Below are 144,179 nucleotides of genomic sequence, written 5' to 3'. Positions count from 1 at the left end.
AAATTATAACTTATCTATTTTTAAAATTTATTAGACTAAGTCGTTACTTGAAAAATTGTTTAGGTTGATTCTTGACCTATATTTATTTTTTAGACTGACTCAATTTATTGTTTTATTTTTTACAAGCTGACCGATTACTTTTTTAAACCGATTTATAACATTTTAATATTTTAGACTGACTGCTACCTTTTCTTATTTTTTTACGTACCTCATGACGTGTTATTTGATATAGTTTAACCTCTTATTTTGTAAATTTAATTTAGAATAATATAAAAAATACTTTGTTTAATAATTTAAACAAAGTATTTTTTTTATCAAATTAAGGTTTTTAAACTTGCTTGATTTTTCTATTATAAACATTCTCAATATATTTTGTAAATTATTTTTCATCTGATTTATCCTGAAGGATTCTAGTCAACTGAACAGAATTTCTTGGTAGATAGCTTAGGGGTGATAAAAATACAAACAGCAAAGTGAAAAAGCAAGTATTGGTCGTTTTTAACAATAGAAGAATACGGTATTGACTTCGAAATTCTTTATAAGCCCTAATTAGGAAGAGAAAGAGCTAATTAGAAGGGAAAGAGCTCATCCCTAACTTATGTGACCAGCACAACCCTCTGACTTCCTCAAATATAATAATACTATAATCCTTAAAAGCATTAAATTTAATTTAATTAATTAAATTTTCATAATTTAGTATTTTTATTAATTTTAAATTTAGAAAATAAATCGTAGTATGATGAATGATAAATAAATATAAATTTAATTCGGCCTTTGCTTAAAATATTCGGACCAAAAAAAACACGTATAGAAAATCTTCTAGAAACGTTTCAGAAAATAATTGGCGATTTTTAGTTCCGAAAGGTCGTTAAAAACGGAATAACTAATTTTTATTTTTTGGTATCTTTATTAAAATGTTCAGAATAAATTATAAAAAATTTTAAATTTATTTTCGCCAAAATTTAAATTTATTTGTTTGGTGCGATTTGAAAAACCTTTCGAACGATACTTCATTTACGTAATTTTGTCACACACTTACACTGTTAGTAAAAAAAAAACTAAAACATATGTTTTTGAAATTGCGTCCATTCTAAGTGTTAAGGTGATCGGAAGAGAAACATTTCAAAATATTAGTTATAGCCAAAGCAACCTAAAACACAAATTTCATTTAGACGGCTATATTTTTCACTGAGCGCTTCTCGCGGAGTTAAAAGATAAAGCAGGAAAAGAGGTTAAGAAGGCGTTACCAATATTTAAAATTTTCCCTCCCCAAGCGTCAAGAACGTATCTGTAGAAAGTGCAGGGAGCTATTGGCTAGCCTGGCATGATGGGCATGCCACCACCCTCCTACGCATTGTAATCTGGCCACCTGTTTAAGGCATTAAAAATCGCTAGATGACTTTGGCCTAAGGTGGTGCTTTGGGTATTAGCCTAGCTGATTATTATTATTATTATTATTATTATTACTAGGCGACAGTGAATGGCGACAGGACCCAGAGACTAAAGACAACGCTTCCGGTCGATGGTGAGACAAGGTTTCAGAAGGTTTTTCAAAACGCGCAAAGGTAGGTCTGACACACTTTTGGGTCTTGTGTCACTTTGACGATAGTGAACTAAACGCCACCGAAACCGAAATATTTCATGACAGGGTACTCTTCCTTTTAACTTAACATGGCGTATATACTAATCTCCACCACTCTCCCCCTATTCGGCTTTCCGTTGCTACGCAACTCGTTTTGAAATTTTTATTATTTAGGCTAAGTTTCTCTATTCGGTGTTATAGTCGCGAGCCAGATTTCCCGCACGGTACTGACGAGTCCCCAAATAGGACGAAACCGGTCTACCGTTGGAATTTCTGGCTATTTAATTTAATTTAATTTAGTTTTTCACTCGAAGATCTATTTGGTCCGAGTTTCACGTCTTTTGGTTCGCTCGAAGACCTATCGGTACGAGCTACTAGTAAGTTTTTAAATTTCTTCAAATTTGTTTAGGGTTTAACTTTATTATCCCTTTTCATAATGGACTAATCGACTTATTCGCTAATTATATAATCCTTTACAATACAGTCCATAGGTGATTCCTTTTAACTTAACATTACTCTTCACATGCTTAGTCCCCTACGCCTTTTGCATTTCACCTTAAAACAGGGGTGTCCAAATTTCGAAGATCACCGTTTTGGGGGTCGAGGTCCCGAATTTCGAAGATCGAGATAACTTTGTTTCTAGCATTTATTTTTAATTGTTAGATTTCAGATTATGGTTCCGACCGTATTTTCATATTCTAATTTGCCAATAACTGCCCATGCCTTAAAATAATTAGGTGCCAGTATATACTTGTTATATTGACGTAACCTATAATAATAATAATAATAATAATAATAATCAGCTAGGCTAATACCCAAGGCACCACCTTAGGCCTAAGTCATCAAGTGACTTTTGAAGCCTTTAATTCAGGTGGCCGGGTTACAATGCGTAGGAGGGGGGTGGCAAGCCCTCATGCCACGCGAGCCAACAGCTTCCTAAACTAACTATTACCGTAACCTCAACAAGTTTTTAAGAGCTCGGGTAAAACCCCTTAAACCAGTGGGGAAAGAACTTGCAAACTCAACGCAGAAGGAGTTGTTCCAAGTTTTCACCCAGTGCCACAAGCTGGGATCGAACCCGGCTCCTCTTGCTGCGAGGCGAAAGTACTAACCACTCCGCCACCCCACCTATCTCTTTAAGCTCTTTCAGGTAACATTTAAAAAAGCTTGTAGTAAAACCACTTTAGCGAGTTACGAAATTTGTGAACGGCCCCTTTGTTAAAGATTTATTACACGCTACAGTTGAAATTCTTTTAAATTTTGAGCTACAAAAGCTTTGTCCAACTTTCTGCGAACAAAAATATTCAGCTCATAAGAATAATAAGTTTGGATAACCGATATTAAGTAAACCGTTAATAACAACCCTTGTTAAGTCAAATTATTGTTCTAATTTGGTCGAGGCGGTCTGAAAACCTTAATTAGCAAACGTGTTTTAGTTTTCATCGACTTTTTTTAAAAATAACATCGGTTTAAAAATTTGAAATGCCTTACTTGGCTAATAAAGCGCAGAAAATGCAATAAATCTTGGGCCGCTAAAATCAATAGCAAAGGGGCGATATAAAAGCATTTTTTATTGAAACAGATTCAGGCTGTTTCAATCCTCGCACTCTTTTGCCTTTCAGATTTTGTTTAAATTTATTTTAATTATCGCCTTTATCACTTGAAAGAAAATAGGTAACTACTGAAATTGTGTCACGATGACAATTATATCGTTTTATATTTTCTTCAATCGGTGTATTTTTATTTGATTTTTCTTGAACGAAGGAGGCTCACTTTTATCGGGCAAACCTGCAAACTTAGCTTCCTAAAATGTTGTAGTTTTAACTTTTATATAATCCCTGGCATAGAGTTAAATAGCAAAATTTCATTGATAGTGTAAAGCCTAGTTCCCACTTAGCGAAAAAAACAATTTTCGCGCTGAAAATTGACGCTCGCGAAAAAAATTGGCGATTTTTTTCAAATTTGCCGCTAAAGTCGCGTTTCCGCGGTATCTAGCGAATGTTCTATTTTTTGACGCCCACACCTTGGCGATAAAAAGCTTCAGCTAATCAGAAAACGCGTTCCCTCGATCAATTCTGCTCCCGTCCGTCACTTATTAAGCCTAGGTCTGTAGAAAAGCAGCTCAGCCAACTTGACCAAGATACTGAAGTAAAGGTAATTATCTCACGAATAGAATCGTTTATTTATTGATATTATCAACAGGAACACCCATTTGATTCATTTTGAACTGATGTTTTATGTTAGGCCTAAAATATTACTAAAAACCCGCGCGAGTTGTTTTCAGCGTTTTTAAATTTTCACGCTAAAGTGAGAACTGCTTCCCCAGCTACCGAAAAAACGCGTCTTTTTTCGTTGCGCGAAACTTTTATTCGTCTCGAAAATTCGCTAAGTGGGAACTAGCCTTTAATGTTTAAAATATTGCTATATTTTCAAAAATAATATCTTCACGTTGGTTTTCTTAGTTACTGTTGCCTTGGATTAATAATAGAAGTTAACGCTTCCTGGATATGACACTTACTCAAAAACGCGGCTCACAAAAGCCAATATGCGAGCCCAGCGCGCCTAGTGGGAATTTTAAGAAGCACAACGGACAAACAAGGAGCACGTGCATACGCGAACAAACACGTTTTGAGAAAGGCTTAGGAAAAGGTAATAGTTTTACGTTTTCCATATAAGCACGGTCAGCGTATCTTGAATCACTTTTACATTTAGGTGTTTCACACCCATTAACAAAAAAAAATTGATTGTATAACCAATAAAACCTTAATTTTTGCTTTCATTTCAAAAAACTAAGAGCAAGGGATTTCAAACCCTTGGCTTTTCAAACTACAAATCGCTTGCTTACAATATTGGCTCCTGATTTGCTAAAGACTCGCGCATGCGTCGCGAAAACCGGAAAGGTAACATTTTAAAGGAAGTCATCCAAACCCCCTTTTTTCGTCCCCTTCTTTCACTGGCTTATGTGCGCCAAACCAAAATCATCTACCAAAGGCTAGAGTGTCATATCCAGGAAGCGTTAGCTTCTATTATTAATCCAAGCTGTTGCATAGCAGATATTTAACTTTTCGTTGACGGTTTTAATAAATTAACCAAAAAGGAATATAACATAATAGAAATATTTAAGGATCGTTCAGGCTAGTGTTCGGAATTGTTAATTCATCATTTACAAATTTTACGATTTATTTAAAAAACGTTGGTAAAAATAATATCATTTTAACTTATTTAATTATGTTTTTTTACGCAACCAAGCTTTTATTTGGATAAAAGTGTTATTTATTTAAATAATTGTTTGTTTTATTTAAAAAATAGGCTTATTCACTTTCGATTATTTAAACATTTTACAAGTTTTATTCAACTATTGGTTATTTAAATATCGCCGAGCTTATTTTATTCATGGATAAAAATTAATCGAATGCCGAGCACTAGTTCAGGTTATACAACTTTAAAGGCCAATTAGTTTATCCTTAGAATTTATCCAACTAATTGTCAGTTAATTAAAAAGTGTGAACTGCAAACATTGGAAAACATTTTGTACAAACCAACACGCAATTGGTTTTGGGTAGGTGACGGATATCAACTGACAAATTATTTCAATAATGCCATCATTTGAAGTTCAACCAATAATATCTAGCTGTTCCGTACTTAAATGACCTGGGATCTTTCTAACCTTTGACCTTTCCTCTAATAACTGAATAACATTCCTATTATCGAAATAGCAGACATAAATATTTGTAATAAGCTAAAGCTAATTTCTAAATTTCATTTAAGGAACAGTACTCAAGGCGATAATTAAAAATACGTATATTCCCTTTGGAAGAACCTAAATTGTCAGCCCTCGTTTGAACAATTATCGTGAAATTGCCACTCACAAATATTCAATATAAACCCGTTTTAGGTGAAAAAGTGTAAACCGCGTAGAGGGACCAATTGATTGGTGCATCGCATATGAACAAATAATTCGGCACCAATAAAATTGGAAAGTCTGAACGGTACTTGTTGCAAAATATGGCTTCGTGGCCGTACCAGATTTAATTACTAAGGCCAAGACTTATCCTAACATTCATAATTAATTATTTTATAAATTTAAATTGTTGGTGGGTTCATATCTTTTTTGAACAACTGAATGAACGTGAAATTTGTAAAAGCAAAGACAAGTCACTGTTGCCAGATCTAATAAAGGAGCGATTTATTTTGTTTTTGTTAAGTGTTTGGCTAACTTAGGATTATATTAAAAATCCAACAAATTATTGATTAAGGCCCAAAACCGTAATATTTATTAGAGGATTAGCACTATTCAGAAGTTAGCTAGTGTGAAATATGGCGTCTGCCAAAATTATGTTTGCCTTTTCAAGAGACCCTTTTGGCTTTTTATAATATTTAAGAATATTGTTCCTCACTTTGACGAGTTATATTACTGTAAAATTTTTTATGTCAATGGAAAACTCATTTTCCAAGAGAACCCATTAAATTGAGTTTATATTTAAGATATTGGTTATGCATTATTATAGATGTATATATGTACAGCTTTCGATTTGAGCTATGATATTTCGCTTAAGCTTTTGCCCCAAATAAAAGATAATTTAAAACGAAAAAATATAACTTTTTCATTTCGATGTAAAGCCCTTTTTAGGCCTTTCTTGAAAATCAGTGAAAGCTGTTCCAACTTACTTAAGGAAAATAAAAAATATTCCTTCACGCCGAAAAGATACTTCTACTCTAGAGTAAATTCGAGTGGTCTATACATAGTTCTATTTTTTATGTATCTTTTACCCTTTCACCCAGTGCACTAGCACAGTAAATTATCGCGCATATAATTTCTGAATTCTTCAAAACTTAATTCGAATCATTTAATGATAATTCTATCATTTATTAACTAAATATGGTAAACCATGATCTCAAATATCTTTTGTCAGAAAATGATTTTAAACACTCTTACTTCATCGATTCCGAAGAATTATTGTGCTTTTTTTATATTTTAATTGAAGCTGAATTATTTATCGAGCGTGTAATTCATAACACTGATAGTTTGGAGGAGGTTTTTATAAATGCTACAAATAAATGAGTGGAAGACTTTTAAAAATTTAGATATCCAAATCTTATATTCTACAAAATTGTAAGAAACAGAGTCAGAGCCGTAGCTAGCCTATTTGACGCAATGCTCAAAACCCAAATTTTTTCGCTTGTGTAACTTTTATTGAGTACTTAAAAAGATAGATATTAATGAAAAATTCGTGAAGAAAACTATTTTATGGTGTCTGAAATTACTGTTTGTTGATATATTCTCAAAATATAATTAACTAGGAATTGTTAAATGTTTTAGGTTAAAAATAGTTTTTTAAATATGACTTAAATTCATCTTTATTTATCACCAACCACAAAATTGTAATTGGACCGTGGTAGGTAGAAAATTGGGAAACATATTCTTAAATAAAAAATGTAAGTTAATAGGGTAAAAACAGAACCTTTTTCACTAAGATATGAACGCATAATAACAAGTTGGTTCAAGAAGGGCAAAAGTTTTTTACGGATTTGTTGTGTAAAAATGCCGAAAATGCATTGTGTATTCTTAATGTTAAGGGTAACACAATTAGAGATGCACTGATGGGGCTACAGTCGATATATCGACCGATGTTATAAAAGTTATCTATCATAACAGTAGTGTATGATGTATAAAATCATTGTCAAAGACGGTTCAGTAAACTGCCATACAATTTTATTCTAATTTGCCATTAAAAATGTTCGCAATAGCATATCCGAATATGTTTCTTTTTATTTACCTGATTAATATTTTCTATCATAAATTGAATTGTTATTTTTTCTTGAAAATAATTTTCTTATACCGGTATCGGTCAATATCGGCTTCGTTTAAGCCGATATTGACCGACAACGATATTAGAAAAATAGGTCAATATATCCGTGCATCCCTAAAGACAATGCTACATTTTCAAAACAAAGGTTACTTTTTAATCAACAAAAAAGTTTGAAGGTTACGGGTGAGCTTCAAAAACCCTTCCGTTTACCGCAATTCAGATCTGAGCACGAACAGGCGATTCTCGAAATGAGCACTGGACGGAAGGAATCAACCACCCTGTGATGTAATCTTCAAGGTTGGTCGCGGATGTCTCTAATACTAGATCAACGAAACCTCCATCGTAGATCGGTCTTCGGATTTTAGAGGTGAATAATTTATAAGTGTTTAGATGGTTCATATAAGCTTGAGGTTGATTATCGAGTTCCATCTGTACATGCTTTTAATAATCTTATGTAATACAGATAATAAAGCTGAGAAAGCTCGATTGCTCCCTTTTTCTCATTTGATCAGATAAAATCTGTTAGACCTATCTCAACATCTAATATATAAAGATGAGTGTTTGTTTGTTTGTAAATGTTTGTCCTCTATAGGAATCTACAGTTTTCAACTTAGGTTGACCACATTTGGTATACTATCTCATGGTTGCCTGGCTGTGGTTTTCGACGGTGACAGTAGGCAAAAATCTTAAATTATTTGAATTAATTTCATAATTATTTATATCCGCTATACACAAGATACTACACTTGATCTTAGCCAAAAGACCGAGTTTCTTAGCTCTTTAGGCATACACACTAAAAAATCTTAATTGATGCAATTTTTTACAAAAACCTTCTTCTATAGACACTAGGCCGTTTAATAAAAGGCAAATTATTATGTAGTCAACATTTAATTGGTTGATATTTTCATTAACCAGTTGGTTATATTGGGTATGGTGCCATGCGTGGTGACAGTTATTGCAGCATTCTATTTTCGTTGCAAATTCAAATAGGCTTAGTTCCCCGGGAAATACTGGGGACCCTAGCTAATGTTAAAAAAAATTGAACTTTAATGAGTCTAAATTTTATCAGCTATGTTTTTAACAATATTAGCGGGATTAAAAAATAAATAATAAAAAACATTTAGAGAAAAGTGTTTGATTTTAGGCTGAAGTGACTTTTGGAAATTCATGATTTCAGTAGCAAAAAACAGTCGGGTCGACTGAAAACAATTGGAGAGTTGGTTAAGTCAGATACTAGTCGACTGAGATACGGTTCGACGCTTTACCGACTTCGAGCCGAATCATAAAACACTACTCACTAAGTAGTCTGCTAAGAAACGGTTGAGGAGCTCCGTTGACTCCCAGCCGACTCCAAAATTATTACCGCTGGTCAGATAAGAAACGGCTTTGACGCTTTGTTGACTCGTAGCCGACTCAAAAAAAAACTAACTGTGTAGTGGTCGAATATGAAACGGCTCAAAAGTTACTACGGGTATTAAAGTCGGATATGAAACGGCTTTGACGCTTTTGTTTTTTCCTATCTGACTTTAATAAGGCTACTACTTATATAAAGGTCAACTCAAAAACAGTTAGACCATTTTAGAAACTTCCAAGGCGATTCTGAAAAGACGAATAATTTCATTGTGTTAAATATAATATTAAAAAAATTACCAGAAGTAAATGAAACGAAATTATCAGACTGCTATACTCCCCATGTTGGAGGCGTTTTCTATATGAAGTTACATTTTTACCACAAATTTGAAATTTTGTGCGCTCCTAGGCTGAAAAAAAGTTTTGGTTTTTATGAAACTATTGTTTATACATGGAAATAGCTATACCCACAATTCCCAAGTGCAATTTATCGAGTCAAAATACGTGGATGGAAATTAGATTTTATTTGACTCGATTTTCTTAAGGAAAACGCCCTACGATTCTGAGCGCTATTTCGATAACTTCGGTTCATTTTAGTGTTGTAAGTCGTCCTTTTCCGTATTTTTCCGCAAGAAAAAATAAAAAAGTATTCATTCCATGATTAGTCTAATATATTGTTTACAAATCGAAATAAAGCGGCATTTTTGCCACATTTTTTCGAATCTAAAAGTAAAACGAAACCTCTAGACATGGGAGGGTTATCAACTACGACAAAAGCCACCTATGAGCGAAAAATGCAACTATTTAAATGAAAAATTCTTAGATCTATTAGCGACTTTGTGAACTATTATTTATTTATAATTTTAACTTTTGAATTGAAGAGGGAAAGCGACGCGTTTTTAAGAAAAATTTTGAGATTCCTAGAATCTTCCCATGATTCTCATCTTTTTAGAATATCGCGAGTCTCAATGCCCTTAGAAAAGGCTTATTTCAATGGACGAAAGAATTGGTGGTTAATTGGTAACAGCTTTCTACTTTTATGGCTGGTTGAATTGACTCTTAATCTTAGTGGATATCCTTTGAGACCGTGGTTAATAACCCAGAAAAACTTACACCCGAAATGGATCGCCCGAATAAAGATTCGACGACGCTCTTACTAAAAGTCAGCAACTAGTGGAGTGCACGATTGGAATATTGAAGCATGGTGGTTCGGTGCTTCCTTTGGTCCCACACCTTACAATATCACCCCACTGCTGCAGCTCGTATAATTTTTGCATGAAGCACCCTCCATAATCAGATGAGAAGTACTACCCACAGGGATTCTGATGATGAGTTTATGGGTACTGAATAATCTAGTGATAGCGAAGCGGACGATGTATTTTTGAATGGTAAGAAGGAGCCAACTAAGGGTTATCAACTACGACAAAAGCCACCTATGAGCGAAAAATGCAACTATTTAAATGAAAAATTCTTAGATGGCCCCTGCCGCCATCTATTAGCGACTTTGTGAACTATTATTTATTTATAATTTTAACTTTGGAATTGAAGAGGGAAAGCGACGCGTTTTTAAGAAAAATTTTGAATACGCGTTTTTTTAAATAAAAGTCATGTATATCTGAAAACTCTTTATTCACACAATAAAGGTGTCTTTTGTGAGTTCTTTACTATTCTTTAATAGATTTTGAGTGAAATTTTAAGCATAATGGGTAGGAAATGCGCAGTTTATTCTTGCGAAAATAATGGAAGAAACAAAAAAGTTTCTTGGCATAAGTAGGAGCAGCACTAAAATTAAAAAAAAATAGAAGACATTTTTATTCTCAATTATTCAAAATTACAATAAAGTTTCCAGGTAAAGTGAATCCTTTGTTGAAAAAATCAAGAGATCCTTGATATCGCAATGGAAACTGAAAATCAAAATACTCTTCGATCCACTTAAGGAACAGATTACACATTTGATTTAAGTTAAACGTTTTCGTGGAGTAAATAAATTAATTTTGAAGACAAGAGAAGACACTGATAGGAAATTGTGCCACTCTGAAACCAAAAACACTGACCTTTCAATGCCCGATCATGTATGTTTTTTCCCCATACATTCAAAAATCTTAATTTAATTTAGTTTTTTATTTAGACTTACAACACAACATACGAAAAGCAGCTACTGAAATTTCAGGAATTAGTTCGCAAAAAGGTTTTTTCATTTGGTTTAAAGAAAATGCATGCAAAGATCCATTTATAAATTTAATTAAAATTAAGTACCACTTGTAAATAATTTCAGGATAAAAAATACTCAATTAAGAGTGTAAAGCCAAAAGTCAAGCGGCAAACAAATAAATTGGTAAGTTTTAAAGCAATTTTAACAACATTCCGTACAGGAAAGCTTGCCGAAGAAGAAAATCTTACCAAAATAGAAGAGCTCTATTCCCCTGTTGTCAAAGAACTTTTTAAACAATTGAAAGAAGCTGGTCCCAAAAATTTGTTTAAAAAATTATACAATAATGCATTACGGGAATTTGCAGTCACCCTTTACTTTTACAGCCCAAAGGCGATTCTTCACCTACCACATCCTAACTCACTAAGAAATTGGGCAACTAAAGTTAATGGAGACCCTGGATTTACCAAGTAAATTAAAGCTTAGATTTTATAACTAAAGAAGTTCAAAAGTCATGTTACCCCATTCTACCGTCACTTATGATAGATGAAATATCTGTCCGCAAGGAAGTACGATGGAATGGAAAGTTTTTTCATGGGTACATCAATTATGGTACGAGCCTAGAGAAATTTCTTGACAACGACACCATAGCAACTTCTGCCTTGGTTTTTTTGGTTGTTGCCATTAATGGCAGTTGGAAAATTCCAATTGGTTACTTTTTTGTTCACGGAACACCATGCAGCATGGTTGTTGGACAAGCTAGTTCGGGAAGCTTTTAATCACATCAAAGCCACTGGTGCTGAATGTGTTGCGTTGGTAGGTGATGGACTTTCTTCCAATATTTCAATGGCCCAGCGACTAGGAGTGGTTATGACATCCAAAGAAATAAAATCAGTTTTTCCTAACCCTGGTAAAATTCCTAATTATTAAAAGTTAAAATTTGAAATTCACATTTATAAATTTAGCAAACCCAGAGAAAAAATTGGTATTCATTTTGGATATGTCATTTGTTCAAACTTATAAGAAACTTGTGGGAATTTTTCAAGGTCATCTTTGATCAGCGAAATGATTATAACGAAGTAAAGCAATTTTTTTTAACTTCTGGAAAAAGATTAAATTAGTAACATTATTAACATCTTGCCAAATAATACTCGAGAGCATGTATGCTGTAGAGGGTCATAGTCTGGCGAACAAACTTACACGCGCTTTCATATAAAGTTTCATACACAAAAGATGAAAGTAAAATTGGCAGTACAAACAATGAGTGCCTCAGTAGCGAGCACCATGAAATTTCTGAAGGCAATTAAGGTCAAAGAGTTTCAGAAATGTGATCCAACAGTTAAATTCATTGAAATTGTGGATAGGTAGAGATATGGTGTAAGTATTAGCACATGTTAAAATATTAAGTTTGTTTTGCTTACCTCAGAGCTTTTGATATCCTCAATTCACGAAATCCATACGCTAAAGGGTACATGGCTCCAATAAATAGCTATAACAAAGAGAGTGCAAGGACACGCCTCCTGAAAATGAAAGATTTGATGTTAAATTTATGTGATAACAAAGGAAACTTGATTTCAGAACCAACTAGAAAAACTGGACCTCTGGGTTTTGCAGTTTCCATCACTGGTATTCTACATCTGGTAGATACTCTAGTTACGCCTGAAGAACCATTGAAGTACGGATTACGTTTAAAGTTGAGTTGTAAGAATCAAATTTTAAGAATTTCACTTTATACAGATATCTCCCTACCTAAAAGTTATCTCAAGACCACTTAGAACTTACATTTAGTGTTTATCGACAGCAGGGAGGCTATAACAATAACCCCACAGTAGCTAAGTTTAAGTCTGCCTATAAGAGGTCTTTTATGGCAAAGTTAGAGGCATCTGGCTGCGCCAATATTTAAGCACTTGATGATACATCAATTCCTAAATTATGCGAAAGTTCCAATAATATTTTACAAAAGGACACCAAATCTGATGTTTCACTTACTGATGATTCAAGATGTACTGGATTCTTTATTACTTATTTTCATTTTTTTATATTCTTTATTATTTATATTCTTTATTATTTATATTCTTTATTATTTATATTCTTTATTATTTATATTCTTTATTATTTATATTCATTATTATTTCTTTATTTATATTCATTATTATTTCTTTATTTATATTCATTATTATTTATTTATTTATATTCATTTTTTACATACTTTTTTTGTTTTAGTGGTTATTTAATAAAATACTCTAAATTATTTCAAAATGAAATATGATTTACCAAGAAACTTCGTTGTTTTGTTTCTTATCTTTAAATAAATAATAGTTCACAAAGTCGCTAATAGGTGGCTTTTGTCGTAGTTGATAACCCTCCCATGATTTTCGTTCAAATGTGTAATCTGTACCTCAAGTGGAAGAATATTTTGATTTTCAGTTTCCATTGCGATATCAAGGATCTCTTGATTTGAACAATTTTTCAACAAAGGATTCACTTTACCTGGAAACCTTATTGTAATTTTGAATAATTGAGAATAAAAATGTTTTCTATATTTTTGGAATTTTAGTGCTGCTCCTACTTATGCCAAGAAACGTTTTTGTTTCTTCCATTATTTTCGCAAGACGAAACTCAATATCTATTAAAGAATAGTAAAGAACTCACAAAAGAAACCTTTATTGTGTTAATAAAGAGTTTTCAGATATACATGACTTTAATTTAAAAAAAACGCGTATTCAAAATTTTTCTTAAAAACGCGTCGCTTTCCCTCTTCAATTCAAAAGTTAAAATTATAAATAAATAAATAATAGTTCACAAAGTCGCTAATAGATGGCGGCAGGGGCCATCTAAGAATTTTTCATTTAAATAGTTGCATTTTTCGCTCATAGGTGGCTTTTGTCGTAGTTGATAACCCTTAGTTGCCTCCTTCTTACCATTCAAAAATACATCGTCCGCTTCGCTATCACTAGATTATTCAGTACCCATAAACTCATCATCAGAATCCCTGTGGGTAGTACTTCTCATCTGATTATGGAGGGTGCTTCATGCAAAAATTATACGAGCTGCAGCAGTGGGGTGATATTGTAAGGTGTGGGACCAAAGGAAGCACCGAACCACCATGCTTCAATATTCCAATCGTGGACTCCACTAGTTGCTTACTTTTAGTGAGAGCGTCGTCGAATCTTTATTCGGACGATCCATTTCGGGTGTAAGTTTTTCGGGGTCATTAACCACGGTCTCAAAGGATATCCACTAAGATTAAGAGTCAATTCAACCAGCCATAAAAGTAGAAAGCTGTTACCAATTAACCACCAATTCTTTCGTCCATTGAAATAAGCCTTTTCTAAGGGCATTGAGACTCGCGATATTCTAAAAAGATGAGAATCATAGGAAGATTCTGGGAATCTCGGATTGACATTTAAAATTTTTGTTTTGTGGTCACAAATCTATAACTTTTGTCAAGCCGTATTTGATGATCTTGCGGTATTATATTCTGTAAAGGTTCTTACAATATAAACGTTTAATGAGTGAAACCTTTTTTCGTTTAATTTACAAATATTCCCTCAAATGTTCACCATTGCTTGCTGGGGCTAAGATGGTTATCTGACTCTCATCCATTTTTTTAATTTAATTTACTTTAACAAAAGGTCAGGGACCCATCACGTCAAAGTACAGGGTATACAAGGTTATAAAATCAGTCAAGCACTTCAAAGTATTGCGCGAGAGCTTTCCGAATCTGAGCACGCTGCGGGAGGACCTTCAGGTACTCAGGGAGGGAGTTCCAGTCGCGAACAGAGGAAAACCCCTGGAAAACTTTAGCAACTTTACTAAAACTAGAGAAATGTAAATTTATTTTAAGTTTATTTTATTTTTGCATACCACACTTTATTTTCTAATTCCTAATCGTCAGTGATAGGACATTTTATAACTTCGGGGGTCAGAATTTCTGTTATTGTTATTTTTTTTGTTAGCTAACACTAGCCATACATCGACTCATAATTGATTAATTCTCTGCAAGATATAGATCTTGCCCAATTGCCAATTGGTAGCATCCCACTGCATAAAACCAAAATGTTATTGAAATCTATAAAAACCATAAATAAATTTATGTATATAAAATTTAATTATTAATAATAATAATGCTTGTGTCCTATCTCTAATTATTCTTTGTCAGCTAAAAGTAAAATTTCAGGTCGTAACAGAAATACGACCATTTTCAAGAAGTTTTGTTCCATGGCTGCTTTAACGTGAGCTACAGCCCTTTCTTTATCATAGCGAATATTTTTGGTGGATTCTACCAAGCATTGATCTATCTATATTATAAGGAGCGCTTGGTACGTTGGTCGTACGTTCAAGCTTTCAGGAATGTTTGCTTAGTCTGTCATGAAGCCAAAGACGGGGCGACGAAGAGAAAACCAGCGCGGGGTGGAGAGAGAAGCTGCTGCCTTTCGCTTTGTTAGAGCCGCAACTATAGCCTTTTTTGTGTTTTTGCTTAGTCAGTAAGGGTCCTTGGTTCGACTATAAACAGCGCGGGACAGAGGGGAATCGGGGCTCAGAGACGAGCGTATTTGTTTCTGTTCGTCACGAGGGGGGGATTAAATCTGCCATTGGATACAGGGGAAGAGAGAGAGAAAGGCGAGTTTTTGAGTAATTTTTATGGGGAAAAGGGTACAACGGTAATTTTCGCAGGGGGAAAAAGGGAGAAGGGTGCGTTACTGGGGGCGAGGGGCTGATCACTCCGCGTAATCGGTGTACAGAGCCGTACCTTTGACTGTAGTAATGGGATTACGCGTAGTCTTTGAAGTCCCTGCCTTTGGCAGTGCTAATCTAAGCGTAATCCGGCGTATCGGTGTACAATAAATTAAGTTAGAAGAAACCACCCATGGACTCACAGTCCATAGGTGGTTTCTTCTAACTTAACTTATCGTATATTCTATTCTCCACCACACTCCCCCCTTTTCGGCTTTCCGTTGCTATATGCAACGCGTTTTGAAATTTTAATGTTTAGGCTTAGTTTCTCCTTTAGATTTGACAGTCGCCAGCCAGATTTCCCGCACGGTACTGATGAGTTCCAAATAGAACGAAACCGGTCTACCGTTGGAATTTCTGGCTATTTTATTTAATTTTATTTTAGTTTATTGCTCGAAGACCTATTGGGTACGAGTTAGTAGTAAGTTTTTTAATTTCTTCAAATATGTTTAGGATTTAGCTATATTATCCCTTTTAATTTCGGACTAATCTACTTTTTCGCGTATCGGTGTACAGACTTTCTAATAGTGGTTAGCCCCTCCACTGGGGAGTTTGGGACGAGAGAGAAAGGTGAGTTTTTAAGTTATTTTGGCGAGGGAAAAAGAGGGTGGTTCGACAATGGGGAAAAGGATACCACGGAAATTATCGTATGGGAAAAGGAGGGGGGGGGGTGCCTCACTGGGGCAGGGTTGGGACGAGAGAGAAAGACGCGAGCGAAAGACGAGTTTTTATGTTATTTATGCGGGGGGAAAAGGGTACCCCGGTAATTCTGGCATCTGGTAAAGGGGCAGGAAGGCTTTACAGGGGCGGAGTGTCTCGAAACACACAACTTGCTGAGGGCCCACCCGTAGGGTGGGCTTCTCGGCTAGTTTATATATAGAGATAATGTTTATATTCCGTCAGTCGCGACGCATAATGAACCAGGGGAAGCAACTAAAGGGGGGAAGAAATGGAAAAGGAGGCGTTCTTATTTAACGCCTCTCGAAGTGGATATACGTATATTACGTCAAGAGGATGTAATATTTAGAGAGCCAATAATGCGCCGCCTGGAATTGATTGAATATGAAGGGGAAGGGCCAGGTTCTTATCCTACAGCTGCAGCGGGAGCGAAAGTAAAAATCGGCGGTATATAAACATTCTCTCTATATATAAATAGATCAATTCTTGATTCTACCGAACAAAATTTCTATCGAACTTCTCAGAATTGCATCTATTGCTAATAACGAGAGTATTTATCCATACCAACAATTTTTGGTGGCGATATGAAAGCTTAAGCATAGGGCCCCAGTTTCACTAAAGTTTTCCCTGTTCGATTGAATATCTCTTTTTATAGAACGACGTTTTTTGCTCTTGTTTGTGCCTTGAAAATTACATAATTAACCGATTGACTCTCTCTTGTAGTAACATATATATTTTAAAAGATACAACGTTCCAGTTATACAGCTATTCGTTAGAAATTGACTAGAAGAACTCGATTCTGCGCCTTCTTGGTTTGGTTTTTAAAAAGGTTTGAAATAATACAAATATTACGTATCATAAATAAAATTTCTATTTATTGTTTGCCGCTACCACTTGTTGATATTGAACACAATCTTTCCATATTCTTCTTGCGTATTGAACTTCTACTCTTCCTTTAATTATTGGTTTTTGTATTATTAATGAAATATTAGTCAGCAGACTCTCCGCGTTCATCATTACACTCGTCTGAAAAATGTTAACCATAATATATAATATAATGGTAGAACAATATTTATATAAGAAAATGCAATCGGTTTAGAGTTTTCTTCAAGAAATTCATCGTGTTGTTTTGATAATAATTCAGAATCTTCTTGAACCACTTCCATCGAATTATCTGCTGCAAAGACCGAACTAGAATTTTCTGTCGCTTAAATTAAGGTTGAACGAGTAAAACACTATACACACATTTATTATTCAATATTTGAAGGTTTTCATCCACCTTTCCTTCTTGAAATTGAGTAGTATCCGAAGTTATTTGAGTTTCATGTAATTCAGTATTTTTTACAAACGCAACGAAGGTAGTCCTTTTTGTCATTCCTATATCTATTGAATTATCACATTTTTTCGCAGTGATAATCTAGGGTGAGTTATCGTTATATCCTACGAATGGTTCCGCTTATGACGTAAGTGACTTCCGTGGGTGGAGTTATGCCAAATGCGATTTTTTTTTAACATAAAGAAATTATCGTGTACATGTAAATAGAAAAATTTTACCCACATTCTTCTATGCTTTAGTCTTTCGTTACTACTTGGATTGAAGTTTGCTTCCTCCGCACGCCCTGCAACATACGGGATTAAGCTTTTTAATGATGCGAGAGACCGGAGATAAATTAATTCGGGATAATGACATTCTATCCGCTTCATTTTAAATTATGACGTGCCTTGCCCGGTTCCTCGAAAGATGAGGCTCCGTGAAACATCATCTTTCTGTTAAGTCAGGGATCATATCACATCGAAGAGAATTCGAGGAGTTCACTCTAACAGCTAGGAGCCATAATGCTTAATTAGAAGCATCAATTAAAAATAACTTGAAGTATATTTACTGCTAGGATCGCTTTTAAACATTTTAATACCTAATTTTGGGTCGGTTAGCGAAAGGCTGTCCAGGTGAAAAAATTACTTTTTTTGCAATAAACATTTTGACAATTATTTTTATAAAAATGGAATAAAGTGCGCAAAATCAAGGGCTATTTCGCATACAGTATGACCCTTGAAATTTAAATTCCAAGATATTTCGATTCAATTTCTGTATAAACTATTTATTTTTGAAAATTTGTATCTTGTGATTAAAATTGAGAAAATTTGTATCTTAGGTCTGAATTGGTCATCTAAATATTACGAAATATTTTGACAAATTGTGAAAACATTAAAAACCCTTTAGGACATTTTTTAAAGATTTAAAGGGGTGTCTCAAATAGTTAAATCATTTCTTTGAAGTTAAGATCTGCGTAATACTGTAAAAATAAAAAAAGGAAACTTTTTCTGTATCATCAGGTATACGAGAAGCGACAATTCATATACTTGATTGTGAGTTTGTACAATAGACCCCACCGTAGCACCTCTGTTTAATACGGAATAACCCCAACGTAGTCAGACGTTAAGTTAAAAGAAACCACCTATGGACTGCATTGTAAAGGATGATAAAATTAGCGAATAAGATTAGTCCATTATGAAAAGGGATAAAAAAGCTAAACCCTAAACAAATTTGAAGAAATTTAAAATCTTACCGACAGGTCTACGAGCAAACAAAAAGACGCGAAAATAGCCAGAAATTCCAAATTTAAATTTTATTTAATTTAATTTTTCACTCGAAGATCTATTTGGTCCGAGTTTCGCGTCTTTTTGTTTGCTCGAAGACTCATCGGTACAAGCTATTAGTAAGATTTTAAATTTCTTCAAATTTGTTTAGAGTTTAGCTTTATTATCTCTTTTCATTTTGGACTAATCTACTTTTTCGCTAATTATATCATTCTAGACAGACCTTAACTCCTATCAACGCCCGCGAAAAAATCAAACTGCGACGAACAATATGAAGGTAAAAGCTTGACTTAACTCGAAAATATTTTCTTGTCTTTTGTACGATAAAGTCTTTTATACAGGAGACATTTTTTCATTACTGTAAAATAAAAAAGGACACTTGAAACTTGAAATATTTCAGTCGAAGGAATCAAGTGTCGTTGCGCGGGCCACAATAAGGGGAAAGAGATTCTACTATTCATGGAGAAATTGAGACTCGCTTCATTTCGGAAAAACATTTCCGAGAGGCGAAGACAGAAAAATGAAACTCCTATCGACCGTTTCCCCGAGAAACTACTTGGTTTTGACGTCAGGGAAAAAGCAATTGCCATACCGGTCCGCTATTTATCTTCATAATATTACTACCAGCATTTTTAAATGAACGGCCTTAACTTTAATTACGAAAGATCAAGCAACCATATCACAGCTTTCCTGGGTTACTTTAAGTGATAGCTTAATTTTGCATGAGTGAGTCATAAAATATATCGATAAGTGGGGTGGCGGAGAGGTAAGCACTTTCGCCACACAGCCAGAGTTACCGGATTCAGTTCCAGCTTATGGCACTGGGTGAAAACTCAAAACCTTTCTTTTGCGTTCTCTTCCTACTGGTTAAAGGGGTTTTGCCCCGAGTTTTTTGGTTTTTCCTTCCTATCAAAACTGGTAGAGATTAACGGTTCATGTGATAGTTAGTGTAGGGAGCGGTTGGCTACGCATTGTAACCCGACCACCTGAACTAATGGCATTAAAAGTCGTTAGATGACTTAGACCTAAGGTGGTGCCTTGGGTATTAGCCTAGCTAATGAGAGATGAATCCATAAAGACCTTTAAAGTAAAACACTTTTCAAAGGGGCAAGTTGTAGTCTAGTCAGGAGTGTGACCACAGATAACGGTTTACCACGTATACTACTCAGCCATTGTTGTAAATTATCAAAATGTATTACTTAGGAATATTACCTTTTATAAAAACTAAATTTGATCGATGTATATTAGAATATTTATCTATTTTATTTAAAAAAGGTATGAAAAGTCCGTGGGATCCCGCGAATAATGGTTAAGAATACAATTAAGAACTTAAACAAAACTCACAAAAAGAACATATTTCGTTATTTAAACTACACGTTTTAATTAATGCAGTATTGACAAGAAACACCATTTTTTGTTGAAAAATACAATTCATAATCAGTATTGACAAGAAACACCATTTCTTGTTGAAAAATACAATTCATGATCAGTATTGACTAGAAACACCATTTCTTTATGTGAAATAAAATTCATAATCCGTATTGACAAGAATCACCATTTTTTGTTGAAAAATACAATTCATAATCAGTATTGACAAGAAACACCATTTCTTTATGTGAAATAAAATTCATAATCAGTATTGACAAGAAACACCATTTCTTGTTGAAAAATACAAATCATAATCAGTATTGACTAGAAACACCATTTCTTTTAGTGAAATAAAATTCATAATCAGTATTGACAAGAAACACCATTTCTTGTTGAAAAATACAATACATAATCAGTATTGACAAGGAACACCATTTCTTGTTGAAAAATATAATTCATAATCAGTATTGACAAGAAATAGCTTTTCTTGTTGAAAAATACAAATCATAATCAGTATTGACTAGAAACACAATTTCTTTATGTGAAATAAAATTCATAAACAGTATTGACAAGAAACACCATTTCTTGTTGAAAAATATAATTCATAATCAGTATTGACAAGAAACCCCATTTCTTGTTGAAAAATACAACTCATAATCAGTATTGACAAGAAACACCATTTCTTGTTGAAAAATATAATTCATAATCAGGATTGACAAGAAACACCATTTCTTGTTGAAAAATATAATTCATAACCATGATTGACAAGAAACACCATTTCTTGTTGAAAAATATAATTCATAATCAGTATTGACAAGAAACACCATTTCTTGTTGAAAAATACAATTCATAATTAGTATTGACAAGAAACACCATTTCTTGTTAAAACATACAATTCATAATCAGTATTGACAAGAAACACCATTTCTTGTTGAAAAATACAATTCATAATCAGTATTGACAAGAAACACCATTTCTTGTTGAAAAATACAATTCATAATCAGTATTGACTAGAAACACCATTTCTTTATGTGAAATAAAATTCATAATCAGTATTGACAAGAATCACCATTTTTTGTTGAAAAATACAATTCGTAATCAGTATTGACAAGAAACACCATTTCTTGTTGAAAAATACAATTCATAATCACTATTGACAAGGAACACCATTTCTTTTTCTAAAATAAGAGTTCATAATCAGTTTTAACAAGGAACACCATAATCAGTATGGTAAATACTCACCATTCCCTTTGACTAAATACAATTCATAATCAGTTATTTAAAATACAATATTTAACTAAATAATCTCTCATCTTATATTAGCCTTTTAATGGCAAATTAATTCCATTGAGCCTTGCTCGTTACCAACTTAAAATTCTGAATTCCAGAAATATACAATTACAATGGTAATTGCGATAGGCGATCTTAAACTTTCGAAGTTTAATACATCACGCTTATAGAAGGAGAGACTCTAATTTGGATAAACGGCGAGGAAATTTTATCTCTCTTTTCAGCCTTTAAAGTCGGGAAGCCAGGGAAATGAAGCCCCTCAAAACAACGGTAAACGATCTGGCAAAATTGTTGGAAATTTAAGTCGTTGCATTTTCGAGGCGAGTTTGATAAACGGCGCGCGTTGCGCCTTCAATGGGCGCCTTTGTTATTCTTGTCTCTTTATCTGGGTCGGCCGCCTTTGATTAAAGTTCCTGAGAAATATCGCCTACAGGCCTACGCACTCCGCTTCACCTCCCGAGCACCGAGATAAATTCCCTCGAAAGATGGCGCTGCGACCTGCAAAACTACGACTGTCACAGAGCGAATATTTCGAATAATCGTGGCCCGCGCTTAATATCGTCTCTCGGGAAATTACAAAATGGTTAAAAACCTTTTTCCGGTGGTTGACTTTCAGGGAAATGAAACAGGCGGTAAGCGAATGGGGCGGTTCACTTTGTCTGCTTGATGCGTTTAACAAAACAAATACCCGAATTGAGATTACCTTGTTCTCACAGAAATGATCGTGCGTATCTTTTTCTTATTAATAATATGTTTAAAAATTTATTAGACTAGTAACGAAAAAATAATGCAAGGGCTAATAATAAACATTGTTACCGATAAAGAAACAATTAGAGCGAAACCCTTAGATCTGATTTCGTTGATTTTATTTAAACTATAGCTGTAGCTAAGTTTGGCCAATAATGTAAATACTAAATAATTTATTACAACAAAAATTAACAGGCTTCAGTGTGGTTTTATGTAAAAGCTAAAATTATAGAGTCCAATTCATAAAAAAGTTTCGAAACGAAACAGTTTTAATTTCAAATGTTGGTGCCATCTGGTAAAATTAAGGGTTTTTAAAAATCGACCGCTAATGGCATTTACCGCTACAAAAGGAATTTGTGCCTTTAAATTTGTGTATAAGTCTTAGGTTAGGTCCTTAAAGTGAAACATGTCTCTTCCCAGGTTCATCGGAGCTTCTAATTGGAAATATTTTATCGTTCAATCGCCTAATTACACTGTGTTTTAGGAAGCATGTATTTATTTATACTAAGGGAAAATAAATTTGTGGTCACAATCCTTGGCCAACATTTTCCCCCTCACTGAGAAGAGAGGAGGAAGACATATTGTTTGGGAACCGAAAAGATACCGGCCCGATTTGAGCTTTCTCAAGTTCGGTAAATATTTCACATTAATGTGATCCTTTAAATATGAATTTAAAAATTATTATTGTTTTTTTTAAACAGCTGCTACTTCGTGGCTTTTAAAAAAACTTTTGTTTAAAATTAAAGTTTTTTTAAAGCCATGAAGTAGTAGCTTTTTTTTTACAAAAATAATAATTCATTATTAACCATGGCTCAAAGTGTAACATATATAATGAAATTAAAACTTCCAAGCACCATTCAATATTTCACATTATTGTGATCCTATATATATATAAAACTAAAACTTCCAAGCACCATTCCATATTTCACATTATTGTGATCCTATATATATAAAAAAAACTAAGACTTCCAAGCACCATTCAATATTTAACATTATTGTGATCCTATATATATAAAACTAAAACTTCCAATCACCATTCCATATTTCACATTATTGTGATCCTATATATATATAAAAAAACTAAAACTTCCAAGCACCATTCAATATTTCACATTATTCTGATTCTATATATATAAAACTAAAACTTCCAAGCACCATTCAATATTTCACATTATTGTGATCCTATATATAAAAAACTAAAACTTCCAAGCACCGTTCAATATTTCACATTATTGTGATCCTATTTTAATTAAAACTTCCAAGCACCATTCCATATTTCACATTATTGTGATCCTGTATATATAAAAAAACTAAAACATTCAAGCACCATTCAATATTTCACATTATTGTGATCCTATAGTATATATAAAACTAAAACTTCCAAGCACCATTCCATATTTCACATTATTGTGATCCTATATATATAAAACTAAAACTTCCAAGCACCATTCAATAAGTTATGCACCATATTCAAAAAGTATTTTTAATCATGAATTGTTTCAATTTAAAAGAAATATGTTATAAATAGAACAAGATGTCACGGACATTTGAGTACACACAATCCCCTCAATGTATAAAATTTAAATTTGAAACAATTTTCCATCATTATGTAAATTAATTTAATAGAGTTATTATAATAAACCAAAAGGAATTTGGTAAAAAAAAGGGTTTTCTTATCCTTAAAAACATTATCTCAATCTCGTTTAAAATAACTAACCCATTAAGCATTTACTACCAAAGAGTAATATTAACTCAAATTAAAACCCATTTATTAATCACCCTGTCTATAAATTAATAAAGCCCACCGGGTATAAGAAATTTGGCTCCAAACAAAAATTGTTAAGGTACCAAATAAAACATAGCCAAAACCAGTATAGCAATACCCAAAATATCATAACATAGCATAGCGCACTTCTTATCTAACAATAGTAAAGATAGCATAACGTAGCATCTGTAAAACACACGTGTGGTGCCCTAAAAGTACGTAAAAAGTATACAATTCCCTTTCGAAGAAAATGGACACAATTCAAAAAGTTTTGGAAAATCGAAAATTAAATATTTTAAGATAGATGGCGCCTGTATTCTAAACTTTTGTATGAAATTCAAATATCACAAAAGTGCGTTCGTGGGCTGTGGGGTTCTGCGAATTGGCCAGAAATATCGCTTAAAATTAAAAATTGTTTATGCAACCGAAAACAAGGTTTAGAAATGATCAGTTCTAACTAAAAATATAATTTTAAACCAAATCTGTCTTAATTTAAAAAGTAATCTATTTAGATTTTAAAGGGAAAATCGCCATAAATACTAAAACGAGCAAATGCAAAATTTTGGGTCTTCCTAACACCGAAATAAATATTAGGGTATCGAGGGTCTGTAATTCCCAGTATATTGACTTTTCATATCACCATTTTAACCCTAACGATTGATTAGTTATGCTCCGAACGGTGGCGGCAACGGAGGCTACATACCATGTTGTCAGAATTTATAGCCCGGTGTACCGGTAAGAAAAGAACCACACCACCGGAGGCCTATCATCAGAATGCCCTACGCCAGGGTCCACAAGCCCGGACAGGTGACAAAACCAGCATGGGTAGCAGAACCCCACTACTGATGGTCGCACCCTCGACGCAAGCCGCTCAACCCAGCAGAAGGTGCATCAATGGGACGACCAGCCCGCCACTTCGCACACAGCAGTGGGATAGAGAACGGATGCTCTAGCAACTCCGGCCGACACCCCACCTACAAAGGCAGGGAGCCAAGCCCTTTGGAGAGAGCTCCTAAAGGGGAATGGCGGGCACACAGGAGCCCACATAACCCGGCACAGCTGGCACCGGAGATCCCGGTGGGAGCCCAAAAGGCCGGGAGATGGGTCCGCCGTGCCCTCATACGGAGGCCCGCAGCCCCACAGCAGGCTACTCAATCCGCCGAGGCGGCCAGTTTGCCCGGCCCCTCTCCATTAGCCTGGGCCGAAGCCCAGTATCCAGCCCACACCTGACCGAAGTCGGAGGTCGGAGATAGGACCCTTTGGACGGAGCTAACATCTCCCAGTGCGCCACCGCCCTTACGGGTTACAAGAGCCGGACCCCGACTCCCCGGTACAGCCACCAGTTATTGCACACTCCGACCCCTCGAGGGCCAAGGCTACATACCAGTGGAAAATAGTACTAAAAATCCCTAGGGATTGTGTTAACCGTCTACAGAAACGCGCTACAGTTGGCTTTTAAAGTGGAAAACGCCAATCACCCCTAGTTTTCGTTAAAACTAGTAGAATATGTGAATTATTTTGATATACCATAAATATCTAAGCTATGACTCCCTTGAATAATAACTCACATTTTGCGTCGAGTAATCTCAAATTATGTGTCATCGGTGATTCCTAGGACTGTTGCTCTTCGAATATATTAACGGGCTTTAGAGATTACGTCTATTATACTAAGCCGAGTTCCCAGGTTCAACAGTACTTTGCTTGTAAAAGCGTAACCTACATAGCATAATAAGCTAGTTTCAATAACCACAACGTCATCTATAGGCTTTAAAATTAACTATAGGAATGGAACATGTCACAACAAAGGCAAGCCTTAACTAACGTCATAGATCACCTAGGGCATGCTTAGGTATAGGGTCAATGTACGATCCTTGTTTATTTTTTTCCTAACTGCGGCATTCGTCAGACTCGCTTATTGCCCCGCGTAAGAGGTCGAGTAACTCCTCATCTTCCGTACTAGCAGATCGGGTCTAACGTTAATGACGATCTCTCACAAAACTGGAGGCGCAGTATGTTTTTGGAACCCATTTAGCATCCCTTCGAGACCAAATGTAACAATGTTACATTACGTAATTCTATCCATCGAATATTCCAACTTGGTTGATCCAAAGAGTACTAAACTAACTCTCAGCTTTTGATGGAATGGAAATATCAATATTATTTAACTGTTTTTGGAAATATAAATCTAGTACCTCAACTACTACATATTTTCCACAAAGTGTTTATTAACTTTAAATCCTGAAATCTGGAATGAAAAGGGAAAATCTCATAAATTAATTTACCATTGTAGTTTACAAATTTGTTAAAAACTCATTTTAGTTTCGATGAATTTAGACGAAGATTTAGTTTATTGTTAATGGTTAAACATAATAGTGAAAACTTCTAATTTCTTTTGACTTGCATAGTATAATAAGCGAGTTTCAATAACCACACCGCCATCCATCGCAAATGTGGTTCATTGTTAAAATAATATTTTTTAAAGATCTGAAATTCTTGGAACTGTCATCTGCTTAACACTAGAAAAGCAATAAATATGGTGACGACAAAAAACCAATCAAATCAGCCCCAATATATCAATGGTTCGCAAAAAATGCGCCTTAAAATATAAACAGTATATATAATGAAAGTGTGATGAAAATTCAGTCGTAACCTTTTGTACAATTTCTTTGGTTCATTCTGGGTGTATATCTTTCCGTGCGGCCACACCGAGGGGATTTATGGTAAAGGAATCCTCTACGCGATGGCGGTCGGGTTACGAGTGGGCGTTGTGGGCAGAGCGGGAGAAAGTTCATTTATTTGCTCCTCTTCGGAGGGGAGCGGCTGAACTCGTTAGAAGGAGACGCTGCCAGCTCCCCGAGGAGCAATCGAAGATTAGACAACGACCGGAAAAGCGATAAAAAACAATTTGGGGCCCCGTGTGGCTCCGATACACCCGCTCTCTCGTGCGATTCCTTTCCCTTTGCCCCCCTCGCAATTCTTCTTCTCGGCCCCCTCCTGCCCCGAGAATGAAACTCGCTTTGTCATATTTCTCTCGGCCGCTATTTATTCTTTTGCCTTTCGGACATTCCGTTCATAAATTCAATTCGGAGTCGTCTTTGCGGGAACTCGCGCCTGAAGAATCTTTGCTCTTCAGGCGATCATTTCATTTTTGTGGAAGTCAAATGAAAATTTGATAACGGCGGCTTCATTAGAAAGAAATTGCTTTGGATGAATTATCTTGGAATTAATTACACTAGATAATTTAATAACCGCTGAGAAATAGAAAATAGTATAAACTAGTTCACTTAGAAATATTTTTGGCTTAATTATATAATTCAGGGATGCTTTTACTCTAATCATTCTAAAAATAACAGAATTAAAAACTTCTAATTAAATTACTATCGAATATTTTATACGGATATTATTTTAAATAAAACTGCCGTTTTAAAAGAAAAACAAACCAACGGTAAATTAAAAAAAAATTGTAATTTAAATATTTTAACCCAAAAAAACTATAATGAATCGGAAACTTTATTTGTGCAAACCAACAAAAAGTTCCAAAATAATGGTCTTTTAATATTTATTAAATTTTATGTCACCAAATTCAGGGACATTCGCAAATTTTCTTAAAATTCCACTAGATATCAGGATATACAATATTTAAGTAGGCATGTTTCGAAAAAAGTATTATTTGTATTTCAACAATTTCTATGAAAATCACAAAGGAGAAATCAAGTCACTCTTAATTCTGATGGTGTTTTCCTTTCGTTAATAATAAGCCTGCTCATATAAAATTTGGTCAAACTCAGCCAAAACGTGTCAGGAAGATTGAAGAAATTAAGAAATCCAGAACGGAGCGAACAGTGACCCACAATCTATTTTATCAATTTCGAAAATTTTGATAAAGGATACTAAACAATTCAAACATATTTATTGTAGAGGTATTTTCAAGTGCCAAATCACTAAAGTTTGGAATCTCCTTATAATCATGATTAAATAATTAAATATTTAATCATGATTTTATCTTTTCAATCTTAATGAATTAATTTCCCATTAAATCATGTTTTAATCTTTTAATCTTAGTGAATTAATTTTAATTTCCATTAAATCATGTTTTAATTTTAATTTCAATTAAGTCATGATTCTATATTTTTAATAAATATTGAACTTATTAATTACCATGGGATAGTATATTAAAAAAACAATGAAAATGGAGAAGATCACACGGTATAAGTTTATTATTTGTAGACGTTTCGAGCCGTGGCCCTTTATCAATCCACTTGTTTAAAACTATTAATATAAATATGAAAAACACGAGATGTTAAAGCATGTCGCGTGAGGCGCATGTGTGAAAAAAAAAAGAAAGAACGTGAAACAAAACAGATACGAAATGGAAGAAATATTACAATAAAAATACAATAAAAATTTAATTTTAAACATTTAGTAGACCCGAGTTAGTTATTTCTGAACAGCCTCTATCTAAATTTAAAGTACCCTTTTTTCGAATAAACATGCCTTCTAAGAATTTTCTCTTATACCAATTTGATTCTCTCCTAAGAATTTTCTCTTATACCAATTTGATTATCTCCTAAGAATTTTGAAATCATCCCAATTTATCGAGTGAGAGTCATTTTCCCAAATATGTTTCGCAATACCATTTGTCAAATCACAGTTCCTTACACAAATTTTATGTTCTTTAATTCTATCGGTAATTGAACGTTTGGTTTCTCCAATACGCGCATGGAATTTCATAAATTACATCTCGTAAATTTTCTTCGGAAATTTTTGGTTTTAATTTTGAAAGTTGTTTTCTTAATGTGATAGTGGTTTTCGAAACTAGGTTTATACCAAATGGTTTTAAAATTCGTTTTTATTTTTCCGTCGTGCTCTTCATGTATGGGAGAACCAATGTTTTTAATTTTTCAGAATCAACTGGTTTTAAATTTTGAACTAAATTTTGGTCCGGAGTAGAAGTCACCAAATTTTTAGGATAGTCCGAGCTAATTAATTGATTAGTTATAATTTGTTTATCTAAAATGGGATTATCTGATATTTTCTCATTGTGGCTTAATGTTTAAAATTATATTTTTATTGTAATATTTCTTCCATTTGGTATCTGTTTTATTTCACACATGCGCCTCACGCGACATGCTTTAAAATCTCGTGTTTTTCAAATTTATATTAATAGGCTTAAGCAAGTGGATTGATAAAGGGCCACGGCTTGAAACGTCTCCAAATAATAAATTTATACCGTGTGATCTTCTCCAGTTTCAATGTTTTTTTTAGTATATTTTTAATCTTTATCAAATAATTTTAGTCTCCCTTAAATCATGATTTTCTATTTTATTCTCGTTTAAATAGTTTTAATCTCTATTAAATCATTTTAATATCGAGTAAATAATTCTAATCTCGATTTAATCTTTTTAATCCCGATTTAATCATTTTAATTTTAGTCTTCATATAATCATCCAATTCTAGAAGGTATCATTTCAATCACGATTTTATCCATTTAATGACCTATGATGTTATTCATTTAATGACGCATGATGTAATCCATTTAATCATGATACAGTTTATTTTTTCTTGTATAATGTTATCCAATAATCACGATGTAATCCATTGGGCCATCATGTAATCCATTCAACCATGATGCAATCCATTCAACCATAATGTAATCCATATAATAACTATGTTATCCATTTAATCACGATGTATCCCATTTCATCATGATTCAATAATTTTAATCATTATTTTATAGTTATTTAATCTTATTTAGCCTTTTAAGACTATCGTAGTAATCATGTTGGTATCTTACTTCTCGGTTTCCTTTATTGCTTGTTGCTCTATTGGTAATTCTAATTCATAACTACAACACACGCAAACTATTAACCTATAAATTATGCCTAAATGTCAATCGGATTTAGACGGACGCCTGATCGTAAAAGTTGTTTGATTAAGAATGTCGCTAAAAATTGCATCGAACCAATTGATGGTTACAGGAAGGATATAGGATAACCAGAATTCCTATACGGTCCTGATGAGTCCACAAGCATATTTTGTGAGAAACGAATCCTAAAAAATAATAACGATAAGGGAATCTTTTAAGTTTTATCATAAGTTCATAATAATTCCCATCGGAGGAAGTATTCCACTTCAATTTATTCAAGACAGATCAATCCGCGGAACTCATGGGCTCTACTTCAACGCGGCGGAATACAAACGCGTCCAACTCGCGGATGGTGATAATCCTACACCATACGCGTGTTCGCCGCCCGTCGTCTGCGGTCGGCATACGAAAAGATCTTTGCAATAACGCGTCTTGGAGGTCGTTTGTCATTGCCGATATAATTAAGAAAAGTATACTTTTTAATAAAATAAAATATTTTACTAAATTAAATATTTATTGACTTTTTAAATAGGAAATATTGTAAATGGAAAATGTATTTATGAATATGGTGGCGAAATTATTTGGTTGTTTTTCTAAAAACATCACCTAATCATGAAATACAATTTATAAGTAAGTGAAAGAAGGTAAATAATTCAAGATTTATCATGTGAATACGTAACACCCAGGATTTAAAATGCAGCTGATAAAATTATATTAATTATGAGGTGAACTATATATTTATTTAAAGCTTAGTTAGTACATGTTTCTTATCCTACTAGAACCATTATGATAAAGAGCTAAACCTTAAATTTATTAGTTTATTTATTTATGTCCTATAAATATTAAACTTATGTGAACTAAAAACAATGAAAAAATGCTCAGATGACTTTAAACATAGGATTTCATACCTAAATGATTATAATTGTGTTTATGTTATTATGTAATTATATTAGTATTCTCTTATAAATTGTATTTTAATTAAAACCAAAAATTAGTTTTAAATATAATTGAATTGAAAGCAAAATAAACTTTAGCCATATACACTTCAAAATTATTTATTTATAGTATCTTCATGTGATTATGTCCTAAGTGGTCATCAAGAAGGGCATCAGATCGCAAATTGCACCGAAACACAATTTTTATGCTTTCAGGATAATGTATTTTTAGTAGAACCTAAAAAATAGATATTTCTTTAGAGCTTAAATATGAATGAAATAAAATAAGCTAATATTTTTTAAAGAAAAGGTTGATTAAACTTGTAGAGGTCAAGGTAAATTGTTAGTGTAGGGAGCTGTTGGCTCGCGTGGCATGGAGGACTTGCCACCACCCCCCTACGCAATGTAACACGGCCACCTGTTTATTTTACATTATGAGCTAGATGACTTGAACCTAAGGCGGGGCCTTGGGTATAAGCCTAGCTTATTATTATTATTATTATTTGAAATGCCACTCTGATTTCATACAATGTGAGGATTAAATGTGCTTGCATTAAATATCTTTAAATACATCATAAGCGGTGTAATACCTTCAGATTATCGTCCGTGCTTCTAAATCTTACTTATCTATAAGCAATTGAGATTAATATGAACTATATTTTCTGTTTTCTTGATACCGAGAAGATATTTCCCGCTTACATGGAGAGAGCCTGTAATCGTAATGGAGTGTTTCTCCTATATATAACTTCCAGTGGAGGGAAACATTACACGAAGAAAGACAAATGTGCGTGGCTTTGGGGAGGGGGTGTCATAACGCGAACAGGGAGCTACCCACATATTATCTGTCAACCTTAATTCGTCATTTGTATAAGCAAACGTAATTAGTGAACAAAGTCTTGGATTAGCTTCCACTGTTTTTGAAATATTTTTAAATACACTCCAGAACAGCCAAGAAGGCAACAGTATTGATCCATACTTGGCGATTTGATGGAAAATAGCCAATAAAATGTATCTATACGTTATCTTCGATAATTTAAAATGATGCATTTTTTCAGAGGAATAAGGGAATAAATTGAGGTATGTTTCGATTTATACCTGCTCCCCAGTAGCACGTAATAGAAATTATATTAAAAGTAAAGAAAAATAACAGTTACGGAGTAGAATCCAAGTAGTGCCATAAATAAGCCTAATGGCAAAGAGAGCTTTCTTCAATTTTCATGATAGACAAACATCTATGATAAGCCTTTATTCGTTATCAAGACTTATAGAGTAATGAGCTCCAAATGTTCCATCCAAAAGTGCGGGTCGCCAGTGAAAGTTTATGGGCTTAGGTTCAGCGGCGAGTCGCTGGCCAAGTATCTCCCTGGGTCCCAGAGGTCGATGTTTGTGGGACGACCACTGCAAGGAGAAAGCGAAGCTTCCCTCTCTTCTTTTATTGAAATATTTTTGAAGTAATTGTAACCCCGTTTACGACTGAGAGTGCCAAGCGAGAATCATTTTATTTTATTTTATTTTGAGCGTTGTTTTATTGTTGTGTCCCCTCTTCGGCGAATGTTTGTGTTCCCCGTCTGTTTTTGTGCGGTGTTGAAGTTAGATCTTTGGATATCCAAGAGCGCACCCTGGATCCAACAGAGACCAAATAGTGCCACTATAAATATAGTTGCTATTAAGGACTCGTAAGCTTGGATTTACATGCGGACTCGATTCATTATAATTTAAAAAAGATTCGTGGTGGAGTTGTGATTTTCTAACTTGAGAATGGTCACATGACCATGGAGACTAGAAAAATGATATAATTTGGCGCAAAAGGGGAGAAGGTCGTGGCGCAACGAGAGAGTGGGGACGCTTGAACTCTGCCTCTCTGAATGAAGACAAATGTGAGCGCACTGAAAGAAAGACGCCAATTTTGAAAAGACGCTAACCAGAGTCGCGCAAAAGTAACTGCGTGTACCGTTGTATGGCCTAAAATGCCACCCTTTCCTCAAAAAAAACATCGCATCCTCCGCATCGACGTGTCGCCCGCATTAGCGCCCAACCATAAACCGCAAAATCAAGAATTGGCCACCATCCCAATTATCAAACTGGTCAATGGACTAAATGTTGTAAATATAATGTAAATAGTCCCTAATGTCCCATTCCCCGCATGTTATATATATTGCATAATTAAAAGTGTATTTACTTCGCGAAGGGAAGTACTTCCAATTATGTTGGTTTTGGTAATTTTAATTATCCTTTTTATTGAATTATTAAATCTTTTGGTACTCTCAGAACTTCGTTTAAAATTTAGTATCAGTCGAAAAATATTCACACCCCAAGGCAACAGCTGACTTATGTTTAAGTAAACTGCGCTTACTCCAATACCAGTGGTGGTTACGCGAATGGAAACCCGGGATAAAATATTAACAGTGTGTAACCCTTTTTGTAGATGATATGTAGTGTCGGCTCGAAAGACAATCCCCTATGTTTGTTGGTCAAGACACTCTACCAGTCTGTAGGCTAGGAGTCGGGATTAATGTCGTCACATCCATTTTCCTTTACTGCCAATGCTTGTCGCTTCAAAAATGTGCTTTTATCCCAAATTTATCGGCTACCGCTTATTGTTCGAAATACTTTTAGAACGAAAAATTAAGCAATGGAAAACCGCTATTATAGTGATTTTCTAAAAATATTTCACAATAATAATATTGTTAAAAAATAATTAAATATTTCTACGGAATGCCATTTTTACATTGAACTTCGTTTGTTTATGTAACTTTATGTTATATTACTTATCAAAGAGAATATAACCTCTGGTATTTGGTGTGGAACACTAACGTTTGCAGCTCTGGCCGCTCTTGCCTTGGCTTTAAAAATGTTTGGCGCCACTGTACAGGTAAATTTAAAAAATTAAAGGGGTCTTCCATAAAGATTGATTTGCGGGATATATTCCCTTTAAGTATACGTTTCAACCTGTTTCCAAAAGGCCGTTACATAAAGTAACGTGGCATTCTTGGGAGGTGACTTTTACAAAGCTTCCTTCGCCTCTTTCACCCAAGAGCAGATGAACTCATACATAGGCTTGTTGTCTGGAACATATAAATTACTAGACTGGAATTTTTATGGCCCACTAGGTTCATTTATAGCAACGTCGCGTGTAATGCCCAGGTGTCCGATAGTTGAAACATTCCCGCGCTACTAATAAACACGTGCGCAGTATTAGCGAAGGACGACGTTTGACATAATATCTTTAGCTCGTGGTAGCATTGAATAGTGTGGTAAGAAAACGTTACATGTAGCCTATGATAATATCAGGAACGTCAATTTGGTGGGGAGAGCCGGGCCCCAGATAATAAAATAGATCGTGTAATAAAAGCTTGACAGGCTCTTTGTTTGTGAGTGGAAACGTTTGCCGATTCTCTCGCTAGGAGTGCTGGTGGGCAATGCCATTTCGAGGGGTTATTTTTAAATTTTCTTTCAGTAGTTCATTTGTTCAAGCTATGGATAGACTAAATTTTAGGTCAAATTACAAATCTTTTTATGGAGTTGAAATTAGTTCATATTATATGTGAAGATACAAATATCGTTACTACCTATATAAAAATCCTAAACAAATAGTAATAAATATACATGGTTAAGACTCCATAAAATGATATTTTATTATAAATTAAAATTATTTGTAGTTTTTTATTCTACCCTAAAGATACTTTATTAAACCAACGACGGAAGATACTATATTACAACTAAACAAAGAGATAATAGGTGTGCCTTTAAAATACGGGAGGTCATGTGATAATGTTTTGTCTACGTCACTTAGCTGTAGCTCTTCGGAATCTGAAACTCGCGTGCACATCTCGCGTGCAAGTAAAGCACTTAAATAACTGGCGCTCTTGACGCAGATAAAACATTTTATACTTCTAATTTTTATTGTTTTATTTTATAGAATCACCTATTTAATACAACCATACACGGAGATAAGTTATTGTTACTAAAATTGAAGATACGATATTAAATCTACAAATTAAATTACGATATTAATCCAAAAGTTGAAGATACTATATTAATTCTAAAAAAATTAAATGACGAAATTATTTTAAAAGTTGAAGATACTTTATTAAGCCAAGAAATGTATATGCTTTATTAAGCCAATTAATGTATAAGCTATATTTAGCCAATAAATAAATATGCTATAAGTCAATAAAAATATGCTGTATAAAGTCAAGGAATGTATATGCTATATTAAGCCAAGGAATGTATATGCTATATTAAGCCAAGGAATGAAGATACTTTATTACAACCAACAACGAGATACTTTATTTTAACTAAAAATGAAGATTCAAGATACTATATTAAAACTACAAAAACTAATTATAATGACAAAGCCGTCTGTTAATTAAGTGTAATGAAGGAATTAAAAAGGTGAGCGTACTCCCATTTCCATAGTCTCATAAAAGTTCAATTAAGAATTTACCGATAACATAAAAAAAGATTTTTTTTCGTTCCTATTCTCCGTCGTCAGGATGAAAAGGGCCAGGCCCAGTAGCTCGTCCCGTGTGTGATAATTATCTCTATGGAGAACTTTTGTTCTCTCCGTTACTTTATCATTTCCTTCTTTGAGAGTGGATAATGCACGGCGCCGTCGCGAGAGAGAGGCTTACGTCAAATAGACTGCATCTCGGGGAAAGGAGCGTATTCACCCTTTTTATTTGCCTCGTCTTAGCAATTAAGATTCCCCCGGAGACCGATTGAACCCGATTCTTCTAATTTCCGGGACTGTGTAGTCAGCCCCTCGCGCCTGCTCAGCGCCATTATGTACTTTTTATAGGAATAAGGACCGTTCTCTTTGTCCCCTTTCCCCCCTTCTCGTTCGAAGTGCTCGTTCTATGGTAGCAGGGATGTGTTCTTTCTGCTGAATCTATTTAAATCCGACCATCGGAAACAAGGCTGCGGTCAATAGCCTCTTCAACATTTTAGCATAAAATAGCTGTTCTTTATGTTAAAATGCACAGTTTAGGAAATATGGGAGTTTGATGTATTAAGGTTGTTCTTTATGCGAAAATGGACTTGGGAAATTATGGATTTCGATATATTATGACTGTCCTTTATCTTAAAATGAACTTGGGAAATTATGGATTGCGATATATTCTGAGTGTCCTTTATCTTAAAATGAACTTGGGAAATTATGGATTTCGATATATTATGACTTTCCTTTATCTTAAAATGGACTTGGGAAATTATGGATTTCGATATATTATGACTGTCCTCTATCTTAAAATGAACTTGGAAAATTATGGGTTTCGATAAAATATGTAAGTATTTTTTCTTAAAATGGATTTTCGAAATTAGGGGTTTCGGTAAATTATAACTGTTCTTCATCTTAAAATGGACTTGGAGGAATCATGGAGGTCGTTGTATTGTGGCTGTCCTTAATGTTAAAATGGACTTGGGAATTTAAAGAATTTTGGAAACTGTATTTTCGCAGTACTTTATGTTCAAATTGAACTGGGAAATTGTTTTTTTTTTCGGTATTAAGGTTGTCTTTTATGCTAAAATAAACTAGGGGTATCTTTGGATTTCGGTGTATTATGTCTGGCCTTTAGGTTTAAATTTACCTGGAAATGCCTTTAAAACGATTTAATGTCCTTTAATTATAGCTGACTTATTAACAAATTATCGGCATGGCTTGATCATCATCTTTTTTTAACCCGCTGTAATCGATACCCACCCACGGTATATAAATTCTACCTTGCTGGTTAAACACCCACCCACGGCTAAATTGGGTTTATTTTATGGTTAACCGTTATTTTGATTGGAACTAAGTTCACACGTCTATTCTTGTGATAACTGGTTTCCCTCATCCTGGAATAATTTTGGTGGGTTATAATTTTACGAGTAATTTATTTTTTAATTTAGTACTCACTCGAAATTTTCAAAATTGGCGTTTACTAGGTTTCGGAAGGTCCCTATTTTTAAATTTAAGGTCAGTAACGTGTTTTCACAAAGATTTATTGCCTGTTAGTCATGTCGTCAATGACGTAGCGCTAGCCGGAGATTGTGCCTTTGACGTCATAAGTGCTAGAAGTGAAATAGTAATTTTGCTAGCCCTCATTTTGACCTTGGTAATACTGCAAGCCCTAAAAATTCTTCTAAAACACATTTTTGCATGTCACTTTTAGTCACAATACTGAAATAATTGGAAGTTTAAGTCACTGTAGTGGTTGAATTGCTTAAAAACAAAACGATAAATATAGTCCTTCAGTTCTCTTCAAATGAAAAATTATAGACGTTGATTCACGCCAAAATGTCAAGACAAAAATATTTGGGTTGTTTTTTGGTACATTCTTTGAAACTAGTTTACAGCAAGAAAAGCACCAATTAGTTCGGTATTTTCTAAATGTTTAGCCAGACGGTCAGTGCTAAGGTGACCTACGTTAAAATATTATTTTACAAAATAGAGCAATATTTTAACACAGCTTTGAGATGTAGGTTTTACATTGCATACCAAAGTTTGATTTGAATCTGTCACCAATAAATTAGAAGGGTTTCGGACTCATGTTAAAATCTTGCCAAACCATCATTCCACACTCTAAAAATGTAGCGGAAGTCTGTAAGAATTTTTAGCTGGAATTTTTAATGGCTGCGCTTACGAATAGGCGAGAAAGAAAACCCAAAGAAAATGTTTTGATTTTGTAAAATCAGTGAAAGCAATAAAGATTTAAACTATTAAATTTTGAGATTTTATTAAAAAACGTAACAAATGGTTTAACAGACGAAAATCTTTTTGTGTTTTGTACCTTTTAATCGACATTATTGTCTTTTAACCTTTCTTAATATTTATTCGTAGTCCCTTTCCAAGAAACCTTCTTTCACGCGTTGGTTTATCACAGACGGGTCTCAAATCAAAGACAAGCGAAATAACCACCTAAATGAGATGTCGCAAAGGTATATAGTTTAGATTTATAAAGATCTCTTATTTTATTTGGTTGAGTTGCCTAAGACCGGTAAAGGTCAGTCCTTGTACTTCAAAGCTGAACGCGACCAGAAGCCGTCGTTCTCGATTCACATTTTCAGGCTGGCTCCTGAAGCGTCGTAAAAATATCCTGAGAATTGACGTACTAAAAATGAAAGAGAAATTAATTTCAAAATGTGCTTTTATTTGCTTTGCGGAAATATAACTCCGTAACACCAGAAGGTTTTAAGTCGAGATTAACAAACATCATCTAAAGTGAGAATTGCTCTTCAAAGTTATAGGCTAACTGAAAATGATTTGAAATTTACTGGATATTAGTTTATTTCGATTCATATTTCCGGTTTATCGAAGAAATTAAATTACTATTTTCTTTAAATCTCTTTTAACTTTTTATTGCATGTTCTTAAAATTTATGTTTTGTTTAATTAAAAGCAAATTTAACTGGTTTCCTTATAGAAACCATTATTTGTCTGAAGAAATTTCAAACGAAATTTAAATAGATTATTCGTCTAAAGAGAATTAACTCAAATTAAAAAAAAAACAATTATTTGTCTAAAGGAAACTTCTCTTAGCTAAATAATTCATTTATTTGCAAGAAAAAGTGTAGTTATATTTTAAAATATTTTAAATTTTTCATGTTTTTCTCGGGGAATGTTTATTAACAAAATAATGAAAATCCCAGCTTATTAAATATGTCTAAAATACGTATCTGATTTTTCTCTTTCAAAGATGAATATAAAATAACAGACCGCTTTGGTAGTCTCCTGGAAAGGCTCCTGTGGTATTCTTATTGCTGTTACTCCGCCGTACAACTCTTGCGTGTATGATATATTGTTCTTCAAGTAGGCATCTTGAGAAGTAAAATCTTTAATGACATAAAATACTTCAATGTAACTTTCCTCGTCTTTAGTCAGTTTAAGTCACTAACCACCAAACATCTCCACAATTACTACTAGAAACATTACACTAACAGCAACGTGTATAGTACAAACCAGAAATGATGTCAGGGCATTTTTCATCTAGTCCACTGTTGGCACTCTTGCAATAACTGGGTTGATCTTTCTGAAGATAAAGCTCCATGCTACTAATTAACAAAAAAGTCCATATTAACAATTAAAAAGAAGTACCATCATTACAAAACTAGTAAATATAAGTGAAAGAAAGTACACTCATTAAATTCTCTACGGGCGAAAAAAAAGCTAATTATTCAATTTTTTCACAAAATGTTTAAAGAGATTATGAACTTTCATGTTTCTGGTGGATGAACGAATTTCAAATTTCTGCATTCAGGTTGAAGAAAAGCTAGGAGTATTTGGCACTATTTACATTAAAAACAAGCCGTAGGGCGTTAAACATGAATTTCGATATAGTTCATATTTCCTTTAAACAATATAAAACCAATTTATTATGTTGGACCTATATCATTACCCAAATTCGGAAGAAAAAGACCTGTAGCGTTTATATTTATTAAAGTTTAAGTTTTGATCTTGCGACTATTTATTTCAAACTTAAATTGAATTCCTTGTTGTTCGTAAATATAGGCCTACAGGGTGGCTCGATTTGCTCTGACCAAGGCTTTTTTCTCAAAAACTATTTAAAATATAATTTTGAAATTTTCAGGGTAGGCCTAAATAGTTGGGAACGCTTTATATTGTAAACTGCAGAAAACTCGAATACGTTTTAACGTTTTTTTTACATTTATTTTTAGAGCATACTTGAAAACCTATAAATAAAGTTTGTTCGATCACAAATGATCAAATTTTTACTAAGATAACGAAGTCAACAAAAAAAGTTGTTCGTTTGTGATACAACAAACGTTATTTGCAGTGATAATTAAATGTCACTAATTTAGAATAAAGTCCATTTCAGTGGCAAAAATTGACAAATAATCAGTAAATGCATTTAAATGATTTAAATAATATCATTCAGATATGTAGCATCACTTACATGCGAGATAAAGTTTCAGTTTTTCACAAGATAACCATTAAAAACCCCTTAAAGACCAATTCAAACTCAGGAAAAATCGTTGAAAAATAGCCAAAAGGAATAATTAGATTGGGCTATATTTGAGTTTCTAGCCCAAATTCTGGCAACTAATCCAACATATTTGTCTAAAATAGCACAAATATATTTTTCTTTGGTATGTTTTTTATGTTTATTAAAATTTATTATTTGCCACTATTTGGCTTTGGCATATTAGCCAGTAAAAGTACTATTCGCCATGTCGGTATATTACCACTTTTTGCCACATTATTTGACACATGACAGTTACCACTTCGGAACACTGATTATTTGTAGGTTTTCAAGTATGCTCTACAACTTTCTCATTGAAAATTGTTCCCTAGCACCTATCGGTCGAAAATAAATTTAAAAAAAAACGTCGTTGAGTTTTCTACAGTTGACAATTAAAAGTATTCCCAGATAAATACGCATACCCTGAAAATTTCAAAACTATCTCATATTGTTTTTGAGGAAAAAGCCTGGTCAGATCAAATTTAGCCACAAAATTTACGTTATGAAAAAAATAAATCCTTTACTTCTATTCACAAAAACATAAACCATCTCGAGCTTCATTATCTTTTACAAGACATGGAATTAGTAGAATCTACTAGGAATTCCTATCACATAGTCCTTCTAAGGCGGGACTGCCTCGTAGTGAGACAATGCCGATCAACAAGATTTAGCTTTATCTTACAAAAGAATGCTCTTCTCATAATAGTGCATTTATGATTTCTTAAGTTTGGATATGGTGTGTACGATTTCAATTTATTTGTTAATGATTTTAAAAGTAGAATCTTACTTTTTATCTTTGGATCCAGACTTTTTAACTAAATAATGAAAACATAAGTTATTACTTATAGTGGGTTTTCAAATTATGTTTAAACTGTTTAAATCAAATAAAACATTCAACGCTTCCTACGAAAATAGGCCAACATTCAAGCCAATGTTTGCGCATGAAGAAGAGTTGTATTAATTTAAAAAAATACTTTAAACACCGTTCCTACCAATACAACAATGAACTAACCTCTGTCTTCATTGTAATTTTGTTTGACTCTAATGATGACAACGAAGAGAAATGCTGTGGCCACCAAGGCCACAACGATTGAGACTAGGACAACCAGAAGAGGACTGAAAGTAGCTTTCCATTCAGTATCTGCCAAAACAACACAGAAATTCTTCATTTTAGATATTTACTAAAAAGTTGCTAGTTCCATTGCTTCCTTACGGATTCCTTATTTCAAAATTCACAAATGTCCATTTTAATATAATAGGTAATAAAGTATGACATTATTGAAGCAAAACTTAAATAAACTTCGAGCATGCAATTTTTTTTAATTAATTTATTAATCAAGAAAATATTGCATCGCCCCTATATGCCACATAAGCCCATTGGCTTGTCTATCAGATTCCGAGATCCCCTATATATGTTAAAAAAATACTTCAGAAACACGTGTCAAGGCAAGCTCATAGAGGGACACACCATTCACAATTGAAAAATAAAAATGTATGTATTTCATTTCCTTTTCTTCTGTTTCTTCTTAAACACAATTAGCTATTGAGAAACTTCTGTAAGAAAACCAAGGCTATGAACTTTATAACATCAAATAACTGATCTTGTGTATTTAATTTTGAAAATAGTGCTTAGAGACGACAGGGATAGTGCTTGAATTGCTTGGTGTTACTCATGGATAACTAAGATATCCAGGGCTTTAACGCCAAACTCTAACGAACGGTTTAGCTGGAATCATATCCATAGGAAAATAAAGGCCCTTGAAGCCGGGGTCTACGGAGGTCCTATGCACGCCACTGTTTTATGAAATATGCTTTATTTTAAAAATCAAGTTAAATTAGGCAGTCCCGTTCCAATCACATGAATCATTCGAGTTTAAGCTTCAATTGCATATTAATATCGGCGACACCGTATTGAAAGGCTTTTAAAATGACATTGACAGTTAGACACTAATTACAACAGCTGCCTTTTGATGATGCTAATTTATAGAAAGGGCGGAGCTCTTACTCGGTTGCTGTAAGCTCTCGTGCGAGGCCAACGTGGCTGTTTGAAAGACCACGGATTCGCTCTTTCCTTTGGCGTTGACGGCGAAGATCACGACGATGAAGACTGACGCCGAGGGCAACTTGCGCGCCTGGAAAGACGGGCTGAAGGAGGTGACGTTGAGCCGCAGCCGACTGAACTGATTGTCGTACACTTCCATCAAATAGTAGGGCATCATGCTACTGCTGCCGCTGCTGTGTTGGCATTCCACGATGAAACTAGTCATCGTCTGGTTGGTTACTGAGCAATTGAATACAGGGTCTGGAGGTCCTAAGTAAAAAGCGTGATGTACACAATGAAGTTGGGAAAATTGTCTGATCTCTTTCCTTGTATTCTTTCCCTTAAATTTTTGTTTATGGTTCTTTTATTTTGAAACCATCTCTTTAGTCTATTTGGTGGTATAAAACTGTGGGGAATATCAGGCCCCAAGTATCCAGAGGGGCTGTTTCATATTCGTTTTTAACTAATAATATTTAGTACTAGCGATTTCGTCAGCGAATTAATTGGAGCTGGTATTACCCCCGTCGGGCCTGGCGAAAATATATGAGTATCATAAGGTATTTTTAGAATTATTTAGTTATTTTTCTATAAATATATTGTTGAGTTTACCATGTAACAATGGTGATTGTTTAGTAAATAAATAAATACAAAATGAATGAAATATCGAAGTCGTCTACCTATTGCTTTGGGCAATTTTTCCTTTATTCTACAGTATTCTTCAAATAATTTTATTATTGGTTATGAACAAGTATTACATATTTGGCTTATTTGGCAACATTATTGAAGCCAGTGAGCAGTAGATTAGGATAACTTAACTTTAGGGAATTAGTAATAAATTAATGTTTCACTTTGATAACGCTACGGAGAAGTAATTATATTTATCATGCTTAAATGTAAATTTCTCGTTATTCTCTGATTCAAGCCATAATTTATAACCTAGTGGCATTGCAGGAAAGGAAATAATGTAGAATAATCTGTTTCATAAAGACCGCATTTGTGATGCTGGCGTGCTTCTCAAAGTAGTTTTCAGCGTCGTCAGCAGATTGTATAAAGTTTCTTTTCTGGTTTTTATTTTTGATATTTAAATTTGTTAACACTTAACTGTTTCATCACTTCCGGGAAGGTCTCAACCACTAAAATACAAAATGAAACGCATATCGTAATACTGGTACTTTGTGTCGTCCTTACCCGCTTGAAATATGATGAATTGGCAAGGAGTCGTTTGGGTGCCGACGTTGTTGGAGGCCCAACAGTAAAGGGTGCCGTAGTAGTCGTCGCTGACGATCTTGTAGGTGGCGACAGACTTGGTTCCTTCGTTCGTGAACGAGATGGCGTTTGGTGCGTGGGATGTCCGGTTGTAGAGCCAGTAGAAGGACACCGTCAGCGGATCCGCCTCAACTTCGCAGGACACTTCTATCGTCTCTCTCGGAGCGGCGCCGTAACGAAATATCTGCTCCATTTTACACACTGGAGCATCTAACAACAAATTAGAAGAAACCTTAAATTAAAATGTCAAAAATATTTTAATTATTTTACAGCTACGAAAACCTTAACTCATAGGGAAAATCAAAGAAACTAAACCAATTGGATTTGTTTCAGAAAAAGCCCATTTTTATTTATAAACAAAGTTGAAATGCTTCCTAAATGCCGAATGTTTTGCTACTACATGTGTTTTACGGCCAAAGAATTTACAAACTCAATGAACCTTAATCAAATTTTGTTTTCCTATTTAAGCATTGAGAAATGAATTTGCCTTTTCAGGCTACATAGAGCCACATGGTGGTCAACTCGAGTAGCTCACTTTTTGGTCTATATTAAATCCAGTAGTTCATGAGCTTCTCGCGCTAGGCTCTACGGGAAGCTATGTTAATTAAAAAGGAAAATTAGCTAACTGACCAAAGGTCTTCAACATGAACAACATTATGCGCGTACAAAACAAGCTAAGTTTGTAAAAAAATTGAAGGTGTTAAATCGTAAGAGATGTAATTCAAAATATTGACGCCTTTTAAAATTCATTTTAGGCTTAAGAATCATGTTAATATACTTGTTGCCTAAACATTTTGTATTTGTGGCATTTAGATCGGCTTATGTACAATTAAATATGAATTATTTTTTAACCGAAAAATGAACAAATTTTATTTAACGTGCTACTATTCTAATCATTTCGCAGCTGAAAACAAATTGACATACTGGACTGAACCAGAACTAAACCAGTCGATTAAAACAAAGTTGCACATTACCTAACCCCACGTTACTAAACTGCATATAGCCCGCAAAACAATTTAAAGTTTTCTGGAGCTATCTAGAAGGAATTATGATACAGGAAACAAATTATTATTATGACAAAACTACATGAACGGGAGCCAACGTGTTGCGTGGATAATTTTAGGGCCTAACCAGGGTCGTTTAATACAATGGACACAATAAGCCTAGGGCCTACGAAGGATCGAAGGGACCTACAAAAAATTCAATTAAAAAAATATCTTCTTAGAAATAGGGCCTACAAAGAGCCCAGGGCCTACGAAGGTCTCAAGACGGCATTAGGACTAACCCGCTTAAACGGCAAAATGACATTGAAGCGTGGTACGAAAACGCCATAAGCTTACTTCTTTCAAGTAGATCATGCACAGTTTTCCTCTTTTGTACACTCAAGGAGTAGTGGAGCAGATTCTGCCACTTAGTTTCCCCCACGCCACCCTTCAAGACATATTAGGTAGGAGGTACACAAAAGTGGAGCCATATATTTGAGGCAAGTTGGCCGACCGAAATACAATTCTCAGATCTCTGAACTTAGGAAAATAATGATGGGAAAAATAAAGTCTTAAACAGAAATTTTACGCGGATCTGTGTATAGTACGGAATTCATAACAAAATCTATGTCAATTTACCCTATATTAGAATGCAAGTTGTACCTTTTACATGTAAATATTACGGAGATATATTCGGGTTTTGGAAAATATGTAGATTCAGAGGAGAGAATAGCCCGTCCCTTTCTGGCTCGGTCATTTTTCACTTTCCAAATGCAAAATCGGACATGGCCACGATGGAAAAATCTCCCTCGCTTTGCCTTCCAGGATTTGAGAATAAATATGATTTCTGTTTAGGCGCTACGAGAGAAAAAAATATTTTTCTGGGGCCGTTATAATGCGTCGTATGCTCCGCCAATCCGGCAGACGGTCCGAGCCTTTGTTCGAGCCTCTGAAAGCGAGCGAGCCTAAGCACGCGGGAATAAAGTGAATTTACATCGCATACTTAGAGATAATTTCAATAGGGGCCGTTCATAAATTACGTTAAGGAAATAATTATATTTTTTTAAACTCTCCCTTCTCTATGAGTAACAATTTATCGATTCCAAAAGTCAGTTAGTTAAAATTTTGTTTATCCTATCTTGCGAAGACTCACTTCCTTGACGTCATCAGGGTTATGATACGCCCTCGCTGAGGTAACCGTTTAACGTTTTCTTCCAATCAATGACTCTTTTAAAAATGTATTGAGCTCATTTTTACGAAAGCTACGTCATTGAGTAATTCTCACCGATGACATCTAGTAGAAATCGCTGGCATCAGTTTATCAGGTTGCCGGTTTGACGTAACGCTACTCATCAAAGTCATCGATTGAAGGAGTCTATTTTCAATGAGTGAGGTAGCATAACGATGTTTTTTTCAATGAACTGACCTAGGCATAGCTTTTTTTTTTCAATACAAAGCTAATTGAGATATCGTTAGCTACTTTTTTATTATAATTGGCAGTGTTTTTGTTAATTAAAACGGTGAATTGCACAAATTAAAAATTAAAAATTTCATTAATCTTTATACGTCACGCAAATCATCGCTTTTTTCTTTGAAATCCGGATTCAATCTGATGATTGATACTGAACGCAGCCCCCGAATTGGAACTTTAGAAGACTAGGGTCCCGAGGAAACCATTGTACAACGTGTTTCTCCCCGAAATATTTTATCTTCCAAAAGAAAAAATCTGCTGGAGTCAAGCCCAGTTCCTACATAATAATTTGTGAATGGTCCCTTGAACAATCGCGAAAGGCTTAGAAACTGACGTTATGGGTTCGCTTCGCATCACAGAAGTTCTCGCGAAGCTTACTTGGCAGTTCTGTCAACGCACTCGCCAACCTTCGGCAGTTCTTGCCTTATATTCTCTACTATTTACGTTACATATATGGTCCATATTGCGGAGGCCACAAGCGAAAGCGAAAATAGTTCCAAGAAGAGAAGAAAACAAAATCAATTCGCCTCGTTCGAAGCAGACGTTTCCCAAGTACTCATTTAAATATTTATACCTCGACTGATCTTATTATACGCCAGCAAAGTTGGCGCTTACATAAAATCAGGATGATCGTTGGCGCCCATCGAGAAAGTTACTATAAGTACTCTACCACGACAAAATAATCATCCGGACCTTGAATTTACATTTTCCAATTTGTTTTCCTCTCGTCCATCTCCGATATTAATATCAGACATACACGGGCCCAGCATTTTTGCACTTGGAACTCACTTTCTCCGAGCCGAATAGACACGGTTCCCAATTTCATTGGCTGCAGATAACCTCATCTTGTTTGTTTTACGGGGAAATTTTACTATTCGATTGGCTCTTCCTAGGTTTTCAGTGTTTTCTTTAATTTTGTTCCGGCAGGAATGTAAGTATATATATATATATATATATATATTTTGGGATGAAAAAAATGTTTATTTTTATAGTAGCCTTTGCTCGAAAAATTAATTTTTCCATCTTAGAAATAACAAATAAGCCCGGTATCTTTACCGACGCGATTGAAGTATACCAAGTTATGTTTGTAAATACTTTCTTTATTTAGAATTAGCGTAGGATTTAGATTAGGTAATATTACGAATACTTAGATCTGTTGCTTGAAACGTTAATTTGGGCCTATCGATTGAATTTTTAATCATTGGAAATTTTAAACCGTTTCTACTTTTAGTAAAACGTTCACACGGAAAATACTCCACCACAGGTAAAATAGTTCGGCCCCTAGTGAGAGAAAAGTCATTAGGGGACAATGAACAGTCTTAGACTTAAATGAATCTCGTATTGAAAATTTCAATGAACTGCTTCAAAAATTGCTTACAGTGAACCTTATTTCTGAGAGGTTAAATTTTTATGCATTTATTTGTTGTGGATGACGCTAATATAATTTTTATAGAATGAATCAATATATTAATACTATTTTTAGCAACTTGAAAACTATAAACAAAGGTTAGGCTAAGGGAAAATTCGCCATATAAATATTGTTTTTCTAGATAATTAAAATTATATTAGATTCAGGCTGTAACAACATCTTCTCGGTTTTTAGTTATTAATGAGCTTGTGTAAAAATCAACGCCGTCGTCATAATTATGTGTATTGGAATATTTCAGTACCAATTTATTGTCGTTTTAAAGAGTAAAAACAAATCTTGAAATTGGTTTTTGGAAAAGCATTTTGAAATTCTGAATGTTTTTAACATATTTGGTGTACTTGTGACGTCGGGGAAGATATTCTCCAAAATCCTGTACACTCTGCGTAAAAAGATATAAAATATAGAAATAATCTTTAAAATTAAGAAAAAGAAAGAAAAAAATCAAAACTAAAATAAAATCTCAAAATCGTTTTATATTTCCGAAATTACCTTGTGATACAAAATCCTGTAAGCATTATCAACGTCGTTACCAAAGTCGGTGTCACCCGCTGCGGTAATTCAAGGTGTCATTTATTGAACTATGCTTACTAGACCAAAGACAACATATACAAAATAAACTAATTTTGATGAGCGTGTCACCCCTTCTGAACACCATGCTAGTGACGCGTCTGCGCATAATTTAATGCAAACATTATGGAAATTTAGTTGGAAATACAATCCTTTTGTACGAGAATAAAGTAATTTTTAGCTTTGGAAACCAGAGTCCCTTGGATATATCTTTTAGCTTGAAAATAAATATTCAAAGCAAAATCGCGCAATGTTTTTGAAGTTAAGACCAAAATTTCATAAAACTTTTCCTAATATAACGCCGTCGCTAGTTCATAGGCTAATTAATTTAAGTTAAACTTTCGTTTCATTATAAATAATGTGTTGAATTATTTCAAAGAAAAAGTAAGCGCTATCATTTTCGTTTTCGCTTTAGATGCGAGCCATTATTTAGAAAAGGTGTATCATGTAAAGTTACAGAGACTTCAAAAGAAGTCTTAGCGTTAATAATAGATGGCGCAATTTCCCAGGAGAAGGTTCGGCGCTAAGATAAAGTGCGAGATTGCTTTTTATAATGGTTTAAAATTTTTATTTTGTCGGAGAAGCTAAGTTTATCGATTGAACGAGTTTCGCCGCAGCCGCTAAGCCTTTGCTGAAATAATCTTTCCCATAGCTTCCCCCTGAAGGGTATTTTATTAAACCCATTAAAGGAGTTTTTCGTCTTCGCTATTTTCCACGCTAGTTCTCTTCGGGGTATTAGCAAGGCCCGCCGTCCTAAAAAAGAAACAGCCTTTGCCATCTTAAGATTCAATAATCTCGTTTTTAAGAGATGTGTTTTCTTACATAACACACCCTGTCCTATACATTTTATAATCATATTTTCATTTTAAACCCAAAACAAAATATTTCGAATCCTTTTCTACCACTCATTTCATTTCAAATATAAAATAGGATTTAGTTGAATTATTGGACCGAATTTGGTTTCGGTGAGAGCGCAAAAATAGGTTCCGCCTTTCACTATTGGTAAAAGAAATTTAAAATTATATTACAAGCCATTCGAATCACGGTTTTGATATTTCACGTGTTACCTAGGGAAACGTTTGGGGTGGGGTATGACAGAGAATTTATCGGAAAACAAATGAATTGGAATAGTTTGATATATATTTATATTAGTGATCTGACTGTAACGGTGATGTCAGTTATTGCAACCCAATCTTCATCTGAATCCGTTATAAATGGATAAGGGTGGTTCTGGCATTGATATTCGAAGAATGACGAAAGGTAAGACATTTAATTAGGTCAAACTATATTGAACAATTTGATTTGAAATCAACCAAATACCTTGTCACATTAAGGCTTTCTAGGGCACCTTAGTTCATCATCTCAATTGCGCCCCTAAATTATATTCCCCGTGCAAATTTGGGCAGTTGTCAAATTTCAAGAATTGCTACGCCTTTTCTTATTATTTTTTTATATTTTGCCAAACTCTTTCAAAAAAGTTTTGAAATGGTATATTAAGCGGACTAAAATATATGAAAAACACTATATATATAATTGGTTTTTCTTGTCCCAAATTTATAACTTAAAAAGGCGTATAAAGGGTTATATACTACACAGTAAATATAGTGATTTAAGGTGTAGCTCCCTTAACAGGGTAGTCAAGTATCCTGAAGGGAGTAGTTAAGTTTCCTGAACGGAGTAGTTAAGTATCCTGAAGGGAGAAGTTAAGTATCCTGAACGGAGTAATTAAGTATCCTGAACGGAGTAGTTAAGTATCCTGAACGGAGTAGTTAAATATCGTGAACGGAGTAGTTAAATATCGTGAACGGATTAGTTAAGTATCCTGAATGGAGTAGTTAAGTATCCTCAACCGAGTAGTTAAGTATCCTGAACGGAGTAGTTAAATTTCCTGAACGGAGTAGTAAAGTATCCTGGACGGAGTAGTTTACCACTTTAAAGGGAGTATTGTAAACATACGTCAACGGGCTCGGGCTCACATAATACCTCAGCCCGAGCTGGAGACTGAATTTGGTAGTTTTCATATCTGAGGTGAACCTGAGCCCAAGACCGATTTGAAAACTGTTTTTGTTTCTTAGGATATGAGCTCGATCTCCAACCAATTCGCGATATTGATTGGCTGAAAGCCTTCGTTCAAAATTTATTTTGGAAAAAAAAAGCGTAAGAAGCTAGAGTGGCCTAGCGCCGTCTGGATTCCTTGCTCAGGGCTGCCTGACCGCCTCCGACTGTCTTCCAGGTGTGCCAGTGATGCCGGAATGGAGCTCGAAAACACTTTTTGATGAATAAATTGTGCGATTAAACATCGAGCTCGAGCTTGAGCCTTTAGTAGTTTTAAAACCTAGTGGGACCAAGCTCGAGGCCACCATTTTATTTGTAAGTAACTAAAATTAAAAGTCGAATTGTAATTGTTGCGAGCCCGAGCCCGAGACCACCCGTCCATTTGTAAATATAGTGAGCGCGAGTCCGAGACTGCCCGTTTATTAATAACTACAGTGAGCCCGAGACCAACCTTAAGCTCATATACGTATTCGGTGAGCTGAGCTCGATCCCAGCTCTTGGCGTTGACCTATGATTGTAGAACGCTTAAGAGAGTAGTGTAACAACCTTAAGGGAGTATTATAGAACCCTGAATGGGGTAATTTAATTCCACACACGGTGTAATAATGGAACCAAAACGGAGGACAAAATAACCCCAAACAGAGTAAATAAACACCGAAAAAGAAGAAGTTTTTTACCATGCAGTACAATATCCTTTATAAACCTCTTAAGCTGTTTAATATGGGGCAAAAAAAACCCTTAAAGGTTTGAAAAATTTTTTTTTTTGGAGTGCAGTTAATTGATAAATATTGGATATGATATTCGTAAAGTTAGATAATCTAGCATTGACTAAATTTGAAACATTTGCATTTATAATTATTTAATGGAAAATATATTTCTTCATTAATGGAATTTCTTAATTTCAGGTCAGTTAAAATCTTCTAAGTAAGTTGTTGCAAGAATTTACTAACGTTTGCCCTGAAAATGCAGGGTATAGCCTCTGCTTTCATATTGACCGGAAGATATAATCAGCCAACAGAGAGGACTAACAGTCACAACCAGATTAGCGAAGTGTTTTCCCTCTTTAGTTGGCAAGAGATGAAAAGGCTGGTATTTCTTCTGTAACTCATCAGACGAACAGGTTGGGGCCTCCATATTCTCAGTTTATATTAATATTTGTATATTGACATCATAATATTAATATGAATTTTTGCCTAAACCTTAAACCAGTATCTGTCTTGTCTAAAACCAAGTTGATCTCCAAAATAAAAAGGAAATTCAACTATGTGTGAAACTAAACAGCAATTTCTAGCATAAAGAAACCCTAATGCGTGTTTTTTTAATATTGATCTAGTAATTATATTACCTTTTTTTCTGACGGACAATGGAGAACTCAAAATGGAAACACATTTGCATGCAAGTTTAGATATTTGGAAGAAATCTTTTGTTAGGAGGAGAAGGAAGTAGAATAAAAAAAACAGGGGACATGAACAGAAAGGAAGAAGAAGAGAAAAATAAAGCGGTAGTTACATTGAACGCGGAGCGTGACGGTATTGCTGATCCCTTCTCCTTCGGAATTTTTGCCTTTGCAAACGTATCGACCCCGTTTCTCTCGACGAACATTCTGAAGCACCAGAGAATGGTTGCTGAGAATCACTCCCGCGCTGGTATTGGTGACTAGCTCCAGGCCATCGAAGAGCCATTCCAGCTGGCCGATCCACGGATTGGATGCCACTCCGCACTCGAAGTACACGTCGTTGCCCTCCTGGATGTGCTTGTGCCGGAGTTTGTTGCCCAGTCTTAACGACACTTTGGGAATATCTGATGGAAGAAAGTGGGAGAATGGATGCACTTAGACAATGAAAATGGGGTTGATCAAAAATTAACGGAACGAAACTGCCTTGCAACAAAAAACTTACATTGTTCTCGGATTTCTATTAAGCGACATGAGAAAAACATTTCATAGAAAATATACTGAACGTAGCGAAATAATTCATCAAACAAAAGCTCTATGCGCAAATATAGAAAGTTGTCATGGAACGTATAGTAAATCTAGTGAAATAGCTTAGCGACCTAAAGCTTTATGTTCGAACATGGAATCTTGTGATTGGAAATTAACTTTACCCATCGAAAGTGTTTATCTACCAATATCCGTATGAAAACTTATTAAAAGTTATGTGTCATTTAATATTTACGTTATCCAGCGAAATACATCATCTTCCCAAAACTATTTGGTAGGAAAAAATATTTTTGTTCACCAACCAAGTACTTTACAACCAAATATAAAACTTGTCATTGGTAATCTACTTTATCTAATGAAATCGATAATCTTCTTAAATAATTAAGATTTATTGAAAATTTACCTTACCTAATTAAAAAGTTCTAATACCACAATCGTTCTGAACAGTAGACAAATTAAAACGGTTATTGAAAATAGGGGGTAGGTACGTTTGTTCGAATTTCAGTCGTCCGAACGGTGGAACAAATGTTCGAATTTCAGTCGTCCGAACGGTGGAACAAATGTTCGAATTTCAGTCGTCCGAACGGTGGAACAAATGTTCGAATTTCATTCGTCCGAACGGTGGAACAATTTTCGAATTTCATTCGTCCGAACCGCCGAAATAACAAATGTTTCAATTGTTCGAATTGGACAACTTGTTTGTTTCATTCGTCCGAATCGGTAGCATCACTTGTCCGAATTCTGTCGCTAAATTAGTATTTCTTATTGCTGTTTTTTTTGGTCCGGTTTTTTTTAGTGCAAGAATTAAAATTTCTTCCTTTGGCCGATCAAAGAATATAAAGCCCCAGGAAAGGAAGGATTGATATTATTGGCCGCGTGTTTTGGCTGCGTTAGAAACTTCAGGCGAAGCAAATCAGAGTTACCGGAAACGGTTAGCGCAACCCGGTCTGTCTTTAAAAACGAGAGGCGCAAAAGTTCCACTAGACGAAGCTACACTATCCATTCCTGGGGCTTTTTATTCTTTGGGCCGATATAGTAAGTGGGAATTGCGTTGAATGTTGTGGATATTTAAGGTTACTTTAGGTTAGGTTCACGTTAATGTTACTATTTTTTTATATTAACAATATTTAAAAAAAAACCAATTCCTTATGTTCGGAAAAACGGACAAACGATTATTCGAACAAATGAAATTCGCCTGTAAAGTTAAGATAAATTGAACGGCTAAATCACCAACAAAAGTTGTGATAAATGTTTCGGGCAAATGAAATACGTTTTCGGACATACGATCCTGTTTTCCGGCATTCGGACAAATGATCATTCGTACATTTGTACCACCGTTGGGACGAATGAAATTCGAACAAATGTACCCCAATCGAAAATAGATGTATGCAAAGCATTATCCATTTAAGTTCATACGTTTCGAGAAGTTAAGCTGTACATATTTTTACAAATGGTGTAAGAAATTGTAACGCAAGATGCTTTTTTCTTTACGAAAAGGAATATGCAATCGGTTTGGGTTTGTATTAGATTATATTAGAATAAGACCACGTGAAAGAACAAACCTTCGAATAGTTTTAAGTGATGACAAATTGCAGTAGAAATTTAATGCGGAAGCGCGATAATTTTACCTTTGAGTAAATTTTATCCGAAAGTCAAAAATCCCATTAGGGTTGAAGCATATGTAACATAATTACTCATAAGTATGCCACTGTACTTTTATGTCATTCAAAAATCTTCACTAACGGTTTGTTTCACCACGAACCAGTAAAAAGGTGGACTACGTTAGATTTTATCCTTTTTATGCATCCTAGTAATTTTGGAAGTCACACTATTGGCTACTTACATATTTATTTCAGCCAATGGAAAACCTCTAAATTGAGAAAGAATTTTTTGCGTCGGAATTTTAGTCAGCCCAATGTAGCTTTATTGAAATTTATAAACTCGCTCGGTTTGTGCGGATGAAGTTAAATAATGAGTAGTTTAGAAAAATAAAAGGTTGGGGAAAATGACCAAATACGGTTCAGTGATCGCTTTCCAAAAATGGAACAAGTCGTCGAAGTGGGATATTCCACCAGCGTTATTAAAACCCATACCAAGCCTAGAAGAGTTAGGCCTAGGCTCAAAAGAATCTGCAAAGACTCCAACCTTGTAGATACCCCAGAAAAGCTCAACCTGAATTTCAACTATTTTTTCCAATAAACCCGCTTCTTTTATTTTACAATGCAAATTTATTTTAGAAAGTTCATTAATTTGCAAATTCATTGCATTAACAACACCGGACCCTATATTGTATCTCATTTTAACTCCTAAGCCTTGATTGTTCAAACAGGTTTGTTTACTAAAATAATGACCGTCGATTTATCAGACGTAGAGCTAATTGTGCGATGGCATAATCGGCATTTGAGATTCGATGACGTCAAATAATACGTAGAGTACGGATGACGCAATATCTGTGAAACAAACCGTTAGTGAAGAAATAGAGCTAGTGGCATACTTATGAGTAATTGTGTTACATATGGTTGAAGTTATACACTTAAAATTTAAATTTAAAATAACGAAAATAATCTTCAAAGAGCGAAATAGTTCAATTTTTATATTAATGTTTTGGGAAAACCGCAAAAGGTATTTAACTCTGTTTCAATCAAAATTCCAGGTATGACCGATTTTGGCACTATCGCTCTAAAGGTACACAGCAAATAAACCTGAACATTAGTTAGATTGAGAAATGCCCAATTTTTAAACCCTATGTTTCTTTTCTATTGAAACCTGTTTTTCTACCACGCTGCCTTTGAGGGGGCAATTCTCGGTTGTACTCACAATGAACATTAAGAATGGCCTCCTCCAGTATTTGGCTTCCAATGATAAGCAGGTTTTCGGCTCGACAAGACAGCGTCTCTCCGTTGTCCTCACTGGTGGGCACGTAGTGGAGGGAGCTGACGGTGGTGTTTCCGTCCACTGAGATCCGGTCCTTGACCTTCTTGAGCTTGGTCTTGCCCTTCCACCATGAAATGGTCGCCGGAGGACGAGACCCCGAAGACCGACACGTCAACTCGATGGGCTTCATGGCCGATAACGGGTACCCAGAGTAATCCAGTTTCAATTCCAGAGGACGAACTACAACGTACAAAAGGGAAGATCGGAAAAGTCAAACTGTCCTCTCATACGAAAGTATTTTATTTTGTCTCGCTATAGGAACCGACACCCTCAGCCTAAGAGCTCCTTCAATTTTTAAAAATTATGATAAATGTACAAAATTTATTAATCCCACTGTTTATTTTCACTTTTGTAGCCTATCTGTTTGCTTCACGCTCATCTCACTTATTCATTTCTTTTCATCATTGAGTTTTGAAGTGACGTGTTGGCGCGTGACAATAATACTTTATGTATAAGTGTTTACTAGCTGCAAAATTAATTCTAATAGCCTTCAAATGATAACACAACATAAATTATTAACTATAGAAGTTTATGTTTTGACGTTTAAAAATCAAGCCTCGTGCTCTTTCACTTTTTTCTTTGCGCGTGTCAAATTCTTAAAGACCAAATTAGTTGATATGGTTGAATAATTTGGTGGCATAAATATTAGGTTGTTCATAACGTCTTAAAATTGAAGGCGGCTTGTTTCATACATTGTAAGAATTATGTGATCAACTCCACTAGCTGGCGTTCCCGGAAACAAGGACAGGCTATAAAGCGAATTACAAATTATCTTCAAACGAGCCATTGACTCTTATAGGTAAAGAGTGTACCGGTGAAAATGGCTAATATTATTGATATTCTACTTAACTTTCGGTTATATTTAAAACGATAGTGCACATTGTATTTTAATCCAATACCGATTTAATTAAATCGCTTACTTCCTACTAGTTTAGTTAAATACATAAATAAATCGGTAAATTGATTTTATTTAAAATAAAAGCTGTTTTAATTAAATTGGTAAAGTGATGATAGTTTAATTACATACTGATTTAATGACATCTAACTTCTTCTACGGGATTTGGCTTGCAACAGATGTTGTTAAGCTTGATCAAAGGAGCAAAATTGTCCAATGACATTTTAAAGAAGCTCCCATAGTTTTTCCAGTATCAGCGGTCAAAGTGGACAAAATGTAGTATAGTCTATAGGGAAATATCACTCCGTAGCTTTGAGCATGGCCGCCATTGTGGGGGGAAATTTTTAATCAATAGGAAAAAACACGGGTGACGTAGTGGCACGTCATACTGTAAACTCTCTATTAAAAGAAGGCAAGTGCCATCGGTTAGCGTTCTAGGTTCGTGCGTCGCTAGTCCGGGCTCACAATTAATAGAGTTTTTTCCCGAGATTCGTGGTGCTTCCCAAAACAGAACGTTGGATTTGGTTTCGTTCTGATCGCGCGATGAACGAACCCGGTATATAAATAGTTAAATAGTGAGTTTTAACTGTCGTTTGACCGTGACTTTAGACGACTGTGTTATTAAATTCGATAAATATGTGTTTGATTTCTCAGTGACGGTACTTTTGTGTTTGCGTCTTTCGCGTCTATAAACATAACCGCGGATAATTAAAAATGGAAAAAATTGGCGTCTTTTTTGCTCTGTATTACCCGATTTCAGAAAGAAATGAAATGCTCATTTCATAAGTATGTAATATTATACAAATTATTTTATGCATCTCTCGAAATACGGCTGTTCTATACTTCTGCCCCGAGATAGAGCAGGACACATTAAATCAAACGGTTATTTCGGTCTATACTAAACAAAAACCAAAAAGAGAAATTGTTGGTGTAGTAGATCTCGGGAAGACTTTAATTAAATGTTAAACATCATTTAGATCTTCCCGAAACATAAGTGTTTTTCATTATCAGCGAACTTCAAGACACTATGTTTGACGTTGAGTTGGATATGGGCCATCATCGCAATAGTTTAATTAGAAAACTAATTATTTTATATGCCAAAGTTCGCCGGATCGAAATTTCCAGAGACAAAAATGTGGAAATGAAATGGAAAGCAATTAGACAAGCTTTCTAAGCTTATTTTATTCGATTTTATTTCAAGGCCAGTAAGTTTATAACGATTAAAAATCTGTAATTTACGGTAATGTAGGTTCTTGCGAACGTAATGATTTCCAAAGTTCCTTAAACAACTTAAATCTACAATGTCAAAAACCAAAAGCGAAAACCTATCGAAGAACAAAAACAAACCAGACGACGTTATGACACGTGATCATATTTAGTTTCAATTTGTTTTATTAGATGGCGCGATTCCATTTTAATCGCGGCCTTCTAGCTGGTATATCTCCCCAATCCATCATGGTTCTAGTCTCATTTTTATTTCTGTGGTAGAATGTTTAATTCAACGAAACGGTTAATCATATATATTCTGATTTCAGTAGTATTAATTTTATTTTGTTTTATTTTATTATTGCTCATAAAATATTGAATACTAAATAATTCCATCTCTGAAAATTCATCGAATAATAAGTGGCGAGAAAAGAAATAATGAATAATGAAGTAGAGGTGTAAAAATCTTGGCAAGAAAACTCTATTGATAGTGAGCCCAGACTAGCGACGTGCGAATTTAGAACGATAATCTATGGATTTAATAGACTATACTAAGTTTTGTCCACTTTTGACCGCTGATACTGGTCCAACTGTAGGAGCCAGAAAAAAGTGTAAATGGACAATTTTGCTCCTTTGATCAAGCTTAAAAACATGTTTCATTTAGAAAAAATCTGTCGAAAGCCAAATCCCATAAAAGAAGTTCGATGTCCTTTATGAATGATCTTAATTAAATCGCTGATATGATATTTGACTTATGATTTTAAATATATCGATATTATGATATTTGACTTATGATTTAAATTAATTCGATATTATGATATTTGACTTATGTTTTAAATTAATTCGATGATATTATATTTGACTAATGATTTTATTATTTTGGTGTTATGATATTTGACTTACGATTTAATTTTTATCGATGATATAATTTGTAACTAATGAAATAAAATACATCGATAATAAGATTTTATATTATATAGATGATATGATCTTATATTTTATAGATGATATTATTGTATATTTTATTGATGATATGATTTTTTCATTATAGATGATATGATTTTTTCATTATAGATGATATGATTTTTTCATTATAGATGATATGATTTTATATTTTATAGATGATATTATTGTATATTTTATTGATGATATGATTTTTTCATTATAGATGATATGATTTTATATTTTATAGATGATATGATTTTATATTTTATAGATGATATTATTGTATATTTTATTGATGATATGATTTTTTCATTATAGATGATATGATTTTATATTTGATAGATAATTAGATTTTATATTTTATAGGTGATATGATTTTATAATTATATCGATGATTTGATATTTAATTAATGATTTAAATAATATCGATTATATGATATTTTACTAATGAATAAAATTATATCGATGGTAGTTTATTGATGTACTAGTTTAATTGAGTGATGAGCTTATTTAAGAAATTTTGAATTTTCAGTCTTCAAATTTATGGAAAAAATAAAAAGTGACAACGATAGTTAAAAGTGCACAAAAAGATGTTTTTATTTAAAAAATATTAAGCCCGACTAGTTTCGGCCGAGTTATTCCGCCGTCATCAGGGGTATGACCCGTTTACAATGAATTCACTTATTTATAACTTCGTAAAATAGTTTTTTTCCAGTAATCTAGTTTGTCAATACCAGGTCCTTAGTCACGATTGAGCCAATTTTTATCTTCCATTGCTTTTTTATGTAGAAAGCTTCCGAAATATCAAGTTCGTTACGGTTATTACAATGTTTTTAAATATAATAGAATCAAAATTGATTACATGGTTTATAATAATAATCAGATAGGCAACATGACTTGCAAGGCAGATTTTAACAGTCTCTAATGTTTTACATCGGCGTAGTGTTCTTTCATACGTTTTTTGATGCCACGTTCAGTTGGCCTATGTATTCTTGATAACATTCTAATTGTATGGCGTACATGCCCAATTTATCTTCAGCTTTAATTGGATCTTTTAATGACTTTAAATGATTGGCTACTTTTTTCATAGGTTTAAAGGGGAACGGTCAAGCTTTAACCAGTTAGATAGCCCTAAAGCCCATTAAAATCTAAAATTTATGGAGAAAACCGCGTAAAAATATTAAGCGGTTAATTTTTAATAAAATAAGGAAATTTCGAGAAATTGAAAAGTGCTCGTCCGCTGCGACACCTGGTGAGAAATCGGTGACACAGAAAAACAACTTTAAAGAGCGCGCTGCTGAAGACGCGAAAGATTTGTTTTGCACGCGCGACGCGTTCCAATTATACGTGACCTAAGCCTAAATTGCGCGATTTTAAAAGTTAGGATAGTTCGCAAATCGCTCACTAAGGTGCTGCTGGCGCGGGCGATACACACGAAAATTCAAACCCAAATACTAGGCGTCATTTGGTGTTTCAACGTTTTAGGCCAAAAACTATTTTTTCAAGACAAAATAAGGTACGTGTAAGCATATTGAACGTCTTGTTGATCTTTTGATGTGCAAATAAGGCGATATTTGATAAAGCTTGAACGTTCCCCTTTAAAAGCGGTTATGCGGAATAGTACATACCGAAAAAGGTTTTCTGTAAACAGTAGTTTCAATATGATTGTTGACTTTTTTAACAAGTTCGTCGAGATAAGTTAAAACATTATTTTTCATGAGTTAAAATGTGAGTTTAATATTATTATGTAAATTGTCCAGATAGTCATGGAACCATTTTAAGGCTTCAATGCTGTATTTCCAGACTAAGAAAATGTCATCGACGTAGCGAATTCACATTAGGGGTTTTTGGTTGGACTCTCTTATTGCATTAGTTTCAAGATTATCAAGAAAGCTATCAGCCAGTAAAGGGCTTAAGGGGGAACCCATTAGTAAGCCCTCAGTTTGTTCGCAAAATTCACCGTTAAACATAAAAAAGGGGGCGTCGTTGTCTCCATGCATTTTTATTCAGTATTTTTGCACAACTAGCTACTAGATTTTAATTAAGAACAGCTTCTTTTTTTCCAAATTACCTGTAGCCCATATAAGAAATGTTCAACTATCTTTTTATCTATTAAGTTCAGTAGTACGCTACAAAGAATATGTCAACTAAATTCTAAAATAATATGTAACCAAATACTGATAGTAACTTTTATGTGAAAAATGCTGAATTAATTATGTAAATGAGTAGAGGTCGGGGATGGTTAACTTTTATTCAATAGATAAAGCTCTCAAAATTATTCGTAAAACTTTTTGATCAAGTAATTTATATTTCTGTTTTATCCGATTAATTTTTTGATAAATATGTAAAATTAAACGAAAAACGACGTTTTTTTCGATAAAAAACTAAATTTTTTCGAATAATACATGTTTTTTAATCATTTTCCGAAATATTAACCGGTAAATTTCTTTGTTTACATTTTCCCCCGAAAAAAATCAATTTAATCATGGATAATGATTAACCGTCCCCGACCTCTATAAAATGAGCACGTTGATTTTTTTTTGTGAACTTGACCGTACGTTGTTGGTGTAAGGGCAGATGTGCAACGCAATTTACGGATCGGTTTTGAAGTTCAACAAATGTTTATTAAAGTTAAATACCGACCACTGAAGGATGTGCTTTAATTAAATAATTGGGCAGAAGAACAACACCATCTACTGATCGGTTGATGAAGTTCCACAAATGTTTATTAAATTTGAATACTGAACACTCTTGTGAGCGCAATTATTTTATAATTGGGCAGATTAAAGACGCCATCTTGCGATCGGTTAATGAAGTTTATTCAAGATTAAAGCAGTGCTTTCCAATACTCTCCGGTAACATTCATTTCGAGTATAGAGTTACTGATATTACAAGCAGACAGGACGTTACAAATTCCAATTTATAAGAAAAATTACGCTTTTGGGAGTTGCTTGTGGCGTTATGTTACTTGGACAGTCTAGTCTATCTCGTATCTCTTCATAAACGTCGGCCCACTCGAGTTGATGTTGCGCCCCGGGTTGTCACGTCGAAAAACCTGAGAACGTAAACTTTAAAGAGTTGCTATTCTTTATTTTCTTACAAAGTGCCTTCGTAAAACCGAAAAAGGTTACAGAGAAGGTAAAAGAAAAATAAACTCGACTAACTCACTAGAAAAATGGCCTCCTATTCCGCGATAGCCTCTTTGCCAAACTGAAGGGTGAAAGAAAGACACGACACTTGAAATATTTGAAGAAAGGGCTCAGGACCCTCGGTGGCAGACTGAGAGCAAAAAGCGAAGATTCTGCAGAGCACAAAAAGGTTAAAGGGTATTCTAGATACCGCTTATAAATAACAGGTACTTGATGCGTTGCACCAAACGTTCTCTAGATGGCGCTACGCTAGAACGGAGCTCTTCTTTTTGGTCTAATCAGCTGTTTGCAAGACCAGGAGTAAACAACAAGGGCATCTAGCCTGGAGTTCGATTTCAGCTTCGAGGATTATAGATTTTCAAGCTCTTCGCTTCATAACCTAATCTTCAGCGCACTTTGGTTTGGTTTTTAGTTTTCAAGGGAATCTGGCCAAGGTATAATATGAAGATAATTGGGACATAGTGGCCTATATGAAAGATTGAAAGGGACTCGTGAGAAGGGAATCGAATTTTACGGACCCAAATTGGCTGGTGTTATCCACTTTTGCTTGATTTCCCGTTAATGATCTTTGACTTCCACTTCTTTCAACTTTTCGATGAGGTAATAAATCAATTGCATAGCCAGTTAAGCCACCAGTGAAAGTTAAAAAACTCAGTTCTTCTTGGTGCTACAGTATTTCCGTCTGCATTGAGTTTACAAGTTCTCTCCGCACGGTTTAAAGGGGCTTTCGTCGAGTTTTTTGGTTTCCCCATTTCTTAAAAACTTCTTGAGGTTAATGGTTAGTGAAGGTGTTGGGAGCTGTTGGCTCGCGTGGCATTAAGGTCTGGCCTTCATCCTCTTACGCAGGTAAACACGGCCCCCTGAATTAATGGCTTCCAAAGTCGCTCAAGGACTTGGACCTAAGGCGCTGCCTTGGGTATTAGCCTAGCTGATTATATTAGATGTTTCTATTAAATAAAATTAATAAAAAGTAAAAAAAAATAGAATTTGCTGCTCTTTCGTATTATCTTCACACGCACCCTAGAAAAACTTGTACTTCTCCCAACTGTAGCGCGCGCTCACAAGAGGCTGTGACGTAATTCTATTTTGTTATTTTATTTTATTTTATTTTATTTTATACAAAAATCTATTATTATTACTATTATTATAATTTTTTTATGAAGTTCTGGTAACCCAAATCGCCTCTTAAATTTTTCTTTTAGCAATGTTCGTTAAATCAACCACAGTAAAGGCCATATAATGTCTTATTTGAAAGCAGAAATATACTTTTATATTGCCCGCTAAGCCGTTGGCTTTAATAGTACTAGGAAATTGCGCTGTACATTCACTGTTCGCTTGGATCAGGACCATATATATTTACTGGTTTCTGGCCTGGTAACGTATTTGAACCCACGAAAACTGAAAATGTCTAGCAAAGGCTTTCCTATCTGTGGTATCCGCAAGGAAAGAAAAAAAAGAGTGGAGGTTTTTAAGCTTAATACTCCAACGAATACTTCAATTTTAAAATTTCAAAGAACGGGTTTTTGGTCGAGAAAAGCATTAAATTCGGGGAAAATGGGCATTGAGAGAAAATAAGCAGGCAACGGCGGCACATTTGACAGCGTTCCAAAAGGGACATTGATGCAAAAAGAAAGACTGAAACTCTGTGACCCAAATACGCTATCGCTATTGCTTCAAAAGCCCGCGTTTAAGGTCCTTCTTATCTTCAGTCTTTGGGATTTTGCAAACCTAAAACCGGGCACTTCCTCAATCTTATTTTCCTTTTTTATAGCAGAGCCGTATCTGAGCTGGTCGGCAATAGCTCTCACTAGGGACCGCCCATAGCCACGTCAATTTACACAGGCAAACTTTTATATTATAACAAAATATAAATTCCAAAGATAGAGTCGTACCGCACTTTGCGTATGTTGCTGAAGTATTTAACGTTGACTGTCCGCCCATTGAATACAGTATAAAGTTAGACGATCGATGGTGGATCAAAAGATGCTAGCTCTATTTTTGTCCTATTCAACGTGTCAAGAAGTTCCATGCGCGTCTTGATATTTTAGCGTGCTTGAGCGATTTCGCGCAAGTTCCCTTAAGCTTGCTCGTGCGCGAACTGTGTTTTTGAAACTATACGCATGCGCGTGTGCTAAAATTTCGCTTGCGATCATATGGGTGCCGCCGGCTTTAAAATCATTTAAGTGCGCGAACCTTTTACGCTGAAATATTAAGGAACGGGTAGAATCAGGAAACTATATAGGTATACACTTGGAATGTCTAAGGAAGATTTTTACGGCCGTGATGAAGTCCGTAGAAACGGGCGTGTCTTAAAGCAGGAAAACTCACGAGAAAAACTCTCGCGCCTCGCTACCCTCATTCGACGAAAACTCGTCATTAAGCCTAGTCATGGTTATTATAGTATTAGCTTACCTGATTATCTCTTTTATAACCATACAAATACCTGAAATTAGGTCTCACTACACTTCTTTCGCGAAGAACATTATAATTACTTCAAAATAATAAGTACGATAACCAATTGAGATTTTTAAATCCATTGTTTTATGAGCCTTTTTTGGGTGGGAAGATCGCCTATTTGTTACCATAACGACGCATTCTTTTCTGGTCAAACCTCGAGCCAATGAATTTAAAATGTCGCGTTACGTCTTACACTTGACGTAGTTAAACCCCGCCTTTTTTCGACGTGCTTTCGTATCACCGTCCCAATGGAACCTTAGACATTCCAAGTGTATACCTCTATAGTTTTCTGGTAGAAATTTTTAACAATTGGAACAAAGTATAAATAATTTTTGCTTGTTCTTGTTTATGTTGCTATGACCGCTGATTATTTTAATTTTAAGGTAGAAGCTCAGTTTTTGCCGACTTTTAAAAAAAAATTGGACAAGCGCGCCAATCACTTGAGTTAGTTCGAGCTTAGTGGTTAAGATGATTCGTTAGATAATAGAACATTAGACTCCTAAGTTACTGATAGGGTAAACCAATAAGTATTCTTTGAAGTCTGCTGTTTTCCCTAATTTCAAATTCATGGTTTCTCTTCGAGAGGGTAACATATGACGTTTTATTTTTATAAAATTTAGTCGAGGAGAAAAGGATAAATCTCTTTTTTTAAATAATTTTAGAAAAAAGGCCACCTAAGACGTAGTGGTAACTTGTTTGAATTTTAGGCTAGCGGAGTGGGATCTTTAAATGTTCTTTCGCCAGCGGCACTATGTGTGGGTTTTTGTTCTTATTTGGATTTTCATTTTGGACGATTGAGAGGACTAAGCTCGAAACAGAGGACTACAAAAATTCCGAACTTTTTATAGCACTAGAGTTTTTTACCTTGTAAAATGTGGGTCTTTCGGTTTGAAAAGAACACGTTACAAGGCTTTCAGTCTTTACAATGGTTATATAAAATATACGTTTTTTCACAGGAATAAGTTTGGGCCGCCCTTTGCAGATAATATACGCGGACAATCTCATGAAAAAATGATTCCCTCCGGAAATTTACAGAATCTAATCGTCCAGCTAACATCTGTTGGTGTCATAATTAATTAAGAACTTGAAAGTTAAAAAAATTATAAAAACTGAAAATTACGGTTAGATAAATTTGGACAAGAACACTTCACTATCGACCTAAGTAATATAGAAAGCTTGACAAATAAACATTTCGCGAATGCATTTTCTCGTGTTTAATAATTTGTTTTTATTCTACCTAGAGTTGCATCTTTAAATAATTGAACAAAAGCCAAAAATAATAGGTGTTTCTTAAAAATACGGGAGGTCACGTGCAAATGTTTTTAATATGTCACTAGCTATTGTTATTAAAAATAAAGAGCGAGCGCTGGAGTCGATAATGATTTTAGAATTTGTAGTCCACGTGCGAAAAGCGCGTGCAAGTAAAGTACTAAAAACCTTTAGCTCGTGACGCGGAGAGAAACGTTTAATACTTTTCTTTTTCTTATGGTTTTATTTGATGAAAACTCCTATGGGAAAGAGTTATCTGGAAGATAATTTATAGCACGACACACGAGAGTACTTAATTGAGTGGGTTATCCCTCTTGCAGAATTACCCTTAAATAAAACGTTGCAAAACGACTTTACTTAACAATTAATGTCATAAAGCCATGTCCAATATTATAAGAAAGATTTCCGTTGCATAGATATTAAACATTGATTCACCATTGCTCATAAACACTAACAAGATCGCAACAAAATACTGAAAATGCTGGAAACAATTTAACATCTTAAACATTTTCGATGAGCCAAACAGTTACGTTTAGTTACCCAAACCCCTACAGTGATATTCTTTTAAAACCAAAATTAAAGAAAATCATAATAGAATTTTATATATTTCGGATTTTAAATTAAAGAATAATCCTATAGTCGGCGTTATATGCGATAAAAAGTAGTATTTATAACAGTCTTATACTAATAATAAGTTATGTTTTAACTATAAAATTGATTTTACTTTTCAAAAATAGATTGAAATGTGTTTGTTTATAATTAAAATAATAATAGTGATCATCTTAGCTTATACCCAAGGCCGGGTTGTAATGCGTAGGAGGGTGGTGGCAAGCCGTTCGTGCCACTCGAGCAAACAGCTCTATACATTTACTACTACCCTTAACCCTGATTTATCGGTGATTTTCAGTGATTTACCACATTTTCTCCATGAATTCAGTGATTTTCTTAAGCCATTTCCAGTGATTATCTACGATTTGTACACCTGTTTAGTAAAGTGACTACCCCTCTTCGCCTTAACCTTAGCTAGTTTTTAGAGAAAAGGGGAAACCCAAGATCACGGAGGACTGATTATTTTGAGACGATGGACATCATGGTTGAATTCAGCCCGACACTGGTGTGCACTTCAGTCGGCTGTTTCAGGGAACCAATGATCATTTAATATTTTCGATTATTGGGAGGATTAAAAGCAAGGCTTATTATTGTTTCAACCTAGTCATTTTCCCTTTGTAGAAATAAATATATTATAACTGAAACTAAACCTAAAACGCAAATGAAAATTAGTTATAAGTCTCGTATGCTTTAATTTGAAAGTATTACAATCCCCAATATATGTGGGCAATTTGTTGAAAGGCTTTAAACATTAAGATATTATTATTTGGCTTTCCTTTTTGGCATTTTCATCTGAATAATTCATTGAAGTTCCATGGTACGATGTGATAAAATTAATATTTTAAAATATACATATGGTATTGGTATATCAACTCACTATGTTTATATCGTTGTGTATTAATAAAAGTGGGTTGTACATTAAGTCTTTTCTCAACAAAAGAGCTAAACTGATAACGGAAAATATCGGATTTATTACCCTTTATTACGGAAATAAATCCGCTCTTTTTTCTAACGGTATATATTATTCAATACAAGTTTTCATTTTAAATCCTGTAAAGGATTTTGATATCAATATAAAACAAAATAACACCGTTTTAATATTTTTGAGAAAGGCAGCGCTTTTTAGATTATATCGGCATCGAGAAAAAGGTCCCTCATTTATTATTCATAGGATCGCTGCTAAGGAATATTTAAAATGCATTTTAAGAAAATTCTCAATGTCCTTCGAGGACAAAGACGTGTTCAGACTAAACAATTATCCACCATGTTTGTCCAAATAATTGAGAGTTAACCACAAAAATTGGCTGATCTTTAATGGGTGTACCATTGTTTGTTATAAAGAACCATTTCGATTTCAACCAATGATATTAAGATACTTTGTGACGTCGAAACTCAGTCTGGAAAATTTTGTCCGCTTCTTATCGAAGAATTGTTTAGTCGTCTAGTATCTTAGCAGGGGGGGGGGGGAACTGAAAGACCACAAAATATGTGCCCTCGCGTTGAAATGTGTTAACTATGGTGAGCCACCTATCTTCAAAAAATATTAAATACATTTATTGTTGGGTATGCACAGGAATAGCAAAAGGTTACCAACTAGTTGGAACATCGGACATCAACTGCTAGTTAGTAAAACTAAACTCAACAACTTGTTGACACATTGGACATCAACCAGTAGTTAATACATGGGACTACATAAAATAGTAGAGATACGTACAGCAACATCTCGTTGGAACATCGGACATCAATTGCTAGCTAGTAAATTGAATCTCAACAACTTTTTGATACATTGGACATCAATTAGTGTTTAATACATTGAACTACATCAAATAGTAGAAATATGGACATCAACATATCATTGGAAGATCAAACATCAACTACTAGTTGGTAAATCGAAACTCACAACACGTTGGTGTGGATAACAATTCTGTAGTCCGAACGTCCCTTAAAAGATGCGACGGTGGTATATTTATGGGTGGGCTCAATTCTTCGCCTTAACAAAGTCTCGGACCATCCATTATTCATGAATGTTAAGTCGCATGAAATCGTTCTCTCCAGCGGGAACAAAAATAAGGGTCGTAGCATTTTAAATTAACCGCGTGGAATTCTTAACGTTATTAGCGCGTTCATTTTGTGTTGTCATAGAGTCGCGGGTGAGATAACGGCGCTTCCATTCTCCGGAGGCGATCGATTGCATTGACTAATGCCAACAGAGTGGCCCGAACCGTATTTGTTGAATAAATAGGATGACCTATTTCCCCTCTCTCACTGTCTCTCTCGCCCGGCTCTGATGAGGCCAAAAAGGAAATTGGAAACGAATTAATAGCGAAAAGTCAGCTGCGTCGGAACAATGCGATTAGGTGAAAGTTCACTTACGAGATACCTTATTACCGAACAATCACCGCACACTACCTGAGAGGAAGAGTCAAGCAAGTCAAGTTACCTGAATTTTGAAAGAAAGTCTGAAACACTTTTAAATAAGGCTGATAGTGATTCGTTAGACAGCTTAAGCCAGCGCAAACAAACGGGTAGAGAGATCTTGAAGGAGAGTAGACGTAGCTTTGTTACATGTATGTGCAATCTGCTCTTCGACCAGTTTCCTCTCCTCGTTTTCTTGGGCTAATTTAACATAGATATTTCTCAATTTCTTATAATTTTGATTATTAATATTATGATGCTAAATTTAAAACCAAAAATTTGGTTTTTAAATAATTTCTTATATACTTGCTTAAATTCTTGCTCCCAGGTAAGACTCCAAGCAAAACTAAGCTTATCGATTTAGGCTTACTATTAAGTTAAATCTTTTACTTTCATAATTATCAACCATCTAAGGAGGGACAAAAAAAGCCTAAAGGTGGTTCTTGTTAACTTAACATTTCGTATATATTATTCTCCACCAATACCCCCTATTCGGTTTCCGTTGCAATGCAACGCGTTCCGAAATTTTTTATGTTTAGGGTTAGAGGTTATACTTGGATGAATAACAATGCAACGTTTCCTGGATATGTCACTAATCGGAATGCGCGGCCGTCAAAACGCGCTTAAAAACCCGCGAGTCACTCCACCAATCGGCGAACTTTGCGTTGGTGGTACAAAAATAATACTTATATGACTAAGAAATCAGGTGCGATTTCAATTACGTCATAACCAAAGGTCATATACCGTATTCGCGGTGCATTCTCAATAAATTTGTAGCAACCTTTTTTACTCGCTTAAGCCTCTTTTAACGGGTTAATGGCATAGCTCTGTGGATGGTACGAGTATCATATCTAGGAAGCGTAGCTTCGTTATTAATCCAAGGTTTCCCTTTTCGGTTTAATAATCTCATGCCCGATTTCCCGCGCAGTATTAATGGGTCCCAAAAAGGATGAAACTGGTCTATCGTTGGAATTTCTTGCATTTTTATTTAGTCTTATTTAGTTTTTTTCACGAAGAAAATCTATTTAGTTCTAGTTTCGCGTCTTTATGTTTCCTCGAAGATCTATTTGGTTCTAGTTTCGCGTCTTAATGTTTGCTCGAAGATCTATTTGGTTCTATTATCGCGTCTTTATGTTTGCTCGAAGATCTATTTAGTTCTAGTTTCGCGTATTTATGTTTGCTCGAAAATCTATTTGGTTCTAGTTTCACGCCTTAATGATTGCTCGAAGATCTTTTTGGTTCTAGTTTCGCGTCTTTATGTTTGCTCGAAAATCCATTTGGTTCTAGTTTCACGCCTTTATGGTTGCTCGAAGATCTGTTTCGCGTCTTTATGTTTGCTCGAAGATCTATTTAGTTCTAGTTTCACGTATTTATGTTTGCTCGAAGATCTATTTGGTTCTAGTTTCACGCCTTTATGGTTGCTCGAAGATCTTTTTGTTCTAGTTTAGCGTCTTTATGTTTGCTCGAAGATCTATTTAGTTCTAGTTTCACGTATTTATGTTTGCTCGAAGATCTATTTGGTTCTAGTTTCACGCCTTTATGGTTGCTCGAAGATCTTTTTGTTATAGTTTAGCGTCTTTATGTTTGCTCGAAGATCTATTTGGTCTTAGATTCGCGTCTTTATGTGTACGAGTTATTTATAAGTTTTTAAATTTCTTCAATTTTTTGGTGTTAAGGTTTGTTTCCTTTTTGATTATGCTACTTTCCTATTTATCATTCTTTGCAATGCAGTCCATAGGTGGTTCTTATGAACTTAGGTTTTTTTGACTTGCTTGATTTTAGCTCTTAGCTAACGTACGGTTAGTTTCACATTAATCAGAAAACTAACGACGAAAAGTTGGGTCAACGATCTCAAACAAATTTTGGCTTGTAGTTTATCGTCACATTTTTTATCGATTACGAATAAAGTTCAAATTGGCGTGAAATTCCGAGCAACATGAAGTATTATATGTGTATTTTCATATGCGCCTTCTGCTTTACCGAAATAGCCTATTCTCAAAAAGGTCCTAAACCAAGCGACCCACTTATTAAATTTCTTTACGATTTATATAGATTTGCAGTCCTTACTTCAAATCAATACGATTATGGTGGGTCAAATAATTTCCGCTAATTATATCGAAAATTGGGCTAATCTAAATTTCAATGTTAGCGAAAATTACCATCTAAATTGTTTAGGTAAAATAGTCCATTATGAAAAGCTACCAAAAGCTCAACCCTTGAGAAATTTCAAGATATTAAAATATAGCTCGTACAAATAGGTCTTCGAGCAAACATACATACGTGATTCTCGGACCGGATAGATTTTCGAGTAAAAAAAAACTAAATGAAATAGCCAGAAATTCCAACGATAGACCGGTTTCGTCATATTTTGTACTCATCAGTACAATGCGGAAAATCTAACTTGCGACTATTTCACCAAAAAGATAAACTAAGCCTAAGAATTAAAAATTTCTAAACGCGTCGCAAAGCAACGGAAACCCGATTAGGGGTTTAGTGTTGGATATTCGAAATGTTAAGTTAAGTAAGGTGGTTCTTATTAACTTAAAAAATTTGATCCAATTGGAATATATGAGATAAATCTTAATTTCTACTTGAACAAAGTTGATTCGTCTAAACAAAACTGGATTCAATGTGTAGTGATTCCAGTGCAACTTTGGATCAAGTCATTTTCAAAACGGAAACTATTCAAATATACATTTTTTTATATTATAAGCTTTCCAATTGTTATCTACTAATTGTAAAATATTGCACGACCATTAGCTGTTGCTAAACGCCACTTCTAATACAGGTAAAACCGAGCAAATGCTTACCCTTCCTCTTCTGTACTTAATGTTTTGGCAGGTAAGAGCTTGGACAGCTTGTGTGACCCTTTAATCTAATTTGATTATAGTGCACTACCTTTTTCGACGATTTTTGATTTGTATTCACTATTAAAGAACAATCAAAGCCGTTGGTCATTCCTCAAAAAATCGAGATGTGCCGGAGTGTGGGGTTTAAAATTCGCACACTGAAAATTGGAATCTCTACTCCCAGCCTAGATTTCTAGAAAGTATAGCACCCCAAAAAAGCCAGGTGAACGTTTTATAAAGTGTTACTGAAGATGCTCAGTTAACTATGTTGAAGCCCACAATATATTAAATGCTGTTGAGTCAATTACTGATGGCTTATTTAAAACAAAACAAAGTAACTATTTCACAAGTTTATAAAAAAGTCCTATAGTTCAAACCGAGGGGAAGTCACTTTAGTAATCAGGTGTACAAATCGTAGGTAATAACGGGAAAACGCTTAAGAAACTCACTGAATTAACTTAGAAATTATGATAAATCACTGGAAATCAGTAATCAGGTGTACAAAGATTTTACGAGTGACTACCCTTGGTTCTAACTCTAATTTAACGTCACATTCACTTAATGCTTCTACGAAACTCTTATTTCTGAATATTAAAAGCATAGGTTGTGTAATATTTCCAAGCCAAATAAATAGATAGAATTCATAATTTTGTAAACATTTTACTGCGTCTAGGACACGCCAGTAGTTTAAAATAGGTCGATCAAATTTGCATACGGCGGTATTTTCTAGCGGCGAATATACGTGTTTATATGATTTGGGTAAAGAGGGAGTTTCTGGTCTCGAATCGAATGGACTTCATTGGAAAGTCATTTAGATTTCTGCGGCGAGGGGGAAGTGAACAGAGGCAACCATTTCTTCTCTGTATCGAAGCCATTTGACAGAAAGAGGCCGAAGAAAAAAGTTAATTTTGCAAAGTAGAAAACGGCGTAACTCTGCGACATCCAAAATGAATTTTTCTCGATTTAAAATCTGCATAAAAGACAAAATTCTTTGAACTTTTTTCTTCGTTTCAAAGTCGATATCCAAAAAGAATAGATTTTTGCTATATATAAGGCATTATTTATTTACTGGCAATGTTTCGGGAAATGTACTATTTATATCCTACTTTTAATCGACCACTTTAAATCGTGCTCTTCCAAAGTCAGTTAATACTGTTAATATTTTATAATGGATTTTAGGTTCTGAGAGGTTTTTTACACATTAAAGAATATATTGTCTGTTTTTCAAATCTGAAATGAGACTTCAATTTTCTTTATATTTCTTATATCCCTAGTTTTGATCAGTGAAACAATTTTTTTTAAAATTAGAGGTGTAAAACGTATATACTTACAACGTGGAATTTTTAAATAAATTGAACTGTGATTCAAACCACTTTGCTTACCTTATTTTTTTGATAAATTTACTATGGGTTGTACATTAATCTTTGTCTCAACAAAGAGCTAATATTAAAATGAAAACATTCTATTTATGATATTTTATTACTAACATAATCAATATTTAATGATTAAAATGATCAACAGCCTCAGGATATAGAACGAGGTAAAACCGTACATGCATTGATAAATTCGATTTAAACATTTTCTATAAAAGCTAAAAGCTGACCCTAATCACTTAAGCACTGGACTACAAAGAGCTAAATTTCTACCCTTTTAGTGATTGACTACTGGATAGCAATTGTTATCTGAGTTTAACTTCATTAAAGCAATTTTTTTTATTTTAAATAGTCATCATTATGCGTAATTATATTTACAATTTATATAGAGTGCGAGCAGCTTGAAACCCTGCGGCGTCACCTATGTTATACGTCTATTGAGAAAAAACGCGAGTTTTAATGACAACCATTACGGAAGCTACGGCTAGGACGTCACTAACTTTTAAAAACGCGTCAACTGCTAGCATTCTATATAACTTAAGTTATACAGAGTGTTCACTGAAAAACGAAAAACTAAATAACTGAAAAACGTTTTAAAAACTTTCAAATTTCTATGAAACATTCCTCGTGCAGTGGGACATTGACTAAAATAAAATTAAATAACCTTCAACCATGGCTTCAAGGTCATTCAAAAACTATATCGAGAACCGTTGGGTTAACGGTTTTCATTCCAATTAGAAACTTGTCGCGCGGCATATTATTAGTTCAAATAACTTTGATTTGACCAAATTTGATTAATCGTAAGCCGATAAATTGAAGGTAACAATTTTCTAATTGGAACCAAATCCGCAAACCCAACGGTTCTACAGATAGTTTTTGACTGACCTTGAAGACATGGTTGAAGGTCATTCAATTTTATATTAGTAAATGTCCCCCTGCACGAGGAATGTTCCATAGAAATATCAAATTTTTAAAACAAAAGTGTTTCAATTATTTATAATTTGTTTATGGACATCCTGTATAACTAAAAATAAAATGAACAAAATAAAATAATTAGAAGTTTCATTTAACACCCTGTATAACTAAAAATAAAATGAACAAAATAAAATAATTAGAAGTTTCATTTAACACCCTGTATAACTAAAAATAAAATGAACAAAATAAAATAATTAGAAGTTTCATTTAAACCAAGGAATACCTTTGCGTGAGGTGCCATACCAGAGTGATTGAGAAAAATCATTTCACCTCGGGCAGGAATCGAACCTACGACCTTTGGGTTACCGTCCCAACAAAGAGTATAAAAACTACGTAACCTAGAGATATAATGACGGTCGAAAGCAGTAAAGGAAGTTGTAGCAACCGGGGGGGGGGGGGGGGGAGGCACTCAGTGAATTTGCACTTCAAATTTCGGTACCGCAGCGCCACTACGGCAGTATTTAGTACAATAAATAATAAAACCGGAGAAAAATGGCAGTTACGGTGTTGCGGAGGTGCTAAATTTGGCATTTTGGATATTTAATTGTCTAATATCTGTCAATTCAAAAAAGTGACAGTAATTGGTTACTGTTTCGTGATTTTTTTAGTTAGAATTTGTGGATTCGTTGTGTCGGTGTTTATTTTCAAAAAGTGAAGAATAAGGCGTTTGTTCTCTAACGTTGCCAAGTCCTAAAGGTAACCAATTCCTTAAGGAATTTTCAAGAATGTTGAACTAAATCAAAATGATTGCCACTTAAAACTGCCGTAGTGGCGCTGCGGTACCGAAATTTGAAGTGCAAATTCACTGAGTGACTCCCCCCCCCCCGGTTGCTACAACTTCCTTTACTGCTTTCGACCGTCATTATATCTCTAGGTTACGTAGTTTTTATACTCTTTGGTCCCAACGCCACTACCGTTGGACTACCGAGGCCACGAATGATCAGGCCTCGGACACCCAATTTATGAATGACTCGTTCTAAAGTTATCTTGGTAATTTTTTTAAAAATATTAAAAAAAAACGTTTTATTACACCTTGATTGTTGTTTTGAAATGAAATGTGAACAAGACTTATTTTAATGGTGCAATAAAAACCAGTAAAATTTTCTGACTTTACAACGTTTTGAACTATACGGAAGGTATCAGGTTTTTGGTTTTCGATAACATATTAATAATTCAGTTTTTAGGCGCCTTTTTTCTTACAAAAACACTAAATATATTTTATTTTTAGACTTAGAAGTTATTTTACTTTTGTCAATTTTACATCTACAATTAATTTATATTTAAATTATTTATTTATTTATTATATTTATATTGGGCCAAAACATATTTTAACCTATTTGCCATAAAATAAAATAAAATTTAAATTGTAGTTTAAAATATAAGTCCCAAACGTTGTTATTTGAAATAATTAAAATTTAATTTAGCTGTTATAAATTTGGACATTTCAATGAGAAATAGTTTATTTTGCAAAAAATTTGACGTGACGCCATCTCAAAAATCATTTCTCAGCTTATAATTAGCAAACACTCTGAATTCTTAAAACTATCTTTAAATAAATGGTAAATAATAATAAGATTAAAAATCAGCTAGGCTAATACCCAAGGCAGCACCTTAGGCCTTAGTAATCGAGTGACTTTTAAAGCCATTTATTCAAGTGGCCGGATTACAATGTGAGGAGGGTGGTGGCAAGCCCTTCATGCCACGCGACCCAACAGCTCCCTACATATCAGTGGGATAGCATATTTTAAACTCTCAGCCTATGTGCGAGTTTTAAAGGTAAATTCGGTGTAAATAAATTCAGTGTACGAAAGTTTGGTTTAAGGAATTCTGTGTAGGGAAAGTTCGGTGTATAGAAATTTTTTTCCTTCATGATCATTATATCATATATATCCTATTATATCCCACAAAGGCTTTTGCAATAAGAATCCGCAGCTGCTGCATACAATTGATATTAAGGTAGTTCTTGAAGTAAATGAACACACACGTTGCAAATGTTGCAGAGATTGAAGCTCAGTAAGCTAAGAAAGGAATCATGCTCGCCTTCGAAATCGCTAAAGTGATCGCAGACGTATACCCAAATATCAATGTCAAATTCTGCAGTTTTCACCTATCTCAGTCAGTATCACCCAATTATTCAAAAATATTACTGAGACATTTGATCTTAACAAAATTTTGAAATATTTGAGAGGCATTTCAAGCCATGTGATATTTAAAAAAAAATATTGGTGAGATTTAAAAAAGTGAGATTCTTTCTTCACACCAAATGTTCCATTACACAGAATTGTCCTATATACACAAATTTCCTTACACCAAACTTTTCTAACCCGAATTTACAGATTTGTCCTTCGTCTGTTTGACGTGCGAAAATGATTTATTTTAAATTGCCATATCCATTCTTACTCGAAACCATTATTTAAAATACCAACTTCTTCAGCAAATTTTTATTACTTGTTAGTAATTTTTATCATTTCTTCATTTATTGGGAAAAAATACATCGCAGGGCTAGTCACGACCCTCTCACGCGGTGTAAATTCCCCTCAGGCCAGTTCTAAACATAATTGAAAAGATGGCATTTCTATCCTTTGAAATGAGATAATGATATCTAACCATGTGGATTATTAATTCTCATTAATATTTAAATACCTTAATAAAAATAAAAACTTTGTTACAGGTTAAACCTTTTGGATACGGGTAACAAAATCCATTATTTTTACCTCTGTCTGTCTGTCCTGTGAACGCGTTCGCATTATCCGTGCAAAGGTTAATCATCGCGTACGCAGTTTCTCGAAATTTCTGCGTTCGCAGTTTCTCGAAGGGTTGGCAAAACCACCGTATGACGGTGAGCGTTAACAGATTGATTTGCGGTTGGGTTTGGTTTGTTTGGTCTTTTTTCCGTCGCGACAGTTTTAATTCAGTTTGAGTGGATATTTCGTTATTGTAATGTTTATGTGGTGAATGTTGAGTTCATGTTATGATGGTTGTGGGTGTTGAGTTTGTTGTGTTTGTGTTATGATGGTTGTGGAGTCTGTACGGGCGTTTTCTCTCCAACTTCTTCTCAATGACTTTGGGACGGACCGAGTGGTGAGCGTTATGCAACCTCTCAACGTCCAATGGCATGGTTTCCACTAATTGAACACGGTATTCTCCTTAGTAACAATTTGCGATTTATTGGCGCCGGCCGGCAATCGAACCCGCGTCTGCCTTGTGCAAGAGATTTACTCTAACCACTCAGCCACCAACGCTTGTTATGTTACGGTGTTTTTTCCAAAAAACAGCTTTGGCGAATGTCCTTTACAAAGTTATAACGTTAGGTACTATAATTTATTCTACATAATTATAAATATTTGTAAATTATATTAATCTTATATTTAATTAAATATTTATAAATTATATTAATCTTTTATTTAATAAAATATTTATAAATTATATTAATCTTATGTTTAATGAAATATTTATAAATTATATTAATCTTATATTTAATGAAATATTTATAAATTATATTAATCTTATGTTTAATGAAATATTTATAAATTATATTAATCTTATATTTAATGAAATATTTATAAATTATATTAATCTTATATTTAATGAAATATTTATAAATTATATTAATCTTATATTTAATGAAATATTTATAAATTATATTAATCTTATATTTAATGAAATATTTATAAATTATATTAATCTTATATTTAATAAAATATTTATAAATTATATTAATCTTATATTTAATGAAATATTTATAAATTATATTAATCTTATATTTAATTAAATATTTATAAATTATATTAATCTTGTATTTAATTAAATATTTATAAATTATACTAATCTTATATTTAATTAAATATTTATAAATTATACTAATCTTATATTTAATTAAATATTTATAAATTATATTAATCTTATATTTAATTAAATATTTATAAATTATATTAATTTTATATTTATAGATTATATTAATCTTATATTTAATTCTATTCATCTCATATTTAATTAAATATTTTAGTATTTTAATGTAAAATTTGATCGTGATCAGGAATTGAACTCGGGTCGCATTGTAACAATGTGGATAGTTCACCGCCGAGCCATTGACTTCCTTAGATAAAATATTAAAGTAAAGGAACCATTATGATAAGGCGGGTTTTTTACTAAACGGATTAATAGAATATCTGTATATATTGTTTATGAACCTTTGTTTTTTAATTTTTGTGAACCTGTTAAAGTCTAAATATTTTATGTAGGAAAATCTAAAGGTCAAATCTTGTTTGAGGTTATTTTTTTTCCACGAAAATGTCCATTTTTGGAGAAACCTTTACAGTGTGTACGTCGTGGTATTTAGCTTATCCGGTTTCATAATAATAACGTCGAAAATTCCTGTTTGTTAATGGTAAGGTGTCGCACTTCTTGCTATAATGAAATTTTCTATTGTTGGGTTTCTAAATTTTTGCTTGATTGCGTTATATTTTTCTTCCAGTTATTTTTTCTTTGAAGCCTGATTGATGGAGTAAATATTATTTATTTTCTAATAAGTATTTTTGTTTTGAAGGCCGACCGATTGGGTTAATATTAAATATTTTTATAGGTTATTTTTGCTCTGAAGCCTGATCGATTGACTTATTTTATATTTTTCTATTTGTTATTTTTGCTCTGAAGTCTGATTGATTGGGTTATTATTATACATTTTTCCATGAATTATTTTTGCTCTGAAGTCTGATTGGGTTATTATTATTTATTTTTCTATTAATAATTTTTGCTCTGAAGCCTGATTGATTGGGTTGTTATTATATATTTTTCTATCGATAATTTTGGCTCCGAAATTTCGTCGATTAGGCTTTTGTATTTTAATTTGTTGATTGTGTTGAGCTTTTGGGCGGTATTGTTAGCATTAAATTATTGTTCTTTGTGTGAAATGGTTTAAAGTAGGTTTTTTTGTTGTTATTAAGGAATTGTTTTATGCCACGAGGTTTGTTTTATTGAATTTGGTGTAGTGCTTTTTAAATAAGAGTTAGTAGATTTTGAATATTAGATGGCAGGAGACGAGGGTTTATCTAAAGAAGAACTAAGAAAGGGTATCGGTTTTACCGAGGTTATCTTCATCATGGGCGAGTGTTGAAATAAAATGAGCGTTAAAGATGCGTCAAGTATTGCGTAAGTGAGAAAACTAATAACAAGTACCCTCTGTAGATATCTCTTTCATTGAAATTGGCTTCGTATTAATTGATAAACTTTTACTGTTAAGAGGGTTAAACTCAATTGTGCATTGTTTTAGTACGTCTAACTCACTGTTGTAACTACTTAGTTTATAATATTCTGAATAAATTAATTTCGGTTGTTTCGTCTCAATTATTTTTATTATAATTAAAATTTTATACCGGGTGGGATCAAACCAGGATTACGTTTTCAGTAAATAACTCTAAATTGCGGTGATATATCATTAAGGGTCATCTCGATAAATTAATACAACTAGGGACAATTCTTCCGAGGATAAGTATATTTTGGCTTGCTAACTTGTTATTAACTCAAATTGTCTTTCCCTTTTAGAAATAAAGGAGTTTTAATAAACGTTTTTAGCTAAATACGATAATTAAACAATATCGCTTTTATTGGTTCAACTTTCTAAAACAAACCATTGTATGCAGTGAAATAAATATATTTCAATTCTGTTTTATTATTCCATTTATAATATTCCTAAGCCTTTTAAAATAAGTCATTTCAGGTAGGCCACTTAAGTTTATACAAAAATCGGCCAATTGTTTGGTGATTTAGAAAATACAGGTACCAAATTAAATGGCACTTTTATATTGTCGTCGTTTTCCAACAGTGTTTCGCTGTTGAGAGTTTTAAAGTTCAGAATTTTACCGACTGCTTATTTCAAGTTACACTTGTAGAACAACGGAGCCGTTTAAGAGTGGAATATTGACCAAAATAATCTGCTTTTTGTCGCTTAACAAAAGCCCAAAATGTTTTGAGTAGAAAACGCCTTTTTAACGGTATTGTAACTCTTTGAATTTAGAATATTCTTATACTTAAAGGTTAAAGAAATATTTAAGTCCCAAACCTTTTATGTACTTGAAAATCAAATTTGATATACTTAATTGAATGCCAACCTAAAATTTATTAAATGGTTCGGATTTGCCTAAAAAAGGTTTAAAATTTTTTTTATCGTACAGTCGCAGTGCCATGGGGTAGGCTTGATTGACTGAGGCATTAGTTTTAATTTACATAAAGAACGTAAATCCAACCAAGGGGGCCCAAAAATTAAAAAAACTAACATTTTCAGTTAGCTTTTATTTTATTTTTTTTTTACTTCAGAAATGTATTACAGAGAGCAGATAATTTTTTTGCTGGCTTTAGAAAAATAAAAAAGGCGATCCCTAAAAAATTTCATGACAACTTTTCTGCTTGGTCTAACTGACCCTAAGCTTCAATTGTGTAGTTTTATTAATTTGGAAGATAGTATTGAAGTCTCAATAGTGGTAACTGTTTAAATACTATGCTTTGGGTATTATCCCAGCTACTTTTTCTTAGCAATAAGAACTCGCGTTTCAAACTGGCGGCCTTTTTTAAAGATGACGAAAAATCGCTTAGCTGCCAAAGAACCCACATTTGCCTATGCGCAAGGTATGTTAATAAACAGAAAATGCCAAGCTCTTTATATTTAGATTACGATTTTCAAGGACGATACATATAGATTTTTAAATAAAATTAACTTTAATTTAAAAATATAGTTGGATTTTGTCAAATCTCACTCCCTTAAATCCTCTTTTCTTATCGATTTTTCCCCGTAGATCCAATTGATTATTTTAATATTTACTCTTTTCACTAAACTTGAAATCTTTAAAATTTTAAAATTGGTAAAATGGTGGTGTTTTTTGGAATTAAATTCGGATAACTTAGGACATCCTTTTTATCACGTTTCTTTCCAAGTTATTTCCAGAAAAAGGCTTAATTGGTCGTACAATGGAAATCATCCTTTAACGACTGAAAGTCATCAGTAATTCAAAAGGCGCTATTATTATTTAGAGCGCGCAGGCAGTGGCACCATTCTCGTGCACTTTAACGTAAGCCGAGCTTCGCATCGTCGTTTCTGACTAGTGTAATTAAATTTTCAAACAGACAAACATTATACATGGCTAATAGGGGACATTTTAACCCTCATGAGAGCGCCCTCTTTGAATAGTAATGAGTCCAATATCGATCCTCGCGCTGTCCACGCATGATATTTCGAAAAGCCGAAACGCTAATGAAGAAGAAGCACCCTGAATTTTAAAATACGACCAATGGTCGATATCCGAAGACTAGAACGCCACCTGGCGCGGGAAAGTTACTCGCCAAAGAGTACCCTACGTTTAGGGAAAACAGTATCTCGTGTTTACAATATCAGGTATAATTATTATAATTGTAATTATTATTAATGATATAACTACAATAATTTCAATAACTATAGCTGCTGTTGTAATTGTTGACTATAATTTATTTTTTATTTTTATTATAATTTCAATAAATGATCCCGCTGTTATAAATATTGAATATTATTTATTTTATTTTATTACAATTTTAATATTGTTATTAGATAAATTTGGATAATTCTAATAATAAAACTGATTTTCCGCTAATATTTAAGCGAATTTCACAAAGACCAATGGGGCAAACAATTTGATAAAATGACATTTTTAATAAAATTTATGACCATTTCTTTCATTTGAGATCGATTTTGTTTTATCGATTATTAATGAAATTCAGAGATGAGATATCTTTACGATTTGTTATTTTGGACAGAGTAGAAAAGATTAGATCGCGGAACGATAGATTTTGTCATTAGAGTCCAAATCGATTCGAACTTAAGCAAACACTATTATTAATGTTGAAACTCTTACCATTCAAACCAAATTGGCTGGCAGCCCAACCTACACTAGCTGTACCGTAATCGGTCACTTCAATTTCACGAAATCCGGAAACAAAATGTCTGCTGTTAATCTACTGTGAGCTTAAAATTTTATCAATTTTATTGAAAGCTTCTTTTTGACTTTCTGAAAACTGTGGAATTGCCAGTTGCCTATCAACGAAGAGACGCTAATTTTTTCACTATTAATTAAATTTTGTTCAGTATGATTTGCGGTTAAACTCGGAAAACATTGGAAGATTGTAGTTTCCTTTTTCTCCTTTACTTATAACTATTTTATTTTAATACTAGCGAGCGCAAAAGCACATTTATAAAAAGGTTCTAGAAACTTGTGCTTCCAACTGGTTCTCAGGTACCATTTGCGTTATCTGAATAGAAAAATTAATTGTGATAAATAAAATATCAGATTATCAGCTCAGATTTCAGATCAGTTGAAATTGGTCAAAAATGCAACCTTAATAGTTTAAACCATAAACTAATCTGAATTCATTGTAAGCGGACAAACAGATTGTGAATGGATTTCAGATACCTCACAGTTATCGATTTTCTATATTCCTCATTTAGAATACTTTCTTACTCGTTTAGTTGGATTTATTTTCCACTACACGTATAAAGCAGAGAACAGTTCATACTTGTAGAGGTTAACAATAATAGTTAAAGTAGGGAGCTGTTGGCTCGTGTGTCATGAAGGGCTTGCCACCACTTTAATTAAAGGCAAAAAAGTCGCCAGATGACTTGGACCTAAGGCAGTGCCTTGGGTATTAGCCTAGCTCTTAATATTATTATTATTAATACTTCGTAAAATTAGAAATAAGACTGCTGGGTGAAAGAATACAATAGATTATCCTGATCTGAGTATCCAATTACCAAGCACGTAGATATAGAAGGTCTAAGGGGGGGGGGCAAGTTATAACACAACCAGATGAAATCGCGAGCGCAGCGAGCTCGAAATTTTTCGTTAGCAATAACGCATATTTAAAGTACTGGCTAGACTTGGGATAAGTGACAATGACATTTCCGCACGTGTATCAAACGAAGTTTTTTAAAATTTAAATTCAGTTTTACGTCTTACTGTTTATTTCTTAAAGCATGAGTAAGCCGCGACGATTTCCCATTAGCTTCCCTGTATAGCTTTTTCGGAAAAATATTTTGTCAAGAGAGGGCGCTAGCTATGCGGGAGATATCAGACTGGTCAGACCGCGTGGTTGGTCAATTTCTTTTGACTGACGTACGCTCGGACGTACGACTCCCCGCCTATATATCGATTGATATGAAAATTAACCTGTAGACCTACTTTCTTCCCGACCACCACCCGTCGCTTCCAAAATAACCCCTCCCTCTTATTTTTTTCTCGCCAGTTTGAACATTTACGCGGTAGATGGCAGCAGCAATCGACACTATTTATTTTTGGTGCAATGAGGTGAAGCTAAGGGGAAATCGTCGCGGCTTACTCGTGCTTTAACGTTGCGCACCTTTCGTAAGGAAGGAATCGAGTCCTAAACAACCCTAACCCCCCCCTTATATACGTCCTTGCCAATTACCTTAATGTATCTGAAAACTTCCATCTGAATAACCTACCGCTCTAAACACTAGTAGAAAATATATATTGAAAAACAGTCAGTCAATGAGCGTTACGAATTCTTATTAACAAAACAAACGCCAATTACCACTGTATGTTTTTTTAACCAGCAAGAGTATGAGATTCTCTATGCCCCACAAAAAATTTTAACCCTCCCTTTTAAAGGTGTGCTACATATGTCGCACTGTAATTACCAAATGGTGGCAAGCCGGTCGCTGAACCGTATTTCATAAAGCTTGGAAACCAATGTTAACTTGTGCATAGAAGCCATAAATATATTGGCTTTATATTCCAGTCTATCGTACCGCCCTGAAATGATGAACCGCGATTAAAATTTAAATCTTATTATGATAACTATAACACCATAGAGCATAGGAGCTGCCTTGGTTATATAATTTACAGTTTTGCGGAGGCTTTTTCAAAAATGGGGATGGACTAAATTTGATTTTAGGGGTGTTATACTCCTTCGAATAGGGTCTACTGACGAACCTTAGAAAAGTTATTATGGCCACTGTTTGATCTTAGGAGTACTTCAGCGCAAGCGTCAAACAAAATTAATTTATTTATTATATAGACAGTTATATAGAAATATTCTTGTATTTATCTACGTATATAAAGTAATTATATAGAGTTAGTTTTTATTGTAAATGAGAAAAAAGAGATTTCTCGAGATTTGTAACATCAAAAATAACAGCAGAGAAACTAACAAGGAGACATCCCGAAGTGTAATCCACCGATTTTGTTCAAACTCGGGGGATTGGTAGACCTTCATGTAAATTGAAAAATCTTTAAGGGAATTTATTCAATGGGCAACCGTTTTACCATGGCAACGAAAAATGTTTTTGACAACACAAAATATTAAATTTTCCCGTTGAAAAAACATGGGATTTTGACATCACATTGATCAAAAGTTGATCAGTTTTAATGTTTTTTATGTCAACTTTTATCTATTTTTTCAATTTTTGGCATTTTCGAAATTTTGAAATTTGTTAAAATTTTTCACAGGGGGGGGGGTCCTAGGAATTGGTCAGAATCCCATGTTATTTTCAATGGGAAAATTTCCATTTGTTGTTGTCGAAAACATTTTTCGTTGCCATGGCAAAACGGTTGCCCATTCAATAAATTCCCTTTAGGGTTTTTAAAGTTACATAAAGGTCTACCAATCCCCCGAGTTTGAATAAAATCGGTGGGTTACACTTCGGGCTGTCTCCTTGTAAGTAACATAGTATGTAAATGATTTTTCAATCGACACTGATTATTTCTAATGACTTCTGTAGATCCGGAGTCAGAAAACTAAACGTAATTGAGGTTGAAAGTGTAATCTAGGAGCAAAGCACAAACTAGATTAGCCGAATTTCCAGCTTATTGATTGTGATGTACAATTAGCTATCCTCTGTCCCTTCCCTGTAATTAGCGAACTCTTGTTTAATTTTACGATGCGCGCCAGTAATTTCAAAGATATATAAAAATATGTATCTGATAATTAGTGAAACCCTCGCTTTGGGGGACTTAACTTAATTAAGGAATATATAAACGAAAAAAAGGAAAATAACGACTCATTAAATCCGACGATTTCCATTTGAGTGTGAAAGACAAAAATTACGTATAAAATTAAATAAAGAAATTAATCCGGGCTCACGTCAAGAATTTGGGATAAAGCCAGTTGTTCAGAAAACTTGTGAATTAATATATATTTTTTAATATTCCTTGTCGAAAGTACTCTAACTATGAAGTTGGCTAATTGTGCGCGAAGTCATCAAACTGTCGCTGTCTCGAGAGTGGATGCTAAATTTATCTCTAAACAGAAAGCTTGAATATGTCACTTTTTTATTAGACTTTTCGATATATTTGTTAAAATTATTTAAAAATTTATTTTAATTTAGCTCGGATACACTTTTATCCTAAAATCTCTAATGGCCTGGGTAATAAAATTAAAATTTTGGTAGTGTTCTTCTCATTTCTAAACAATAACGAAACCATTCCGCTCTGGAAAAAATTTAAATTTTTTATGTAGTTATTAATTAAAAGGCGTGCCAATTATCCTTCCCTATTCCAAAGTTACACTTGGGAGTTAGTTTTTGAACACACAATTGAAAGACTTAAAACACCTATTAATGTTCCTACATCTGCCAGATCCTCTTTATTTAAACGTCCATTTGTTAATAAAACTTGCAAAGCACTAAAAAAAAACCAAAGTAGTAACGAAGTAAGTTCGGGAATTGTTAAGCCTTGAGTTTTTTATTTTCAGACACGAAAATCTGTTCGGAAAATCAGTTGATCTAACCACTTTGGATATCTGGCTTCGGTTCCTATCCCCTCAAACTTACTTCATATAGACTCCGGTTGGTGGCACTACTCAAACTTTTGTTTGCGAATAGAAGAAATATTAATATAAGTTTGGTTTTAATTTTACTTTCCACTTTATATCGAATGGGAAACTAATAACTCTCCCGCTAAAAGAAAAAAAACATGAGTCGAAACCTATCACAGGGTAATATTGAAAAATTCACCAGACAATTATCTGTAGTTTCCTGGCAAAACATCTATAAATAGAGCAATATCAACATAGCATTTAATGAATTGTTTGACACCTTTATTAACTTAAAAACTAAATCGTTTCCTATGATAGAGGTCCACGATAGTGATTCACATAATTGGATTACAAAGGAACTTTTATATTTAATTAAAGAAAAAATAAACTTAGAACTAAAGCCTCTAGATGTCCTACTGGTATATATAATATATAATATATAAACCAAATTTGAACATTTGTAACAACGCAATAAAAAATGCTAGAACGAAATACTATCGAGAGCTCCTAGGTTCTCAATCCAATGGAAAATTATCAACAAACTACTATGGAAAAAACCAACCAAGTCTATAACACTTCTTTAAATTTAAACCCAGATGTATTCAATAACTTCTTTACTCAGCCCCGATTGCGCCCCAAGTTAACATAGACAGTAACCTAGATAACATAAAACAAACTTTAAATTCAATGGTACTCTTTGACGTCACTGAAAATGATCTAACTAATGTCATTAAAACACTAAAAAATAATTCAGCGCCAGGATATGACGGTATTTCTGTCAAAATTATATAAAAAAGACAATAAACCTAATCACTTAGCCATTGCTATATCTTGTTAATCTCTCTCTCACAAATGGCGTATATCCCGATACCCTCAAACAGGGTATTTATATTCCAGTTTTTAAGAAGGGTGACAAACTTTCTCCTAACAGCTAAAGACATATATGTTCACTATCAATATTCGCTAAAAGATTCGACAAATAATTTTTTAGGCACAAAAAATATATTGATAAATTGAACCGTCTTTCGGATAAACAGTTCGGTTTTCGAAATAATTCCAGCATTGATTCGGCTCTTTCAAATGTATTTAAAAATATCCTGAACTGGCTAGTCACTCATAATTACGCGATCGGGGTATTCCTCGATCTTAAAAAAGCCTTTGATTTTGTGAACCATCCACGAATTCTGGCGAAATTAGCAATAATGGGAATTATAGGTAGAGCCTTTGATTGGCTGAAGCCTTATTTAAAAATTAGAACCTGTCAGACGAAATTAAATCGATTGATCTCCTCTAAAAATTAACTACACAAGGAGTACCCCAATTCACAATTCTATCCCCCCTTTTTTAATATATATATTAATGACAAACCATCAACTGATCTATCCAAATCCATTATACGCTTGACGCCGATGATACCCTAGTATTACTTGGCGGTCCGAATCTCAACGCAATAGTCTATAAAATAAATCAGTAACTAGAAAAAATTAAAACCTGGTTTATGAATAATTTCATAAAACTAAACGAAAATAAATCTGTCTATTTTATATTTCTAAATAAAAATAAACCCAGGGATAATGAATACGTGATTAAAATAGGAGATAATTTGTTAAAAAAGTTAGCTCTTATAAATATCTAGGTCTTTAGTTCGACCACCGACTCTCGTGGAATACGCACACTGATAGCATAGCCAAAAAACTTTCCTCCAATATATACCTAATGACAAAGAAATCTTGTATACCTTCATCTTTATTTTATTTCGGGAAACACTTCAGATATGAATCTAATTCGTTTATTTAAGCTTCAAAAGCGGAGTATCCGAATTATCGAAAATAAAAGTAGCCACGATCATTCTTCTCCACTATTTAAATCATTAAACACACACTCTTAAAAAAACGGGTGCTTCATAACACCTTTTTCTTCGCCACAAATATGACACCTTCCAGATACTTAATGTACTCCCTTTCGGGATACCAAGTACACCTTTTTAAACGAAAATACTCCTGTTTGCAAAAGAAACTACACCTTTAAATGTATGCAATTGCACCCTTTTGCGGCAGTAACTACACCTTTAAAAATATACAATTACAATGTATACCTTTTGGCCGCAGAATATACACATTTAAAGAGTCATTTTGCACCTTAAAGCATTAAATCATGACTTCAAAGGTGGCAATACGCGTATTAAAAGGTAAAATCGAACCCGTGAAGGAGTTCAAAACCCTTTTAAAAAGTTATAGAACAACTTTAAATAATAAATTTACACTCTTAAAGGTGTAATTTGCGCCTGGTGAGAGTTACATCTCACCTTTAAAGTGTACAATCACAATATAAAAGGTGTAGATGCGCATTTTAAAAGATACAAATTGCACCTGATAAGAGTTGAATCGCACCTGCAGAGGTGTAATGAGGTTCTTTTAAAAAGTAAAATCACCCTTTTAAAGGTGTAAATGCTCACTTTAAAACAGAGAAATTTCACTTGGTAAGAGATAAATAATACCTACAGAAGTGTAAAAACACCTTTTTAAAGAGTGCAATCACACTTTCAATGGTGTAAATGCACACTTTAAAACAGCTTAGTTGCACCTGGTAAGACTTTAATCACACCTTTAGATTTTCTAAATATGCCCATTTAAGGAGTAAAATCACTGTTTTAAAGGTGTAAATATGCCCCTTACAGAGTAAAAGCACACCTTTAATAAATAAATCAACCTATAAATCGGCTTAAATGACCTTTTTAAAAGTACATTGCACCTAATAGCTCACTAACAATTGTAATGGTTTTAGTATGCCATATTCAAGTGTTCAATAACACCTTTTGTTGGTTTGAAAAACACCCTTGAAAGATTGTTAAAGGAATTGTGTTTCTAATAAATACTATTTTACCAATAGAAACAGTGAAAATACAAAACACTAGTGTAGTTGAATACAAATTGATATTCATTTTTAAATTAATATATATTTTTTCATTTCACATGGTTTCAATTAAACTAGTTCGAAGAAGTGGTTTTTCAATGAAGAAAGTGCTAAAGTTTTCAGCACGGCAAAGTAATCGAGAGTTTTTAAAATTCAGTATTACTAAAGCAACGCAACAAGGCACCGACTACACTTACGACGTAAATAAAACTGCGACAACGAACAATAATGCCAGGGTGTTTTATACCGAAAACCAAACGTGTAAAAAAAAGTATTCTTATGTGTTAAAAAACCGAATGACGGATAGATAAAATCGGTTAAAAAACCGAATGACGGAGAGATAAAATATGTATAAAAAACTTATAGCTTAAGCAGGGAAAAATATTGTTTTCGTGTTTTTTTTAACTAATCACCCTCGATGAAGATATTATACTTGAGGCGTAATGGCTGACCATCTCGGACCAGCTCTGTTATATAGAATTCACGGATGTTGATACGCTTTGCGCAATGGGCAAATTTGGGGTTGTGGATCATTTCATTGGCCCAGGCGTTGTAGATTTTCAAGCAAGAACTCAAAAATTGACACTAACGTGATTATAGGTGTCACTATCAATCAAAAACATGATATTTATAGGTCATTATTTCTTCTTTAATTCGCATTTTATAGAAATTTTAACACTACTTGCTTAAACCAATAAGAAAATTAAACAATAAGTTAAATTGAAATTCCAATAACATTTAAAAACAGATAATTATTCACTAATATTTACAAAATATATATATATATAAATAAAAATACATTTATTTTAAACACGTAATGAAACATTTTGGCACGGTAAGCGTTAATGAAAATGCACATTATAAGACTAGATAGTTATTTGTGCAATTATTCGATTTTTGATTGTCATTTAATCCATTTTTGACAGAAACGTTATCTTTCTAGGAAAACCCTTATTGGGATTAACTACACCTAACCGTGTAAAATGGTAAACAATTACACCATGTTTTAGTTAATAAAGAATTATGAAAAATCTCTAGTTAACGATGTGCTTAAATGTGTAGTATTAAATGTGTGATTTAACTCTACAAATGGGCGTATTAACACGTTTAAAGGTGTGATTTAATTCTTAAAAAGGATGTATTAACACTTTTAAAGGTGTTATTTACCTCTAACAAAGGGGCCTATTAACACCTTTAAATATGCTATTTAACTCTTAAAAAGAGCGTATTAACACTTTCAAAGGTGTTATTTAACTCTAACAAAAGGGCCTATTAACACCTTTAAAGGTGCTATTTAACTCTTATAAAGGGCGTAGTAACACTTTCAAAGGTGTTATTTAACTCTAACAAAAGGGCTTATTAACACCTTAAAAGGTGCTATTAAACTCTTAAAAAGGCGTATTAACACTTTTAAAGGTGTTATTTAACTCTAACAAAAGGGCCTATTAACACCTTAAAAGATGCTATTTAACCCTTATAAAGGGCGTAATAACACTTTTAAAGGTGTTATTAAACTCTAACAAAAGGGCCTATTAACACCTTAAAAGGTGCTATTTAACTCTTATAAAGGGCGTAGTAACACTTTCAAAGGTATTATTTAACTCTAACAAAAGGGCTTATTAACACCTTAAAAGGTGCTATTAAACTCTTATAAAGGGCGTAATAACACTTTTAAAGGTGTTATTTAACTCTAACAAAAGGGCTTATTAACACCTTAAAAGGTGCTATTAAACTCTTAAAAAGGCGTATTAACACTTTTAAACGTGTGATTTTACTGTAACAAAAGGGCTTATTTACACTATTAAAGGTGTGATTTAACTCTTAAAAAGGCGTATTAACACTTTTAAACGTGTGATTTTACTGTAACAAAAGGGCTTATTTACACTATTAAAGGTGTGATTTAACTCTTAAAAAGGCGTATTAACATTTTGGCAAATCGGTGTTAATTTCGATCCCGAGAAGTGTTAATTAAGATCTTTAAAGGTGTTAATTAGAACATAAATGGTGTAATTTAATCATTTATGGGTGTCACTTCGATCTTCAAAAGGGGGTTTTTAACAGTATAAAAAGAGTAACTATACCTTCCTAAAAGGTGCTTTTAATACCATTTTTTTCAATATTCGTAATATAGGGTGTAGAGGTAATCCTTTACAAGGGCGCTTTTAAAGGTGTCCCTAAACACCTTTTTTGTAAGATAAAACATCTCTATTATATTCTCTTTTAACACCTTACTTTTGCCCTAAAGGGTGTAGTGTAACTCCCACAAAAGGTGTAATAATGGTGTTTAAGCCTATGTCACTCCTTTATAAACACTCTTTGGAGACTTTTTCATTCCTTAACTAGAGGCTATACACCATTTTCACACCCCTTTTAAACCATTATAACACCCTTAAACACCTTTATAACGCCTTTATTTTTAAGAGTGTACTCACAGTAAACCAAATTTTTAATTATTGTTGTTTAATTTTTATTTTTAAATCACTAGTAATAAACATGTGTAACCCTTTTAAATTCAGTGCTCTCTCGAAATATGTTACGCGAAATAATTACATCTTAGAAGTTCCCTTTGCCAATACCGAATTAAAACGAAACTCAATCTTCTGTAAATCAACCGTCTTATTTAACACCCTTGATCGAGGGGTCGGACATTTGTACAAAATCCCGTACACTTCGCAAGAAATCTCCGACGAAATCGCAAACTCTCTGACCAAATTTCAAAATCTCTGACGAAATCGCAAAATCTTATGAAATCCCGAAATCTTTGACGAAATCGCGAAATCTTGGACGAAATCGCGAAATCTGATGAAATCGCAAAATCTGACGAAATCGCGAAATCTGACGAAATCGCGAAATCTCTGACGAAATCGCGAAATCTCCGACGAAATCGCGAAATCTTTGACAAAATCGCGAAATCTCCGACGAAATCGCGAAATCTTCGACGAAATCGCGAAATCTTTGACGAAATCGCGAAAAATCTTTGACGAAATCTCGCAATCTGACGAAATCACGAAATCACGAAATCTTTGACGAAATCGCGAAATCTGACGAAATCACGAAATCTTTGACGAAATCTCGAAATCACGAAAAATCTTTGACGAAATCTGACGAAATCGCGAAATCTGACGAAATCACGAAATCTTTGACGAAATCTCGAAATCTGACGAAATCACGAAATCGCGAAAAATCTTTGACGAAATCGCGAAATCTGACGAAATCACGAAATCTTTGACGAAATCGCGAAATCTGACGAAATCGCGAAATCTGACGAAATCACGAAATCTTTGACGAAATCGCGAAATCTTTGCCGAAATCGCGAAATCACAGAGATTTCGAAATCCCGTACGCTTTTTTTGGGAATGTCCGACCCCTCGCCCTTGATATACCCACATTACAAGGTTTGCTATTCCTTAAAAAACATGTTCGAACTTATTTGTCTAGTTCGTAGTTTTTGGTACTCCTGTTCTAAATGTAAATTATTTTTTTGTATGTTATTATTTTTTTTCTCGACTTTTCTCTTTTTTTTTGTGAAATCCATGTATTAAATCTGTAACTTTGTTTAAAAGCGCCTCGGCGAGGCCTAAAAGTACTCTCGCAACTTTTCCATATTACAATGTAGTCGCCACTAATTGCCAATAAACCAATTTATTTATTATTATTAAAACATGTCAGCTTTACTAGATATGGTAGCTCCTAAACTAATTTTTTATAACTCGAAGTTAACCCTGAAAAAGTCTCTAACGGGCGAACGACAATTCCTTAATCAAAGATTATATTATCTGTGTAGCTGACCAAATTAGCTGTTCAAATGGTTAGTTTACTACCATTTCTTTAATTTAATTTCTCCATTAAAAGAAATTTTGTCGAAGTTGCGTTCACTTCTGTTTCTCCCCCGCGTTGTACGTCCTGGTCCAGGTCAATCTAACAGAAGCAACAGTAACATTTATGGCTTACTTAATTCGATAGATTAAGATAAAAATTCTAGATGTGTTTTCGCTAAGAAACATCCTAACAATATTTCCGAAAATGTATACACACTAACTAAACTGTTTAATTCACTATTTCCCAGCGGAATTGTTAAAATTTGACTATAGCACCAGCAGAGTTTGATGAAATAAACCAGGCAATCAATAAAGGAAAAACATCTGATTAATTTATTATAACGACTTAGTACGAAACAGAAGACTGTAGAACGGAAACGGACAAATTGAATGTTTTTAATGTTTAGGCTTAGCTTCTATTTTCGGTTTAGTTAGTCTATTTTATTTTGTTTTGACTAGAAGATCTATTTCGTCCGAGTTTCACGTTTTCATTTTATTCTCGAAGACCTTAAACAAATTAACTTAAGAACCGTTCTACCCGATTTAATGCAGTTTCCAAGAAGCTCGAAATGTTCTCGTTTTTCCTCGGGCGGTTATCCAAATATTAAATTATATATAAAATGAAATTACACGACTACGTTTATGGAAAAACAAGGTGGGCAACTTAAAATACACTTTAAATTCCAGGTTTTGCTTTTAAGTTTCGTATACATTTATTTACCAATTTTAACAAAAACGTTTATTTCAGCACAGCAATGAGTCGTTAATATCGAGCTTAGCTAAATAATTCATCATTGACCGGCCGTTAACCTCAACAAGTTTTTACGGAAAGGGGAAAGCGAGGGAAAATCAGCGAGGAAAATACTTGCAAACATACCGCAGAAAGATTCATCCAGTACCACAAACCGGGATCGAACCCCGTTGCTGATGCTGCAACTTGGTGGAAGTGCTAACCACTCCGCCAAATTTACTTAAAAGCCGACAGTGTCAACCTCAAATATTGACAGAACAACCGAATTTAATAGGCGGATCGAAGTGGTAAAATAAGCGACTAAGGTACCAAATTAGCATTATCCACACCTATACTAAGACAAAAAATAACTTACAAGATTCTTGATTTATGAATTTAGGAATATTTTATATCATGCATGTTTTAATTTCAACCATCGTCTGCCCTCAGTCGCTTTGATAGATGCGGCTTGGTTTCCGCCGCTGCTTAAAAATAATTTTTATAGCAACGTTTTTAATCTTTCCAAGTTTTCATTGCCAAGTCTTAGAGCGTAAAATTCTAGACTCATCTTTTCGATTGTACGACAATAGATAAAAATATGGACAGCAAATAACTTCATTTATTATTTTTAACTGATTTGGTAGTAGTGAAACTTTTTTCTAAGAATTAAAAGTAATTGGCTTCGCCGTCTAAAACGTGCCATTACGAAAAAGTAATTTCTATCAAGTCAACGCCTCTCTCCTAATTGGTTTAAGTGATTACGAAAAACACAAAAAGGCACCGCCCATCCTAGATCCAGATGATAATGATAAAATGTAATGATATAGTTCGATATTAATGGTTGAGATTAGTACATTCACGGTAAAATAATGCTTTTGAAATTTTAATTTTGGTAATGATATTTAGTATGCTTCAATTTTTTTACTAATATAAAGTTAAAATGATTCATCTCTGTATACCCTTTTTAGACTTTTGTTTCAAGTTGAATTGTTATGTTTTAAGATAACCATGGGACTATCAAGGCCCCATAAGTTTGAAAGCTAGATAAATGACTGGCCAAACTGACTACATAAATCCACCTGGTTGGGAAAATTTGAAACTTATGTACAAATCCCCCAATGCATGCTACCGGATGGCAAAAGGTAGTATAGGAGGTAGGGATGAGGGGGGTAGGCGGGATTTGCTCTTTTGCTCCGCCAGGTAGCATAGACTCCTCTCCCTCGCCTGTTTAGTGCTGAATACACGCGCCTTTATGCCCAATTTAAACGTAGGGGCCTTGATAGTCTTAAGAGATAACTTATATCGTTGAATAGGAGCAAGGGCACCCGCAGGCCGACTTATGAATACGCTAATGAAGGTATGAAGATTCGCCCTCTTAGATTATGTATAATGATTGGATCCCTAAGGAAAACGTCATGAATTGAAAAAAAAACTAAACCAAGTTTCATTGGCAAACTTCATAGAATGTTATCTATAAAATTTTCAATGAGCAAAAAATAATGTTTTCGCACAAATCAGTGGCCGGTTACAACCCACAATTTCATGAAATACTCAATGTCCACGCACACTATTGGTGCAAGTAAATTTATTATGTAGTAGATTTTATAAAATAGCATACCTCAAATATAAATTAGCGTTTGAAAAATAAGCTAAAACATATTTTATCCATAGACGACTTTGTTTATATAAAAAAAATGAATAACACGCGCGATTAGCACGCACCCTAGAAAAACCTTTATTCCTCTGGCGACTGTATCGCGCGCTCGTAGACTTGTAATAATAAGAGACTGTGACTTAAGAGCCTCATTTAACCAATAATGAGAACTCCGAAAATGAATGAAAGGCAGCCTTCCACCCAAGGGCGATCAGATAACAACTTCGAAAATCTAAGTGGAGATGTCAAAGTAAAAACTTGCAGGGAACATCAGCTGCGATCTTAAAGATGAAAAGGTCACGCTGATGTTTCGCAAATTGAGAATGCGAGGGAGAGAGGAAGGGGCTTGGGCTGGCGTACGTCTTAATAAAATTTCCTCTAGATTGCTTTCACCATTATTACATTAGCATCGATTTTCCCTCCACGACCGTAGGAATTCACAGTCAAAAGGGAGAAATGTTTAAAATATGGATGTGAAAAAGTTTGCCTGATGACGCTGCACTTTTTTGCGAAGATTTGTTACGTCGTTTTCTTGGATATCCTGTTTTTTGTACAACGGCCTCGCTATTAAATAAGTTAAGACTTCGAAATGGCTTTCAAGAAGTGCCATTTTGAAAAATTTCTACTATAAAAGAGAGGGTTTTCTTTGATTAATTCTGGGTTTTAAAATGCGATTTGCGTACGAAAATACCTCGACATGTTATGGTTGAAAAAGCTACTCAATAAGACTTTTTGGTTTGAAACTTTTCCTGTATGTATAATATCGGACATTCAGCGAAAGAAAACTTAGTCGTTGAGAAACCAAAATAAAACGGAATTATTTTAGTATTAATATTAAATATAAAATTTTCGAAATGAATTACAAGATCCAAAAATGGGAAATTATCTTTTTCAAGGTCGAGCTCACCCAGTTTATGGCAGTTATTTTTTTAAGGTTTTTAAGTTAAGATTATAAGGATTTACTTTAAAAGAAAAGTTTTTGATAGTCGATATTGGAATTGTGTAGGTCAAGATCTAGCTTTATGACACCGCTTGTTTAAATTGATGAATAGCTGCGCTCTGTCGATTAATTAACTCCTTTACAGCACGATTAGGTTATTTATAAATTATAAAATGAAAGAAATTGACATACAGTTCAAATCGACCGTGACCATGGAGGTTTCAGGGGCCGTCATGTTGTTGTTGGTGGCTCGACAGCTGAGGACAGCCATCAAGTCTTGACGCGTCAAAACGGGGATGTCCAGATCGTTCCTCGTCACTCCTTTGGGGTAGTGTTGAAAGGTCTGGTCCAACAAGACAGATTCTCTCCACCACGTCAGCGCCGGTAAGGGATCTCCTTAAGAAAAACAACAGATCAATCAATAGGGCTACCGTTCGATCAGTACTTCACCGCGAAAACAATAATCCATCAAGATTTGGGTGGCTCTGTTTATCCGCCCGTAAAAACACCAAGTTAAATCATAAATGTATAATTACTCTTCGCATAAGACTGAGTCTACTTTAGTTCACGTACTAAATGTTTAAGAGAGCCACTTTTAAGTTAACAAGCATTTTTGCTAGATGTCACTATGTATTTGACGCCTAATTCTTGCTTCTTGCCCCGTCGTCATAATGAGCGCGTGAAAAGAGCCGTACAGAGGTGTATTACCGTCACATGAGAACTGGTTTTGAAGTAAGGTATTTTATCTTTTAAAACTGTTTTATCGAAGAAGTATTGTAGTCAAGAATCTGTTATTCACGCCTACCTTTAACTTCTTCATTTCTTAAAATTGAATTTAAACTCCGTTAAAAATCAAATTTGAATTTTCCTTCAAACGATCATCTTTAATCACAGCCGTCTTTAGTGAAAATGCCAAAATCAGCAAAGGAAAAGTTCCAATTTATTAAATTTCTGCAGATGTTTGAAGTTTGTTTCACCTAGGAGCAACAAACACAACACCCCACACAAGAAGAACGCAACCCGTCAAAAGTCGTGGATTTTCTTGTGTACGTTTTTCATTGGCTAGACGCTTTAGCGCTTGCTGCCGTCGGAAGGGGAAAATTCGGAAATTGTCTTCCCCCCGCCCATAAAACGTCCATCGTAAAGGCTCGTGACGCTCGTCCAATGAAATTCGTACACAACCCTTCGTTAGCGTGTTTAAAGGCTAGCTTTAAATGGAACATTATGACAACTCATAAACATTCAGAGTGCCCTATATGTGAACAGTCCTTTGCAATTTATAGTTAATGTTTATTAGTTTTACTGATATCGGCAGATTTCCGGGTAAAGCCAGAGCTCCTCCACAGTACTGATGAGCCCCAAAAGGGCGAAACCGGTCTACTGTTGGAATCTCTGGCTAAAAGTTTGACTTTTGCATTATGACAACTCGATACAATTTTTTTGTAGCGATTTGAAGCTTCGTTAACTTTTAAAAACCTTATTAGTTAATCCGGTATTTAAAACGTTGTATCCTGAAGCAGGGAAATAAATATCGTTCTAACCTCGTGCGTTTCCTTCTCCTCAAACAAATGGCCTAAAGAGGAAACGTACACTAGTTGTGACACAGTACACATTCTAATTAAATACTAAACTGATAAAATGTGTTATTTAATTCTAATAGAAAATGTTACAGCTAGTTTCCAATTCAAAACTGCCAAATTCATTTTGTAACTGCTACGGAATAAACTACCATTTTCAATTTTTTAAATCTAGTTTACCTACTGCTTATTTAATCTAATTATTGCCTTTTTTAACTGCCATTTAAGTTTTTATTTCTAACTCAATAATTCATAGCCTAAATAAAACCAGTATTGATAGTTGTGTATCCTGGTTTAAAATGTGTTGAAATTATTTTAGAGGCAACACCTTTATCAAATTTGAGCAATCGCTCAAAACAACACACCGCTTAAAGCTGCTTCAAAATTTAATTGTATTTATATAATGCGGATTGAGGGAAACGTTTCGTAATAAATGGTGGTCAAGTAATTGGTAATTAAATTATGAACACTGAAAACCGATATTAAGACCAAGTCCAGCAAATATGTTTTCTTAATTTTAGTTTTAAATAATTATTGTGCTCAGTTGGCCCTGTTAGTAACCGGGAAGCTCTTTTCTTGTTCCTGGCTGACTAAAGGTGCAGAGTGCAGAAGGGTGAAATGATAAAATAGAGAATGCGGAAGAAGAATTTAACACAATTTGTTAAATCAAAAAATACATTAACGTTTTAGCGCCATCTATAAATAGGCGCGTAAAACGTTTCCAGTATTCTTTAACGACATAAATCTTCATTTCTCTCCCTTTTCTCTCTGACAACCAAACCTCTTTTCAAAACCTCCCTCAGTTTGAGCCAAACCCCTATTTTCGAATTCACACGATTGTCGCAGTCGCGTCGTATACGTCAGAAGCCGAATCTTCTGTTATTTCTTACCCGGATCAATTCTATGACGTCATCAATGGAAAAATCGTTATTATTAATGTAGAATTATTTAAAGCAGAAATGTCTCAGCTTGCTGTCAATGTGACTTGTTTAATTTTCGAAAATTCATTCGTAGATTAAATGTTACACCATGCTTTAGTGTAGCGTTTTGTTTACGGTTTCGGGCCGTTGCTTAGCGCTTCCACCCTCCTACGAATTGTAACCGGCCACCTGAATTAAAAGCTTTAAACACCGCTTGATGAGTTATGCCTATGGTGGTGCCTTGCGTATTAGCCAAGCTGTTTATTATACAGGGTGTTTCAACCGTTTTTTCCAAAAATTTAAGTAGTTGTAGGGAGTGAGTTGAGAAGTATGCCTGTTTTTTTCTCCATTTTCTTACGATGTGTTAAATGAGTGCCAAAGAGCTTCATAGTGTGGCCTACTAGCCCCTGGAAGAAGGCTGCAACAAGCACAAAACCAAGAAGCAGGGACTTTAAATACTGTTTAAGTTCACTTTTTTACGCTGGTTACCTCGATTCAATTACAAATTCCTTTTTTACCTATCACACGAACCCAAACCTTAATGTTCGCAATTCCCTGCTGCTTGGTTTTGTGCTTGTTGCAGCCTACTTCCAGGGGCTACTAGGTCACACTTTGAAGCTCTTCAGCGCTCTTTAAACTCATGGTACAACTCCTTAAAATTTTTGCAAAACCTTTTGAAACACCCTGTATTAAAGCATTTTTAGTAGAAAATACAATCACGATAACCGCTAAAATCACCCAAAATTTAGAAAAGCCCAAATTTTCAAAATTTGAAACTTGAAAAAAAAACCTTTACGAAATGGGTTCATATATTTTTAAAAATTTATCACTCTTTGATCCAAAGATTTTTAATTTTATCCGTAATAAATTATAAACACAATTTAATTTTGGCAAATTTAAATTATTTCTCTCAATATGAAGCTATTTGCAAAACTAGTTGAAGATTAAAGTTTTCTTTTGACAAAGACTTTTTAATAAAGACTGGGATTGGAAGTTCAATTAATCTACCTGTTTCTTATAGTTTGTTTGAATATCTCAATTTTATTTTAATTTATCATCATTTTGATATACAGAATGTCAAATTTTCTAAATTATTTCCAGAATTAATCCGCGTTTTATAAAATCATTCCGATAAATTGAATGTAATTTCGATCAAATCTTAACCATCAATTTGATCCCAGCTTTCAAAATTATTTTGAAATAATTTGACTTAGAACATTTCGGAAAAATTAAATTGATCAATATATTGCTCTATCAGTTTGTACATGCGGCCACGAATAAGTATATACTTGTACTAAAGACTAGGATGCAATCTCAAATTAGCAATCTTACTCGCTCATAGCGTTTTGATGCTTATCTATTAAAGCGATATTCGCGAGTTCTCAATCGTGTCACCCTTAAAAGGTTTCTGCAATGCGGTGTGCACGTCTCCAGCGAGAACTTGAGACAAGCAGAGGTGTGTCAAACCGTGAATGCTTATATTCATACTTAGAGAGAATAACTAAGTTAATACAAGTTTCATAGTTTATACCAATAATAAATTTATTCTTGGTCAAACCCACACTCTGTATAGTAAAATGCTCCTTTAGAAAACGTAAGGAAAGCTGGAATGAAAACAAAATGACGCAATAGGGGCTGAGAGATTCGCACACACCGCTTAAAGCCTAGTTCCCACTTAGCGAACAAAACAATTTTCGCGCTGAAAGTTGACGCTCGCGAATAAAATTTGTGATTTTTTTCAAATTCGCCGCTAAAGTCGCATCTCCGCGGTATCTAGCGAATGTTCTATTTTTTGACGTCCACACCTTGGCGATAAAAAGCTTCAGCCAATCAGAAAACGCGTTCACTCGATCTACTCCGCTCCCGTCCGTCACTTATTAAGCCTAGGTCTTTAGAAAAGCGGCTCAGTCAACTTGACCAAGATACTGAAGTAAAGGTAATTATCTCACGAATAGAATCGTTTATTTATGGAAATTATCAACAGGAACATCCATTTGGTTCATTTTGAACTGATGTTCTATTCTAGGCCTAAAACATTACTAAAAACCCGCACGAGTTGTTTTTAGCGTTTTTAAATTTTCGCGCTAAAGTGAGAACCGCTTCCCCAGCGACCAAATAAAACGCGTCTTTTTTCATTTCGCGAAAATTTTATTAGTCTCGAAAATTCGCCAAGTGGGAACTAGCCTTAAGGCTGTCAATATCATATCTTTCAAATTAAAAAAAAGGGATCTTGTATAGACGTACTAAATGCAACAATTGAGTGTGTCCTTGGCACCTAGGAGCAACAAACACAAGGAGAACGCAGCGAGCCTTATAAAACGCTAACGAAGGGTTGTGTACGAATTTCACGAGCCTTTACGCTGAACGTTTTACGGGCGGGGGGGGGGTGACAATTTCCGAATTTTCCCCTTCCAACGGCAGCAGGCGCTAAAGCGTCTAACCAATGAAAAACGTACACACGAAAATCCACGAGCTTTGACGGTTGCGTTCTCCTTATGTGGGCAGTGTTGTGTTTGTTGCTCCTAGTTGGCACAGAGAACAGTAGATTTTATTTAATCGGGGCAACACTTTATCTACACACCCACATATGACTAGAACGATCACCTGAAATGTATCCAAAATCCTCTGTCTTACCTCCTTCCGTCTCGCAGACGAGTCTGAGCCTGTCTCCTTCGTTGTAAGGGCCAATTAAACTCTGAAGGATTTCGCCCGTTTCGTCGGAAATTACCGGCGTGTTCGGAGGAACTGCAACACACAGGGAAGAACAGGAAATAATTAGTGGAAGTAATTACACCACATTCATTATAGACTCAAATGAAGTTTCGAATTGTGAAAATGGATGACCGTTATCTATTAACCTTTCAATTATATATGTATATTGGTGTATATCTCAATTAAGAAGTACACTGCAAATAAATCGTTCACCTTAAAATCACTATTGTACACATTGGTAGCACATACATGTGATCTGTATATGTTCTACAAAGTGTTCCCATGTGTGCTTTTACGATCTCTGAGTGTTCACTCTTTTGAAAATATTGCTTATAAGTGATCTCGTTTCACCTATCAGTGATCTTAAAGTGATCAGGGTGCCCTTAAAGAACGCATAACACATTTAGAACACTAGTATCAATGGTTTGGTACACTAAATTATCACTTTGAGGACACCACGTTGTAAAATTTGGTACACCACATAATCTCTTTTCGAACACTTTAAATTTATAGTGCCAATTGGTACACTAAGCGTAACATCTAATTGTTTATATATATCCTCTTAGCAGACGCTAAAGCTTGAGCGTCGCTGCGCCACCTAGTCTAATTTCGGTAGCGAATTGAAATTTCATACTTTTGTTTTATCCCCATTAGCTACTGAAAACTTTCGTTATGCCCCCTTTCGGCGGCCATCCACGACATGTAGAGGATACAAATACGTAATGAAGTCAAAGCTACGAGAACAGGGGGCTTAACAGACGTTTGATACACGGTGATCCCACTTAGCAGAAGCTAAGCAAAAGCTTCTGCGTCGCTGGGGCCACCTAGATTCGTTTCAGTATGGCTAACACACTTGTTTTCAAACACGGACAGTAGGCGCCGTCTCTTATTCCTGTTTTTCTACACACGGCGTCTATAGGCCGCGTGCATGAAAAGAGAAGATACAAGTAAATTCAAAATCGTCTGCTTAACTTTTAATTTATCCAAGGACTATAGTGTAAACTTAATAAAGCAGACGAAAATGAGAGCCACATGTGGTATTTTTCCTCATTGCGGATAGCTTTAATGCTGCCAGATATCTAATCTACGCCAGGGGCCTATTGCCTTACATATTTATTTCCTACCAATATCGGTAAAACCAAGATTTTTAACGCACGGGGTCTAAACTATTTTTTAGATATATCTGTAGTAGCAGAAAAAGATACTTATATTATTCACGTTAATAAATTGCAAACAAAAAAATGCCGTTCAATATTAGAGCACTAATTGATCACCTGCGCAACAAAATTGGCTCACCTGTTCACTTAAAGAAATAATGGAACACTACTGTTTAAGTGTTCTACTGTGTTTCCGGTGTGTTCTTTAATTGACCAAGTGAGCCACTTTTGTTGCGCAGGTGATCTTTTAGTGCTCTATTTTGAACTGTTTTTGAAACACTTTCAGAACGCCAAAAAACACTACAAGATCACTCTGGAACACTAAAAACACACCAAAAAACACTTAAACAGTAGTGTTCTCTTATGTGTTTCCTAAGTGTGCTTTAAGTGAGCAAGTGAGCCAATTTTGTTGCGCTGGTGATCTTTTAGTGATCCACATGTACACACTTTGGAATTGCTTAAAGAACGTATTATTCACGCTTGTAGATCACTATAGTACACTAGTTACACACACACACGAAGTACTATGTTCCAAATGTGATCTCTTGGTGTATAGTGATCCGATTTTGTTGCGCACTTTTAGCGTGCTTTAAGTGATTTACTAGTGAACCTTTTTTGCAGTGTATAATCAACTACAGACTTCTAATGCCATTAATTCATGTGGCCGGGCTACAATGCGTTGGTGGAACGTCTATCATACCACGCGAGCACTAGCTCGCCCTACACTAACTATAACTTTGAACCTCAAAAAGTCTTATTGAAGGGAAAGCCGATGAACTCAGAGGAAAACCACATTTACCAGTAGGGATGAAACGTTAAAACTCAACGCGGAATAAGTAGTTCCCAGTTTTCACCCAGTACCGCGAGCTGCGATCGATACCGACTCCTCTTGCTGCGAGGCGAAAGTACTAACCAATACGCCATATATTTTGGGTTTTTAAAGTATTTGTAGACATAGGCACAACTACTGGTATAAAGTGGTTTATACAAATCATTCCTACAAATATCGCCATATGTAACATAATTAATCATAAGAATGTCACTGTTCCTTTATTCCATTCAAAAATATTAACTAACGTAACGGTTTGTTTCACCACGAATCAGTGAAAAGGTGGAATACGTTTAATTTAAACCTTTTTATTCATCCTAGTAATTTTGAAATTCACACTATTGGCTACTAACATATGTATTTAAGCCAACGGAAAATCTCTAAATTGAGAAGGAATTGTTGGTGTGGGAATTTCAGTCAGTCCGATATAGCTTTATTGAAATTTATAAACACGCTCGGTTTGCGCTGATGAAGTTAAATAATGAGTAGTTTAGAAAGAGAAAAGGTTACGGAAAATTGCAAATACGGTTCAGTGATCAATCGCTTTCTGAAAATGGAACAAGTCGTCGAAGTGGGATATCCCACCAGCGTTATTAAAACCCATATCAAGCCTAGAAGATTTAGGCCTAGGCTCAAAAGAATCAGCAAAGACTCCAACCTTCTGAATTTCAACTATTTATTTATTTTAGAAACAGAGTCTCCGAGAACTTCATTAATTGGCAAATGAATTACATTAAAAGAGCTTGACACTATATTGTAGTTTATTTTAGCTCCGAAGCCTTGATTGTTCAAACCGGTTTGTTTACAAAAAAAATGGCCGTCGGTTTATCAGACGTAGAGCTAATTGTTCGACGGCATAATCGGCATTTGAGATTCGAAGACGTCAAATATAACATCAAATATGACGTCAAATATTACGTAGGTTAGAGATGACGCAATATCTGTGAAACAAACCGTTAGTGAAATAGAGCTAGTGGCATACTTATGAGTAATTGTGATACATAAAATATTACTATATATAGCTTTATATGAATATTTACAAAAATACCTATAAAACTTTTATTACTATATGCATCGATTTACTGAGAAATCCATACATCAACTTGGAATGCTTATCGCAGCACATTTTCGTCTCGATGTAACTGACGGTTTTTTTTGACGTCACTATGTTAACTTAACAAACAACAACGTGAGCGGGGAGCGCGCGCAGAGGGGATTTTATCTCTCGTAGGCGGGGCCAAAGCCGTCAGAGTAATCTTACCATAGGCGATACGGCAGGATAAGCATTCCAAGTAGAGGTATGGATTGATGATTTACTATATAAATAAGTTACATATATTTAAAGAAAGTGTGTCGTACCCATATTTGACTTTGAAGAAACAGCCCACAGGAATAAGCCATTCTTGATCTCAAAAGTGAATAGCACATTGGTTTCCACCCCTCACAAAAAAAACAACTGTTCTAACACTTTTCGTGAAAATATAATACATTTGACCCTGCAATTGTATCTCAACCAATCGATATCTTTATTCCGAGTTATTTTACAGTCTGCGCAATCATTTGTCCCATTTCTACTAACTCTCTGCCGGTGTCTTCGCAATTCATCAAAATAAAGGCGACATAAATTCGTAAGTGTGAACTGTTCTACGGGGCCAATGCGTGATTTTTCGACCATTACCCTAGAGTCTTTTCACTGCCTTTGAGAAATGAAGAGAGAGCCCGAGAACGTGAGCCCGAATATCTTACTTTCTCCCATCGAAAGATGGCGCTGCACTATCATTGAGGCTCGTATATCTTCGTTATTTGGGGCCGACGATATGAGAATTGATAGTTTATTCCGCTTTGTCAAACAGAAAAGAAGACGCGTAGTGTTCTCCATCGACAGCCCTGCCTGTTCCCTGGCCAAGCAGCGCGATGAAATGTAATACCTATATAAAATTCCATCTAAATTCAAATGATTTCTCCTTTTGTCAAAGATTCAAATAGCTGGCCTTTTTCGGTTTGGTTTTATTATACGTAACAACTTGGCAACATATAATGTAGTTCCTTTTTACTATGTGTAATAAAGTCCGTGAGTTATTTATATTCTACCAATATCTGGTTTTTGATCTTTGAGACGACTGAGCACTACTTAAAACTATGTACGCGGCTTACAGACATATGGAGCATTTGATAATGCTTCAACTGTAATCAGTTAGGTTAGGAAACTATAGAGGTATACACTTGGAATATCTAAGGTTCCATAGGGGACGGTGATACGAAAGCGCGTCGAGAAAAAGGCGGGGCTTAACTGCGTCACGTGTAAGACGTAACGCGACATTTCAAATTAATTGGCTCGAGGTTTGACGCGAAAAGAATGCGTTGTCATGTTAACCAATAGACGATCTTCCCGCGCAAAAAAGGCTCATAAAACAATGGATTTAAAAACGTCAATTTGTTATCGTACTTAATATTTTGAAGTAATTATAATGTTCTTCGAGAAAGAAGTGTAGTAATACCTAATTTCAGGTATTTGTATGGTTATAAAATAGATAATCAGGTAGGCTTAATGACGAGTTTTCGTCGAATTAGGGTAGCGAGGCGCGAGAGTTTTTCTCGTGAGTTTTCCCGCTTTAAGACATGCCCGTTTCTACGTGCTTCATCACGGCCGTAAAAATCTTCCCAAGACATTCCAAGGGTATACCTATATAGTTTCCTGTTATTACTTAATTGTTGATTTTATAAAATAAACTGTGGTCTTGTCCAACTTGTTAAAATGTTGCTCTAACGTCAGTAGACTCAGCTTTATTAGTAAATTCTTCGCGAGTATGGCGTGCTCATGTAGACTTGTAAAAGTAAGAGACGGTGACGTAAGAGCCACATTAAAAGTACCAGTAGACCACGTTACTTCATAAAAAAAAACTATTGCAATCAAAGATAAGGCTAATACGACAATTGACGGCTTTTAAAATTAATTAAAATACCTTTATATGTTATGATCATAAAAGCACGCAAAGAAGGCTGTGTAGTGTCACGCGCTAAAACATCATTTCAAAATTCGTGAATTATGACCAACTTCTCTCTGTCAGACAGTGTTTTAGTTAGTAGTAATACAGTTTTTAGTATTATTCGGTTATTATACCTTGGACAAATAATTACTGGACCCGAAACCAAATGGCGCGCTTGTTGCTTTGACGCCAGCGATGCTTGTCGCGCCGTGTTGTCAAATATTGGAAAGATTTCTATCCAAATACTAACCCGGCCACCTGTTTAAAGGCATAATAAGTCGCTAGATGACTTGGGCCTAAGGTGGTGCCTTGGGTATTAGCCTAGCTGATTATTATTATTAATACTAAACACGTGACTAATAATAGCGAGCGTCGTTCTTAGCACGTCACTGTCGTCAAAGCTTACATTTTTATTTCCATTTTGAATAGGCAATTTAAAATTTATAATATTTTTAAACCATCACACAAACTATATATGCAAAAACATTACAGCAAACTTCCTATTTAAATTAATTAAATCATAACCCTTTCTTTTTATTCCAATACAATTGTTTCTGAATACTATAAAGCCCATAATAATTCCCAAAGCCTCACTTCTATTTTAAACAGCAGAGCAGACAACGGAATGCGGGTCAGCTGAAATCTTTACGCACGTGTTTTGTATTTGGATAAAAATATTTCGTGATTTTCTCGGTAGGAGCGCTGGCGGGCGATGCAAATTGTGGAACCTGGTATTTTGCTTAGGTTTCGAGTCCAGTTATTATTCTTTCAAGATTATACGAATGGTTACGAGATTTGATAGAGAGGAATATCGGGACAAATTTCCTATAGTCAATCCCACACCGTAACCTCTGTGCCGTGTAATTTAAAAAGGGTGTCTTACCTATGACCCTGAGAATGACGGAGGAGTACCTGGTGCGGGCGTTCTTGAAGTCGGCGCGGCACTTGTACTCTCCCTCGTCCTCCTTCAAGACGGGCGACAGCTGGAGGCTGGAAGGATCTTGGACGGTGTCCAGGTAGGCGCGCGAGGTGTACTCCTCCGCCGCCACGTGCTTGGCCACTTTCGAGGGGGACCTGCGACTGTCTAGGCTGTAGATGGGCGTCGTCGACTCGTCCTTGTACCACAGAACCAGAGCTATCTCGTCACCCGCCGTCGGCGACGTCAGGTTGCAAGGTAACCCTGTGCTCCGGCCACTGATCGCTAACACCACGTCCGGGTTACTGCCATAAGCTGCGAAAAAGGAAAGGTACATACGCGTAAGCAATGGTGATACTTGATCAAATATAATGAATTAACTCATGTTTGTTTCATCTATTTATATTATTTTGAATATCGATATAAACGGCTAAGCCCTTAACAGTGTTGTTTTACTTTTCGGTAAGAGTTGCTACTCGGAGTTCAATAGGCGAAACTATAAAGTCCAGGGGGGTGAAAAGATGGTAGTCACTTAACTTTGCTTAGAACTGCAGCGCCATCTATTCTAAGAAATACGAACTATTATTCATTATATTTTGCTAATGGCAGTTTAAATTTTGATCGATTCATCTAAAGAATCTTATTATTATTATGATTTTAAACTTCTTATAATAAAAGGTGAAAGTTAATTAGCTCTCTGCAGTATCAGGAAGGAATAATTTTTTTCTTTATCGTCGCACGGCCAACAATGAACACGAATTACCGAATCGAATTTGGCTGTGATGTGGTAGTCACGTGATTTTGTTTTCCCATTTTAACAAGTTGGTTAAGACCAAATTTACTTTATAGTTTCGTCTATAAGATGGGAATACTGAACTCAACGCTGTCTATCGAATACGCGAGATTAATGTTTTTTTATTTATTTATTAGTTTTATTATTTCACACTTTAATACATTGATTTAAATATCCCCACATAAGATTACTTGTTTGTGGGGTGTTATTACTCGTCCTTCTAGTAATTTTTATTTAAATATTTCATCAAGTCAAAAAAAAATACAAATTTTCACAAAGTAGGATAGCCTCACGGACACACTACAGATGCCGTCGTTAAGATTAGAAAATGAGCTATGCTATTGTAGTTTCGACATTTTTTTTGTTTATTTCGTTTTTATTGGGTAAAATGTAAACGTCAGTGACAAAATGACTGAAGCATATAGTAGTCGTTAAATTTTAGATTTATCTCAATTTCATTATCGATAGGTAGTTTAAAGGTAAAGGGTGAAATTTTATGGAAAATGTTAGTTTGTCACGAAATGCCAGAGATTTTAATTTCAAACGCTTCATTTCTCATGGCTGAGTACGTTAGTTTCGGTTGGTCTACTCTCTTCTTGAACTCCATTTACTATTAGGTCTAAGAAATTACTCTTCCGATATTGTTTTAGCGTCCTTCTTATTTTATTTGAACGATGGCTCCAAATTAGTTGGTTTTTAATTAACATAAATTATTTATAATAACTCGGTTACTCGGTTACATAACTAAAACTCTCCAGTATGTCCCATCAGTGTGTAAGCGTTCCACGTAGCACAGTGAATCGGGGCATTTTTAACTTACTTTCGGGAAAAAACCATGCGTTTATGAAACGCATTTTATAAACGCCGTGCATTGAAATGATATCGATCGGATATAAATTATTTTGCTTATGGTAAAAAATCTTCATCTGACCAATTTGGTGAACAAGTTTTAAATTTTATGATAATTTTTCTATAAAGTAATAATTTATATTACAATTGAAAGTTAAATAAGAAATTAATATTTTGATATATTTTAACATGATTAATTTACATTAAAAGTTCATAGATACCGGTCTTTAAATTAAGTATCTAAGTTTCTGGTAAATAAAATATATGAGCAGTTATTAACAATAACAGATTAAGTATGAAGTCATTTTATATTAAGCTAAATATTTCTTAGTATTTGGTCTAAAGTAAGCATTAATCACAGTGATTAAATCTTGTTCCCTAACCGTAACGGAGTTGACGCCTTCTCCAACGTACATGTAGCAATAGGTAAACTAGATTAGAAATATGGAACCTTAACCCGGAGGTAATGGGCCACGCGTGCCTAAAAACCAAAATCCCCGCGAGAAGATATAACTTAGGCGATATTATGAAATTATAACATCTAACAAATAGCTAGGGCCCCCCGGAGAAGGCTTTGTAATATATGGCTTCAACATGTACAGTAATATCGTCAGAAATTCTTTCCTTATTATGTTAAAGCTTTTACTACCGAATGTTTGCCGTGTAAAGTGCATTGAGCTTAGAGCCAACGCTGCTCCCTCTTTGTAACGTAAGCAGCCGAGGCGTCATGAAGATTTATTTTCCAAAGTGGGCTGAATCTCTCAGCGTAAAGAGCTTTAAACTTCCCGGTACTTTCCATCCCCGAAATTTAAATACCGCACGTTCTCTAATGAAATATGATTCTCGGTAGCGTCACCCCCTTCTCTATACTCGACGAGTGGCTGCTTTGCTGCTGTAAAGGACATTCCTTGCTGGTGGAAAACAGAAATGCGCTCCGTTCGCACTAGAGGTGGGTGAACCTTAGTAACAGCACGCAGTAGCCCTTCTTTGGGGTGGGTATTTCGAGTTCTTACGCAAATTTTTTATATGGGTACGGTGGATACAAGTCAAATCCCGATTTTTGATTTTAAGACGTTTTACATGATTTTGCTGAGCTCAGAGCTTCATCAAAATTGACATAATTACCAAAAGTGTGACAATCCCTGTACTTTCGTATGCTAAAGGTTTAATGAATGCTCGACTCGAGATCGACCACATAAAAGACTATTTATTGCCGCCCTTTCTGGCTCTTTTTTTAGTCTCTGGTAATATATCGTAGGTAGATGGCGATAGCGTCTCCACAGAACGACGAAAAATAAAAAAATACAGTAGCTTTGATCAGTGCTACTTAATTCTTCCGTTCCTCACTAGGAGGCGTTATTTGTTGGATCTAACTTCCTTCCTCCTCAAGGCATTCTTTCCCTTCTCCCCACCCAACTTGTATTTCGCCCGTAACATTCATTAAGAAAGAGGGTCGATTGAAACACTTTTGGTAATTATGTCACTTTTGGCTTCATCTATACACTGCTTGAACGTATCTTAAACTATAAATTAAAAATATTAAGTTTCTTTAAAGACGAATGCGTCTTTGCCCGTTCAATCTGATAGTCCAGTTATTTATTTATTTCTTTGTTAAGTAACCCTTTGATTAAATAATTTCAGATAAATCGGAATGTATTTCATGATTTGGAAAAATACCTTTATTATCCATTAGACGGAAGACAAAAAAAATTAAAGATAAAGTTGTTAGGTGTACTCCGACATTAAGAAAAAAGATAGTTCTATAGAAATTGGCCTAATTTTCATTTATGAAAAAACGTACAACCTTAAATTACTTTTTGCAAGTGATTATGATCTTATTTGGAAAAAGTCGTTCTGCCCATTTGGCTGATTTGGAAAGCATACCATTAACAATTAGAGTACCCGAGGTTTTTGTTGTCAATTTGGTTCAAAGTCGGGCGTAATGTAGACCTATATGACATTTGAAATTTCCCAAAAGCAGACATTGCACTACCCATTCGATTTGCCATGGCAACCGAAAATGTTTTTGACCACTTAAAACTAAAAAAAACTCCATTTAAAAAAAGCATGGGATTTTTTCGGTTTCACGAAAATTTTTAAAAAATTTGAAAATCATGAAATGGGTTATTTGGACCACATTTAGGTAAATTTCATCATTTTTGGGTAAATTGGAACAATTTTGGGGTAAAATTGCAAAACATTTTGGGTAAATAAGGAAAAAATCTTATTTTGGTTTTAAGTGATCAAAGATATTTTCGGTTGTTTTGGGAAATTTCATACCTCATATAGGTCTACATTACGTAAGTCCATCCTTGAAAATTAGTGTCTGATCTTGGAAGTTTCACAAATAATATATAGATATATTTTTTTAAAAACAACCTAAAACTTGAAGACTTTTTATTTTTATTGACTCGATTTGGTATCTCAAAATTTATTGTATCATTTATCAGATTTCCTTAAACCACCTAAGATTATTTAATGAAAAGGTCGGTTGTATATTAAGTATTTCAAATGTCTTTTCCAAGACCAAAATATAAAGTATTTATTTATACTTAAGGATAGTGTTGCAACGTGTCACTGCATCTTGCCTGAACTTTCTGCAGATATGGGATTAGGGGAGAAAAGAGGTGGTCGTCATTTCTTATATGGCGTCGGAACTACTGAGATGAAGGGATGATTCGAAGTTGGGTAAGAATTTACTATTCGAGCACGTTGGAGGTTTGCAACAACGGTCAAACCTTCTCCACACAGTCATTCTCCGTAAGCATAAATAAATACATTCTGGCCCAAAAAGGTCAGTTTCAAATCGCATTTTCAAATACAAATGAACCACCGAACTTTAACTAATATAAATTAAGTTTTAGAATAAAATCCACAATTGCACAGTTTGAAATATTTAATTTGCGCTTTACGCAAATTATATATTTCAAACTGTGCAATAGTGGATTTTATTTTAAAACTTAGTTGTATGTACAAGGCTTAGTCAGTTTTCCATAGTTAATATAAATTAAGAAATGATAAAAATCAACCTTTAATTAAAGTTATTTAAAATGTAGCATTAGGTTTCAAAAAAGAATGTTTTCGAAAATTTAAAAATCAAACATACGTTTAAAATGTTTTTATTATAAATATTATTTTAACTAGTTCCATGTTGTATATTTTTCGTAACATAATATCTCCACAAAATAGACCAATTTTATACATCCAACTTTATTGAACTTGCTAATTGAAAGCTTTTGTGTTCTAATGACCGGTGAAAAATAAAATTTTAAAATTATGAAATATTTTCCGATTGATCTAGAATATTTCAAATTATATACTCAGAACTTCAAATGAACAAGTTTGTCAGAAAAAGGCCTGAATGGATCGAATAAAAACATAATGTATGAAAATCAATCGGTGGCTATTTTATCAGGTTTACCCAGATTGATTCAAGTAGGATATTTGTTTTTGACTGGTCACGTTGGTTCTTTACGTATTGTCCATTTTGCAGTGGTTTGATCCCCACCTCAAATTCGTTCCTTTCGCTTACAACCACTTGAACTATCTTTCCGAAATCGTATTTATACAATGACTTTAAGGTAAGTAAAAGTAGCGATTTTAAGATCTCATGTTTAAAACACAATCAGTTCTGCTATTTAATATTGAAATAATTTAAATAAGCTATGATTTTATTATATCATAAACAAATGAATAAGACGTTATCAAGATCCTGCACACATTAATAAAAACTTTTAAAGCAAAAAATCAGCTTTAACCATTTTTAAATCAGTGTTAAATTCTAGAAAACAGTGGTTTCAAAAATGATAATACGCTGCGAAAGAATCTGAATTTCTGTTTAACGAATCTAAGAATGGAAGAAAAATCTTGTATCACTATTTCTAATTGGAAATGTTCTTTAAATAAATGTTCACTAATTGGTAATAAAGAAATATCCTGCGCAGAGATATCAAAATCCACTGATTGTTTCTAACATAAAGTGAGCTTTCCAGGAATAAATATGTCATTGCCCCATCTGAGTTATACGTAATGGAACAAAAATTTGTTCTTGCCAATATGTTTAAAGCGACTTAGGTTAAATATTATAATTTTCGAATACGCCAAACCACAGTAGCATCTGTGACATCAATTATGCTGTAACGTAAAACACGCTCAATTTTAAAGAAAAAAACCAAGCCATAGAGAAGATACATTTAGCAAAATATTAGATTCTGCAGATGCACTTTAAATTCCGTATGCAAATGAGACTCGCGTTTAGGGTAAATTATTTCGCCTTCTAATTTATTTTGGTTAAGCACTGTTTAAATTTCTTCAAAATGGGAGCCAAGGCTTATAAGGCGCGTGGCTGTAATAACGGGTAAACTGTTTTGATAAAATGGAAGAGCGCCACACGAGAGATGGGCCTCATTTCTCACGCAGCGAGTCGTGCTTTTCTCGCTTACGCAGCCGAAACGGGAGATTTAAAAACGCGTTCGCTTAAGTACACTATAATTTGCCTAATTTGCTGTGCAGATGACTCCATTTCCTCCGTAAACATAGCTTACTGGGTTCCATTTTATTTGCCGTTTCCCGGCGTCAGTCGCTTCTGCCTTCAGATTTTTCAATTTATGGCTACTATCTGCTTCCAGGCTCCGGGTCTTTCGAGAAAGTAAACACCGAATTCGTAAAATGAAGGAAATAGACTGAAAGGCTCAAACCGGTTTGAAACACGTAAGAATAGAACAGGACTAAATCAAGCAAAATAAAATAAACGCTTCCACTAAATGATACATTTACAGAACTGTTATGAACTATACATCATTAAACTGTTAGACTTAACTCTTTCACAGTCTTTAGTTCCACATCGATTTATACAGGGTGTTTCAAAAGGTTATGCAAAAATTATAAGGTGTAAGTTGAAAAGTATGCCTGTTTTTCCCCATTTTCCTACGATGAGTTAAAAGAGCGCCAGAGAGCTTCAAAATGTGGCCTACTAGCCCCTGGAAGAAGGCTGCAACAAGCACCAAACCAAGCAGCAGGGACTTTAAATGCTGTTTAAGTTACCTTGATTTGTTTAAAAAGTCCATTTATACCTATCACACGAAACCAAACCTTAATGTTAGCATTTTCCTGCTGCTTGTTTTTGTGCTTATTGCGGCTTACTTCCAGGGGCTAGTAGACCACACTTTCAAGTTCTCTGACGCTCTTTTATCTCATAGTAGGAAAATCGGGAGAAAAAAGGAATACTTCTCATCTCACCCCCTACAACTTCTTAAAATTTTTGCGTAACCTTTTGAAACACCCTGTATATCAAGTAGGACTATTGGTCTGATCGAATTGTGGTAGTAGTTGTTGTAGTAGTACGAATAGTCTTGGGCCGCGACAGCATTAGAGATGGCGCTAGTGCCGAGTGAATTTAAAATGTTATACAACTAGTCTTACGAGGAGAGTACCCGAGGTGTTTATTGCCGAATTTGTTCAAAGTCGGGCGTAATGTACACCTATATGAAATATGAAATTTCCCAAAGGGAGACGTCGCACTACCCATTCGATTTGCTATGGCAACCGAAAATGTTTTTGATCACTTAAAACAATAAAATCTCCATTTAAAAAAGCATGGGATTTTCTCGGTTTCACAGGGTCCTAGCTACGAAATGTGTAATTTGGACCACATTTAGGTAAATTTCATCAAGTTTGGGTAATTGAAACATTTTTAGGGTAAATTTGTAACAAATTTTGGGTAAAATAAGGAAAAAATCTTATTTTGGTTGTAAGTGGTCAAAAACATTTTCGGTTGCCATGGCAAATCGAATGGGTAGTGCAACGTCTCCTTTTGGGAAATTTCATATCTCATATAGGTCTACATTACGGCCGACTTTGAACTAAATCGGCAATAAACACCTCGGGTACTCTCCTGGTTAGTGTGCTTCGATTCCCGTCCTCTCCGCGTGCGAGACGGAAAGCTTACGCTCTCAGCCAAAGAGATCAGTTGTTTTTCGTTTTGGAACTCCCTCTGGTCTCTGCAAGTTTCTCTCTTATATCCTTTAATTCACAGTGCACTTGTGCCAAATTGCTTTAGAGGGCAGCGTTGCTAGACGTACGAAAACTATCGTCCCTGTGGATAATATTGAACCGAATTTTCGGCAGTCCATTGTTTTAGAAATTAATTTTCTATATATTCTGCTACTCTATCAAAACCTGACACTTAACGTGCAAGGACAATTATTATAAATAAGTAAGCCAGTAGATGAATCTCTGAAACGTGTTTCAATGTACAATCATAAGAAATAATATCTATAAGTATGGCACCAAATGAAGCTTTGTAACGTAGTAACAATATCCATTAGTATTGCACCAAATAAAGCTGTGTAACGTAGTAACAATATCCATAAGTATGACACAAAACGAAGCTGTGTAACGTAGTAACAAAATCTATAATTATGACCCCAAACGAAGCTGTGTAACTTACAATAAGTATGACACAAAATAAAGCTTTGTTACGTACATTAATGAATCTGTGTAAAGTACAATCATAAGGAGCAATATCCACAAGTACTAGAGTAAATGAAGCTGTGCACCGTGTGTTTAACGTACAATCATACGTAGAAATGAATGATATTAAGTAAAGCTAAGAAACACACAATCATTAGTTATACAAATAAGTATGGTACTAAATAATTCTGTACGCATTTTTATACGATACTTGGTTTCCTTTTAAGATATACAATTTGGAGAATAGTGTTTTGGAAATGCCCGAAGAAGTTGCTATAAACTTGTTTGTTTATATTAACTTTACATTTATACAAATCAAAATTGTAATTTCCATTTAAGTAATAATATTGCCAGGGGCTAACTTGTTTATTGTCTACCGAGACGTAACATTGTGTCTCTGTAGAAAGAATTCTGTCTCTGTAGACAACATTCTGTCTCTGTAGACAACATAATGTCCCTGGGACCCTGTAGACAACATAATGGACCTGTAGACAACATTATGTCCCTGTTGATAACATTTTGTCTCTACAGATAATGTTGTCTACAGAGACACAATGTTATCTATAGAGACAAAATGTTATCAACAGGGACATAATGTTGTCTACAGAGACAGAATGTTTTCTACAGGGTCCCAGGGACATAATGTTGTCTACAGAGACAGAATGTTGTCTACAGAGACAGAATGTTGTCTACAGAGACAGAATGTTGTCTACAGAGACAGAATGTTGTCTACAGAGACAGAATGTTGTCTACAGAGACAGAATGTTGTCTACAGAGACAGAATGTTGTCTACAGAGACAGAATGTTGTCTACAAAGACAGAATGTTGTCCACAGAGACAGAATGTTGTCTACAGAGACAGAATGTTGTCTACAGAGACAGAATGTTGTCTAGAGAGACATAGTGTTGTGTACAGTGACGAAGATTTCATTACAGAGGCTTAGAATTGCCTACTAAAAAAATAATGGTATACGAAGACTTGGCTGTTTATAAAAACAGATTTCATAAAATGTTTAAATTGTTCTATTATCAATGTGAAAAAACTAATTCCCTGGAACAAACAAGAACAAATCGTATACACTTTTATACATGTATAGTTTATAGTTAGGTTCAGAGTGGGCTTTACTGTGAACAAATTACCCTGATCAAAACAAAACAGGTATGCCAGTTTCTGGTATGTCAGTTCGAAGATTTCATGTGCGTATATTTCGCAAATAACTGTGTTTACAGCTAGGAGCAACAAACATACGGAGAACGCAGCTAGCCTTTAAACACGCTAACGAAGGGTTGTGTTAGAATTTCATTGGACGATCGTCACGCGCCTTTACGCTGAACGTTTTACGGATGGGGGGGGAAGACAATTTCCGAATTATCCCCTTCCGACGGCAGCAGGCGCTAAAGCGTCTAACCAATGAAAAATGTACAAAAGAAAATCCACGACTTTTGACGGGTTGCGTTCTCCTTGTGTGGGGTGTTTTGTTTGTTGCTCCTAGTTTACAGTGACAACGCTCGAGTGAGGATTTCTTTACTTTGTGTCGGTTAATCAGTAACTCGAACATCGCCTTCAATTAAGAGAAGTGTTTCGGTTCAATCGATTACAAGGAGGTGTGTGTTTAAAAAATATTCGCGCTTGCGCTCACTTGACCTATAAATTATAAATTCTTGCAACGTTGGCCTATTGTAATAGTTTCCGCTGATATAGTACGCCTCAGAAGCAGATGACGTCCAGGTCAACTCGCAATAGCGATTTAGGAAATGAGATTTCACTAGATTAAATTTTTTCGCCAGACACGCAAACTTCATAAATTAGAAACCCGCTGCGAAAATCTACTTTAAGGACACGCAGAGAGACCTATCTCAGAGCTAAAATGAAAATGCCCCACAACCGAAAGAGAGAGAAAGAGTCAGGTGTGGAAGTAATTGAAAAAAATTGGAAAAAATAATGAACAAAAATCCGCCTGGAGTTGGTCGATAAGTCACTTAAATGCAAATTCAGCTTGATTAAATTACAAAGATGGGATAGGTGTGTTGGAATATTTCTGAGGTCGTCGTTAGGACTTTCTTATAAGAAAAGATGAAATGGAAACTAATTTATAACTTTTAGGGTTATCGTGTTCGGAAAACTATTTTAATCCCCCGTCTTAGTCCTCAAACTAATAATGAAATTTCTCAATTTTGAAAGTTATTTAGTGAATCAGCACGGGTTGCTGATATGATAATGGTAATGGCAAAAATAACTCGGTTATCTTTTTGTTGTATTCGATCCGTATTTTTTTAAGCCTTTGACTTTTACGTTATCGGTGTAAAATAATGTGTAGTGGTTAGCACTCCGATTAGCGTTTATATATTTAGGTAGTGCATAATACATTTTGTATGTCCCACCGTAGGAGTTTCGTAAGAGCACCAATTTAGCGAGATAGTTCCATGGCATTAATGATTTAATACAATTTCTTCGAATTTAATTTTTCTAATTTGTGTTTCAATTTCACATTTATGAACTCCTAAAATCTGTCTTAGATGGATGAAATTATCTAAAACCTATGTCACACCTTAGGGTTGTTTTGTCGAAAACGAAATTCTAAACATTGGTTTCTTCATTGATATAAATAAACCCTGAATGTATGATAATATGTAATCATTTGAAAGCAGAAATCGTTCGAAGGTATAGTACCCAATTATTCGAAAACACCGTTTCAGGAATAGGATTGGCACAATAGATAATCAGAAAGAAAATGCTTAAAATATAATTTATTTTTTTCCCACGTTCTGACGAAGAACCATCTGTGATTGCTTTCGTAAAATGTGGTTCCATTGATAAATTGCTTGTGTTCGTTTTTCTTGGAAAACCATTTTTTCCGAAGATATGTTGTAGAACTTGTTAATATGAATCTATAGTTCCTTCTCACCTTTAGCCTCTTCAACTGATAGAAATTAAATGGGAATTACGCACTTTTGGTCTTAACAGATAGAAAATTTAATCTATTATCTGTTCAAATAAAAAATGAAATTTATCTTGAAATGATTATCTGCCTAAAATGTTAATTCCCAACTCAACCAATGAAAAGGTAACCCTAATTAAATTCTGGGGCTATAAGCCTTGGGAATTGTTTCACAGCATGTAATTAATTCGACTATATAAAGCTTAATTCAAGAATTGTCTCACACTTTATTTTTGTAGTTTGTACAAAACAAAATGTATATGTTTCTTCAATGCAAACCAAGTTATTAATGCGATGGGTATACATATCACCTTTTCAGATAGCTTATGAAAATCAGTTAATCACCTCGAATAATATTTTATGTTCCCTTTACCCAGCAATCTAATTTCAAACTGCGTTTGATATAATTTCATCTAGTTTTTTTAATTAGATTAACAATAAATTAATTTTTTTTAAAACGGTCAGGGTATAAAAAAACGATAACTGCTCACCTTCTGTTTGTCGGATTAAGAGAATTCAGAACAGATATTTGACCTTTAACTAACTCGATTGCAATTTGATCAATATAAACGGAATTGAAAACACCTAGTATAACATTTTGTTTGGACTACAATGCAACTTCAGAAGAGCTTTATCCTTGCTGCAAAGGAACAGCAACGTGGTTGATATTAATATGTTATTAAAAACTTAACATAAATGATTTAAGCTAATTTTATACAGTGCTTAAGCAGCTGCCTTTATTGTGGAAATTTAACGAGGTGATATTGTTCGCTTTAATACCTATTACTTGCATAAAATCACTCAATATGGCACTTTTTAACAACTGATATTAAACGATTTAGGGAACAAAACCCTCATATCTTTTAATAACATTATTGCAGTTATGAATGGTCAAATATTGCACGTATTTGTTTGGAAAACACTGATCAAAAATACAATTCTTCGTTAAAATTTTAACAAATTGTTCGTAGTTGACTGATTCTTCAAAGGCGAGTGACTGTACAATGAAAATCCATTAACAGGTCTAGTTGACATTCTGCCAATATCAGTACAGCGCTCACTAGTTTCGCTGTTGCTGGAATCCAATCATTATATCGCCGATATCTTCTATTTTCAGAATAAGGAAACTTGGGCAAAAAGGAAATCCTTCGATCAACACCCCAAGAATACATCTCCGCAGGAAAAGGAATTGCTTTCTCTAGGTTTTGAGGGACGCATCCTTGAGACATTTATACACCCTGGATGGAGGCAGTAGGTTTAGCGGAGGGACGAGGGAAAAAGACATATTGAGGAATGGATTGTTGCGCAATGGTTCCCTTCTCTGAGATTATCATTCGATCGATTTCGCTCAATTCAGTTTCCAAAACAGAAAAGATTGTGACCTAACTATTACTTTATGGAAATATATTGAAAAAGTTTGGTAAGAAAACAGCGAATAAGGCAATGCATCATTGGTAAATTTCTGAAAGGGGTTATTTTAGGTCTTGAAAAGCAATTACAATATCTTATTATAATTTGAAAATTTTCTTTAGAAGATTACATTTACTCAAAGACAAGGATTGTATCGGCTCGAATGTAGACATAAGATAAAGTTAAGTTAGAAGAGACCACCTATGGACTGTGAGAAGGATTATAAAATACGCGAAAAAGTAGATTAGTCCATAATTAAAAGGGATAATATATCTAAATCCTAAACAAATTTGAAGAAATTAAAAAACTTACTAATAACTCGTAATTCGGAATTTCTGGCTATTTTATTTAGTTTTTATGTGGTTTATTACTCGAAGATCTATTTGATCCGAGATTCGTTCGAAGACCTATTCGTACGAGTTATTAGTAAGTTTTTTAATTTCTTCAAATTTGTTTAGGATTTAATTATATTATCCCTTTTAATTATGGACTAATCTACTTTTTCGCGTATTTTATCATCCTTCTCACAGTCCATAGGTGGTCTCTTCTAACTTAACTTATCGTATATACTATTCTCCACCACACTCCCCCCTTTTTCGACTTTCCGTTGCTATGCAACGCGTTTTGAAATTTTTAATGTTTATTCTTAGTTTCTCTTTTCGATATAACAGTCGCCAGCCATATTTCCCGCACGGTACTGATGAGTTCCAAATAGAACGAAACCGGTCTACCGTTGGAATTTCTGGCTATTTTATTTAGTTTTTATGTAGTTTATTACTCGAAGATCTATTTGATCCGAGATTCGCTCGAAGACCTATCGGTACGAGTTATTAGTAAGTTTTTTAATTTCTTCAAATTTGTTTAGGATTTAGATATATTATCCCTTTTAATTATGGACTAATCTACTTTTTCGCGTATTTTATCATAAGATAAAGTTGCTGACAGTAACTTTACCTGGTCTATTAGCGGTTAAAATTAACAAAGCAAATCTTTCTTAAATACATTGTATTTTTTTGTTTAATAGAATTAATAACGTAATTTTATTTTAAAAAAGGTTTATATATTTTAAGTTGAGATAAGTGCTATAGTCAGAAAGAGGACCATCACAGTTTTTGTGCTATGCTGTTCTCCTAAAAAGTGAGCGTCAGCGCCACGAGTGGCCAAATATTTCAGAGTTAATTTTCCACAACAAATATCTGGGGAAATACTCACTTTAAGAATAATTACCTTTATTTTGTTTGCACCCTCCTCCAACCATTAAACTTTTATTCGAAGAAAAATAATGCTTACGAAAGGGTAGATTAATGAAATTTGTCTGTGAAAAATCATTATCCTAAATTTGTCGTTCGTTAATGGAAATATCGAATATATTTTTAGTGATGTACGAGAATTTTCGATCACATGAAATTAAAGCGACTTTTAGTTCGTTTCTCTGGCCGCAATGTTTGTCATACATCGACAGGTAGAGATTAATGCGTCTTTTTTCCGCCGCTTCATCGGCCCTACTTATTCTTGCTTGTTTTGTAGTTTCATTTTGAAATATTTATTGAAACGTTCAACTTGTCGAGGAAATGATTTTATTTTTCAGGCTATGACCATTTATCTTCGGGCGAATTGATAATTCTTATAGATAACCTCTTTTATCCTTGAGATTGAATAACAAAGTACTTTTTTATTTTGTTCTTCCAAAGACTAACGACGTTAGGGGCTATTTTCATCCAGCTCTTTCCTCTGGCGCATGCTTGATACCTTTTTGCCCTCTTGATTGCCCTCGACCTGATAAAATTAATACGAAATCGATTGTTCGAGCGGTGAAAGCATATTTTTTCTTAAGAATGAATAATTTGTTTCAGCATTTCGTGTTGATGTTTTTAACTTAAAGAGTAGATTAAACATTTAATTTATCCAGACATCTTTTACTAACCAGAACAAATTTCATCAATTGCATTTTAAATTTTCGTTTAGCTTTAAAATTTTTAGTGTACGTCATATGTTTATCTGTTCGGAAATAAGTATTATACTTGGTTGCCGAAATTTCTCAAATAAGTTGATTACTCTTTTGAAGTCAAAATTCGTTATTTAATGCTACTTACCACTTATTAAAATGGTCGAGGTTGACTATTGAGAAGGTCGAGATCGCAATATTCGAAATCTAGAATATCAATTACTTTTTAACATTATGTAACGTTTTATATTTTAAAGAAATTGCTGAAAAGCTTATTAATAAGGCAAATTTTCTACAAAAAAAATATTCAAAATATTTTTATTTTAAATTTATAATCTCGGAAATCAAAGTTAATTATTTATTAGTTGCTTTAGTTGTTTTAAATAAACTTTTAAGCCATTTCGCTTTCACTGTTAATTTTATAAATTTTCAATATAATTTTGGTTATTTAGTTAAGTCAGATAATTTTTCGTCTTCGTTTCGAAATATACTTATTAATGTTTTATTTCATTGGTCCAATTATTGTAAAATTACTTCTTTGATTGTATCAAATATTCTTTAATTAATTCCTTGATTGTATCAAATAGGCATTAATAACTTCTTTGATTTTATCAAATATTTATTTATTACTTCTTTGATTGTATCAAATATGCCTTTATAGCTTCTTGATTGTATCAAATATACATTTTATCTTCTTAGATTTTGTCAAATATTTATTAATTACTTCTTTGATTGTATCAAATATGCCTTTATAACTTCTTTGATTGTATCAAATATTTATTTATTACTTCTTTGATTGTATCAAATATTCATAAATAACTTCTTGGATTGTATCAAATATTCATAAATAACTTCTTGGATTGTATCAAATATTCATAAATAACTTCTTGGATTGTATCAAATATTCATAAATAACTTCTTGGATTGTATCAAATATTCATAAATAACTTCTTGGATTGTATCTAATATTCATAAATAACATCTTGGATTGTATCAAATATTCATAAATAACTTCTTGGATTGTATCAAATATCCGTAAAAACCTTCTTTGATTTTATCAAATAGTCTTAATTTACTACATTATACATCATTTTCTTTAGTTTTGTCTTTCGTTGAACAAAACATTCTTAAATTAATAATAATAATAATAATAATAATAATAATAATAAGAATCAGCTAGGCTAATACCCAAGGCACCACCTTAGGCCTAAGTCATCAAGCGACTTTTCAGCAAATTATCTTTAAATGATTCTTTCGATGAACCAAATATTATTTACTTACGTCTTTCGTTGTACTAAATATTCTTCAATTACTTCTTTCATTTGGAATAATTATTCTTTAAATACTTCTTTCGTTGAACCAAGTAATCTTTAAATACTTCTTTCGTTGAACCAAGTAATCTTTAAATACTTCTTTCGTTGAACCAAGTAATCTTTAATAAATTTTTTCATTTAACCAAATATTTGTTAATGACCAAACCTCAGTATGACTTACTTAGGTGACGTGGTCTATTAGTATTGAATTTAAGGATATTCTTCAATTGTTTCTTTAGTGCCATTTGAGAGGTGTTCTTATTTCTAATACGCGGATTAAAGTGAAATAAAAACTACTTAGGAATTAAAAATTTATTTTATTATTAGAATTCTTGTTTTCGGAAGGAACTTCGAAGAAAATATTTTAGAACGAAATTATTTATTAATCCGAGAAAAGTCAGCTTAATTTTGAAAATTTAACGTTTGTAAATAATCGCGGGTAAAATGTTAAATTTTTCCAAGCGAATATTTTAATTTTGCTTTCTTGTTGGCATTCAAAGAGCGTAACAAGCTTTTTTTTCAAAATCTTTAGCCATTTCTCTTCGAATTTATGAATTATTTTTTCTAGATTTGAAGCGTACATGTGTCCTAAAATTTGGACGAGCAGATGGAGAACCGGTTCTCGGTTAAACGAAAAATAGAGTATCGATTTTTACGTCATCATCTTTATTTGGCTTTTCTTAGAAAGCATCTACTGAATCACTGCATATTTATGAGTAATTGATAACGTTTCGGAATCTTCAAGCAATCGAATTTCTCTGAAAAATTCTTGAAATGGTCTTAAAGAATCTATTGATGTTCAATCGACATCAAAATATTAAATAAATGATGAAATGGTTGTGAAGACCGTACGTTCAATTTCTGGAAATTAGGATTATTTCGGGAAGATATACCTTCTGGATGGTAAATTATTTTACTAGAAAGCGTTGTGTTTGATATTGAAAGTAAAATAATTAAAAGTGTTTTCACGTACGAAACCAAATATCTCAAAAAACTAAAATGTTTTATTTTCGAAATGAATATATTTTTCCATCAAAAAATCTATTAAAAATATTTCAAATAGATCAATTAATCAATAAAGCACAGACCAAATATCTTTAAACCTGAAAATGGGATATTTTCAAATTAATTTATATATTAAACACCAAAACATACACCTGAACATGTGGTAATTAAAAATGTATAATATATTTATCATTATATGATATAAAGCAAATGCATTTAAAAGTTTAAAAGCAATATTTTCAAATTAAATATATTTCTATCTGATTTGCTATAAATGCGAGTATTTTGAAACCTTTTATGGTGAACGGTTAACCTAAATTATTTTTCAGTTCAAACAAATCTTACTAATTAAAATCAACTCAAATTTATTATTATGTTAAGAGCAAGCTTAAATTGTTAATGAAAATTAACTTAGGTCTGTTAAAAATAATCTGAAAAATTTTAATTAAAATTAACTTGGGCTTTTTAACGAAATTTAAAAATTATATTTTTTTCTTATCAGCATATGAAAAAACTAATAAACGAGGATATTAGTAGTCAAGAACAAAATTAAGTTTGTTTGTTTATTGAGTATATACGTCCTTATTAATCCTAAGTTAATTTAAAACTTTTAAATGTAAAGAGTTCATTATGAATGTTTTATTACACTTAAGTACATTACTGCGTAGTCAGTTAAATATTTATTAAAAACAAAACTAAAATTCTAGTACTAAACTAAATCCAAGTTTGTTTGTAAGTTCCGCGTGACGGAGAGGCTTAATTTCAAAACCATTACTAGCTCGGTTCAATGCGGACCAAAATTTTAAGCCTTAAGCTCGAGAGAGAACACAGGAATATTTGGCGTGCCTTTTATCTCTAAGTAGGATTACTTGTTCGCTAGGCTTATCAATTCTTAATTTTTCAAATTGATTTGAATTTAAAATGAGATAAGACTTTCTGGGTTAAGCTAAAAAAACTTTTGACAAAGAGAGTTAATAGATGATAGAATAGATTATTTAAATTATTTAAATTCAATGCTATATTTTTTTCAAATCTCTACTTTTAACGCTCTACCCTTTGAAGTTCTAAATATTCACTTATAAATAATTTGCAAATAAAAGTTTCTAAAATTTGAGATTTAAAGATTTTTTAATTAATTAGCAGAACATAGTGTTCTAAGCGATTTAAGTTTATCGTAGATAATGCTTAATATATGTTTGATAATATTGCTTTACATACAACCCTTTATTTGACCCCATCTTGACCAAAATTAGCCTACGCTACTCATAATAATTGCATTTTGTTGTCTATCAGATAAACATATTTGGTGTGTTTGGTGTTAATTTTATAAAACGTAGTTGATTAAATTGTCAAATTAAATTTAATTATGGGGAAAGCAATTAATTTTCTGGTGGGAAATGTTCGTCATAGTTTGAAATCTCCTCCGACAAGCCTTACCCATTACATTTAAAAAGGTTTTTCGATAAAATTTTAGTAATTCTTACCATCTCTTTTTTCCTTAAAGCATCGCAGATTTAACTGAATCGTTATTTAAAGTACATTGATAATTTCAATTTAATCTGTCTTCGTAATGATATAACATATGGTTATCGATTTCAAATAGTGGTCGACTAGACTTACTTTGTCTAATGGCCCTCTTTAAATCGTAAAATCCCAGACTCCGCCTTGCAGTTTCAATTAGATATATTTCCTGGGATACTTCATAATTTGCAGGAACAATTAATGCATTAATTGTATACTATAACAATACATGGAAACAGCCAATATGGTTCTCATCTGAAACACAGCAACGCGACAAGCTTCCATAATCTCCATCTGCGTTCCTAGATACAATGCCGAGGAATGCCAAGTAAACACGACCCTGGTGCAACGAGATATCGCGGTTCACATTGATCAAGGCAGTAACGCCATTGACGGCAAATTCCTTAACACAAAGTCCTACCAGATGGCGCTAGCAGTCTGAGAAAAAGGAAATTTAAATAAAATAAAAATTATATACACTTTATATCAATTATTAATATGTTATTCGGGGTTTTAAGATGATTTAATTTTAAATTAAGTTATATATATATTTGATTAGATTTTTAGATAATACCGCGTATAAATAAACCTTAAAATAAGTTTTATATAGAATAATTAAAAATGTATTAACACCGAATAGGTTAAAGTGGCGCCATCTAGTATAAATTAAGGCCATAAAATCGAAAATTTTAGGGACTACCTTTATACGGCTTTTTTTAAAGAAAATAACATTTTGCGTCGGAACAAATCTAATCAAGAAAGCGAATGAGGATCGCCGGGGGAACTTAATGAATTTCAAGAGATACTCAATGATAGCCTTTACCTTTCGGCGTTTGAACAGCCGAGTGTCGGCCTTGGAGACTTAGCTTTTTCGGATTGCAATGAATCATAATTCGATTTCACACACGGCACTTTAGGCAATAACAAACTTGAGTAAATCAGCCCATTTGAAACTCGAAAACGGCCGATGAAAACTGTTTTCGTTTGTAGTTTGTTTTCTCACTATAACTACATCGACGTGTTTCAATTAAATATAATTGTATTTGCCAAAAAATTATTTTATTATTTTTTATATAATTTTTAAGATTTAAATTTTAGGTATTTAAAACATGTTGTTGTTTATAACCAAAATGAGGAATATTATTAATAATATTATTACTTTTAATCCGTCGACAATTCCGTCGGACAAAATTGGCAGAGCTTTGTTCAAAAGCATGATTTTTTTGACAAAGGTGCTTATTAAAAAGCCTTAAATTAATTTTATTAAATAAACTTAACCGAAACCGCCTTAACAAGGGCAGGAAGCGGCATTATTGAAAACAAATTTTACAAACTATATTATTTCCATTTATTTTTCAGTAATTACTCTACACCCGGCCAAGCTGGTAGTTATGTAGATTCGTGCAGTTCGTTAACATAGGCTATTTCTCTGGAACATTAAGTAACGATTCGCCTTTTCATTTGAATAATTAAGCACGCAATTTCCGTCTACGAAATATCGTACATGCAATTTTCAAGATGATTTATGGTCGAAGGAAATGTCGATTTTTCGACGGATGGCTTAATGGTTTCAATGTACGAAATGCCAAGAATAGGAAAATCACGAGCGCTGCTCGGCATCGCTATTAAAATTATAAATTTGTCTATCAAAAGAAATGGATTGGTTCCGGTGTGACCTATTTTGAATAATTTGTGAAAGTTCGAATCACGCCAAGAATTAATTTTGTTCCAGAATTCAGAAGGTACGAAATGAAACCCTCTATCTAGAAGGACGAGAAAGACTTAGATTTCAGAAATTGAAAAAGGTTTTGGGCGTTGCTTGTACACTCTGTTTCAAAAGTCTTCGACAGCTGAAATTTTTGCCCTCTTTTTAATTCTGCTAGAAAACTATAATAGATAGCTCGATGAAACCAATTGCAACTTTTATTTATTTTCCAATATCTTTCGTTATTTATCGGTTTCGTCCACCAAAAATTAATAGTTTGGCGGGAACCGTCAAAACTCATTTTTGACAACTTTTTAAATATTGGTTCTACGGCACTGACTCGCGCGTTTTTGAATTCACAAGGGTCGGTTCATATAAAGAAAGTGGAAAAATTATCCCTCTACAACCAACGGTTGAGAAGTTATCGCCTTTCCAAATTTTCGTCGAAGTTGCGTTATTTATAATCGCTTGATGCATTTTAGGTGTTTCCTAGTTTCGACGAAAGTTTGGAAACGCGATAACTTCTCAACCGTTGGTTGTAGAGGGATAATTTTTCCACTTTCTTAATATGAACCGACCATTGTGAATTCTAAAACGCGCGAAACAGTGCCGTAGAACCAATATTTAAAAAGTTGTCAAAAATGAGTTTTGACGGTTCCCGCCAAACTATTAATTTTTGGGGGGTGAAACCGATAAATAACGAAAGATATTGGAAAATAAATAAAAGTTGCAGTTGGTTTCATCAAGCTATCTATTATAGTTTTCTAGCAGAATTAAAAAGAGGGCAAAAATTTCAACTGTCGAAGACTTTTCAAACAGAGTGTACTTCAGCGGTTCCATCGAAAAATATAACAACAAGAAAAATTTTAATTTGAGATATTTTTAGATAATTTTTTATAAGTTATGTTATTTATTTTATACTAAATATATTTATGTACGCTTTAAATAACATCTAATAAAAACCTAGATGGTGCTACTATCCAATTTATAATTATCCACTTTCGAAATATTTTTCCAATGATAAATACAAATAAAATAAAATATTTTCCAAACTAAACGTGGGCATAATATTGTATTGACTAAACGAAAAATTCAATAGTCCCTTGATGAAACCAAACCAATGCGATTTAGTATGTTTTTCAATTTCGAATATGCCCAAAAACTTTAATATTTCCATGGTGAAATCAATTAAGTTAAGAATCTTTAGTATTCTTTTGTAAAACCCAATAAACATTATTCTTTATTTTTCTCTAAAAAAGAAAACGAAATTTTCCAAAAAAAATAAGTGTTAATCAAAATAATATAATACTCTTATTTAATTCAGTAATTAATTTTTTAATTTGATATTTTACCGATGTTATAAAATTATAACTATAAATATTAAGCTTAATATTTTAGTGTTTCAAAAAATTTAAATAATCGTCAAACTCATGTTATATTTTTAATATTTTCAAATATTGATATCACTTTAAAAATCAGGATAAATATTAAAATACACTTTTTTTTTAAATTTTACTTTCGTTACCAAATTTTTTTAATTTAAACGTAGGGAGAAATGACTATAAAGTGCCATTTTCAGAGTAGTTGACGCTCGAAAGTAAGCCCATTCCCTCTCAAAACATTAACTTAGCCCTGTTTATCCTTGGTTTACTAAAACTGACGTCATCGGAAGCCATTGAATCACCTGCTGGTGAAATTTCAAACTTTTTTAGTAATATTTTAAAGTTTTAAAATAGATTAGATTTAGTCATGAAGTATCGTGTCATGCATAAATAAATTACATATCAAGTAGTCGAAATTAAAGAAGTAAACATTAGGACCGCCTTAATTATTTTACCATTTTTCCAACAGCTGTTTGATTGAACCAGATTCTATTAATGGGAACATAACATGCAAAACAATATTTATGGAAGACCCCTCCAATTTTTCCATTCTTCTGTACAGTGGCGCCTAACATTTTTAAAGCCAGAAGGCAAGAGCGGCCAGAGTGGCAAACGTTGGTGTTCCACACCAAATACCTGAGGTTGTATTCCCTTTCAATAAATATAAATAAAGTGATTGAAACTAAACTAAAAAATATTAAGCTATAACAAAATACATAAATCTACCATATTGAAACCCTGCATGTTTCTCCTTTACAACAAAAATTTCATACTCTTCTTCTTAAAGTTTGGATATTTAGTAAGTACTTGGTTTTGACGTGGATTATTAAGAAGAAAGTGTAATTCACCATCTTATAACAAACTACTTTACTAAACAGATTTAAGGTACTAGCCTAGCTGATTATTATTATTATTACTCATATCTCTATTTTTGAAGATACGACATTTTGATTCTAGTACAAAAAAGCTCTTAGGAAAATTAGAATGTTTGGCAAGTAAACGTTAGTAAGCGTTTTCCATAAATAGGAAAATAAGCAAAATACACGAAAGAAAATGTTATTTCTTTCGGCACACTTTGTAAATATTTTAAATCAATGGGGTTTGCGTTCAATAACAAAACACGTGAACTGAGCTTCCATGTTGTGATACAAACGAAGTGCGCGTTAAAGTCTAGTAACTTTATACATCGACAATTTTACGTCTGTTATTTTGCTTAAAAATTTTACTTTAATTTTTAACTATTTATTACCCAACTACTCAATTTGAATTTGACCTCTAACCAAGAATTAAATTAAACAAGCCAAAATTTCCTAGCCTGGTCTGAACATAGCTTAAAACCAAATGGCGTTACTTCCCTAAAATAACTCATAAAAACTTTGTACTCCAATTACTCTATTTTTAAAAACATAATACCAAGTTTTAATAAGAATATTTTCAATAATGTGAAGCATTTTATAGGTTGGACATACAAAACAATTACCTCGCAAAAAAAATAATTTTCTTATTGTTAAGAGACACCGTTTCTTTTTATTTTAAAGTTTGAAATACAATTGAAAGAGGCAAAGATATGACGAATATATATAAAACACGAAAGACATAGTTTTATATTACGAAAGAATTGAAAAAAAATTGGTACGGACGAGTTGTATGAAATAATACTAAAATAATAACGATTATCTATCGATTTTAAGCAAAACATGTAAGCAAAAAAGATACTTAAAATGTTTAATCAATCAAACTATAATTTAATTTAATGACAAACTTGCACAAAACAGGCCTTGCCGATTTTGGCTGCTAAAAACTATTTATTTTGATTATAAAAGAAAGAACGTTGACCAATGAAATGACGTAATGAGTCCGAGAATCCCCGTCATGCATTGTATGCTTGGTTTGGTGGTACCGTGCTCCCTAGGAGGATTCAAGTACCGAGTTTTCATATTCCTAGGTGCTCCCTTGCTACGCTAGGCACCTGAGTTTGAACCCTTCAGTTAAGAACTACATTGAATTATTTCTTTTATTTTGTTCGGAAATCTGGTTTTTAACGAAACATACTCAAAGAAGAAATTTGAAATTTTTATGGTTAAGTAACTACCCCGAGGTACATTGATTGATGAAATTTCATCGATTTCTGAAAATATTTTCACACGTTTAGTAAAATTATTTATCACCACTAGGTGCTAGATCAATTTTGTCAATTAAGAATTTGTTAAGCATTATCTGAAAACTATGAATACCACTAGCTCGATGAAAAAAAAAACATTTTTAACGCAACTTAAATTGACAAGTTTGAAAAGGCAAAATAGAATTGTTTGATCAAAGAAAGCGAAAGTCACGCACTTTATTACGAAAGCATAGCTTATTTTTCTAAAATTTAAATCAATATTTTAGTTCCGAACATTATTTAGCTTTTAAAAAAATTGGAAAAGGACTTTGAAACATCTAATTAGACAGAAATGGTTGAAAGTTCACCTACATAATTAGTATTTAAATGGATGTAACTTTTTGTTTAACGTTATCGAGATCGTCTATCTTTCGAACTATATTTATTTATTCAAGAACGGAGCGTACCGATATTGTTGCCCTGTGCCTTGGAGAATGTGACCGAAATCCATGCAAGAAGATAGTTTTAGATTTTGCAATTGCGACACCCAAACCGAAGGTCATCCCTAAATACACTAAAGCGAGCGGTCAGTGACTTTGAGAACACTGTTCTTGAATATTTTGTCGCTTATCCTGGAAGAAGTTACGCTGATTTAGGTTGCAATAAACATTTTACGCAAAAATATAGGTACCGTCCGTACAGAGCTACGCCTCACCAATTAAGGACTGATTGATAGGAATTTTCAAAGACGCGACGACAACTGGCTGCTCAATGCTGTGAACGATGATTTTCAATTTACGCCAACGAGTCTTCTTTTTCTCGTGATAGACCTTTCAACCATCAAAATATTAAAGTATGGCAGGACGAAAACTCTGAATAGGGATTCAAACCCCATTACCAAGTTCAGTTCAAGCGCTTAAAGGATTGGGTTGAACCTTTAGGAAATCGTTTGATTGATCCAGTTTCCTTGCATCAAACGATCTTCCTTTCACGGAATGACGCTGAATTTGGTCTCAGAAATGTGGCTCCTCACCACATTATCACAGAGAGGTGACTGAATTCCTGAACAACGAGCTTCCTCTCAATTGAATCGGAAGAAATTGTCCTCTTCTTTGGCCTGCAGGTCTGCTGATCTGCAACCGCTAAACTTTTTTCTGTGGAGATTTATCATTGAAAGAGCTTAAGCAACACCTACTGAAACGAAAAACGAACTTCACCAGATAATTCAAATGGCTTGTAAAGAGGTAACACCAGAAATGGTAGAGCGTGCATTGATCATATGATTTTCCGAGCTCAAGCTTGCATTGCAGCCGATGGGGATCAAATTCATTCCACTTTGTAAAGAATTATCACTGCGTGTTTGGAATAAATTATTGAACAAAATAAAACCCGAATACTGTTTTGAATGAACAAACTATTCTTCGTTTGTGGCTTTAATTCCTAAATAAATTTAAAAATCTGAAACGGTTTTTAAAATATGGCTATTTAAAGTTTTAAAATAAAGGCCAAAATCACATGACTTGTTTATTTTCTAATACCCAAAGCAACTGTGTTATCCATTACATGGACTTCATTATATAATTGAAAAATTATTTCAAGTGGTTATTAGTAAAAAATTAACTAGAGCCTGTGCTGCTTTCGTAGTATCATCTTTCTTACTTTTTACAAAGATCCAGAGGTAATAATTGAAAAGCTATTTTTCTATGAAATTTGATATTTTCAGATCGCATAGAATGCGCGGGGGGTCATTAGATAAAACAAACCTCTATGGCCTTGAACCATGTCCTCAAGTTGATTAAAATTGTATCTTGAGTACCGTTAACCCAATAAGAAAAGTGTACGCCAGGGCATTTTATGCCGAAGTGGCTGTGAACCGATGTAAATTGGTTAAAATGAAGCTAAGAAAATTAACACGAAGATCATTAATAAAAATGTTCATTGGCTAATATCATATCTATTTTTTATATCATATGTATATATATTAATAAATGTAAATATATATTCATATATTATGTTACATATATTTAATAGTAACATATATGTAACTATTACTGTTAACCCCCACAAATTTTTGTGGAAGGAGAAACCAAAGAGCTCGTGGAGAAACCCTGTAACAGTATGGAGAGAACTTGCAAACTCAACGCAGAATTAGTTGCTCCGAGGTTTCACCCATTGCCACAAGCTGGGATCGAACCCGGCTCGTCTTGCTGCGAGGCGAAAGTGCTAACTACTCCGCCAACCCAATGGATGGTACAATGGGCTTTGCAAAATTATTTCATTTAATATAATCATAATATTGAATATTAATTTTTTTTTCGAAAAACTCTTCAAAACTAAAAGGACTAAAATTCCTTTGTGTTATGAAACCAAAACATTAGTGTTATTAAATAATTGTCATTTCGTGGTTTATTTTATTTTATTTTCAACTAATTCAGTGACAATAGTTAGGTTCTACACTCTTTTCATGGTGCCTTTATACAACCACGCCATCGTTTGAAAACGCAGTATGAAATGCAAGTAGAGGATGCTGGCTCGTAAAACTAGTGACATTAAAACGCTGTTTTGATTCTTTAATTAGAAGGACCGAGAGCTGAAAAGAATATTGCTAAGGCATAGAGCTTGATGAAAACAAGGGGGTAAAGCTAATTTTACGGCTGGCTTGAGAAAAATGTCTTTTACAGAGTGTCATTAGAGGTCATTCTTTCTTCGCGAAATATTGTCGAGACTCTTTCGAAATTTTATTACGGAAATAATTAAGAAAAATTGTTCGTTAGGGTGGATGAGAAAGCGTATAAATACAAGATTTCTATATCGTAAAAGAAATGATTATTAATAGTAATAAATAATTAACACCAAAACATTAATTATTATTTTAATAATTAATTAATAATATTAATAATATTAAAATATTAATAATAATAATAATAATAATAATAATAATAATAATAATAATAATAATAATAATAATAATAATAATAATAATTAATTAATAATATTAATAATAATAATAATAATAATAATAATAATAATAATAATAATAATAATAATAATAATAATAATAGACGGCTTAACAAACGAATTTTATCGTCACTATTGGCCAGTTATTGGCGAAGTTCTTTTTCATTTGTTTTGCGTAATAGTAGGTTTGGACTCCATTCCTAGCTCCTTCTCAATGGCCATTATTATATTGATTTTTAAAAAGGGAGACCCAAAACTACTCCAAAACTGGAGGCCAATATCGTTGTTAAACGCGGACTATAAAATCCTGGCGAAAGTACTGGGAAATCGCATTCGTAAAGTTATAAAAAGTGTCATTGAAGAGGACCAAACCTCAAGTATTCCAGGCCGGACAATAAGCGATAATATCGCCATTGTTCGCGACCTCATCCAGTATTATAAAAATAGCGGCGATCCACTAGCGATCATATCACTAGATCAAGTTAAAGCCTTTGATCGAGTGAACCACGCATACCTTTTTAAAATTTTGGATCATACTGGGTTTGGAAAAATTATAACTGGCTTTGTAAAGGCAATCTACAGATCAGCCGAGGCGAGGATAAAGTTCAACAAAGTCGTAACTGCTAAATTCAAAATCTTAAAGGGCATTAGACAAGGCGACCCTTTATCGTCGTACCTGTTTAATCTGTCCTTGGAACCGTTTCTTTGCAACCTCAGGAACAAACTAAGCCCATACGCCGTTAACCTACCTTTCTTACCTAAACCACTGGTGGCGTCATCCTTTGCGGATGACGTCAATGGGTTTGCAACAAAAGATGAAGCGTTCCCTATTATCGAAGAGGAATGTACCCATTATGGGAGAGCAAGTAACGCTAAATTTAACCTCGAAAAGAGCAACGGCTTTTGGATTGGCAAATGGAAAAACCGTACTGATCGTCCCCTTGGCCTAGTCTGGAGTAACCAGATAATAAAAATTCTAGGAGTCGCTTTTACGACGGAAACGAATTGGGCAAACGAACAACTAAAACATGTTGCAAATTCTATACGCGCGTCATTAGCAAACATAAAAACAATAACACCGAGGCTTTCATATAAGGCGAGGGGCCAAATATGCAATGCAATCCAAAGTAAAATTTATTATCTACTTCCGCATATTGAAAAACCAATAGAATTATCGAAAGAACTTTTTAGCTACTGCACTGACGCCCTGTGGGAAGGCGAAAATAAACATTGGTGTAGTGCCAAAAATGCTACACTATCAATAAGTGAGGGAGGCTTCGGCTTTCGAACGCTAGAGACGCAGTGGCAAAAATTTGCCTTCAGCAAGTTGCGTAGGTTGATAAAAGGTGAAGGCCATAGTGTGGAAACGGCTTTCGTTAAACACTACCTGAAGCAAACGAATAATATGAACTTAGACCTACAAGTACTTACCATCGAAAACGTAGACCTAGTTTTTGATAACGTACCAAATTTCTACAAGGAAGTATTTGAATTTTGGAAGTCCCTCAAAATAGGCCTTAAAAAGCCACGTAACTTATCAAGTTTGATGGAATTTCCAATATGGAAGTGCCCATTTTTACATCTACCACTCTACCACCCAAAATGGAAAGCCGAGGGATTTCGCTACTTTCGGGACATTGTCGATATAAATAATTGTCACTTCAGCTTAAAAGAAAATAGTAAAAATTTTAGTGCAGCCGCCTCAAGAGCAATGTCTCGTCAAATTCAATTGATCGAGAAAGATTTACGAAAAGAATTCCCCAATGATTTTTTCAATGAAGATAACGTAGGAGTGCCAACGCCAATAAACTTTCACATGGAAATTGAACTAACTGAAAATAATAAAGAACTAATAATTAACATCGATAATTCTAAAATTGAAAACTTTTTAAATCCGGTATCTAGTGAATATAAAAATAAACCATTTAAAATAATCCACGATTTAATTGAAACTGGAAAAAAATATAGCATAGATGGTAAGGTAAACTGGAACAACTCATTCACGTATCATGAAAATAATATATTATGGCGTATGCACTATAGCTATGTTATTACTCCAGCGTTAGGTTTCAACTTGTTTGGAGTAAGCTCAATTTGCCCCTTTTGCAGAAGTACCGTAGGCACCATGAAACATATGTTTTTCGAGTGTACCGTAACAAACACCTTTTTAAGTGAAATAAGAAGTTTCATTTGTAAATATGATAGGGATTTTAATTTTTTTAAAATTGAATACTGGATTTACAATGTACGAGGCAATTTCAACAGAATAACAAAAATAATTTTTGCCATAAGCAAATTGTCAATTTACTTCTGCTATAATAAAAAAATGAATGGAAACAATGATGACGCACAAAATATGCTAATGTTAAGTTTCGAAACGAGACTAAGGAAATTCATAGAAATGGAACGAGAATGCGCAAAGAAATATAAAATTTCTTTATACAAAGCCTTTTTATTGAGTGGTATTGCTAGAGAGGAAAATGGAAAAATTGTATTTGTAGGCTCTTTTTAAAGTTTTAATTTTTAATTTTTAATTTTTAATTTTTTGATTTGTTTTTAAAGAGTTAGTTGTTTATCTTTGTTTCTTGTTAATTGTCATTGTTCATTTTCCTAGAAGCTTGTTATTTTTTTTTAGGAAAATAGTTTTTCTCAAGTGTCGTTTTTTGAAATGACGATCTAAAAAAAATGTAAATTTTTTAAAAAAGAAGTTTTAAAAAAAAAAAAAAAAAAATAATAATAATAATAATAATAATAATAATAATTAATTAATAATATTAATAATATTAAAATAATAATAATAATAATAATAATAATAATATTAATAATATTAATATTAATATTAATATTAATATGAAATGAAATGAAATATTGAAATGAAATATTTATTTTTACGTGCATAACAACAGTGCAAATTACACCAGCAAGGTTACACACAGAGGTTGAAATATATATGCAATGGTTAAATACACTTTTCTAAAGAAATATACATCATGAATGATGCTTGAATAAAACATATTTACACACTTTAAAATTTCGATGAAGAATTATAGTTGGTAAAAAAAATGTTACAAGTGTTCAAATAAAATAACAATTTTGATAAAGAAATATACAAAATAGAAAAATGAATAATGTGAGAATCGTAGTATAATATGATTAAATGTTTTCTGTAAGTTTCAAAATTTCGGAAATTTTACAGCTAAAAATGTCTAACGTATCAGAGTAGTGGTTACATGTGTTCTGCATACGTAGAATAGGAGAAATTATGGGGTCTTTAGAGAATGTAATTTTTTGTCGGGTAATATGATTGGGGACGTGAAACATTAAAGAACTAGTTAAATCTATACATTGTAAATTTGATATGGTTTTTTTTAAAAACAAGAGTTCACGTTTTCTTAAAAAAAGTAAAACGGTATCCATGCTCAAAAGGTTTAATAAATATTTATAAATATATGGCTTTTTGTATAAAAAATAAGTGTGGGCAAGCTCTATGAATTTGCGTTGTACGTTTTATACATTCTGGAGTAAGTAGCCCGCGCACCCGCCCCACGAGAGCATACCATATGTGAGTTTTGTTCGCACTAATGACAAGTATAGTGTTTTGAAGCATTTTATAGACCCGAGGTCACGGGATAGTCGCAATATTCCGTATAATAATCGTCGGGACCGACCAACCACACTCGAAATTTGCTCCCGAAAGAACAACCCCTCATCCAATAAAATTCCGAGGTCCTTGAGGATCGCCGTCCGTGATATGGCTTTATCGTTTAAGCTATAAGAGTACATGGTTGTGTTGACTTTTCGCGTCAACGTAATAACCATACTTTTGGAATTATTTACAAACAGGTTGTTGGATTCGCACCAGTCCGCGATTCGGTCGAGGTCCGTCTGTAAATGATGGCCGTCACTAGCGGTCGTTATCGCGCGGTAGATTTTCGTGTCATCGGCGAACTGCTTAAGTTTGGAATGCTTCACTACCGCGTGCAAATCGTTGGTATAGATGTTAAATAACAATGGTCCGAGGGAACTTCCTTGAGGAACTCCGCATGTAGTTAGATATTGAATGTCCGTTGTTGCGCCATTACATTTCAAGATATTAATACGGTGTTTCAGATAGTCAGCGAACCATAGATGCGCTTGACCAACCACGCCGTACAACCTTAATTTCGTCAGTAGCAGCCCGTGTGACACTCTGTCGAAAGCCTTTGAAAGGTCAATCGAGATAACGTCTACTTGACCTTGTTTGGAAACAATGGGCATTACGTCGTTTAGAAATGTAACGTGGTTGGTTTCCACGGATCGACCTCTTATAAATCCATGCTGCGTCTCGGATAAGTTCGGCTTAAACCATCGGTATAGAACGTCGTGGATCAGTGAATCAAAAATTTTCGCGAAGCAGCAGAGTAGTGAGATGGGTCTATAATTCTCCGCGTCGCCAGCGAAGCCATTTTTGAAGATCGGAGAAATAACGACCGTCTTCCACAGTGACGGAAATGATCCTGTTCTGATGGACAAATTGAAAATGTAGCATAGAAGCGGCGCGAGAATGTCTATGCAGCCTTTAATAATAAACATCGGTATATAGTCTATACCGGTAGAATTAGTATTTTTGAGCTTCTTTATGGTAATTCGAACAGCCGCTTCTTCCACTGTGATGTTTGAAAGCACGTCATCGGCTGGGTGAAAGTCGCCGAGAGAGTAGTTAATGGTATCTCTTAACGCGTCAGTGGCTACATTTTCAAAATTTCTCGCAAATTCTCTCGCCAAAGTCGATGGGTCTGATGTTACACCTGATGGTAAGTGCAGAGCGATAGGATGCGGTTTGTTGTTCAGACGCTTGTTTACAAAGTTCCACAAGTGTTTGGGGTCTTTGAGCGAGTTGGTGTAAGTGGTTTTGGCGTGTTCCAATTTGTCACGGGACAATAGCCGTTTAACCTCCTTTCTCACGCTCTCGTACGCACTTCTGTCGTTAACCTGACTCTGTCGTTTAGATTTTCGATGGAAATAGGCCTTGCGTCTTATTGCTCTGATAAGGGCCTTTGAATACCACAACGGAAAGGCAGAATTTCTCGGTGGTTTAGCTTTAGGGATGTTTTCCTTCATAGCGTCCTGCACACGATGCGTTAGAATGTTTACACAATCGTCGACATCTTGAGAGGCGAGAAGCTCCGACCAGTCCGTATAGCGTAAATCTTTGTAAAGGCTCAGGTAGTTTCCCCGTTGAAAGTGGAACTTAGGATCCACTACAGTGTTAGTGTCAGAGATGGTGCTATGATATGTAACTAACACTGTAGGGTGCGCTGGGTCTTCTTCAACTAAAGGTATGGATCCGGTGTCTAATGTCGCTAAGTTATTATTCACGAGTATCAGATCTAGAGTATTGCCCTTCACATTACGGGCACGGTTCAGTTGAGATAAGTTGCATTCCGCGCAAAAGTCGATTACCGCTTTAGCCTTCGTTCGGACGTTAGGGCTACAGTTAACGTGCGAAAGTATGTCCCAGTCGACACCAGGCACATTGAAATCACCCACTAATATAAGATCGTCTTTAATCGCGTGGAGTTTCGAAGAAAGAGTAGTTAGTTTCGTTACGACAACGTCAGAAGTTAGTCGAGGTGTGATGTAAAGTGTTCCAATAATTAAGCTGGCGTTATCGACGGTGCGGATTTGCACAAACACGCATTCGTCGATAACCTCCAGATCAGTTCGTCGAATGAAGGAGATACCATTTCGTAACGCTATCAAAGCTCCTCCACCGATTGTCAGTTTTTCGTCTTTAGATCGTCTGTCCGATCGCAATACGTAATAGGATCTCGGTATAAAATCTATAGAAAAATGGTTCTCTGTGAACCACGTCTCCGCTAAACATATAATATCGTAATTATTTAGAAGAATATTGGTATAAAGTTCGTTCGCTTTAGTCCGCAAACCCCGGGTGTTTTGATAGAAAATCACCGGGTTGGCAGAGGCCTTATTGTGTCGGTTGGTCATTGGGGAGTGAGTGAGGTTCGGCCGGCGGAGCCGAGGGAATAACTAACGATCCGACTGATTCCTGCGACTCAGACCGCTCAATTTCTTTTACTAAAGTTGATGATACGCCGTCGTTGGAGTTGGAAGCGGTGGACTCAGACTCGTGCTTCCTTTCGCCACGCAAGGGGCCATAATAGTTGTTGATAAGGCAGTCCACTGGCCAGGTGTCAACGTTCTTAATAATCATAAACTCATCCTCGTTAACCGAAACGTGGAACGACGAGTAGCTTGGATAGCGAGTTTTAAGCTTAACGCATTCAAGAGTTTTCAGGTCGTTCTCGGCTATCAAACATTCCATAAGTTCCAAAGAAGTAAGAGCAGGATCCAGTCTAGTGACAAAGACCGCTTTACGTCGGGGTTTCACGATCTTGGGGACGGCCTTCAGAGACGAGTGGGACTTGGAGCCCCTCAACGTTAATTTGAATTTCCTATTAGGCTGGGGGTCGCTTGGTCGCTGTTGCTCTTTAGTACCACGCACTTGTGCAGGGGCTGGGTACGGCCATTTAGCCGTACCCAGTCTGGTCAGGTCCCGAGGCTTTGGTGCAGTTGTAGATTTGCTGGTTATTTTCGGGCTAAAGAGTGTCTTCCGAGAGGCAACGCCAGCAAAAGAATTGTCGTTGGACGTAGACGCGCGTGGTGGTGAGGTTGACCGAGTCCGATCAGCTATTGGTTGCGCAGTCGAAATATTCTTCGTAATGGTACGCCTGAGAAGTACATTCTCCTGTTGCAGAGCTTCAATTGAAGATTGCATAGTCGAGAGCTTAGAAGAAATATCGGCGATAGTCGTACATAAAAAGGTAATAGCCGAGTCGTTGTCTCTGGTGAGACTGTTGGTTTTTGTAAATTCGTTTAAAATATCTATTAATGTCGACGGATCCATGGCTTCGGGGCGCTCAAATTGGGATGGTATATATTGGGACGCAAAAGCGTTAAGTTGAGAGGAACCTCCCTGTAAACATTTCTTGCAGCAATAGTTATCTTGTTCCTTATAGGCGATATATTGTTGCTCCGTAAGAGTCGTACAAGATAGATGTATCTTGTTTGTACAGGAATTGCATCTTATATTTTTTTGCTTGCCCACAAATGATTTTTCGCATTTTAGGCACTTTATTTTAGAGCCTGCCATTAGATTTAAACCGTTTGAGCATAGATACAAATAACAATAAAAAAATAATAATGCAAAAAATGTTAAACCAGTAACCGTAGAACACTTTAGAAAATATTAATATAGGAGACAATTGTAATAATAATAATGATGAATGAATTTTGAGAAAAAGTAATAAAGCAAAAAGCCCGTGCTTTGTTTTGAAAAATTCCGTATTCAAGTTCGTAGCAACTTAAAACGTGAAAAGTCAATATAAAAGTCAGTTCTAAAATTATGAACGTGCACCAGGGAGACGAAAGCAAAAACACCGAAGCGTTTCACGAGCGCGCGGAGAACGCGAGATAAGAGAGGAGTTTAAAACTTTTGAAAAATAACCGAAAATTCGAATTAAAAATAGGGCTAAAAATAACAAAATATGCACCTAAAAAATAAATATTATAATATAATATAATATAATATATAATATAATAATAATAATATTAATATTAATAATAATAATAATAATAATAATAATAATAATAATAATAATAATAAAAAAAAAAATAATAATAATATAATAATAATAATAATAATAATAATATAATAATAATAATAATAATAATAATAATAATAAAAAAAAATAATAATAATATAATAATAATAATAATAATAATAATATAATAATAATAATAATAATAATATTAATATTAATAATATTAATAATATTCATTATTATTATTATTATTAATATTATAGACTATTAATGATTATTAATAGTAATAAATAATTAACACCAAAACATTAATTATTGTGCAAAAAAAATATTTTATAAATTAAAACGATTGAAAGCTTTTTGAAAATAACTTGGAGGCACAGTCTTCAGTTGTGGAAATAGTTTTTATTTATTAAATCTAGGTTTTTTGCATATAAATTAATGTATTGGTGTTATTTATTTCAACTTAAATAACGTGCAATTAAGAATGTTTGATCTAAAATTAGTCATTTGGAAATTTTTTATTTGACCGAGTGAGAGAAGCAAGCACCTCTATAACCAAAGCTTCGTCGTTTGACAAAGATCAAAGTGCATATCTTTTTGCATCAGGTGTTAAATATATCACGATAAGCTATATGAGTAAAACGAGCTTTGCCCTCAAGCTGAATCTTAGCTTCAATTTAATAGTAGTAATGAACTGATTTCACTATTAATCTAATATTTGAAATGAACTAGAGAAAATAGTTTGAATCCATACATAAACGCTTTGGATGAGCTCATATAGCAGGTTAATATCAATATGCTAATGCTTTTTCAAAATAATTTTATTATAATTAAAAAAAATACGATCTGTCTACGCTAACTTTGCAACATCGGCACTACATATTCAAAGGAAATATAACCTGAACGTATTCTTTACGAGCAAGAATTAACTAACTAGCGACAGAAATATTTTAAGGTTAATTTTGGAAGTTAGAAAAATTTAAAGGTTAATTTTGGAAGTTAGAAATATTTAAAGGTTAATTTTGGAAGTTAGAAATATTTAAAGCTTTATACATCTAGGCCAGTTTTGGAAGTATTAGAAATATTTCGGCAAGTGCGAACGGCCCTTTGGATTCGGATGAAAAGAACCAAAAGTAACATCATTGGCCATAAATTTAAAAATCTACTTGAGTCCGGCCAATTTTAGCTTCGAACGCGGCTAAACACCAGCGAGAACCGCTAAAAAAGCCGACGAAATTGATTTCCAAGTTTCCGTGACCTGCTTTATGGGAGAGGGCTTAGAGTCGTGTCGATGAGTTCGCACACAGGTACAACACGGAGGTCAGAGAGAGCTGTTCGGAGGGACAAACGCCTTAAATTTTGGGTTTTTTCCTCCATCGTGTTTCTCGAACACCTTTAAAAACAACCCTTTTTGGCCCTTTTGTGATATAATACACAGAAATTTATCTAGTATTCTAGCTTTGATAAATATATGCATTTTATTTAAATGATTTTTTAGTACGAATCAACTTGCCCTTAACAAGCTTAAAATACATTATTTTAATTAAATTGATTATCCAATACTATATGGAAAAAATATTAATATCAATAAATAGAGCCAATATTTCAAACCGTAGTAAAAATGTATGCAAGAATATCTGCATACATGTCAGTGGCGGCGCCAGGAATTTTCGCGAGGGTAGGCAAACCAAATAAATGGGCCCCCGACCCGGGACCCCCCTTTTCTCAACGAAATGCTTCAATAAAATAAAGTAGTGATGTACATGACGAACAAAAAAGTTCTAACAACAGTAAAACGAGTCCAAATATAACAGAACTGGTTTTATTTACTAGGAGATACCTCAAAAATTTCTAAATACATTATCGACAATTGTTTCATTGTTATTTATAAATAATTTTATCTCTTGGGGCAATTTTGAGACCCTTTCTAGATCAATTTTGGGCCCCTTATAGGATGATTTTGGGCCCCTCAAAATTTTAAGGTAGGCAGTGGCCTACCTGGCCTACCCCCTAGCGCCGCCACTGATACATGTAGTACTGATACGCAACAATAGGTTGAAACCGGTCTACGGTTGACATGAAACCTTTGGTTATATTTCCTGGTTGTTATAGAAATTCTTTTGAAGAACTTAATTCATTCCTTAAAACAATACACATTTTAAAAGTACTTAATAGAGAGATAAAAATCGTGTTGGTAAGAATCAAATAATTCTTTGTCATAAGAGTGAAAAATGCATATTCGCAATATCGAGGCAGTGTCAAATGGGTGTGAATTTCTCTAAAAACGTCCAAGCACAGACAATGTACATTTTCTTAGAAGTATTTAACGATGATATTTCCCGATGTATTGAAACTAGTTACTGAATAAAGTCAATATCACACTTTCGCTCGAATCCTGTTTCAAAACTATATTCAAACGGACATGGTTTTAATACTTATACCGGAATAATATTAATACTAAGTTTGGTTATACTAAACAAGAAGACTATATAAACGGTGTGGACGACATACTACGATACACCAATGTATGATAATTTCTATTTCTAGAGGGTTTGCCGTCTATTTATTAATACATTTGCTATTCTCTCTTCTGGGCATTGGACGCTAGAACAGGGACATTTCGATGAGGCTTTGACACTATCCTTGAAACGATGGCTTCATTAAGTGTGGTTGCTTTTTTAAAAGTCGGGCTGATCTTTAACCTATTAGTGTAGGAATTATGCAATAAGTTAATGAAATATATCGTTTATTTAAAACGAATATAAAATAGTGATACAATAGATGGTCGCATTGTATTAACCAACCAAACCTAATATATGCTTATTTTCTAAAGATAAAAAGACAACCAATAATATATATACCAAAATGATAATGGATTTTAAAACGAACTAATTTACGAAAAGAAAAACCTGAGTCTATAGCTCAAACTTAATAAAAGTTACATCATTTTCCAAAGTATATTAAGAATGAATAAGAAATAAGGAAAACTTAGTTTTTAGGAAAGTTGGGCCTTATTTATATTTTTATTTACAAAAATATATAAAAAAATTAATGGAAACTAAAGTCTGGTCCAAGTTATCCCAAACGTTAATCTGTTCTTGATTTTAAAGGAAAATAAAATTATATATCTTAGTAACTTACGTTAGCCTAGGAATATAATACTGCGTACCTGGAACAGAAATTTGTATTCCCCCCATCACTAACTAGCTGTTTTAGTTTCGGCAACGCGAGAGCTATACAATTTCGGACATACGAGCGTAGCGCCATCGTAAAAATAGGCGGAATTTTTTGTCACTTTAAAATTTGCCTACTTTTCATTCTATTCACAACGGTTTTTTGTACAAGCTGAGACACGAATATTCTACCAGGATTCTACGAAACTAATTTCGGAGATGTTTATTTAATTTTAAGACAAAATAAATAAATCTTTAACACGATTTTAAGACCTGCACGCATTTCTAACCAAGTCCCAACGAATTTTGACTAAGGTGTCCGCTAGGTGTCTCTAGTATCTTATGTCCGAATTCCCCACATGCCAGGCCTAGGAATCCCATATTTCCCCTCCAGTATTTCCATCCTCCTAGCGGTAGCTGCCATTTGAATAGATAGATTTTGGAAACCAATGACATCTATAGTAATGTAAATTTTTGTATTTTGAGACGTCTTGCGTCTTCTAAATCCCTCAGAACTGCACTACAAGTAGAGACCATAGCGTAAGGAGATCAACAAACCTTAACTTTGAAAAAGTAGAGACACCGTTACATCGTAGGAATCCAATTAACAAAACTGCACTCTGCAGCAATTTAGATTCTTCAGATCCATGATACTTCCTCCTTCACTATCCACACAGTGTAACTTCTTCTTTATCTTGTATCCCAGCGAATAGTTTTATTGCGCTTCGAGACAATAGAGCGAGGGGCACTTACACGGCAGAAGAAATAAACCCTTATGTCGTGATGCCGGGGCAAAGACGAAATTCAGTTTTCGTCCACGTAATAAAAGCAATTGCACTACTTCAATTTCTTTCACCGAAACAAACATATATACACTTGAGGTTTGGTGTTTGTTCAAAGCTCATTTGGACGTCTGCCTTCTTCTGAAAGAATTGTACCCCGTTCACGATGTATTTTCGCAACCGTATTATTGTTGATGATCAGAGTCGGATTACAGCCACATACTTTTTCTGGAGAATGTACGTAAAATGTCTTTTCGGAAGCTTATTTCTAGTAACATTAATTTTCCGACATCCATACTATCAGTGCTTTCCTAAAATCCATTTCTGGACTTGTATTTAGAACTTTTAACGAGGCCAAGTTACAATGAAATTCAACAAATAAATGTAGAAAACATGTTGATGGGATGTGTTACTGATAGGAAATATTAAAAATGCCAATATATGAAAATAATCATCTTTTCGGTTTCCCCTTCTCATAAAAACTTGTTGAGGTTAACGGTAATAGTTAGTGTTTAGAGCTGTTGGTTAGCTTAGCATAAAGGGCTTGCCACCACCCTCCTTCGCCATTTAACTCAGCCACCTGATTTAGAGACAATAAAAGTCGCTAGATGACTTGGAA

At 34.1% G+C, this 144,179-nt stretch overlaps 1 protein-coding gene and 1 long non-coding RNA gene across 2 annotated transcripts; both read right to left on the bottom strand.

The window, feature by feature from the left end:
* Window positions 1-12,308: 12,308 nt before the first annotated feature.
* On the bottom strand, window positions 12,309-12,893 carry LOC149945185 (uncharacterized). Its single transcript, XR_016480933.1, has 3 exons — window positions 12,881-12,893; window positions 12,451-12,528; window positions 12,309-12,380 (listed from the first exon to the last, which is right to left on the bottom strand). It is a non-coding gene; the product is annotated as an uncharacterized LOC149945185 (long non-coding RNA).
* A 24,766-nt stretch (window positions 12,894-37,659) lies between these two features.
* Window positions 37,660-105,869, bottom strand: LOC149945184 (kin of IRRE-like protein 3; the record flags this gene model as incomplete). The annotated part of the gene is made up of 12 exons (XM_090176418.1): window positions 37,660-37,966; window positions 38,571-38,686; window positions 38,814-38,905; window positions 40,622-40,649; window positions 40,847-40,975; window positions 41,840-42,145; window positions 43,064-43,351; window positions 51,156-51,446; window positions 54,403-54,699; window positions 94,702-94,905; window positions 99,641-99,751; window positions 105,575-105,869. Coding segments are annotated over 12 exons (2,205 nt in total), but the record flags the coding sequence as incomplete, so codon positions are not given.
* Between the last annotated feature and the right edge of the window lie 38,310 nt (window positions 105,870-144,179).

This window comes from Leiobunum rupestre, chromosome 5 (assembly GCF_980474605.1).
Source record: "Leiobunum rupestre chromosome 5, qqLeiRupe1.1.hap1, whole genome shotgun sequence".
NCBI classification, from domain to species: domain Eukaryota; kingdom Metazoa; phylum Arthropoda; class Arachnida; order Opiliones; family Sclerosomatidae; genus Leiobunum; species Leiobunum rupestre.
The sequence above is the reverse complement of the archived record's forward strand: the minus strand, read 5'-3'. Positions and strand labels throughout refer to the sequence as shown.